The sequence below is a fragment of the Apteryx mantelli genome, chromosome 29 (assembly GCF_036417845.1).
Source record: "Apteryx mantelli isolate bAptMan1 chromosome 29, bAptMan1.hap1, whole genome shotgun sequence".
Lineage (NCBI taxonomy): Eukaryota > Metazoa > Chordata > Aves > Apterygiformes > Apterygidae > Apteryx > Apteryx mantelli.
Window position 1 is genome coordinate 4,868,649 of NC_090006.1, and position 137,509 is coordinate 5,006,157.

Here is a 137,509-nt window from a genome sequence, read left to right on the forward strand (position 1 = left end):
TCTCCGCCAGGAGCCATGCCTGCGCCGAGCATCCCCTCCCCTGCGCCGCACCGCACGTTGCTACAGCGACCGCCTCCCTCCGCCAGCCGGAGCCGAGCGGGGATGGCGGCGAGGGAGGATGTGCAGGAGCAGCTCCGCGCCCCCGCCGCCGAGCCGGGCCCCTTGCCCTGCACCGGGGAGCTGCCCGGGCACCCCCCCCCCCGGTGCCAGCCCCAAAACGCCTCCGCCGGCCCGGCCCCGCTGCCAGGAGGCTGCGGTTTGCAGCGGAGCATCCCTGGAGGGGCAGGGGGCCGGTGCATGCATGCTGGGGGAGACCCACGGCGCTCACCCCCAGCGCGCCCCACGGCTCGGGGACCCGGGGTGTGGGGGGACAGGCCAGGGTGTGCACAGGGGTGACCCTCGCCCGTGGGGCTGGCTGGCGAGACGGGGCCCCAGCATGGTGCAGGGCCAGCGGTGCTGGTGCTGAAGTCTGTCCCCCAAGCAAGCCAGGTCCCTCGGGGGCCCCTGGCGTTGGCCGCCCCAACGGCCCCCGGAGCCCCCTGCCCTTCATCCCGGCCGGCATCGCCTCCCCCTGCACGGCCAGCTCCCCGAAACCCCCCTTTCCCCGGAGCTTTCAAGGCACCGGCCGGAGCCGGCGAGGAGAAAAGCCTTGGGAAAGACACGGGGCGTTTGAGCGGGGCTGGCGGCAGGGCGAGACATCCTCCAGTGCACTTTCTGCACAGCGAGCATTCCTGTCTCCACCTCCGCCCCCCGCCCCGGGTCTCACCTCAAAAAACAAGAAAGAAACAGTGTGAGTTTTTTCTTCCCTGGCCATAATTAAAAAGGACTCACCCTTCAGAGCCCTTTCTATCCCGGGAGGTCGAGAAGAAAGAGAGGGGAGGAAGGGGAAAGCCCTGAAAGAAAAGAGAGGAAGGGGCTGGGGAAGGAGAAGAGAAGGAGCAAAAAAGGGACGGGGAAAAATTAAAGCGGAGATTACACAAAGGGAACTCCTCTACCTTTGAAGCCTGGGCTAAATTGGGGAGGGGGCGGCGGGGGCAGGGAGGGCGCGGAGCAAATCGGCCCTTTCTCAAAGCCCTCTCCTTTAAAGAATGTCTCGGATTCCTGCGGAAACAAGGAGCCGCGTCTGTGAGGCCGAAGGAAACGGGAGGGGAAAAATTAACCCAGCCGCGCCGCTAATTCCCGCCCGCCACACCTGGGCAGGCAGCGCCGGGCGCATTGTTCGGCCGTAATTGCTGGGTGTTGCATTTCTCTTCTGCTTTAAAGCTTCATTTAACTCAAACTGTTATAATTTTCTCCCCCTTCCTCGCCTGCCCCCCGCCCCAGCCGCGTCCCCACCGCCTTGTGCCGGCGGGGCGTCGCGCCGGAGCTGGCTCGGGGATTGCGTCCTCCGGGGCGTCGTGCCGGGCCGGCGGGGCAGCGCCGCATCCCGCCGCGTCCCTCCCTGTCCCTGGCGGAGCCGCGGGGAGGAACAGGCTGCCGGCTGCCGGGGCGCTCTAGACGCTCGCTTTTATTCGCCTTCGGGCTTTCCCTTTTCTTTTTTATACAAATAAACTCCCAAGTCTAAACGTTTAGGCCTAAAACTGACTCGTTATGGAAACAGCAGAGTTCGCAACCGCGCCGCAGCGAGCAGCCCCCGAAAAGCAGCCTGGAGGTTCCCCCCCGCGCGGCGCAGCCCGCGGGCAGCCGGTGCCGCAGCCGGTGCCACTGCCGGAGCCGCGAGCGGGGCAGCCCGGCGCCTCCCGGCCAATAAATAACGCGGGGACCCGGGGCGGCCGCGGGGACAAGTGCTGGCCCCGCTTCTCCATGCGGCCCCCGGCGCTGCAGGGGCAAAACACGCAATGGGCACGTGGGAGAGGCAGGGACGGACGGATGTGCTGCAGGAATTGAGGGTCTCTCTGGCAGCTGTGTGGCCTCTCTGCACCCTCCCTGCAGGGGTTTCCCCCGGTCTTGCCCAGTGGCTTGCTGCCGTCCATCCCTGTGGAAAGGCTCTGGGAGGGGAGCAGGACGGAGAGGGAATCATGGCCCGGGGATCGCAGCCAGTGTGGGAAGCATGTCCAGGATGCTGTGCCGTGTTGGGCAGCGGATGCAGGGCATCCCCGGTGCCGGGTACCGCAGGGCACGCGAGGCTCTAGGGGTGAAGGGAGCCCGACGTGGGATCAGGGACCGGATCCCATGCCCCAATCTCCCCGGCTACCCCTGGGTGCTTGGGAGGAGTACAAAAATAGAGCATCTTCCTTTAAAAAAAAAAACCCAAAGAAACGGGGGAGGAAACGGCGCGGGAGGGTGCGAGGAGAAGGGGCGGCGGGGGGCCGGCGGCGGCGGCAGCGGGCGTTACGTGAGCGGGCGCGGGGCGCGGGTGCGCTTGGTGCGGCGCGTCGGGGAGGACGAGCCCACGAACTCGAACTGCTTCTGCCGCTCGGCGTTGTTGGGGAAGGGCAGCTGGCCGCGGTAGAGGCGCTTGATGAAGTGCGCTTCCCGCTGGTTCTGGCGGCTCCGCGAGGCCTTGCGGGGCCGGCCGCGGCGCGTGAAGGCCATGTACCAGCCCTCGTAGCGGGCGTTCTGGAAAGCCGTGTAGTTGTTCTCCAGCACGATCTCCGTGAAGATGCAGTCTTTGCTCTTGCCGTTGGGCTGCGAAAGGAGCAGAGGGAGCGTCAGCGCCGGCGGGGAAGGGCCCCGGGGCTGGGGACGGAGGGGAGCGCGGCACCGCTCCCGGCGCACGCCGGGCCGGGACTCACTTTCCCGACGAGCTTCCCCCGCTTGCTCATGCAGATGTACTTCTCGCTCTCGGCGCCCTTGATGCGCACGCGGCTGCCGAAGGTGTCCGTCTCCACGATGAGCTTGGCTGCCGGGGCGAGAGCGAGGGGAGAGGTGTCGCGCGGGGGCTGCCGGCTCCCCGAACCCCCGCCGCCTGCGGGGCCGCGGGAAAACCTTCCTCCCCGCCTCCGTTTCGCCTCCGTTTCGCCTCATTTTGCAGGGCCGAGCCGGCGGGATCGCCATCCCCGCGGGAAGGGGGGACCACGGCTCCCGGCTCGGCACCGCCGCGATGCCCGGCGGCTTTGTCGAAGCTCAGCGGAGGCAAACGGCGCGTCGGATAAAAGCGCCGCGGAGAGCGGCGGCCCCTTCCCCCCCCCCCGGCACATCCGCATTGTCGGATGTTCAATGGCTTTTCCAGGGCCAGACCGGGTCCAGCACCCGGCGGGTTAATTATCCTCGTCCTCATTGTTTGGCGACGACACAGAGGTGGCTGGAAAGGTTGGGAGCCGACACTGAAACCAATGACCCCGCCGGGTGCTGCGCCCAGCGGCTGACAGCCCGCGCTCGCCCTGGCATAGATAATTCAGGGAAAGACCTGGAAAGGTGCTGAATCAGCCTCGCCAGCCACCGGGCTTAGGAAGCCTCTCGCGACGCTTCCGCGCCCTGGAGCCGCGAGCGTGGCCTCCGCGGGGCCAGGACACCCGGCAGCCGGCGCTGGAGGGTCTGCGGGCAGCGCCGCGGGGCGGCTCGGCCCACGGTGGGCTGCCCGGGACGGCGCTCGCCGCTCTGCTTTCTCAGCTCCCTCTGCATATAAATATTTAAGGTGCTGACACTGGGATCAGGTGATTGCGGCCGGCACGGGCAGATGCATTTCTTGTCAAATAAAAGTTGCGTTTCTCATGCAGGGAAGTGATTAGAAAGCAAAAGCCTTAAATATAGGGCTTAAAAAGTAATGTTGCATGATATTAGAGAGAAACGTGACTTTGGAAATGTCAAGGTCAGGGCTGCGTTTCAGCCTTGTTCTCCTGGGAGTTATTTTTTTGGGGGGGGGGGGGCTGGGGGGGAACTGCATGCTGCCCCGCCAGGCACCCGAGGGCTGCGCGGGGCCGTGTCCGGGTCCGAGCAGGGACGAGCAGCAGCGGAGGGATCACGGACCACGTCCAGGCGGACGCTGCACAGTGAGGTGTCCGGGGGGACCCCGCTGCTGCCCTGAGCCCTTAGGGGAAGGAGGGTTTTTTGCTCCGTTACGGGCAAAACGCTGGTGGGAAGCCGAGCCCTTTAAACGGAGTTACGCCAGGGCACAAAGATTCATCGATCCATCTTGCAGAGGAGCTGAAAAGCCAATTTTTAACCGGAGCTGAACTCGGTCCCTAAGCAACTATGAGAACTGGCACAAGAGCCACGGGCAATGCGGGCCGAGCTCTCTTATCGGCTGCCCCATGCCAGGAAAACGTTCACCCCGGCTTCGGGACGAGACCAACTCCGTCAGGGCGATTCAAACCTTTAACCCTTCCCGGGTGCTCGCCTCCTGCGGCCCTGCTGCCGGCTCCCTGCACAGCTCCTCGGGGAGCAGAGACCTCCCGGAGCTTTTCTAGCCGTTGCATGAACACCTCCGTCCCGGGAAGGGCACGGCCTCATCCCCTGGCTCTGCGTTAGCCCCTCCAAGCTGGTGCCTCCAAGTCCTCAAATAACCGCAAGAGCCCAGCTGCAACGCCCGGGGACCCTGCGAGGCTGCCGGGCACCTGGCTGCAGCCACATGGACCCGGAGGGGGAGGATTTCGCCACGGCTCGGACCCAGCCCTGCCCCGTTCCCTCCCCGGCTGGCAAAGCCGGGCCCACGGGCTCCTTACCAAATTTGTTGCCGTCCTCGGCCGTGGCGGTGATCCTTTTGCCGTTCACCTGGACGTGCTTGCCGCTGGTCCGGCTGTAGAGCTGGTACTCCCTGATCTGCCTTCGGCTCAGCTGGTCGGTCATGGCGCCCTGGTCCCTCACGTACTGGTTAAAATTAGGAGACGGTTGATTCTCCCCCTTTGTTTACAAAGGGAAAAATAAAATCAATTTGTTTTGGACAGCCCACGGCAAGGGGACGGAGACGGGAGCCTCGCGGGGCTGCGGCGGGCAGGCGTCGGGGCCGGCACCCTGGGTCGAGGATGCCCGGTGCAAGCAGCGCCCCGTGCGCGCCCAAGCCCTCTCCGTGCCGGAGCGCCTCGGCACGCGGATGCACGGCTGGTGCAGCAGGGATGGAGAAGCAGGGACCTTCCTCTCCATCGCACGTGCCGAGAAAGACGCGGGATCGCGCAGGTGAGGATGCTCTCCGCGGGACCGGCCAGCGCAGCCCCATCCTTCCCTGCCAGCCTCGGCAGCGGGCAACGGGATGCTCCCAGCTGTGCCCCGGCCAGATGGATGCTCGTCGGCATCTCCTCCTCAGGGACCGAGGGACACCCACGTCGCCGCCTGATGAACCGGGGCAGGACGGTGCAAAACGCCCGCTGGTCCCTCCCGGGGGCCGGGAGCCGGGCTGGGAGCTCGGCAGCGGAGCCATCTCCTCCCGCACCCTGCGCACGCCCTGGCGCCGACCATTCCCGGCCGGAGGAACGGAGCGCGGTGTGGAGCCCGGCCAGTGTCGTGGCTTATGCTAATGCAGCAGCAGAACCACTCGCTCCCCCAGCAAAGAGTTATCGTACGGTAACCGGTGGCTAATTACTGCCGACGAGCCGGGGGGCAGCCGCCCGCTCCCCCGCGGCACCGGGCTGCAGTCAGCGCCTTCCCGTGCGCGTCTTAGGAGGCGGCTTCGGATAGTCCCTGCGCGAGCAGGAAGCCTGGTCTGAGAGCCGATGTCACGGCTTGCCACGGTGCCGGAGGGCCGTGAGCGCCGTCGGGGCGCCGAGGCTGAGCCGGCCAGCAGCCGCGTGCCGGAAAGGCCCCGAGCCGGGGGAAGCGCTCCGGAGAGGGAGCATCCCATGTTTCCTACCGCGCTCCAAAAAAAAAATCAGTCATAAGGGGAAAGCTGAAAGCCAACTGGGATGCAACTGCACAGTCTGGGGCTCATAGGAACAGCAGATTCCCACTTGTTGAGTTCCTGCTTTCCGAAGCGGTCGTTTTGAGCCAAAACGCAGGCGTTTACGGGCCTGGCTTGCAGCTGCGCTTTTCCGCGAGGGGAAGCCGGTGGGGAAGGCTCCCTGCACAGGCACATCCCCCTGCGGACCGGCAACCCCCGGGGAGAGCGCAGCTCCCGGCCGGCTTGCACCAGCCTCACCGCCCCCGGCGTCGCGGGAAGCTGCCTCCCGTGGGGAAATGCCCCCGCGGCACCCCGGGGCCGGGCAGGCACCCGGCTCCCCGCCACCTCTGTGCACCCCTCGGGGGCTCGTTTCCTGCCCGGATCCGCTTTAAAGCCTTTGGGGCTGGCTAAGGGGCTGGGGTGGGGGGAAGGCCCCTCTCCATCAAAGGCAGCTCCCTTCCCTTCTCGTTTCCAAAGAAATAAAGGCATTTACCTTGGGGGGGGGCGGGGGGGGGAAAAAAAAAGGGAAAAGAAAAAAGGGTCCCAAGCGCATACTAAGGCCTCCGAGGGCGGCAGCCACGGCGGTTTTGTTCGGGCGCTGGAGAGGAGGGTGCTGATATGGAACAGTGCATTTTAATAGCCGCTGCCTTTCTAAAGCGCACAAAAAGGGACGGCGCATCCCTAACAAGGATGGGGGCGAGGGAAGGGGGGCGCCGAACCTCGCGCCGGCGGGGCCAACGTGCGGCGCCGCGACTCGGCGCTGCCCCGTCACCCCCCTCGCCAAGCGGCTGCTGCCGCCGCCGCCGCCGCCAGCGCGGGCAGAGTCCGGCCCCGAGATCTCAAGGCTGATGGACTTGGCACGTCGCTCCCCGAGCCCGGCTGCGAGAAATGTATCGGATGCATCTGCGGCGCGCGGGGAGGGTTTTCCCTGCTGGCCTTGCCCGCGCCAGCTGTCCCCGGCCAGACGCGGGCTGCTACGAAAGGGCGCGTGGCGAGCGCGCTTGTGCCCTGCGCCGAGCCCCGCGTGCCCCCGCCGCCAAGCCCCCGGCAGCAAAACTCCCCTCCCGCGGGGTCTCTCCGCATCCAGACCTGGCCCCGGCGGGCAGCGCCGGCCCCGTGGCAGGATCAGCCTTTGCACGCGGGGGGATATTTAAGAGCAGCGCTCAGAGCACGGCGCCCTGCGCCCGGCCACCGCCGCGGCGGGGAAAGCCACCCGCGATGCGAAAGGACGTCCCCGATGCAAACGGCCCTAAGCGGTTAGTCCAGCACCCCGACGCGGCGCCGACGTTATTGCAAACCCGGCGCCTTCGAACCGCCCGGCTTCGTAGCGGGGCCGGACCGCGGCAGCCAGCAAACGCGGACCAGCCCGAGCCGAGCTCACGCCGTTAGGGGGTTAGTAAAACAGACAAGTGTTTTATCAACGTACCTGGGTCTGACAGGAAAACATCAGGAGCTGGAAACATCTGCATTTGGAAACAAAAGAGAGAGGGAGAGAAACAGGGTGTTTTGTTTGGGGTTATTATTTTTTTTTCCCCCCGGCAATGAATAGCTGTTTCCAACTGCACTAATAATAAACTACTGATAAAACCCGCGTTGCAAAGAATTGCGACAAAACCAGCGGCGGGGAGAGGGAAAGGCAGCGCTTACATGGAGAGGTTCTGCAGGCTGATGGGCTGCATGTCGCTCGCCGAAGCCCCCAAGAAAAAGGCATGAAACGGGGGCGCCGAGATGGGCGCGCTGCAAAGCTCCCGGCCTCGCCGAGCTCCCTCACCGCCGGCGCATTCCCGCTGGGGCGGCGAAAGCCACGGAGCAGAGCGTCCCCGTCTTCCTCGCGCGGTCCCCTCGCTCAGAGCCAGCCGGGGAAAAGCGAGGCGAAACCCAGGCTCTCGTTGCGCTTCTAAGCCCGCGTGCGATGCCGGTGCCTCTGGAGCAGGACCGGAGACGGCGCATGGGGGAGACAGCGGGGAGAGCGCGTCCGCCGGCCGCGGTCCTCTCTTCTCGCACCCCTCCGGGCCGCGCGTCCTACGCTGCAAGAGCCTTCGGGGCAGCCAGATCCATGGTGTCCCCTGCGTCCCCACCCCATCAGCCTCCCGTCCTCGGGCCGGTCCCTGGGATGCGTTTCCTCCGGCAGCCGGGAAGCAGCTAGCGGGAAAGGTGGCTCCGGGCAGGGCACGGCTGCCCTCCGCGGAAGGGAGCGCCCGGGGTCCCGCGCCCCATCGAGCCGGGAGCCGCCAGGTCGCTGCGCCTGTCCCGGCCTGGTGACAGCCTTTAAAGCTTGGAAGAGCCTGTGCAGAGAGGGGCCGAACCTCTCCCGGGAGGCAGTCGGCACTGCGGAGGGAAGGAGGATCGGACCTAGCAGGGGCCTGGGAGGGAGGAGGGGAAGGGGGAGGCGGGGAGGGAGGCAGCTCGGCGCGGCGGCTCGGCTCGGGGTGTCCCCGTCCCGCAGAGGCGGCGGGTGGCAAAGCCGCGCACGGGGAGGACGCGGGCGCTGCGGCGGGGGGGGACGGCAGCCCGGTGCGTTGCGAGAGCACGGGGGGTGGGCCAAGCCCTGGCACCCCCTGCACGCACCGAGGATGCTCCTCGTCACCCTCCTTTGGCCAGCACGCCAGGCCCTCGCCGAGCCCAGCCGTGGCTCGTGGCCGCCTCGTCCCCGAGCACCGTCGGGGGCTTTGCCGCGAGCCCCCAGACCACGCTGCGCCGCAAAGGCGTGAGAAAGGCACCGCAAACGGTTTGCAATCGACAGCTTGAGCGCTCCTGCTCCCCCAGAGCCGGCTCCCGTTTCGGAGGCTTCCCAGGGCCCGTGGCGGCCCCCCCAGGCCTGGCGCTCACTGGCTAGGGGCTCCCCCCTGTCCCCTTTCGCCCCCCGCGCGCAGCGGGGCCGGCTGGTCCCTGGGGCTCCGCCGCCGCGCCGGGAGGCAGAGGATGCGCCGCTCCCCGCGTGCCGTTTGCTCCGGCGCTCGGCCGCGGAGGTGCTAAGTGCCTTACGAACACCCCTGGCAGGTGGCCAGGCCGGTGCCCGAAAACACGCCCGCGCTCTGCCCCGGAGGGGGCCGCACGTGGGGTGCAAAGCAGCCCCCTTCGCCGTGCCCCGGGGAGCTGCGCCCGGAGCAGGGCCGGGGCATTTGCTGCCCGTCTCGGCGGCCGTGCCGGGGAGCGGGCGAGAGCGCAGCCTGCACCCGCCCGGGCTGCCGAGAGCGCCGGGTACCTGCACCCCCCGAATTTGGGGGGTGGATGCAGCGCTAACAACCCAAATTAAACCTCCCCTGGTGCTTTCTCACCTCCCAGGCCAGGAATTCAGCCCAAACCACAAACCGCTGCTCCCAATAAACACAAGCGTTGGGTTTCCCGTGGGAATGGCGTGTCCCATGCCGGGGTGCGAACGGCCCCCAGGGAGCTGGCGGCCCTGGATGGGAGCTCAGCATCCCGCACGGAGGGCTCGGCATCCCGGCGCTGCCGCAGCAGCCGGCCACCCCCGAGGGGCCGCGTCTCCGGTCCCCCGGCTGCAGCCGATGACTGATGGCCGCGGAGCCGTCATCACTCCGGGCGTCCCCTCCCCGGGCCGGGGCAGAGGGTCCCGGCGAGCCGTCAACGCGCCGGGGGGAGCCTGCTTGTGCAAGCAGCTCCCGCGGGGAGAAGAAAGCCGAAGGGGGGGGGGGGGCCGCCTGTCAAAACCTTCGGGCAGCCCCGGCTCTCGCCGCACGTGCGGCCGGCCGGGCGGCTGGTGGCCACCTGGGCCAGCTGTCCCTGTGGCCGGGGAAGCGCGGAGCGATGCTCGGGGCCGCAGCCCTCCCGCCACACACCTGGGGGGGAATTAAAGGCTGCTTTTGTGGCCGGCTCGGCTCCCCCCTTGGGGCCAATCTGAGCGCACAGCAGTGTCCCGCGCGCTCCCGAGGGGCACCGGACCCTCCACAAATACCTGCTAACTCCCGACCAAGGCCAGGTCAATGGGTTATAATCATCTCCCCGCTGCTCGGTAATCCCCTATTGTCTCCTATTCACAGCGACACTTGTTACCCCGCGCGGCCGGGGCCGGGGCTGGCCTTGCGCGGGGGGAGCCGGGGGGGGGGGGGACCTGCACGGAGCTGCCGCAGGCTTTGCCCCCACGCCGAGGCGGGGACGCCGCGCAGCGAGTCCGGAACGGCGGGATGCTCGGGAACGGCGGCCGCCTCGCAGACCCCGTCGCGGTCAAACGCGGCTGGAGCGAGGGAGCGGCGCAGCGAGAGCTTGCGTAGCCCCCATGGCCGTATCAGAGGGCAGCGATGTCTCCTCTGCAGGGCAGGGGTCTCCTTGCAGCCCCCCAGCCAGCCCCACGGGAGGTCCGGCCCCGGGCAGCGCGAGCATCCCGCAGCCCGTGCCGGAGGCAGGGCGCTGCACAGCCGGGCACCCGAGGATGCTCCCGTATTCCCGAACGGCAGCAGCAGCTCAGCCCGCCGCCTGTCCCCGCTGCAGCCCTGGCCTCTGCAGGGAGAGGCGAGAATTGCACGGCTGCAGCCGCACGGGACACGGCTCACCGAGCGGCCAAACCCTCCCGCCGCAGGGCAGAAGCGCTGCCTGCCCCCGGCGGGCTCAGACCCCGGGGAAGGGCCGGGGCATCGAGGCCCCCAGGCGCGTTCCCCTTCCCTCCCTCCCCAGCACAGGGAGCTGGGAGTGCAAAACAGATCCTTTATTTGGGAAGGACGGCACAAAAATAGCAGACTTCCAGGCTCTTCTGCCCCAGGCCCTGGAAGGGAAGGGGAAAGGGTCTTAGAGGGGCCGCCCCAGGCCCTCCTCGCTCTCCCCGGGGCCGGGCTGCCACCTCTCCTCCCAGGCGCTCGCGGGGAGCGGCGGGAGCTGCTCGAAGCCTTGCAGCCTTCGCCGCAGGGAGGCAGCTCCGTTCCCAGGCAGAGCAGCACGAGCAGACGCTCGAGCCGAGCTTCCCCCCCCCCCAGCCAGCGTGCAGAGCACTAACGTGCTCAAGCCACCTCAGCCCAGCACCCAGCCCTGTCCTCCACGCAGAGGAGGAGAGAAGGGACACCGGCACCCTCCAAGCAGGAGCCGTGGCACCCGGCCGCCCCGGCCCTGCTCCCCGCTTACCTGCCGCAGCTCGCGCTACTTCTTTGCCGCTGGCTTCTTCCCCCTGCCTGCTCCTCGGCCCTGCCAGAGGACCACGGCCACGGCTCAGTACAGCCGCGTGGTGCTGAGCACGGGGAGCCCAGCCCGGAGGGATGCATCCGTCCGGGACAACCCGACCCTCCCTGGCCCTCCATTACTCTCCCCTTTTAGGGAGTTCGGCAGCCAGCTAGGACCACGATTAGCATCGCGTGTCAGTCCCTTTCCCTCCCCAAGGGCTCTCAGTCCCGAGCAATCAGGATTAATCCAGGCAGGCCCTGCGGTCCCACGGGAGCTCAGAGCCTTGCTCGGAGCCACTGGGAAGATGCAGACACCCCGGCAGCAGGGCCGGCTCCTACCTTGCTGGGAAGGGGATCCTCGGAGGAGACGTTGTTCCTGCTCGGGAGAGGAGGAAAGGGCTGGGATCACGGTTCCTCCTGCCGAGCCGGCGCGGGACCCCGACAGATCCCGCTGCGCCCTGGCCGGTCCGGTCCACGCTCCTCCTGCCCTCCACCCGCCAGCTCCCTCCGTCATACTCACAGCTCTTCCTCCTTCTCCAGCCTCCTCTTCTAGGAGAGAGGGATGCAGTTAACGGGGCCAGGCACGTCCGCAAGCGCAGGCGGGACGGGGACTCCCTCTGCCAGCAGCCTGCGACGCCTCCGAGGGCCAAGCCGCACGGCTCGTCCCAGTTAGACGTCAGGGTTGCTGGGGCTGGCTGCAGCGGGGGGGCTCGGAGCAGCCTGTCCCTGCGGCACGACCACCACCCTGCGTCCCGGCTACCCGGGACCCCCTTCTCCCGCCTCCGCGGAGGAGCCGCGCGCCCGGCTCCGTGCCTACCTTGGCGGCGCCACTGCCCTTCTTGGCAGCCTGGACCTTGGGGGGCTTCTCGGGGGACTCCTCCGCGGACTCTTCCTCCTCCACCTCCTCCTCATCCCAGGACAGGTTGGGCATTACTGCGGGAGAGGCCAGCTCAACCCTTGCTCCCAGGCGGGCAAGAGCCCCCCCCCCAGGCGGGTTTCCCTCGGGGCATCCCGTCCCAACGCCCTCCCATCGCCCGGCTCCGGCTGCTGGAGGCAGCTCCGCATCCCAGCGCGGAGGAGGGTTCGGAGCAAGGTCCTGCAGCAAGCTGGGAAGCGGCAGCCCGGAGCACGAGTCCCCCAGCCCTCCGCGCCCCGGCGGCTTACGGGAAACGTGCTGCCCGCTGATGTAGACGGGGCCGGAGCCGGCTCTCAGGCGGAAGGTGACGGGAGGCGTCAGCTCCACTCCCACCAGGGTGGCCTGCAAGAGAGGGCGCGTGGCGGTGCCCGCCGGAGCCAGCCCCCTCGGGGCAGCCCCCGCCGCCGGGCACTCACCATTGGCAGCACCGAGGGCTTCAGGGTGGCGAGCGGGATGGGGGCGTGGGGGCCCTCGCCGTCCTCCGCCGGCACGATCTCCACCACGTGGAACTCGTCCCTGGCCTTCTCTCCCAGGCAGATCTTAGGGAGCAAGAAGAGCCCCCCTCCGTGGCACCCTGCCGCCTCCAGACATCCCTTGCCCAAACCCCAGTGAAGGGCTGGGGTCCTCCTCCGGGTGCTCCCGGATCTGCCCACGGCAGCGACCACCTACCGTCCGCAGCGCCAGCTGCTGCTCGTACTGCCACTCGTCCGGCACCTGGAAGGTGTAGGAGTCCTTCTCGCTGCTCAGCTCGCACCCTGCGGACACGGCGAGCCTCAGGGAGCCGCCGGGGCAGGGCGCTGGGGAGGACCGCGCGCCCCCTCTCCCGCCCGGAGGGCACCGGGGACGTCGGGGAGCAGCCGCAGCGGATGATGCTGCGGTACCCGGCTCCCGGCGGGCAGGCGAGGTGAAGGCAGGAGTCCGGCCCCGTTACGGAGGGAGACCGCGGAGGAGTCGGAGCGGGTCAATGCACACCTCGACCCCGAGGGAGGGGGGGGGTGTCTCTGGTCGAGGGGCTCGTCGCCGGCCTCGGCGGGCCAGGCGCCCTGGCCGGAGCGGGCTCGGTCTCGCCGCAGCGCTGGGGATGGCGGTGCGAGGCAGAGGTCCTTACCCCAGATCAGGGACATGGGCTTCTCGGACTTGCTGTCGATGTCGATGCTGTCCGTGAGGGACATAGCGGCAGGATCCCTCTTCCTGGGGGAGCGGACAGCGTTACCCAGGAGGGCTCCTGGGCTGCAAAGGCTTTCCCAAGCCTCCCCCCCGCTGCCCCCAAGCGCCCACCCTGGGCTGCAGGAGGGCATTTGCCCGTGCCCAGCGCTGTGTGTGGCTGCAGAGCTGGGGACACCAGCCTGGCTCCCCCTACTCCCCCCGGGGCTCCCCCTGGGACCCCACTAGCCCAGCCAGGCTCCAGGACAGAGCAGCCACCCCAGGTCCTGCCAGCCTCGCTCCGTTTGCAGCTGGAGGCTCAGGCTCTCCATTTGCAGCTTGGAGAGGAGCCCGCACAGCTCAGCCCCAGATGATAACGCTGCATTAGAAAACTCACCCTGGGCACTCGGTTTATATCAACCCCCACAAGAGCCTCCTAAACACCCCAGCAGCAGCTGCCCCCTGGCTCCCGCTCGGCAGCTTATAGAGGCTCGGAGCCGCTGCCCACCCAATCGGCACCCGCTCCAAGAGGAGCAGGGAGAGCAGATCCTCGCTCGTAGGGTCGTTACACCTCGCAGCTGTGCTCCGTTGCCGGAGGAGCCCAGTCTGCATCGCAGCTGATGGGGGAGCCCCTGATCGCACCCGGGAAACCGGGGGCCAGCCCGGGACCCCTCCTGTCGCTCGGCTCCCCCGGCACCGCAGCTCCCCAGGGTCCGTGCGGGGAGACCCATCAGCCGGCGGTGCCTGCCCAGAAAGCTGCAGCCCGATGCGCTCCCTGCCCAGCCGGGAGCTCGCCGAGCCTCTGGGCTGCCTCACAGAGGTGCTGCCGGGTGCCGCTGTGCCCTGCAACCACTGCTGCGTGGCACTGTGTCCTGCTGGGTACCACTGTGCCCTGCCACCCCTGCTGAGTGCCACCGCGTCCTGCCAGGTGCCACTGTGCATTGCCACCCCTGCTGGGTGCCACCGTGCCCTGCTGGGTACCACTGTGCATTGCCACCCCTGCTGAGCGCCACCATGTCCTGCCAGGTGTCACTGTGCCCTGCCATCCCTGCTGGGTGCCACTGTGCATTGCCACCCCTGCTGAGTGCCACCGTGCCCTGCCAGGTGCCACTGTGCCCTGCCATCCCTGCTGGGTGCCACTGTGCATTGCCACCCCGGCTGGGTGCCACCGCACCCTGCCAGGTGCCACCGCGCGCTGCCATGCCCCGCTGCCCCTGCTGAGCGTCGCCGTGCCCTGCCACCTTGCTGGGTGCCACCGTGCCCTACCAGCGCTGCTGAGCGCCACCACGTCCCGCCAGGTGCCCCCGCGCCCTGCCACCCTGCTGCATGTCCCCGTGCTCGGCCAGGGGCCACCGCGCCCCGCCCCCGCCCCGCCTGGCCACGCCCCCTCCCCGCCTGGCCACGCCCCCTCCTGGCCCTGCCCCCTCCCGGAGGCGGCGCATGCGCGCGGGCGGCGGCCGGAAGCGCCGAGCGCCGCGTTCCGGCCCCGCTTCCGGCGGCGCGGCGGCATGGCGGCGACGGCGGGGGCGGCCCTGGGCGCCCTGGTGAGGCGGCGGGGCCGGGGCGGCTCCGGGAGCGCGGGGCGGCGGTGCGGGGTGCCCGGGCTGCGGGACGGCCCCGGGACGGTGCGGGGCATCCCCGGGAGGGGCGAGCTGGGGCGCCGGGGCGGGGGCGCGGCCCCCCGCGGAGGCTGGGCCGCCCCCTCGGTAGCGGCTGGGGGCGGCGGGCCGGGGGCTCCCCGCGTGCTTTCCTGCTCCTGCAGCTTCTCTCCTGTCTCGCGTCCAGGGAGCCAGCGAGGCCGCGGCGGCCGCTCGCGCCTTGTCGCTGCCGGCCGAGGCTTACGGCAACGATGTGAGTATCCCCGGGGCGCGGGGAGGCGGCTCCGCTGCGAGGGTCCCGGCGCCGGAGCTCTCGGGGATGCGGGAGCTCCCCGAGGAGGCCGTGGCCCCGGCTCGGACGCTCCTTGAGCATCCCTGTGCTCAGGTGCATCCAGCGCAAGGGTCCGGGGGGGCTGCAGGGGTGAGGATAGGGCAGGACACCGTGCGGGGGGGTCACAACGCAAACGCAGTATATCTGGGTTTAGAGCCATCCGTCCTCAGTGCCGGAATCTCCCTCCTCCCTTTTATAGCATCGTTTGGGAGCCTTGTGATTAACGTGCACCCTCAGCTCTGATCCGAGTTCACTTGTGCTCTAGAACCGGGTTCTGGCTAACATTGGACCCTCCTGACGAGGTGCGCAGGCTAAACCAGACCCAGTTACCTGGAAGGTAACTTTCAGCCTAGTTATCGCTGTTTATTGTTCTCTCCTTCCGTGAAAACCGCTGCCAGCCACTTGCTTTCCCCACACCACCACCCTCTCCAAAGAAGCAGCAGGAAACGACTTCAAGATATTTGCTATGTGGGAGGCTAAGTTGAAGATGGCAGTGTTTAACCACCTTTGCTCCTGTCTGTCTGCAGCCCAACATTGAAATGATCTGGGCCATGAAGGCGTACCAGCATGCTGAAGTCTATTTTAACGTAAGTCCACAGGGGCTGACTAGTGGTCGAGTAGTAGAAATGGCAGTGGGGTTTGGATGGGATCTCATGTGCTTTCTGCTTTTACAAGACAAATACCCATCGCACAACATGAGACCCAGGGCTGAAACAGCTGGAGGGGAACGGCAGGTCAAAAGGAAAGGGTGTGAGCTCTACTGCTTCTTGTATCTTCCCTGGTAGCTTATTTCCTCCGTTGATCCCAAGTTTCTGAACCTCACCAAAGTCGATGACCAGATCTATGGCGAATTCAGAAAAACCTTTAGTGATCTTAAAATTGATGTACTTGACCCAGAAGAGCTCAAATCGGAGCCAGCCAAAGAGGTAAGTGCTGAAGGGGTAGCAGGGAAAGGTGAATATCCCATCTCTCCCTCAGCCTTTAGCTTCCAGCGGCTCTAGAAATAAGGCAGACATGAACACTGCTCTCTCTAGAAATGGCGCCCATTCTGCATGCAGTTTGAAGGGGTTGTCGAGGACTTCAACTACGGTACCCTGCTCCGCCTGGACTGCAGTAAAGACTACACAGAAGAGAACACGATATTTGGTGAGTGGCCCCAGGGCTAGAGGGGGTGTTATGTCAGCTGTCACACCAGCTCTACTGGCTCTAGGAGGCTAGATGCAGCTGTCAGGTTCACAGACTGACCTGGCACCTTTCTCTCCTCCTCCTTCCCAGAAATCTGCACTTAAGGGTCCACACTCCACCTTGAATAAATATGACTTAGGATGGTTACCATTTTCTCTCCTCCTCTGGGCAGGCTGAATTGCAGAGAGGTAACAGCAGTCTGCTGTGTGTGCTGCTAGCAAGGGTCAAGGTGAAGCCTGAAGCAAGTTCCTTTTGTGCTGGAAAAGGAGGCCCTGCTGTTCTGCAGAGATGGGAAATGTTAGTTGGGACCAAGGCTGCATGAGGTTGTAGGAAATCTGAACAGCTCTAAACCTTTATTTCCCCTCTTTTAGCCACCAGAATCCAGTTTTTTGCCATTGAAATAGCTCGGAACAGAGAGGGTTGTAACAGCGTTGTCTACAACAGTGCCAAAAAAACAGGGTCTGCTGGAGCAGTGGAAGAAGCATCTGCATGAGGATGGGATGGAGCTCACCCCACAGTGCTTAACAGATGTGAGAGACAAAACTTTGACGCAGGAGCACCTGTTCCTCCGTAAGGGAGGCACGTACAGACTGAAGTGAGGGTAGACGCTCTCCCCAGGACTGAACTGTGCTTTCATTGCCTTTCCTACAGAAACAGCCTTTGAGTTCAGATTCCATTTGCAGATTGTAAATAAACATTTAAAACTCCCTTGTGCTGCAAGAGTTAATGGCCCTGCTGCCAGCCTGTCTGTATAAACGGGTTGTCAGATTCCCCTAGAACAAACTGAAAAGCCAAGGAACTATTTCTGAATCCGCTTTGATTTTAGTCAGAATTCAGGCTAGGGATCACCATGGTATTAGCAATAAGTAGCAGGGTTCAGCACTGCTGCTAGAATATTGGTACCTGACTCAGTCTAGCCTGCCCAAGGGCCCCCATATATCAAGTACACTTTTTGACCTGCTACCTCATTTGTGAAACAAAACCCACCAAGCATTGGCCAGCTGCTCCATCAGGTCTGTGCAGAGAAGAGCCCACAACACAGAAACTGCTGGCAGAGGGATCTGTCTCCCAAGCACAGGCAAGGCCCAGATAGACACAGCTCAGTAGAAACCATTGAAGTTTATTTGCAGTCACAATGCTTACACTGTATGCAGCAAACACCCTTACAAGTCAACCAGCAATCTGCTCACGCGAAAAAGGACCCAACGCACAATCGCCAGAGGAAAGGGAAAAAAAAAGGAAGAAAATAAAATTAAGAATAGGTGGTGTCTGGAAAGAGAAACTGAAACCCTAAGGACCGAGTGTCTGTGGGGTAGAGCTGAGCAAGAGAATGCACACGACTAGCAGCAACAATAGTGGAAAAAGTACAAGGCAAACAGGTTCCCCTCCCCCATCAGCTTTCCTCTGTAAGTAAATTTTATATCCAAAACATTTATTATGGTGGCTTAGAAAAAATGGAATCATTTTAAAGGGGGTGTTAAATACTTCATGCTAGGCAAACCTTGTTATTAAGAACCCTCCAAGGTGGCTAATTCACTGCAGCGGTCCTGCACTCCTGGCCCTGTCTAAGTACGTGCGCCCTGCCCTAAGGGCCAAGGGCACTCGCTCTGTGGTGGGTGAATTCGCGAGACCATGGCAAGCTCACCCCCAGCCTGATTATTCCACACGTGCTTCCAGCTTTACAGCAACTAGGAAGCAAGTACAAGGTACAGTCAGGAGAGTGCCTACTGCAGTGCTGCTGGGCAGGGGGAAGCCGGCGCCCACGCAATGTGTCAGTTCAACAGGTCACCCCGAGGGAGGGAGGCGAGGGCCCTACTAGAAGCAAATTGACAAGGGGGACAGCGCCTACTGTTACACCGGGGGGATAGGAGAGACACCCACGAGCAAGCACGAATGAGAGATCACGCAGCATGGCTTAGAGTTCCTAATAACAAGGGCAAGACGGTAACAGGAAGTTGTGATTTCAAGGGGCTTAATAAGAAAAAATATACATTTGGAATTTTACAATGTTTTTGTTTTTTTTGTTTTTGTTTTTTTTGCTTCTCTCTACACTTGTCACTAAATATATCTCTGCACTTTCACACACCCACCCCTCGCCCAGTAAAGCTTCAGGCCTGCAGGACACACTTTCCTCACTCGCATACACAACCCTCACGCCAGCACTGGTGCACCAGGACTCTGTAAAAATTTCAGTCACACTTTTTTTTTTTTTAAATTGAGTCAATATAAACCTTGTTCAAAATGTTATGAAAAAATGTACATGTTTATACAAGGCAGGCTGCAGCAGAGCGCTGGCGTTCCACGCAGACATTCTGGTAGGGAGACGCTGGATTCTTGCACCTGGCTTATGCCCTTCCACCCCCTCCCACGGAAACAGAAGCACCCTGCCCTGGTGAGCTTAACCCCTCCTGTTCCCTCCTCCCTCGGGACGTGGAGTACGGTCAAAGCGAGCGCCGCAATCCAGCCCTAGGGAAGAGCAGGGATTAGAAACGCCCTCTTTTCTTTCCATCGGAAACGGTAACCCCTCTGGGCCAGGCCAAAGAGATGCTGCTCTGTACAGGTGGAGTTGGGAGACGTCAGCTCATCATGTCATTGCTGTTCACACCATAGGTGGAGTTCTTCATGGAGTCGTTTACCTCTCGCCTGAACGCTGACAGGTTTTGTGTAAACCTAAGGAAAATGCAGAGCAGTACATGTTAGAGCAGGAGGTCGCCCATGCCTTGAGTGTTTTGCTATCCATGAGGCTGCCACAAGGATCACTGTATGCTGGGTTCTCTAGGTTGTACTTCCACATAAACCTATGGGCTCAGAACACCTCAGGACCCAGGCAGGTCTCAGTGCCACAAACAGGTCTTTGGCGCAGCGGCTTCCATACTGACCTGTCCCTGTTCTTGGTTAGGAGGTTGCGTTCGATGCCTTCCATGAGGTTCTCGAAGCACAGGTGCATTGCCTGCTGTTTCTCTGGAGGCTGGCTGTTCACTATGCTGTTCCTCAAGTCAGAGAAATACTGGGGGAGACAAGAGAAGGATGGGTTAATTTTCAGAGCAATAGCCAGCTTGGCTTTGGGACAGGGCATAATACATCCTCTTCAGGAAGAGAGAGGGAACATGTTACAGCTCTTCGCATGATTTCTAGTGCTCTTATGAGACTTTAAATAGGATTCATTAGTGCCAGGGCTGCTGCAGGGAAGGGCCGGATACCCTTCTGTCTTGACACACACACAGTCTCTGTCCTGACTTCCCAGCCTCCTGCTCTGCCACAGTACTGCTTAGTTCAGTCTGAAGGCTCCAGCATTGTTCAAGCCCAGACAGCTTCTCCAGCTGGGATGGGAGGTTGGGATGTTTACCTTTTCATTGAGCAGTATCAAGCCAAGCAGAGGCCGAGACATTGACCACTGGTTCCTGCAGTCCTCAAAGATGATGATATTCAGCACTGTTGACAGCATCTGGAAAAGGGAGATTGAGGCTTAAAACCAGCCCTTCAAATCCAGCTCTCCCCTTGCCATGGCACTGTGCACGCACAAGAGTGAGCATTCACCTCCAGAGTTTCCTTCCCACAGGAGGAGAAAGCATCCCTGCATTACAGGCAAGGGGTGGAATGGGCATGCTCACGCTGCCAAGATGAGCCCCCTCTGAAAGCTGACTGGCCTCTGTACCAGGCTAGAAAGATCATCAGTGACGTCAAAGATACTCAGATGCTGAGATTAAAAGCCAAGCATATACATACAAAGGGCAGCTCATGCTTGTTTAATGCTCCTGGTATTGTCTCCTATTGGATCCTCAATGCTACAGTGCTCCCAGCATCATGGCACAAAAGGAGCACCTGGTTAGTAGAGAACAGTGAACAGTGGTTAGTAGAGAACTCTTCAGTGAAGGCACACATAGCAGGTGCTGAAAGCTGTTACAATATTTATTTCTGACACACCCCATCCTGCCCCAAGGCAGCCAGGGGAAGATTGCCTAATCTTCATTTAAGGTAAGAGCTTAACTGTACAAACTGCACACAGGCATATGTTCTTGTGCCCTGGGAAGCTGCTTCTGTTCCCCACTAGTGGTGTCTGCATTGCCTTCCACAGCCTTGTTAGGGTATAATAGCAGGAACAAAAACTGAGGTCTAACACAGCTGGTTTGGAAATGCAGTTTCTCTTTTATCCCCAGAAGACACAACTTCTAGCTCCCTAAAGAGCCTGCTTTTGTTTGCTTTTGACCTACCCGGGTGGAAGGACAGAACAGTATTTCCTGCTTTCATTTGCGAGTCATGCTGACACCTTGACTAGTACCAGGGAATGAAGCTGGACAACACTAGGAAATGCACTGCATGCTGTTGTTCAAATGCAGCAGGTCAGGTGAGGGGCATATACAAAGTGTTTTGCTACGAGGTATGGATGTCCCGATCCCAGTGCTGAGCCCTCTGGAGTGCCAAAACCCAGACCTCTGCGAGCAGAATCACCTGTCATTAAGGAATGCTACACAAAGGTACCTAAACAACATGGTATGTGTAGATATATGCTAAGACTCATCTAAGCAAGGAAAACGTGTCTTCAGCTCATTGATCTTCTGCCATCACATATGCTCAAGACCAACAGAGGAGACAAATCCCAGCAAGCTCTATGTATATCAAAGGTGTTGTGGATAGAGGCAGGAGACAGATGGCAGATGTGCTACCAGCATGTAAAACTTGATTATCAAATTCACCCTGCAGAGGCCATTCTGAATCCAGGCATGAACAGTGCCAAGGTAGCACATGCTCTAACAGGCAGCAAACCTAACTTTCACGTGGTCCCAACATGAGAGACACAGCAGAGATTGCTCCTGTATGCTGAAGTCTAACCACAACCTTGCTAAGCACAGGGACACCATGGTTTCTGCTCTGCTGTGAGTGCACATGTACCACTGAATTGTTCCAGGGCTTCAAACAAACCCTGTCTTAAAGCAGAACAGGATCACACGCTCACTGGCAGAAAGTATATTTCCTGGCTCCATTTCTACAAACTCCCAGTGCAGTCCATACTTTTTTTTTTTTTTTAAAGGAAAAAAAATCTTGTTTTTTGCTACTTCCTTTCACTTCTGAAATGCAAAAATGGTGTTCCTTGCACAGGGAAAACCATTGCCCTGAAGTGCATTTTCAGATCAGACCTACCACATACTGAATGCGTAGGAGAGATGCAGTACTAGCCAGAAAATCCTTTTCCCTCAGGAAAAGCCCAGAGCTCTAGAGCAGGGATCATGCATCCCCCATATTATGTCATGCTAAAAGAATTCAGGGCTTATCAGGCAGTTTACCATGCCATGCCACAACAAGGCCCAACACCTTCACTCTTTACCTGCTGAATCATCTCCGGGTGCTGCTGCATAATGTGCAAGAACCGGTCGCTCTCCTGGGTCAGAGGTGTGGTCCTCTTCTTGGTGCTGCGAGACAGCTGCTTGAAGAGATAGGTGACAATGTGGTCCAAACAGGAGCAGCAACCTGTGCAAACCATCGTGTCTGCAAGAACAGAAGAGGGGGAGATATTGGAACACTGCCAGCATTCCTCTTGCTCAGACGCACCTGGGTCGACTCCAGCAAAGCATCACCATTCATCTGGTTCCGTGCAGGGACTTGGCAAGCAAGAGCCATTTAACCTAGACCAGTCAGTGACTTCCTCACTGACATGTTCATTATCTCTAATGTTTCAGCTTTAACAGAGGTGAAACAAGGTGACTCTTAATTGACTCAACAACCCATTCCACCCCTTTCCATAAGCTCTGAGTGCAGAAAAAAAGACAAATACAGGTTTACACCAAGACTGATTATGCGCGGTCAGGACAACAGTCCACAACTCCATGGCCTGAATCTGATGCTTTTCTCTATTACTTTGGTTACTTTGAATTCATAGTATTTCAGGCTCTTTCCTCACTTCCAAATCAAAGCTCTAAGAGCACAACAGAGAACAGAAATAGTTACCTAGTGCAGTGAGGCCTTCTGAAATGGAAGAGAGAATATACATGATTACATGAGGCTCCAGACTGGCTATAAAGTTCATGTGGTCCTGGGTAAGAACTTCCAGCAAGGAATAGTATGACTGGCTGAGTTTGGGATAATCCTGCAGAGAGAGAAAGAAAGACTTAAGGCTTCTTGGCTACTCTGGAACCATCAGCCAGACCTTCTGCAGTGGGATATATCAAACCTATTCGTTAATCATCTCAAAATTGCTTACCGAATCTCCTGGAATGAGAACAAACAAACCTCCCTCACAGCATAACTTGTGAGCCAACATATTTCCCCCCCACCTCAGACTACTGTCCAAACAGGCTCCAACAACAATGGCCCAGCAGGCTCCCAACTCTGTTATATCAAAGATCTTTTCCCACTGCTTTGCTCACTTCTAATGGGAAGTGTTAGCTGACTAATGCCAGTGCTGGAGATAAAGAGATAGGAATAGCTCCCCAGGCGTCCACTGCAGAGTGCCAGATCACCCAAAATCCATGTGCACAGTGCTGGGCTCAGCAGCCTGCACTGCTGATTCTTCTGCAGTCAGTGACACAGATCCCTCAGCAGCCCCCAGACAAGGAGGACTCTGCTGGTAGTCCTGCAAAGTGGTCCCACTGGAAGAGCCGCATTTGAACTGCATGTTTCAAGAGCCACGGTTTGGCCACTGTTATATCAGATCAAGAACGTGCTGAATGCAGTCACAGAGAAAACTTCTTTCAGATCTTGCTATTGTAATAAGATGAATAGACAGACTCAGAGGGATAAGTTGTCCCCTCTCCCCAACATTTTGCCAGGCAGGACTGTGCTGACCGGGTCTCAAAGTTCTGCTGCAAAACGGATTACTGTATTTGAGGTCTGGATAGGAGCAAGACTCTGTAGGTGGATGTCTTCAGCAAGCAGGTTGCTCTGTAACTGCTGACACATTGAGATCTTTACCCACAGGCAGTACAGGGAAGAACAATCCTTCGCTTGCAGGAAGTATTTTTCAGGTAGAGAAGCAATTATTTTGGTAATTGCTCTGCTGAGACTTGGAGCCCATTGGAGAGATGAGCAGCAGGGCTGCCCAGCAGGCCCTTAGGTGATGGGGTTGCAGCCTTCGCACAGGACTTGCTGCTGCACATTCCAGGAGCTGTAATTTCCTGCTGGCCTGTGCCTAGCTGGGGTTCCAGAAAGCGGCACAAGTTCACTTGTCTCTGTGATTAAAGTATTCCTTTACTGTATAATCTTCCACCCTGTCTTTCCTAGCCATGTGCTTACACTGCTAATCACAGGTGTCAGCTTACCAGGAGGTCACTGTGAGGGATGGAAAGCAGAAGCTTGATAAAAGTTTGCAAGGCATTGTCCAGTGCATCATCCCCATACAGACGGAAGACCCCAAAGTTGACGTAGCTCCCGCTCAGTGCGGCCTTCAGCATAGAGAAGCAGATGGAAATCCCCTTGAGCTTCAAGGCATAGACTTGATCCTTTGGGACCTCCCCAAGCGTTAGGATACGATTTCCTGCATGAGCACAGAAGCAGACTCAGTATTTCAGCAACTGCATCCAGATACTTTCTCCCTCAAGGTGCAGGAGAAACAAAGCAGCAGAGCCATAAGGAGCGACTGAGAAGTCAGTTACAAACACTGGAGACTTACTTCCCAGCCAAAGGTTAAGGAACCCATTACATGTTAACAGCATGGTTCTACTAAGAACCAGGAAGAACACAGCTGCATGCAATTTTGCTGTGGAAACAGGACAGCATGAGGACAGAATTGCTCTCTACTTGCTTTATAGGTTCCCCTTTGCCACCTTGCATACTCACAAGGGGCTCAGCTGGGCTTCCTGTTCATTGCTGACATTTTTCTTCCTCATTTGCATGGCAAATACCCTACCCCTTCTGCTTGCCTGCCTACCCGGTACTTCAAGCAGAAGCCTCTCCCTGTATCTGAGTATGCATTCAGCAAGTGACTTGGTACTGCTTCCCAGCCTGGGCTCATTCTCTGAGCTGGCAAGTGCCCCAGCTCTCCCCCCCCCCCCAAGCGAGTGGAGGAGTCAAGGGCAGACTGAGGCTGCCTAGATCCCACCTGCTGCATACTCACCATAAGTAGTTATCATTTTACTCGTTTCTCGAAAAAGCAGGATGCCATTTGGTGAGGACACATCAAACTGCAGCCGTTGGGATCTAACGGAAAAACGGGGAATAAATATGAGCTCATACATATCAGAATGAAAACAGAGACAATATTGTAGCACCTCCATGTGCTGCTACGTACTGGGGCACCCTCCTCTGAAATCTATTCACAAGAGTTCAACAGAATGCACCAGTCTGGTAGTATACTGTTGTTCATTACCAAGGCAAGACAGGACACAGTCGTTTAGGGACAGACAAGCTTGCTGTCTCAGAAGAAAGGGCCTATATTTCACAGACTTTAGAAATATTACAAGTCTGAGTCTGGAAATCCTGTCTTGGCAATAGTCACTAGGCTACTGTACACAAACACAGCGAACATCTTGGAAGAGAGCACTGTGGGGCAGGCTGACTACTCCTATTCATAACACAACCAAGAATCCAGAGCTTGGCATTTCTTCCCTGCCACAGTGAACAGATCTTAAAATTGAAGCGCAGTGAGTTTTCCAGTTCACTTCTGAAATAAGTAAGAGGACGTGTTCCAGTAAGGTTTGTTCTACTGTAAAGATATCATTTGGTTGTGGTAAACAGTCTAACAGCATGGATTCTCAAGAACTCTAAAGCGACTGTGTCTGAACCTTCTGTCCTTTTCGCTTGGCTGTAACAATGGTCCCTTCCTATAGGGCTGTGTTAAGCTGGCTGTACGCCAGAGCCACATCTTGGCAAACTTCCATCGCCAAACTAGACAGCTTCTGAATTATCTGAATAGCATCAGAGAGACCTCTTCTAGCAAAGAGTGGATGGTCTAAAGCAAAAGCAGTGGTCTTGCTGCTGTTCGAACAATGCTCATTTTAAACATAGGTTTTAAAAATTAATACAAGTTGCCGCCGTCTTATGATGCTGGCCTTACAAATAGATGCTCAAGAAATTCAGCGTGCTTACTGATCTTGTCTCTTGGTCTGACTGAACTGTGACACATGACTGATATTTGTAATTTTCTTCCCTGCTGAAACAATGCCAGTTCCCCCCTTCCTTGGCACCCTGCAAAGTATAAATAGATTGAAGCAGAAAAAACACAACTGGGCACCAACACCCACCAAACGGCTGAAGCAGCAGACAGACACAAATCCCTGCCAGCGTGCAGACACTGGAGGTTCATACCTATTATGTACCAACTCAGCCATCAGTTTGAGGACAGGTGTAGTGCAGGCTGGGTCATGGTACCAGAGTTCAATTGCCCGCTGTAGGATTGGCATGTAGGATGGGTAGCTGCAAGGTAAAAAGCTAAGGAACTTTGTTTACATGAAGAAGAAAGGTCAGCAACTTCTACCAAAAGACATAGCTTGTGCACTGCCTCCGAGCCTTGCAAAGCAGCTTACTTAAGGCTAAACGTAGCTGATGCTGCTAGCTGGGATCTGCTTTATCAGAGAAACAGCCCACGTCTAACTGAAGGAATTGCATACATGCTTCTTATAGTATGGCAAACCAGAACCAAAAAGGTGTTGGACAAAGGGCAGACAGATGCAAAGATCTGTCAGAGCAGCAAACAAGTAACCTTCACCAGCCAAAGGGGACTCTCGAGCACACAGATCCCAGGCTCTTCGAGCAGCTACAGTCTCATCAAGAGGTCAAATATACCAACTGCTGTCAGCCTTAGTAAGTAGGAGGAAAACTTTTGTTGTTGCCGAGATGCATACATCCCATTAAAAGCCTTCGGGATTTACAGGCCAAATCCCTAGGTTGCTGCTCAGCCAGAGCAAAACCAAAGCTATTTTAGAACTTCCAGACATGACACCACGTACTATAAAAGTGAAATGAAACCCCACTCAGTATTTAGCTGGAGAATATGGCATTTGGATACAGCCAGCTAGAGCTTCCCCTCTAACTGGCAGGGTGGCTCAAGCTGTAGGGCAATAGAAGGATACATCCATTCAAACAGCATCATGAAGCTGGTCTTGGCATTGAAGGCAAAGGCTATTCCCCTCAAGTCTCTCACCAAACCAACCAACGTTCTCTGCATTGCAAAAGAAAAGGCACTACATGTTAAAACACACCACACGGATGTCTCCCTCGGCTCCTCTAGCCTAGAGTTGCTAGCCTTCTTCCCATCCCAACAGTAACACAATGTTTCTGTGGTGGCTGCCAATCTCAATTTAGTCAGCTCTTCCTCTTCAGTCAGTGCCAGAAGCCTTCCTTAAGTTGAGCCAGTGCAGTGACAGTACTGGGGTATTTCATTCCCAGCAGGGGGAAAGCTGGCAGATTAGCCTCACTGCTTAAATTATGCACTACATCCAAAACCCAAGGAGTTCAAAGGATATCATCTCTTCCCATATACTGGGAGGAAGACACCACACACTCTGGCAACTACTTGTCTCATCAGAGGCAAGAATGCCCCTCTCGTGTCAGGATTTATTTGTTCTCTCCTGTGTGACTGAACCTGGAACGTCTAAGCCTCTGGGGGAAGAGTAGGGAGAGCATAGATAACAAGGAAGGTTCTGGCCAGCTTACTTTTGCCTCTTGTTCATTGAAAGTATTTGTGCTGAACATCTGTGCCACAGTCTCAAAAGCAGCTGTAAGGGGAAGCATGAACTGCTCATATTGATCTTCATCTTCCCCTGAAAGAAAAAAGAAATCAAGAGGAAACAGACTGCACACCCCTACACCCTGCATATTTGCCTCAGCAAAGCATGTGTTGAGAGCTTCAGACACTGGTCACCCACAGAGCTAGAGAGACCATGTTTCCAGGCAGAGGAGCTGTCACTGTTCATCTTTAATTTGCTTTAGAAAAGCTTAGAACAAACCCTGCCATCTCAGGAAAGCATTTGGCCTATTACGAAGGGAAAATTTAGCCTCAGTCTTACTGGCACGCGTGTGTAGACTATCTGCACACAACAACATAGCCACTCTAGCTTCTTTCCCTTCCTTTTTCTTATCCCATTTGACTTTTCCCATTTCCACATCCTTTTCCGGTCCTGCAGCTTCCTAAACGGCAATACCCAGCATCCTGCAGAGCCCAGTGTCCAAACCACAATGTCACCACTTTGCTCTGGTTCCCAGGAGAAGATCGTAATACCTAAATCCACCATGAGAAGACGCCCAAGTGCAGTATAGAAAGTAGTCCGACATCTCATGTCAGTCAGGTTGGACTGATTGTTAATACCCAGGAAGGAAAAGTGCTCACTCTGCAAACAGAAGAAAACATTGGGGTTAAAAGCAAACCACCAGCCCGAATGAGCTCCTGTATTAGCAGCTGAGTCATTATGAATCCTCCATTCTTCTGTCTAATTCTTAGCCTCTTCAAGAATAAGAACTGAATTGCACAGTTATCTTGCTAAGCATTTCACACGAACGGTCTCAGAGACTAGGCCACCAGAGGGCAATACGTACTGGGTCTGCAAACCCTGAAGTACTAATGCTTAAGAGTATCTCCTGTGTACTGGCAAAGATACCTGCCCTATCACTTCTCATTTGGGAATTCCCCAGTACAAGATGAACAAGGAAAGTCTTGCTTTGCCTCCAGAACAGAGAAGTATCTTGCCCCTCATTCTCACAGGGACTCTCAAGGGGTTAAAGTTGCTGAAAATCAGCCCTCTGCAGACAGATTCATAGTTACTTTGCCTACGTTCTCTGCGGGCAACTGCAGCATTGGACAATGCAGTCTAAATGCAGTTTCTGGACCACGCATAGCACATGTGACTACCTACCAAAAAAAAAAAAATCACCTAGATCAAGGAATACAATGCCTCATTCAGTGAGCCAATCCAAACCTCCTGGACATGGTTTCAGGAGTCCTATCGCTACAGCATCAGGGCATCAAATGACCAAATGTTCACAAAGGCAAGTCAGTAATCTGATGCTCTCTGTTGCTCACTTCTAGTTGCTCATTCTGACATTCTTGCTTTCAAGTCAACGTCCCAGTTCCGCACAGGGAATACCATACTGGTAGTGACCGAGAAACAAGGCTGCTATCCTGACCACTGCAGCAGTGGCACTTCCTCCAAGTCAGCAGTGTTCAGAAAGAAAGCTGGGGCATTAGAACACTGTTTTTTCTGTTTTAAATTTCAGAAGAGGTGCTCACTGTTTTCTGACTGCATGTGCAGCAGTACCAGCGGTCTCCTGCATTTCACCCTGAAGATGGCTGTCTTTCAGTGCAGAGACCCCCACACTAACTCTCCTGGGATGAAAGGTATTACATAATTACAGCCCATCAAGATTGAAGGGGAGGCTTTGAACGAAGAGAGAAGGAATGAAGGTAACTTTTCCTAGACGCTCATCTCATATGATGGAAGCATCCAGGAAACACAAACTTCAGAAGTGCGTCCAGGTGTTAAAGTTTGGGGATTTTCTCAGCTGCACAAAGGCACATGTAGGAGTTTGCTGTGAGACAAGAAGCAGAAGGTAAAAGGACTTACCGTGTGATTGTTCAGCATGAACTGTACAGCGCTCAGTTTCACCAGTTTTCTAACACTACTGTATGTAAAGGGGGTGTTAAGGAAGCAGCAGAGTCAGCAGAAAATCTCATGCACTTGCAAAGCACCCTCCAGAGCAAAGCTGGAAGGGGATTTATGTCTATTTTATTTAAGATGTTCTAGTCTCTCTTCTATTTGTTTCAAGAACAAGTCTTACTACATTGCATTCATCTCTACTGCAGAGACCTACAGTCTATTTACTTTGGCACAAAAAACAAGTAGGAAACTGTGAGATAGACTGTGATTGCACGCAAATTAAGACAGTGGATGGTAAGCTACAAAGCAGCTACGATCCACACTAAAAAGCCCATGAAACTACAGCCATCAGCTGTAATTCAACAACTAGATAAAAAAGTTGACCAAGCACTTATACTCTGCTCTTCTCGCTACCCAGAAGTGTAAGTGTTTTTGGAATCTGTTATATGCTCAGTTGGAACAGGAGCACTCTGCATCTGGGTTGCTCTTCCCCCATCCTGAAGCTTAAGTGCTCTGTACACTCACAGCTCTTCTGAAAAGGATATCCAATGGAGAGGTCATTGAGCAGCTGCAGAGTCTTGGAAGTGATAGGTTCACATCGACCCCAGTACTTCAGGTTCGTGATGCTAGGGGAGAGGACAACAAGGATGGATCAGAGGGGTTTGCTTGGTTTCTTCTTTGCTGTGTGGCGGATTCTTCCAGTCAAAAGTCACCCAACATCATCAGTTCCACCCTCCACCAGAACCACAGACATCACAAGCCACAAAATATTGGTATAAAATTACTGTACTTACATTTGGTTGACTAGAAAATTATCCTTCAGATAATCTTCACTACTTGGGTCCCAAGCTACACTGGCCCATACCCAGGCCCTTGGAATTCTGTGGCACTCCAGGGCTGATTTCTGCAGCAAGGGTAAGAGAATTCTGCGGCAGTGACAACATGCAGACGTATGCAATTCTGCACCTGCACCATCCACTGTCAGCTGCAGAATTCTAGTAGCCCTTGCTTCTTCCAGGAGAGCCAATTCACCCCTTGCGGATGTGCAGCTCAGGTGCGCTTGGGTAAGCAAGGCACCATGCACATCCAGATGAGGTGATGCTAACGAAATTGAGGGGAAGCTAGTGGCTGTGTGTCTCCAGGCGCATGGCACTGGGCTTCAGCCTTAGAGCTGCTGAAGCAGTTTAAAATGCTAATGGAGGCTTCCAAAGACATGACAAAACTCAGTAGACAGGTTCGGTCCAGAGGAAAGCTGATAAGCAGCAGGCTGAATAGGGTGTCTACCAGAGTGGAAGAATTTTAAAAAAAGGACTTGTGCTACTCTGGTACTAACAGTGCTATTTGGAAGAAAAAAACCCCAAAAAACAAAAAACCACCACACTTTGAAAGAGTAGTCCCCTCCCCACAGAGCTTTCGTGGCTGGTGATTGGCAATAGTCAAGTGATAGGGCATGAATACTTGAAGCTGTCCCCACTCTGACTTTGGTTTTATTAAGCAGGCACTGGAAAGAGAGAATCCATTATCGTGGTGTAGGGTGTATTTTTGTGTCTCCATGGCCCAGCCTAGAGTCCACGGCGGATAAATCAATCCTGGATACTGTGCATGACTTAAGCCCCTGATCACAACTGATAATTCTCTCAAGTAGCCAGATGTTACTAGTTTTAGACTGAACAACACTGCCTCATATTCCAGTTGTCCCAGTTATACCTTCAAATGAACCCTGGAAACTCTGATGCCTGCAAGCAGGAACACTTACATTTTTCCTATGAAGACACTCAGGACCATGGTCTCATCATTCAACCCCAGGACCTCTGAGAGACGACGGTACAGCTAGAGAGAAAATAACATCAATCTAAAAGCTGCTGACAAAACAAGTAACGTTAAGGCAACAACAACAAAAATTTCATTGTTCATCATGGCTTCTAAACATAAACTTCAAGCAGTCAAGGATTATTTGTTTTCCACTTGTTCACCCTTTGCAGTAGACATGCTTGGAAGGGCATATAACATGGGCTTTCCCAAATCACACAGATAATGCACAGAGATGCTCATGATCCTATCTAGACCAATACTTGCCCTAATCACCACTGCCTCTTTTTAACCACTAGTCATAGCGGCTTCAAATACTGTACACAGAAGCTGGATGCTTTTCCTTGGGAAAAGGGACATCATAACTGTATTCCTCCTCCTGCAGCTACACATGGTATCTTAGCGAGTTTGTCTGGAACTCTTAAGTCCTTTGTCACATCCCTGCTCCAAAGTCTCTGGGGTGGGGAAGGAAAGTCACACATTACTGAAAGTGAAGAGAACTGATTTCTAGAATAAGGATGTTCCCATCCTTTACATCCCTTTTTTTTTTTTTTTTTAACTATTCTGTATCTCTAAGTACACACCGAGGCATTCAGAATCCAGCATATTTATAACTGCCTTGTGATGAAAGGAATGGTTATTTATCCTCACTTTAGAGCTGGGAAAGCAAAGCACAAATGCTAAGTTCCTCATGGGCGTATGCATCCAGCAAGTCAATGCTTTTGCGTTGGCTTAAGGGACTCATTTGAAGTCACACACAAAACCTGGTAGATAACAAAACTGAACCCAGGTCTCAATTTCTAGGCTACTGCCACAGTCACTGGCTCCTTCCTCAGGCATATGGAATACGTTATTTCAAGAACAGCTCATGGTTTGCAATATTAGAACACTGGACATGCATCTAGAAAACAACAGAAACGTTTGAGATCTGTCTGCTCTGTTTTCCACTTGCTTTCATATTAAAAAAAGCAAAGCTATTATTGCATTTGCCATGACCTAAAGATGCATAGTAAAGGGAATTACCTTGGAAGACTTCTGCACCTGATCTCCAATATAGATCTTCCGGAATTGCTCAAAGAAGCTTAGCATCGCAAGCTCCAATTTCTCATTCCCAGCCTGAGCCAGACGAGAGTCTGTCAGGTTCATCAATTGTAGCACCCTGGAGAGAGACGGGGAAAACATACCCTTAGATGCTGCTGGACACGGGGAGACAAGGGATTTCTAGCATACGGTATCGTTTCCAAGCTGCATACAATAGAGCATTTTCTTAATTTTTGTGGGCGCTGCTGTTTTGGACCAAGAACTGACAAAACTAATAATGAACACTAAGGCACGTTCTTCCTCTGTGCAAGACCACTATAAGGCTTCTATGTCACTCACAAAAGGCATACAAGGCCTTGGTTTTAATTTGCTGCAGAAGCAAATTTCAGGTGCTTTACAGCACTTACACAGAGTCTGGTCCAGCATGTGCTCAAACACACTTGAGAAACCACTACCTGTTCCCCTCACAGGGTCAGGCTCTCTAAATGACACTCCCACCTGAGTAAGGCTTTTATTGTGGGCACTGTGGAAACATGCTAGGGTCTGTGCACAGGGTCGATAAGCAGACCTCTCTGGTAAGGAAGGGGTGGAAGGATTCCCCTGTAATACACACGCAATAGAATGGGGGGCAAAAGAAGTGATTTTGGCAAGTCCCACAAAACAGCGGGAAAGGAGAAGATAAAATGTAAACAGACTTCTATGAATGTCTTCCTGGTGCTGAGGGTAGCTGAAATATAACACAGGGTTTCACCCTTTCCCCTTCAGTAACTATCAGCTACAGGGGAAGCTAATGCTTGATGTTACCTATTAACAATGGCTCATCAACAGGCCAACTTCCATACATTAGCAGATTTAGCTCCTCTTTCTATCCTAGCTTCCAGAGCAGAGCAATTGGGTTTTTGTCTACAAGACATTCAGTGCAACTCAAGGTTGTTCATGAATAGCAAGCAACGTATTCTCACATTCATCAAATACAGCTTGCAATAGAGAGGATTTACAATTCTGAATATCTACCAGGTGTTAGAAGACAGTATACAGCTGCAGAAGAACTACAACATTCACAGCATATTTATGGACAAAACGCACTTTGAGTTAGTAACTAGGAAAGAGACTCCCCACCCCCGGCACAGAATCATCATGCGTTTAGTTCTACCCTAATGAATGCATTTAAGCATGGTATAAATTCCCTTCTTACATGCTCTTCCCCTCTCATTCTCTTACTTACAACCCAGACTTCCCAATTTAGCCGAGTCGCAGCAGAAGCTTGCTGACTGGCTCTAGCCAATGCTGGCAATCTCTTCTCTCAGGATGGCCAATTCCCCACAGTTCTTTTCAGTGTGGAAAAGAGGGGAAGAACATGGTGGCAGCTTCATGATAGTGATTCTTGTGTTGACAAGAAGTATGGTGCAGCTAGAAAACGGTCAGCATCCCTACCGACAAACCAACTCGCCATCCATCGCATCCTGCTCATCCGTGCTGGCGAACGAGACCCTACCACCAATCACTGCCCCGATAATATAGACGAGCCACGTCAGGCGCCCTGAAACCAACAGAGGACATCAGAACCAAGCACGTCACACATTACACGGAGGAAGCGGAGGAGACTTGAGTTTTATTTTGGCAAAAACAGGATTCAAAAAGAGTATTTTTCTGCTTTAGTGCACAACTATACCAAAATTACTCAATTCTCCACTTGGTGGAGAAAAGGCATGACGTTACTACAATGGAAAGAACACCAGGTCTGCCTGGAAGATTTTCATTATTTAAAAGTTATTCCACTGCAGAAAGCCACTTTCTTGCAAAACTACATTCTGTATATTTAAACACACGTAGATGCCAGCAGGCAGCGTTTATTCTTCCAAAATACATCTGGCTTATGGATAAGTCAACATCAAATGGAATTTTGCCCACATAAAAATTGTACTGCTTTGGATCAGATAACAATACTGTTTCAGAAGGAAACTGTACAGTTTCCATACTTGTGCTGGCATGTCCAACTCTGGCATGGAAAGGGAAGCCAGCTACATCATTAGAAAGGGGGAAGACACAGCTATACCTGAACCTCCAAAGGAGCTGATTCTCTCTAGCCAGTGTTAAACAATTCCTAAACCAAGCAACTGCGCAAGTACAAAAACCTGTGTGCAGAACCCACCTAAGGCTGTAGACAGACATCCTCTTTCACATAGTGGCACCAGCTGAAGACCCCACTCCCAGTCACTCGTCACCAACCCCAGCTGGAGGTTTCTGCCATACAGCCAGTAGGGAGGTTCAAACAAGCACTCTATACCCTGCCTCAGATAGATGGGGTAGGCAGTGCTGACAGGGGAACGTTCACATAACTTGTCTTTCTGAAAGCCTGGGCTGGGAGATGCTCTAAGTAATTTCCAGTACAGAGGTGGAGTCTGTTGCAGGACAGCAACTGCATCTTCAGCCAGCACTGCTGTGTGCATTGGGAATGTCTGTCCACAGCCATAAATATTCTACACCGTACAGGCATCTGTCCAAGGGAACGTTTGCTAGATCTGCCCCCCCCTTACATGGATTTCACCAGGAACGCAGGCTTCTGGAATGGTACTTTGGAGAATGGGCAATGTACTGCAAGCTAGCAGGCCACAGGTCTCCAGACAGGCTCACCTTCTTGTACAGCAACATCCATAGGGCTGGCAGTGGCACTCTGCAGTAGCTCCTGGTAGGACTGGGCTGACTGGTCAAAGAGCTGCACAAGCAGAGCACAGGTCTTCTCATACTCGCACCGGCCAATGGTGGATAGCTGATCTAGCTGCTGTTGCACAAGGCCAGTATCATCCAGTGGATCCTCCAAGCCATCCCTATACAGTAAGAAAGCAGATTAGAAAGGGGCTTAAAATGCAGAAATAGCATAACCCATAACATAGGCTTATTTCTACCAGATAGGAGATGCTTTTCCTCAGTCATATAGCAATTCCAATGACTAAAGTCTCTCCCTCTAGTATTTGTCACGATGAAGAGCTACACAGACCGACGTAATAGGCTGATCATTACTGTTGCTGTGGCCGTAAATCTGAAGAACACTAGCAGCCCAAATGGGAAGGCTATCAGGACCTGCGATGAGTAAGCTCTTCTTACATCTTAATGTTTATCAAGGTCTTTGAACAGAACAGGCAGTGCCAAGAACAAGGTCTCTGACTGTCTTTGATAAAAAAAATTCCATCTTTCATTTTTTTTAGTTTCCTTTTCCTCTAAATACAGTAATCTCACCCTTAAGTTACATTGTGAACTCCAGAACTAATTAAACCTGAAGTTCCTCCCATGCACTGTCAGATACCTAAAAATAGATAAGCCATCCAACATCCCCCTCAGAGGGGCATTCATAGCTTATTTTTCTATACTCAACCATTTGTTTTCATCAAATACATACAAACATGAGGTGGAACTCATGCCACCCAAATTCAGGCACTGCAGCAGAAAGTCCTCCAGACTGCCCTTACAGTCAGAAGAAAAAAAAATAAGATACTTTTAGGCATAATTCGTGCCATCCTGAGGTAGAGTTCTAAAAGCGAAGTGAATCACCCCTTGTGTACTTATATTTCTCTGCTATGATGGCAATACAGAGCATTAACACTACACTGCAGATGTATAAAGCTAGACAAGACGAATTCCATTGAACAAACAAACAAAAAAAAAAAATCAGGGAAGAGAGAATACCGCAGATAGTGACAACATAAGCACCATTTCTTCAGAAAATTCAGCTTAAAAAAAAAATCCATGCTTTGTTTTGTGTAAAAGATAGAATATATAATTTAGGTAAGCCTCCTTTAGAAAGCCTTTGGTGACTCACAAAACTTCCCACAGTCAGAGGCAATTTTTACAGGAAAATTCAGAACAAAACCACACCAGAGCCTTCTGCGCTGGGTTCTGGTGCCTACAGCAGAAGTACTGCTCGCTCTCCGCTTTTCTTACCTCAATATGATGTGCACAGATTCCAGCCTGGATGTGATGTAAGCTTTTGTGACTTCTGGTGTGTATGTTTCTAGCATGTGAGGCTCTGTGGCTTTAACATAGGGCACCGACGCAGCCAGCCGCTGCCACAAGCTCAAGAGATAGTGAACGCTGTTTGGTGCAAACTCCCAGTGCTACCAAGAAAAAGTAAGAAAGGAGAGGAAACTAGTAAATTATGCTCTTGACTATTTTGTCTGGGTTATGAGTGCTATCTCACATAGCACTAGAAATGACAATATCTTGAAGCTTTAATGATACAGTTGCTGATTTTAACAATGAATTTCATATAGCACCTAAGTTCAGAGGGTGTTATCGGCATTCAGTAAAAATTGAAAGATACCCCAAAATAAGTTCCAATGATGCATAGCTGAGCCAAAGCCTTTGGCTCCAAATTGCTGCTGAGCTCATACTGTAGCATGCTGCAGACAGTTCCCCAAATAAACGTACAGTTTAAAGCTATTCTCCAAATAAATACTCCATTTGTCAAATTTTAATATTTATGTAAGCTATACAATTTTTTAACTGTATTCTGTGCAGAGGTGTAGTTACAAGGTGCATATCAGTGGAAAACTCAGTGGGAATATGGCATGATATTCATATCACAAGCAATCCCTGCAACTGTATTTTAATAGTGAAGTGATACATAATTCTAAAAATAAGCCTTATTTAACAAGTTCTTTTTTTTCCCCCTGCTAGGACATGGAAAGACTCTAGAGGCATAGCAACCCCGCCTTCCCCCACCTGCTGCTCCTGTTCCATTCAGTAGGAAATCACAGTATAATCAATGCTACACTGCAGGATTCTGTTATACAGCTTACAGGCTTTCTTGTTTTTTTAGTAGTGGGCTTCTTCACAGGACAATTATATCAAAGTAAGGGGCAAAGAACAGACAAGAGGGCGATAATTTTGTTTCAAGAGAAGCCCAGGAGAGAGGAGAGAGAAGGGGAAAACAACAACAACAACCACCACCTATCAAGGGTAAGCAAAACCAGTTTCTACCTGCAGGCTGGTCACTGTGAAGTTGGCAATGAGTCGGATAACCTCCGGGTAGTTCTCCACCTTCACCAGCTCTCCCAGCTGGTAATTGCTTTTCAATCGAGCCAGCAATCGGCAGAACTCATGATAGTTGTTTGGGTCTGACAAACTCTAGGAAGAGAATAAAAAACAGCAGAACTGAGAAACAGCACTATGTACCACTACCCAGCAGCAGGAAGAGGCAAAGATTTATGGTAAGGGGTTAGGGAATGGAAGAGGAAGAGCAGTAAGATATTGCACCCTTCTGCCCAGTGCCACAGGTCATGGCAAGGCATGCATTCACACCGCGCAGCCCCTCAACTCAGTTTGGGATAGCCACAGTCACACCAATAAGGGGTAGAAGCAATCTACAGCGTGCCATCCTATTTGTCTGGGTAAAGCTATCGTCTACCCCACTGTTCTTCCAATATCCCTAAATTTTACAGCCTTCAAATCTTTACCTTGGTAGAGCATTATTCTCTTCTACGCCAATATTTAAAATCCTGACTTTCCATCAAGTTATTGCTGCCTCTAATTCTTTAAAACCCCTTTACCAGACTAAACATTTTTATTATTCTGACCTTCCTTCAGCATTTTTTCTTTTTCTTTAAAAAGAAAAAGCTGGTATGAAATGGAAATGCTTAGGAGTACAGACTGGGACAAATAGAGTAGAAATTACTTTCTGTCAAGATACTTGATGTAGAGAGGAAGCAGAGAAAATTCCACTGACTGCATCTGAAACACTCACCTGTGGGTTTTCCAGTATTCGTTTTACTCCATCAACGAGATGAGATAGGAACTTTGCTCTTTCTGCATTGTTAAAGAGGGACCTGCGTACAGAAGCTATTTGCACTAAGCAGGATAAAACCTAAAAGGGGCAAAGAGAATAAACAGAAAGGGAGGACTTAGAATGAATAGCACAGGTTTCCTTTTCATGACACAGAATATATCAGTTAAATTTGATGCTTCTTTGCAAGCTGCACATCAGCTGATTTAGTTCAAAAGATGGATTTGAAATTACAGCCACCACCTTTATAATTCTATGTATTCTATATAAAAAAAGAGTAGAAACAAATTACAGTAGAGATAAAAGAACACATCACCCAAAAGAACATTTCCAGTCTGACAGTCAAAGATGTGTTCTAAACTCTGCTATGCAGCCCCCAAAATAGTGAGATTTCTTCAGATGGAGGACATAGAAAGCATAAGACTGACAATACACTAGCAGAAGGAAGGAAAGCTGGTAAGCCTAATATAGACTTGGAAAAGTAATATAGAAGATAGAAGACTGGCAGGAAAAGTATTAAATCATTCTCAACCCAAACCTCAAATTTAAACCAAATATAAATTGCAAGGACGCAGCTGCACTAGTAGCAAGCTGCTGAATGGGGTTATGAAGAGCAGAAGCAAGTCAGTTATAACTAGTACCTTGGAATCCTTATCTGGAGGCAAATCCCCATTCCCTCTGACCAGTCTAACTACTACCTTTTCAGCTGTTAAGCCTCTCATTCTTGATGGCTCTTACATTTAATGATCAAAGACTCAGGACAATTACAGGCTTAATTGCCTCATATTTCTGTTTAGTAACAAAAAAGTCTCATACTGTTAATATCTCTCATGAATATTTGAGGCTCTAAATTCAGAACTAGCTAAGTAACCTTGCAAGATAATGAACAGTGTTGAGAGTCTCAGCCATAAAAATACTTCTGAAGGACCCTTCCCTCCCTAGCCAAAGGGCAAGTTTTCATTGTAGCATTAATTATGAAAAATATTTATTAGACAGAAAAATGACTGGCAGACAAATTTTCTCTTCCAAGAAATAATTCAACTTTTAGTTCAGTTGTGCTATTGGCCATTTCACACAACTGGGACATGGCCTAGTTTTAAAGTGTGGAGGAGAATTCCAATTCCTTAGTTGCACTCCCAGACTTGCTACCTACTTGTAGTATGGTTTTAGGATCAACTACATTAGCTGTACAGTGGAAATAACATCAGCTGCATCCATCAAGAAGGACATGCTTGCAGATTTAGCAGACAGATTCTATGCTACACAAGGACAAAGTAGTAGGGTGAACTCCCAACCTACAAGTTGCTCTTAGATACATTCCAAAACCTGCTAGATGCCATCAAATCTCTCAGCACTAGCAGAACTGGACCAGCCTCCCTGTTGCCTATACATCATAAGGCAGTGCCATCAAGATCTGGGTAACCGTCTGAAATCATTCTGTGACATGCTAACCAGTGAAGTCTCCCAGATTAATCCTACAAAAAAAACATCCTGTTAGCTGATTCTGTAAGGAAAACAAACACTAAACTTACCAGAGGAGAAAACGAAGGAGGGATGGAATGATAAAGATCAAAAAACAACTGAAGGGTTGAGGAATCCAAGAATGCTGAAACGGAAGGGAGCAGTTTACTGACAACACGTCCATTTAATACATTCCATAGATTTAATGCATATCCGTCCAAATCAAGAATGGCATGCATACTTGTCATGTTAATAACAAAGACTTCTAAGTTTTGACACAACTGCCTTTGCCAGAAATAAAGTAAAACTGTTGGTACTAAGCTAAAAATTACAGAATAATGTTTTAAAGAAAGCAACCTATGAAACTACCTGCAAAGTGACTGGTGAAAAATACAAGGATGTCAACAACAGGTGCTGAGTTGTTTGTTATTTACTTTTTCTTTTTCTTTTTTTTTATTAGTTTGCTGTTTCTTGAATTGGCAGGTGTAAGACAAAGGATAGAGGAGTGTTTGTATAATGCATGATATCCAACACAACAAGCTGGATTGCATTTGTCATCATGCTAAGGAAAGGCTGGATTTTACATCCGGCATCATATGCAGAAGTTTGTCAGGTGCAGAGAGGACCCTAGCAAGTCACCCTTATTTTCAGCAGGTATGCTACAGAAGATTAGCCCTTTTCCTCCAGGAACATTACCTGATCTCCAGCTGGTTGGGATCTGCACTGTGCAGAGATCATCTGAGGACTCGTCTGTTGATGTGCCAATGAAATCAAAGTTCAGGCAATTATGGGTGAGCTTAAGAAGCTGCATGAGCAGACCGTGCTGGCTTTCATCATTCAGATTCAGGTTCTTCCCAGAAGCCTGTGAAATACATTGCATTAAAGGAACAAAAACAAAAACAAAACAAAAAAACAAAAACAAAAAAAAAACACCCAAGAAGGTGACAGCTGAGTTTGAGGCAGTAATTTAATTTCAACAGGATGCGACAATCATAAGGATCATATACCACAGAGCCCCATCCCAGCTACCCCATACTTTTATAGATTACAGCATGTGTATTTACATGCTTAGTCTTTATACGAAATAAATGACTAGACAGTGGTTCCTTTTTCACTCAGTTTGTACCACACAGGAGAAAAGAAGCCAGGCTTGCCAACTTGCAATTATACTGGGAGATTTATGAGATAAGGAAGTTCTTATTAAGGTTAAACACAAGAATACATTTTCTGCTTGACAAGCACCTAACAGCAGGGAATCCTGTTGCTCCACCTAACCCTCATATGGAAATGAGCACATTCACTTTTGTTGCACAGAGTCGTAGAAGCCCTGCTCTGGTTACAAAGCTCTGTTATGGGCAGGGAAAACATGGATATTCTCAAGTATCACAAAGAACTTGGTGGATATGAAATGCCAGGTCACTTCACAGCAGTTTACATGTAGCACTCAGGACTGTACTCCAGGGATAGGCCAGTCTGTCTACGCTTTGTGCTATTGCTCTGTGCTTTAAATTACACTAACTTCTTCCAGCTTAAGCCTACTGCAAAGAATGTTTGGCACTGTACTGAGGCTGCCAAGATCAGGCAATTGGTTGCTGAAGTCTCTTCCTCACTGTCTCCAGCATGTGTATCACAAAGACTTATTCTTCTGTGACTGCCTAACTGCATGCTGTTTTACGGACAATGATGTAGACATGATCACTGGTTTCTAGCAGCCCAATCCATCACCCTCCCCACTCAAAAGGATCACCTTGGAAACTTCTGCTTTATATACAGAAGCTTGATACAGCTGCCAACTAGATAAAAAAGAAATAACTTGGGCAGAAGGTGTTTAATCACAGGAAAACAAGGATGTTACGTGAGACAACAGAAAACATTCCTATCTGTCTTAAATCACAGCATCCTAAGAAACAAAAGCAGGATGATTAAGAGTTAGGGTGGAAACTAGAGGCTTCCTCCTCAAACAAGCCATGTCTTTCAAGTCTCCAAGTTCACATGGTCACACAGCAAGAGTAGTGTACTTAATACAGCTGGAGCTACACATACAGGGCAATGTTAAAAGGGCAGTTCTGGGGTCACCAGAATTAATAAGGCCTAGCCTTTGTCTCCTGGTTGAACACAAGTGCTTGTAGAACTTTCTCCTATAAGTCTGGGCATTTTAAGGACCCTGTTCTGCCTGCAATCCCTGCCATGTAAATACATGCAAGGCTGCACCATAGCCCTTTCCACAGCTGGGCCACCTACCCAGGCACTTCTTTTCACAAAAGTGGGGAATGCCTTTATTTTTCTTGAGACCTCTAACTGTCCATCTAATGCAGACGAAATAAACCAATGAACCCAAAACTTACTAGAGCTGTTACAGGTCAGGCAGATAGGTGCATATGAAAGGATGACTAGCATAATTGTACAAGCCTTGTTTCCTTTGGAAACCAGAATAAGAAAAAAAGATCAAGTTACACCCACATACCCACCTATATTACTGACAGAACCAGAACTGCTCATTTTGAAAGACCTTTAAAATAAAGTTTGCTTTTCATGCTTTGTGCTATTTGTCAACTTTGACACTTCAGTTAGCTTGACGGATAAAAGTTAAACTGATCAGACCTGTGCTACTGCTACTCAGTTAATTGGGCTAGACCTTCCTATAAAATGCTGTTCTTTTGAATGCACCTTTAGAACTTTAAAGATCAGCTTTTTAGAAAAGAAACCAGATGCAGAATCAAGCATTTTTTTCAGATAATTCTACCTGCTTACAAAATATACGTGTTATTTCTCTAACAAAAACAGTACTTCAGCTGGAAGAAAAGCTACTCTTTTTGTAAACAAACAAAAACCCCATACACCCTTCTCGCAGAATATTGTCATCTTGTCCCAAGGCAAATATTCTTGCAGCAAGTGAACTAATGTGTGATAATTAGCACAAAATAAAAACCTGGGGAACACAAGACAATCAAATACTTAACATGTTAAAAGATCAAGGACAATCCTTTAGTCTCCCTTTAATCTACTAAACTTCTCATCTTCACGAGGATATTCTTCTCTCACCATGTGGGTTTTAATTTGAGGTTACAACAAAGACTTGTTTTATAGCAAATTTCTCTGCCAGGATTATAAATCAAAGATATCTAAAATGTATAACAAACACCTCATCTCTCTCCCGATGCTTGAAGCCAGGAACTTTTAAACCCAAGTCTCAAGGTCCAAGCACGTATTTCTAATCAAAATTTTTTTTAAAAGTTACAATATTTCAGTATTTGTGTTAGATGTTCATTAAAAAAAAAAAAAGAGAGAAAAAAAAAGAAGCAAACCTGAGTCAAAGCTTTCCTGAAAAACTAACCTGGAACACAACTCTAAAGATAAACAAACTTCTCTGTGCCATGAGAAGACATTATTTCCTAGAACAAGAGCACTTGTTCCAAAGGAATTACATCAGAGAGAACTTCAGCCCAAAGTCTACAGCCCCAACATATATCAATAGAGGAGATGAAAAACTGATTTTCCTACCTGTTTCAGTAAATTGCATGACAATGTGAATATATCAAATAAGGATGAATCTCGGAAGGAAGAGGCTATTTTCCTGTGCTTGGTCAGTGGATGAGTAGTATCCGCCTGAACAGAGAGAAAACCAGTGCTTAGATCTTATTCACAAAAACAGAACAAGACAAGCAGAATACTCAGGAACCCTGTCAAAGCACTGGAACATCAAGGTTTTCCCTCCCCAGACCATCTTACACCAGCTGGCTAAACTAGAGGGACATGTTATCACTGTAGCATGTGCTTTTAGTATAGAGCAATGGTTCTTTCATTGCCCTTAAGTTTTCCACTGCTAAAAATCATCTTGCTGACCTACAACAGAACATTCTACCTGTATATTTACAATGCAGTTCCACTGTATCCCTACTACAAAGCAGAGTTAGTTTACTCTAAGTTTACTTAAATCTCTTCCAAAGCACAACTAAAGGTAATATTTTAAACAGCACTTAAATCATTTAGAAACTTGAATACAACTTTCTAAAATGCTCTGAACTCCTAAGAGTTAAATCCTACCTGAAGCCGTTGGGCAGATACATGGTCAACTACTAGTAATTATAAGGTCACTTACATATCCCCTCCTGAACCTGCACAGATGAGAAGAAAACTACAAGGAGAGTTAACCAGTGACAGCCAGTTTAGACTTTGCCACATCTGTTATAAGCTCCAGCACTGGACCTCTAGCCATATTAGAATAAAAAGATGACATATGATCTGGGAGACAAATACACATATGGTTTTACACAGCGTAACAAAATCACGTCAGTTCAACCAATGCATTCTAAACATTGACTAACAGAGGCTGCCAACAGCACAGGCTATAACACTTTGTAGACTACTTTCTAGGCAGGAGAGAAGACTGAAGTGATACTTTAAATCTTTTTAATTTACTTCAATGCAGGCTGGCAAAATTCTACTTGCCACTTGCCCAAGACGAGTTATTTGACGGGCAGCGAGTCACTGTGGAACATCTGGGAAGTGCAAGGGCACTTGCATCCCACTGCAGACGCACACAATTTGAATCGCCGTTTTGTTTATGGTTTTGTTACTAGCCTGTTGTTAATCTCAGTTATACATACACCTCATCCAACACTGCAGCAAGCAGTACAGCTCTAAATACTGCGGGCTTCATTTATAATGCATTAAACTTCACAGTGACCCCTTGAAGGGGGCAAACACTCTTGTCTCTCATGTTAGGGACGAGAAAGAGAGGCCCTGCACAACACAGTAGTTGGTAGCAGATCAGAACTGGACCCAAATCTGTCAGATGCTCTAACCACAGGACTATCATTCCTCAGGTCATGCTGTCAGATTTCAGGCTCTTAATGAAAAGGAGCATTATTTACTTTCTTCATGGTTATTACAAATTTCACGTATTTCTGAGCTTGTGGCAAATCAGCCACAAGTTCCCCTTCCTTCACTACAATGCCATGTAGTACAAATCAGTGGACACTTTCAGCACTTCTGGGCAAGTCTGTGCAGTACTTCAGGATGAAAAATGATACTTTAACAGAGTTACTAGCACTCTATTTTATTTGTACCATGAGCTTTTAGAACAAAAGCTTTAGGAAACAAAGCTTTAGCAAGCTTGGCTCTCATGTAACGTAATTGAAAGTTTAAAAAATTATCACAAAAACCCTGAAGAGAAGCCCCACAGGTGTGTTTTTTGCCACATGCATGTACATGACCCCACTCTAATGAGCAGGAATATTGACAGTTCTACTTTTGCAAGTAGTAGCAGTTTTAGATGTTCTAAGATGAGTCACTGAATCCCGCCCTTTGCAATTGCTGGCATAAAGCATATTTATGAAAATGAGTAGTAAACTGTGGCAGATTTAATATCCAAGATAGCAGGAGATTTTTGATCAAAGTCTATCTTCATTGCTTATTAGGTATCAATCTGTAGAGACTCTGGAACTGGAATAGGTGACAGTTTCTGCGCTGTTCCTTCTCCTGCAAGCAGAAGTCACAGCCCTGTACAAAGATGCTGACAGATGCATACTGATTCACAGAGGTAAGCAGACTTGCTCTCATCCTTGAAGTGAGAAAATGAAGGACTGGCTCTCTGTGTAGAGTGAGTTAGAATCTGACAAAAGTTTATGCAAGGAAACTGTAACAGTAGTTACACATGGCATAAGAGTTAGGAGAATTTGATTTACTGACAAGGCCAGGCTTAAAGAATTAAAGTCAATTTGGGATATGAAATGGATACAGAAGCCATTTAGATTCCAGTGTAAGGCTTGGGAAGTTCTGCTTGGTAGCTCCCAAATGCTCAGAGGTGCTGAACTTCTGCAATTCCAGCATAAGGAATAGGTGCTTTGCTCTAACGAGGACAAAGCCTCTTCCTACATTTCCAGTTCTGAAAACAATTTGTAATCAGCCTTCAAATCCCATGCAAGCATCCCATTCCAGTGCCAGGATTAATCAATATGCTAGCAAAAATAAAATGTTAGTTTCTTTAGTAAAATATTAAAATCAAATCCCCTCCCCCCCCCCAAGTTAACTCCTGGTCCTCTTAGCAAAATTAGGGACAACTCCATAAATGGTAATCCACTCCAAGTCACTACTTAGGACAGTGATAGCAATCAACACTGCTACGGCAAAGTCTGCCTGACTTATTAGGAAAATCACGTAAGCTTAGATGGCATCAAGTAATGCCACTTATTCCAGCTTTCAACTTTTAAAAGAATGGAAAACACACAAAAAAGTACCACACGGAGGGCTCTACAGAACACAGAACTAACCAACCTGGAAGGACTTCTACATCAGAGTGGTACAACCCACTGCAGCCAGCATGACTGGGTGCCACACCAAGGACTTGGTGTGCCCAGTCTTTTTTTCTGCCAGCTATCCAAGGCTAGGGCTGTGCAAGGGATACAGCATTTGACCCCAATGAGCCCATTTATTTGAGACCTGCCTGCTGGTAACACCAGGAAATTTAGTATTAAATGAAAGGACGCTTTAAAAGTCTGCAGAACTTGACAGATTCTCTGTTTTCTCTCTCTGGTCAACACTGAGGAGGGCATGCTCTATTCACTTCTTGACACAAGAACGCTGTAAGCTGAAACAATGTACAAGGGTTGAAACCAAGAGATGCTAATGAAGTCTTCATGCTTAGGATCTTATGTTTACTAGGTAGGTTTCACCAGTTGCTTATCCTTTTTGCTACCCTTTCAATCTCGGAAGATTACACCAAAATATGACAGAAGATGGAAGATGCCAGAGAGAAGCAAAACAATTCTTTGTAGCACAGGCGGTAACAGCATCATACCACAAAAACACATGACTGCATAAAACAACCCCTCCCCGCCAAAATAAAGCACAGAAGCACAGACACACAGCAGGACACAGCAATATGAATGAGAAAATTGGACACTTACTTCACTGAGGAAGGCTGTAGCACTTACTTGATTAATTTCATTAGTTAGTTGGGACAGGATTGTCACTCCTATGATGCAGTGCTCTACACTATCCTGATGAAAGAAAGGGAGAATAGGGAAAGGAGTTAGCAGTGTCAGGCTGTTTTCATTTAGCTTCACTGTCATTCAGAGATCTTTCTGCTCAGAAGATTTCTGGACATGTTTGTCTAATGCTTCATCTTTGTAGTACTATGACTGGAAAAAGCCTATGAGCAATTCCAAATACAGAAAACTTTAAATGTGCTTTTAAAGTACTCTAAGTTATTAACAATGCAAAGGTTTCTGAAGAGTTTGGTAAAGTGAGCTAATAAGAACAGACTTCTTTTATTTAATAGTTTACCAACACTTTTGGTATTATCCCTAAACCTGAAAAGATTTATTAGCACATTAATTTTTAGCAATTTGCTTAATTTTAATGGCAACTGTGGTAAAACATGCAGAAATTCCTGCAACATTAGGGTGGCAGAAACTAGTAGAGATGCCAAATGAAAACTCTGGGAAATAATTCCTCCCCCCCTTTTTTTTTTTTAAAAAAACCCACAGACTGTGAACAACATGAGTAGCAGCCGATCAAGTTTCTCCACACACCAGCCCTACAGTTTTACTGCTGAGAAAGACAACCTATCTTTTAGTGAAGGGAGTCCACAACTTCGCTAAAAATCCAAAGCAGCTTTCACAGATCTATCACCCTTAGAGTAAATGGTACATCTTTTCTTCTTAAGGAGTAAGTTCATGTATTTACTATTTTGCATTAATCAGCATGGTCTATTTAAGTTTGAGGGCTTAAAAGAAGAATTGCACAACTAGAATGCTAGAAGTCTTGTCTTGCCATGATACCATCGAATACTAATGGTGGCAGTTTCCAGAAATAAATCTCTGCCCCACCAAAAGTTACGACAACTGGCAGGACAGGTCATTTTTGGCTTTTCAGTCTCAGTAGTGATTATTCAACAGAAAAAAGCACTGAAGACTATACAAAGGATACTAAGGTGTAAGATAATAATTGAAAATACATGAACTTTCAAATCCCACAAAGGTAGGTATTCATCTAGAAAAAGTCTGACCTGTAAAAACCTTGTGACATCTGTGATCACGTTCCTGAAGACATATTCATCCTTCTGACAGTCAAACCAGCCCAACTTTGTGATTCTGGCATATAACTGGATTAGTGCTTGTGTAACAAACGTTGCCAGCTTTGGCCTAGTGGCAAGGTAATTGAGCACATAGTTCCCTGAAATACAGAGAAGAGGCATATCTGTAGACAAAGACTTTGCAGATGGAGGCAAGACTGTGACACTGCGTTAGGAAAAAGCGTATTTTAGAAAGCTGTTTCAGAAGAAAAAAAATCAGCACAGTGGTGGTTTAGATAAACACAACAGAACAAATCCGAAAAGCAGTTAGACACTCAGGTAAGAGTTCTCCCCAAAAGCCCTCAATTTATCTTGTATTATCAGATTAAGTCCGATCCTTTGTAAATTCATGCAAATAACAAGAAAAGCTGGAAAGGTCTGAAGACCTCTCAAGTCTGATCATCTACCACATCATTTCCAAAAAAGAAAGCAGACTGAATAGCACTCAGACACTTTCCTTGGAAGAACAGAAGTATCAGTCATTCTCCACGAAAGCGTGCTGTGAAAGACTGACTGTTCCATTTGGAAATGCTCTAAACGGTATTTCAGAGACCCCCCACAAAGGATTTGCAGTTTTGAAACCACATCCTCAGGAGAGTCAAGCACCATACATATGTTATATTCCAGAAGAAATGTATCACAGCAACCAGACCTGCTCTTATTCTGTGATCCCACATGCTGGATCACTGTTTAGCAAGACAGGACATGGGAATGTTCTCCAGTCTTAAGGCAAGAGTTGATTTCAAACCTGGATCACAGAATCCTCTATTTTTCAAGCTGCTTTCTATTCTAACTTTTCGCATTCTTTAGAGGACAGGCCACTATAAGAACTCAGACCAAGGTTATCTAATGATCCCTGGACAACAGAGCTACAAAACCGATGTGTTTTGGCCAATCTCACAGGGATAATTATGAAACAGAAAAAACCTCTATGATTCACAAACTTTATCCAGACCTCCTTCAATGATTTGAAAGAGACAAAACAAGGAGAAAATATCCCACGTAACTTGTGAAATGTAAAAGCAAACGAGGAAATATAAAAGAAATGTTCATACTCACTGGATTTAAGATCCTTTCCTTGTAATCAAGGGATTGTTATGGAATAATTATGGGATAAAATACGACTTTGTACAATCACTTGGTTAAATGATATCTTGGAGTCCCTTCTGAAAAGGCTATTTCTTACAGAACAGAGCAGCTGCCCTAATATCAGTTTATTCACAAGACTGCAGAGATGTCATTTCCTTGCAACTGAAAAAAGTCTATATATCTGGCCTTGAAATCTATTAGCTAGTGATATACGTGAAGATGCTGTCTGAGAGCAAAGCTGCTTTTTCACTATATACCTTAAGATACCCAAACAACCGTAAAGTGCAGTTGTTTGCAAAAAGCCTCCCACTCGTGGTTAAAGTGTGTATGACAATCATTCACATTAGCATTAGCTTGAAAAATTGTACTTACGAATGTCTATTCGCTGCTCCAACGGTAAAGGGTTGTTTGTGCGTGACACAAGTTTGGTAAGGCATGTAGCTGCCAATAACTGGGAGTAGGATGACTGTAAAGGAAAAAACCCACAAACACTAGTTTATTATACACTTCAGAACAAGAAGATCAAGCAGCAGAGCAGAATATTAAGCTAGCTGCTCCCTGGAAATAAGAGTCTAAAGCATTGTTAATTGATAAGTCTGAATGCTCTAGATAGCATTCATTCTGTGTTGTTATACACACCAGGGTAAATCAAAACACTAAAAAAAAAAAAGTGTTTAAGAAAGAAAGGAAAAGCTTTTAAAGAGAGTAAGACAACAGGACTGCCACAGAAGGCAAGAGTTCACGTGCTCCATCCTCATGCTCCACATAGGAGAGGCAAAATGACACCTAGTAAGGAGGACTGGGTGCAGAGCGCTGCAGCAGGCCTAGGGTACTTCCCTTGACCAAGGAAGTAGACCCAGGAGACTGACTTCAGGAGTACAACACGGGACAGGGAAGAGTAATACCTGTTACACTATGAGACAGTGGAGCACGATAACACTTAGTATAAGTATCCTGTAATGGGTGTCACTCTTCTCCCCTTCCCTTCCCTTCAACACTGCCTCCTCCTGGTTGACCTATTCTTTATCATAGGCTGTTTAATGTTTCCCGTTTTTGTGAGCAAGGCTCCCATCTGATAGATATAAAAGCTGGATGTACATTCTGACGTAAGTCAAACCTTGAAAGATCATGTGGCCAAGCCATTTTAAACATGATTTGTGCTGACACAAAGTAAAAATCAAATGGCTACTTAGAAATAAGCTAAAGAAGAGTTAGGGAGGATTTACTACTAGCATATTTTATATCCCCTCTGTAACACTAATTCTGAAGCACATGATCTAATTTTCCCCATTTTAAATCACTAGATTACTAAAGCAACGCTACAGCAAGGGCAATTTTCTGAGAAAAAGTTCTAGAAGAAACATTGCTGTTTTTATCCCTTATGAAGGGGAAACCTCTGTGCATACATCTCCACTCTCCCCTGGCCAAAGCCAACAGAGAAGGCAGTGGTTCCCATATCGCAGTCTAGGAAATACCACTGCCATTATAATATTTTCAACTTAAAGCTCGACATGTCTGTGTGGTAGTCAGTGAGGAATGCAGCACGGTCTACAAGACATTAGAATTGACAACCTTTTGTAGTAACCATTGCAGCAGCATAATTAGACATCAGAGCCAATGCTTTCTTTGGCAGAGGTTGTCAACAAATTGAGATACATTACTGCATACTGGCTATACAATATAAGCATTGCATACCAGAACTTGGGGCTGTTACCCTTATCAATGCCCAAAATACCAAGACACATTTTGGATAGTTTTTGGTTTTACATACACTCCCTCTTTCTAGAAGAAGCTGGCACTTGCTCAGGCAGTCTGGACTGTTGGTGAATTCAACCAAGGCTTTCTCTGCCTGAAGCCGTGTTGCAGTGTCTGTAGTTTCATACAGCTGTTTGCACAGGTTCTCTAGCTGGGCTAGGCTCTGAAACACAGAAAAAAATAAATTAGAAACACAAGGTTTTACAGTTTAGTTATGTAGTAGTTTAACCCACAACCTACACACATACACACACACGTTAACATCTGTGGAAAAAAAAGATGTTCAACTCATATTTTGTTTTTTGGCTTATTAAATGAAACCTGTATTTACCTTCTCAGAAATTTCATAGCTATCTCTGTTTAGATTTAGAGGACTCCAGATGGACTGGCAACAAATCCATGCTCAGACATCTCTCAGTATTTCTATGCTCCGTCATGTACTACACCTAACAACGTACCACATAGGAGACAGACAAAAGTAGGGAGGCAAAGAGTGCGAGTGAACCCCAACACTGCTCCCAGTGCTCTAGAACGTGATTGCAGGAGGTCAGCTCTCATCCAGCCTGAGCGAGCCACAGTGAGACTGAAGAGGTCTGGAAAACAAGCATGTCCTCTAACTGTGATAATCTTAACCTACCCATTTTAAATAGTGAAAAAACAACCCGAAACATCAGGTCTGGTTTATTTGTCAAAGCTTCAAAACGCCCACAAGCTTAGTTTACATTCCCTTTACAGGGCACCGTAACGTACCCCAACATTCCATGATCTCATATGAAACCTTATACACTACATGTGCCAAAAATACCTAAAGCAGAGCAGAACAAATGCCTTTGAGCGGTATCTTTGTGCACACGTTAGAACCAAAATAAAACTTCCAGGCAGATTCTGTGTGCTCAAACAACTGGAAAATATTTGCCATAAATTGTAATCCAGGCAGATGGCTTCCCCCAGTGAAATCTTAGGTGTCCTAGTTAAAGAGGGGCTTCACAGATGGGTTTTTATTCCCTTAGGTTCCTCCTGATAGATTAGGCAGGTATCTTCAGCTGCTGTAGGGCTACTAGGTTTCCAGGGGTAAATCATTACAAGCATACCATAACTCTGTGCCTTGACTTCTTCATTTGTAAAAAGAAGGATAGCGTCAGTTGCTTAATTTCTGGAGAAGAGAGATTGTTATGCAAAAGCCAAGTTACTGACACGGTCAGCTGACTAATTCAAGCACCACATCAGCCCACAGCTGAATGCTTTCTTATACACAAGAACAGCAATTCCAGGCCAAAAATACACAGAAGTTTTCAATGCTCCGTTGCCGAGGCGATCATCAGATAAAGGGTGTTATAAATAACAGAAAGAGTGAACCTCTGCACGAACCCTATTACCTTGCACCGTATTCCAAAGGGGTTTTTGTTAACCATACCTTATGGAAAACGTTGCCTTGTCAGCTTCACTACTTTAGAGAAAATCACTGCACCAAGTGCAGAAACACCAGTGAAAGAGACAGACTGCCAAACAAATGGCCTGTAGATCCATTTTTGGGTTAATGCCATTCCAGAAAGCAGGAATGCAGAAGTGTCTCCAAGGGGCAGTTTATGCTAAGACCTACTCAACTTCTTAAAATGACTGAAAATAAGACACCTTTCTAGTAGAGTACAAACCAGAGTGGATGAGGCCACTATGTAGACTGCTATTTTGCCCCTACTGAGTCTCTTTGCCCCAGAAAAGTCAGTGTACTGGGAAATACTGCCTTTCAACATCTAAGAACACATCACATCCATTTCTTTGGGGAGGTCTCTCCTCCAGGTTTCTTTGGTTGGTTGGTTTTCACTCTAGGTATAAGCAACTTGTGACAAATAATTAGAATTCTCTCACAGGCCAGTGTAGAGTAGTAAAAAGAGCAACAAGTTTGTGGATCCTGGTTTTGTGTTCAGTGATAGGTGTCAGAACGAACTTTATCAAGTATCATACAGAATAGTTCAGTAGTTCAAGGTACACCGTTTTGTTTTTGTAAAGCCAAAAGCCAAGGACTTAAGCTCCTCAAAGAAAATCCTCAAAAATTTAAGATGAATTTAAACTGATGCTCCAAACCTGAAACTAGAGGAAACCAAAGATGGAACTAAATTAAAAGCCAAGAAGTCACAAAATGCACAAACAGACATCTCTCCTTGGCCAGAAACGCAGATGTTATTCTCTGAACACAGAATCTCAGAAGCAGCAGGCAGTGGCTGCAGAAATGCACTGCAGTGCACAGGAGTAGCTAAGTGGCCATGCTGTTGGATGCACCGCATGTATTTGTAGAGTTTTCCTTAATGCCTTATCAATCTGTTCCATTAGCTCTTCACTATTACAGTAACATCGTTCACATAGCCATGGTTAAGCATTTGGCAGCACCTGCCATTTCTTACTACAAGTCTATTTTTGTCTATTTAAAATTGGTTGGCAAAGTTTACTCGCAGGAAAACGTTGGTTATGTATATCACCTTCAGCCCAAGAACAAAGTATCATTCTCTCCAACCCTCCAAAATACTTGTCACCATTTACGAATTCTAAAAGCTAGCATAAAGCAACTCTTCCACACTGCCCTCTCCTGAAAGGACACAATTCTTCTCTGCATATCTTCCCAGGCAAGTCTGCCAATCAATCTGCCTTGTCCTTCCCTGTATACAACCTAGCTCACAGCAAATATCCAGACCTGGAGAGAGGGAAGGAGGGGGAAGAGGAAAAAAAAAAAAAGCCAAGGGTATTCAAGGGCAGAGTCTGCAAACCTTTGCTAGGTAATGAATACATTTATTGGACAACAGTCCTTCTGCTAATGTCCTTTGCAATTAAGACTTTTAGAAATACATCACAACATCCTTCAGATTTGTGTCCTGCTAACAAAGCAGGACAAAACTAAAAAATTGGAGAAGTGTCATATGAACTCTATTACTTTATACTGACTAAAGGGTTAGAAAAATCTGTGGTTTACAAAACATTTGTAAATGCTTGCAGCCAGAAGACAATGTCTTCTTATGCAAACTGTACTGAATCACACTACCTACACACAGCACACACAATGGACCAAATTCTTGGGGACCCTTCCCACAGCCTGTGGTCACAAACTGAACTAGTGAATATTGATCTAGAGACTGTATTTTACAAATTTGGAAAGAAAAAAGTATCTATTTTTAAAAAGAGCTCATTGTACCTAGTTTTACACTACCCCGTTTTAATACTCTGAGAAGCACAGGCATACTATTTGCTATTAGTGAGCTTTCTCCACACCTCTGACAAATGCTAATTCTCCCCTACTGTTCTGAACTTGGTTGAAAGAAGCACGGCTCCTTTTGTTTAACACTACTGGCCACCGCCACGACAAAACACCCTTGTTTGTGCACAATGCACGATCGCTGCCAGCCCTCTTACAGTTTGAAGTTAGTTAACTCTCTCCGAGCCACAGAAGGAACACATAACCTAAAGGACTCGGACAAAGCCACTTTAAAAAGCCAGCCTCAACAACTGAGTGGTCCATCTGCATCTCCACCTTCAACACTTTCAAGGTAGGCCTCATGTTGTGGCGGCCAATCTCCCCCCTCCCCCCCCAAACATACACAATCACAAGAGACATTAAATCACTACTGTCTTGTTAATTATTTACAAGACAAAAGCTGAAGGCAGCTGTAGTTAAACTATTTCTAGTGAACATGCATCACGTCTACAGAGTCACCAAGACTTCTGGCTACTTAACTGTTTTACAGCAACATCCCTGTAGCAGCTGCATTATGTCAGCTCTACACATAACAGGCTATACTAGGAATGTAACAGTAGTAAAGGAAGTGAGACAATAAAAATATTCTTGGACTTCATTAAAACAAGGAAAGAGAAACAAAAAACACCACACCACACTCCTGCTGGCAACCAAACTCAAAAGGTCAAACCATTCCCCTATGGGATAAAAGTTAAATGGCTCTGATGCATCAGGAGCCGAGTTCCCCCTTCCCCTGCAAGCCTGGACTCAAAATACAGCACAAGTTGGGATGGCCATGGCTTAGCCTCTGAGGACACAGTCTGTGTTTCAAAAGCAATTTGGGGGTAAAGCAGATGATTCAGCAGTCTACTTCAGAAAAACACAGCAGAAGCATCTGGTGGTGGTGATGAGGAGGTTACACAGTCGTTGGTCAGAAGGGCAGTAATCAAAATAAATGCCTTGCGTAACACATGTACTGAGAACACTACAGGGCTACATTACTACTTGGGGTGGGCTTTTTTTTTTTTTTTGCACTTTTTTGTTTGTTTGTTAAAAAAAAAAAAGACTAAGTAAATAGGAGCAGGAATTCTAAGGAAACTCTTTGGTGTTGCCAAAGACAGGATACTGCTGAGCCACACAGTGCAGGTGGTCACCATTACATACCCCATTAGAAGACACTGTGGCCATTAAAGCAGTTTTCTTGCTGGGGGCGGGGGGGGGGGGGCAAATCACAGATTTGGAAAGGCTAGTCCATATTATCCAGAAGTGTGAATCTATAAACTCACTGGGGAATAAAAGTTCATTCCATTCACATTAGATTAAGCCAGCATTCACACTGAGTTTTAACACACACTTTTAATATCTTGTCTACAATAAGCCGTGAGCCACATCAATTTTCCTGAGGATCCCTGTCCAGACAATCCTCAAGTTAAAATTCATGTTGTTCTTCTTCCTCAGGTTATCCCCAAATATGCAGCTGCAGAGGCAGCTGCAAGATAGAGAATATTTTAGAGCATATATGAAGAAATACCAAAGCCTACTAGGGCAACTTAAAGTGAGAGTGGATGTCAATGTGGAATTTTCATGCATTTGTCCAAGTTTGTAAATGGTTATTTTATTTTTTAATTTAATGTGCTCAAACAGCCAGAAAACATTCATGCTAAGCTGGAATCCACTCAGATAAATTTCTCTGATGAAAACCCTCTAGGCACAATTTTTAGGGATGCCTCACCAAGAGATTTCTTTTCTCTTTATGTGCCCTAACTCAATTATCTGTTACATCAATAGGCAGAACAGTCAAGCTATGCTGATACTATATTCTAGGCTTATAACATTAAGCTTCAGAATATCCTAATACTTCAAATACAATGGCAGATCAGTGGAGTTCCTTTCTCCTCTTCCAAGGCAGGAGAAATCAAGCTAGCTTTTTCTGTTGTTAGAGGTAACAAGTAGGTGGGGATTATTTCACTGCAGAGACTGGGCAATATCTACTGTTTTAAACAAGATAAAAAATACCATTTAGTATAACGATTATGCAGGCCAAGAGCCCTGCATATTCTAGATAAGGACTAAAGCATGAGACAGCAGAGTATTCAAAACACTGAAACACCCCTGGAATTCTGCTAGCACTGTGCACTTGTGTTAAGTTACGGAAGAGAAAGGGATGTGGTCAGGGAACAGAAAGACTGTATTAAAGACAAATAATTATAGCTAATTGTATCCACTGCTCCTTTTGCAGTGAACAACTCCAGAACTTCCTTAAAAACAGTTTCATAACCCATTTAAGAGAAGAAACTAGTCTTACTTTGTACCTATAGAGACCAAGGAAGAGCAGTATAGCAGCATAAAGTGACAGATGAGCAGGCAGGATTAGTGACTTCGCAGCCACACTCGCTAGCCAGGAGACAGCAATTAGATGCCATTTTGACATGAGAAACTGCTGAGTCACAGAAGGCAGCCAGAAAGTCAAAAATCTCCTCCCCCACTGGTTCCCAAACTTCCGAGTTTCTCTCACGTGCTCCTCTCATGACAACATGGAAATCCTAGGATTTTTCTACAGTTGCACATACCATATTCTAATAACACATACTAAGTAAGCCCAAAGTATTTTACACAGTAGTGGAAAAGCATTCAGTCCAATTTCTCTCATACCTTACACTATACCAAGGTAAACCGACAGCCTGAACCATTACTCAATGACCAAAGGGAAGTGTTTGTCTTAAATACATACTTAAAAGCTTAAATTGCCTCTGGATTTTCCATATAGCCACAGCTCATAAAAGATTCCTCAGCTCCAAGATCAGAATGGACTATGATCATTTAAAATTACCTCCTATACGCATACACAGTTTTTCCTCAGAAGCCTTGGAGGACCCCGCTATACATAGGGCATTAGATAAACAAGCACACGCTTCCCCCAGCATATACCTGCTAATGCAATTCTGTAAATCCGTTGCCTTTAAATGCTTCGCTCATTTAACATTTTCATTATATAATGAAATATATTTAAAACATGTCTCCCCCCCCACTACAACAGTTATGAGCAGCAAGGATATTACTGAAAACATATGATGCATAATGAAAGACATCAGTTTCCGATGGCTTTGATTTAAAAAAAAATTAATGTTAATTTTAAAGTAAAAATGTCACTTTCTGCATTATTTTAAAATCCATATTTCTCTAGCCCACCTGTATTTAAAAGAACTGACTCGGGGGTGCCAACAATAGAGAAAGTTGACAAAATCTCCTCTTGTAGGTCATTTTACTGTGTCTATTTATTAGTAAGTCTCTGTGCTGATATAAACAGAACTCAAAGAAGTTTGTGTGTGCTCCTGGGAAAGAAAAGAGAACACATTTTTGATCGCCCTCCCCAAACTGAAGTTCAGCACTCTCAGAGAAGGATCCTCACCAACACTGCAAAGCACTAGACATTGGTTCCAAGTCAGCATTATTGAAAATACCCTGTGTTTTACTCCAAAAGGATTGTTTTCTGTGTGGTAGAAATGTTTTTCAACAAGGGCAAGTTTATTTATCAGAAACCAGCAAACCTGACAAGTAATTAGCAAAACTTCCACTCCCCTTCCTCCTAACAGCTACGAGCTAGGAGGGAAGTTTTGCTACACACCAACATGCTACAGCAAGTTTACAGGCTGCTCCCTCTTTTCCAACCGGAGTCCTGCAGCTGAGCGGCTGCAGCATGGGCTCGAGGGGAAGCACTCAGAGCTTGGGTTGAGCAGTCCCGAGTAGCAAGCGCCAGTCCAGCCACCCTCATATAAACTTTGTGTCACATTATTGCTCATTTCTTTAATAATATCAAATGCCGAAAGGAAAGAGTTTTCCTCTGTAGATGCCACGCGATGTTTACCTGAGAAAGACCCCTACTTACCAGCCTCTATTTTATACCCTCGATACTGTTGACTCATGTTAACCATTTCTGAAGTTCAGGAAGCTGTTTTTCTGTTTTGAAATGCAATGTTATAAAAGATCCACTGTTGATTCTATCAAGACTAACCAAAAACAACAGTAAGATGAAACAAGTACCAGAGGCAAAAGCCAAAAACCAAGTTTTCAAAAAACACCTCAAGATCAAGCAGCTCCTAGAGACTTCAATTTGCTGCTAAATTTTGACACTTGAAAAAGATAAAACAAAATCCAAAGAAATCAGGCCTGCCGACTTTGGTGTTTAACTTCAGGCACCCGTTTTTAAGATCTCAGCCTCAGATGCTTGTCCACTGAGAGCAGCTGTGAAGCTCAAAAATTGAAAAAACCCAACAACTTATCAATCTCATTTATGCTACAAGATAAAAATAAAACTCATCACTGTTCAGTGTTTTCCCCACAGTGAAGATAAACAATGTGTGATCATCTTTAAAATGATAAGTACTACAAGGAAAATAACAGCTACCTAAAAGGAGTCCCCAGGGGATGGCTGCGGACTTGATCCTATATTACACGGTTGCTTAAGCAACACTCTTTACATCCAAAGGCTGCAATAAGCTCTAGGCAGGTTTAGTTCAACGGAGTTTGACTTAGCCATGCTGACAGTTCCCATTTCAGAAAATTGAGGAAACGCATGCTGTGTTTGGCATACTCAAGATGGCAGAGCCAGAAAGTAAGCATGAGTGTACCGCAAGACCAGATCGCTTTGGGGGAAGGAGACAAGCAATAACCTCACAGATTTAGACATCTGGAGTATTTGGCATAACAAGATCAATCCAAACTTTCCTGATGCCTGGTGAATTTTATCCTGAAGGATGTGCACTGCTGTAAATCCTTCAGACACATATTGTGTCCAAGACATTCCTTCATCCTGCCTTATGGTTACTGACTCCCTGAGCCAGAGATTCTGCAACATATTTAATACAGTTATTTTTGTCACAAGCACATTCATCCATTTTAATATCCCAATTCCCCCATATGTTATAACCAAAGTCAGACTTTGCAAGCACCAGGAAATTGCAGGGCACGCAACAAGGCGTGCAACAGCATCAATGCCTATGCTAAAGTATTCTAAAGAATGCAGCACATCAATGTAGTTAACCACGTTACTATTTACAGGATGTGTCACCTCAGAGGAACAAAGGGGTGGGGTGGGGGAAATAGAGGGTTCTCCATACTTTTCCTTTGCCTTAAATTCCTTAAGTTTAAAGGATACCAATTTCTACAGTTGCCAATAAACATGTGAATTCCTAGTACCCATGGCATTAAAATGAGTGACAAGATGAAGGGGATATGCAAACTTCTCTAATGAAGCACCTGAAGCTTTGCATCAGTCCTATGCTGGCACTGGGTTTCGGTGCTGCCCAGAATACGTCAACTTCTGTTATTGAAATTGTAGACATTCACTAGTTTTCTTCAACTGCTTGCTTACTTTTCAGCAAAACAGGGAGAAGAAAGATGCAGCAAACAGGGCTCTGAAACACTGGTTTTCAGCAGATCCAACCTTGCATCACAGCAGTCAAAGGGCCCTGGTGTTTTAAGTGACTAAGGCTTAAAGAATGTCTCAGGTCACTTGATGAATGTCAGGTATTCCAACCAAAAATAAAAAAGCTTTTACAATGAATGCTGCAATTATTAACTGCCAAGAACCAGTATGATGCACTTCCTAAGCACACATCACAGTAAAATCAAGGTCTCATGGCTCATCACCCTCATTTCTTAAGAGAATCTGAACAATAAATTGCCCCATTTCCATTTATCCTACTAATAACAGAGAAAACAAGCCTGCTTATGCCCTTCCAGCATATCTCAAAATTATTTATTGCAGTATTATTTTCAGGCATCTCCCTGCATATCTCAGGGTATCAATAAAGCTCTTTTTCTTTCTCTACAACAAATGTCCTTCAAGTTAAGATGGAACAGAATTTCTTTCAGGATTCAGCCCTGCCATTTTACTGCGCAATGCTTTAGAGCAACTCCACACACATACTTCAAAGCGATGAACAAACCCACCTACACAAAACTCCAAAGGGTTTCTCTGGGTCAGCCCAGAGAATTGGAACCAATTCCCAGATTTGGAAATCAACCATGTGTTGAAGTATCATCTTTATACACCAAGCATGGAACCGCTATACTGTGAATTTTCCTGCCACAAAGTTGAGATCTCTGATTAGAAAGATGTGCTAGCATCCCTTGGATAAGCCTCCCAGGAATACACAAAAGGTACATACCTGGTACTGGCTGCAAAAGCATTGTACTTCAACTTAACATCTGTAACACTTCCCATAATCTAGTACTGACAACATACAACATTGTACAGTACACTGAAACAAAGACTGTTTCTGGCCCAAAGAACAGCAATGTGAGAACCTTAGTGGGTGGTAAAACTGTTGACTTATAGCAGAAACTTTTCAATATTTTAGCTGGCTGCAAATAGATACTACTGCATAATTTTATCAATGCTTAGCTCTATTCTTCTTTTAAGGACAGCAGTTTGCTTAGCAAAGAAATGAGAGGGAAGACAATCTTAAGCTTGGCTTTCTAATACAGGATATGTTTTAAGTAAAATTGAAGCTAATTATACCTTGGAGGCCAGCAACACTGAGAACAGATGGAGGGCTAAAATATCCAAAAGAAACCTCTGCATTTGTGCTTCAGCGAGACTTCCAGATGCTAGCAGAATCTGTGCGCAACACATTTCATACTCTGCACATACCATGACCATGAAATAAATTAAAGAGAGGTTGACAATACAGTGGATCTTTTTAAAAAGGATGAAACAGATGCAGTAAAATTGGGAATTAGCACAGCTTTGAGTTCTGTCTGTCCAGCTGGAAGTAATGTTTATTACACCTTGATTGTGTTCTGGGTTTGCAGTTTTCATGCATTTAAATATCCAATCCAAATAAGCACACCAAGAGGGCAACCCCAGCGCTCTTTACTTCTCCAGTGGGACAAAAATCTCAATCCATTGCACAAGCAACAAGGAGTCTTCACGTCTTTGCACTGCACTTCCACAATCACTCACACTGTACCTGTTCCATACTGAACTACCTGACACAACCACCTCGGACTTGTCCAATTAGTCAGAGCACAACAGTGTTTAAACCGACTGTAGGAGGACAAACAGCCTGAAGCGCGCTGAACAGTTACACCTGAAAAATGTCCAAAGGATATTAAAACCCCCCCCAAAAAACTGCAGAGTGAATTCGCAGGTGTTCAGCACTTTGTGCCATGCAGCTGCAGTGTTCTTTGATTTGGCAGTAGATGCCCAAAGGAAATTTACTATCTCATGAAGTCACAGACAGAGCATCAACTTTAGATACGCAGAAAGTGGGGGGAAAAAAAGGTAGAAATTGATTAATTTTTTTTCTACACACACAGACAGACATACAATTTGGCTAAAAGTTTCACATGAAAGAAGTCTTAGCATTTCCTTCTTGCGGCCAGGTAATATTTAATTACAAACCTAAAAATGTCACTAAAAATACAAATAAAGTTGCTCAGTCATCTATAATTTCTACATCATAATATTTGTTCAAGAGGTTTCATTACACGTCTCAATACAAAAAGGGTTCACACAGCATCTTTGCTTCCCTTAAAGTGTAGTACCAAGTCTAATATAATGCACAATTTTTTTAATACTGCAAATTTGTAAAGTCTGACTCCTACAGAAAAATGGTAACATATCTATTATCTTCTCTGAACATTAATGTCTGATCGTCCAGTGTTACTCAACTGAATGTATAATTCAGTTAAGAGACAGCAAACAGCTTGTTGTAGAACAAATGGGAAAAGTAAAACAACAACAGAGATAAGATGGCTCAAGACACCCAACTTCGGAGGAGTTATTAGTGACTAGGCCATCAGTGGAGGAAAAAGTGAGCAGGCTCAGAAGACACACGCAGCTGTAAATTGTAGTAGCTGTTTCTTGCAATTTAGAGATGGGAAACTCGCCAGACCTACTTGAGGAAAGGTTAAGTTGAAAAAAAAAAAATCCATTTGCTTGTCTTCTTTAAAAGTTAGATATGAGATATTATTTCAGAAATTAGCTTGTTTTGAAGAAGCTATCTTTACACCATAACAGATGTTTGCTAAGCTTAAGATAGTTTTTCCCAAGTTTGATCCCCATTGATGCTGTTGAAGTAGTGATGAAAGATAACCCTGGTGTTGTAATACAAGCCTACATCTAGGAATGGATGAATTGCTGAATTCTACCCCCCAAAAGACCTATCTCCCCATGGGAGCACTCAGCAGGGCCCTAAGCAAGGGCAGCAGCACAGTCAGCCTAGTAAGTGCAAAACCCACGTGCTCCTTCATTTTTTGGAACAAAAACAAAAGAGGCTGGAGCAGCACCAACACCTTTGCTACAACAATGGAGAATGCGTCACTCCCATTTCTTTACCTTTTTATTTATATGCCACAGCTAATAAAATTGTGTGATCGGTAAAGCAGTGTAAGCACCCTTTTTGAGAGCTGAACATTCCCTGTGCATCTGAGGGCTTTTTATTTGGTGAAGGCTGGACATTTCCTAGTGAGCAGCAACCATGAAATTAGGACAACAAGCACACGGGACCAATGCCGTGCTCAATACTACATGGAGAAGGGAAAGCTGCAACCAGCAGATGAGACAAACCTCCCTCTCAAAATCCCTTCTACCTGTCGATAGCAACTGTAGAGCATATTATAAAAAGAAAGCATATTCCTGCCATTCAAATCAACATTCCCCATTTCAATAACATACGTGTTAAGAGTGGACACTCAATCTTGCTAAAGTACAGAGGTCACTATTTCCCACAGTGAATAGAAATTTTTTTTATATTATTAGGAATAATAGCAGTACCCTGACACATCTAGATGTACAAACAGTTTCAGAAAACAAAATCTTACTTCGAGCAGTTAGGCTGAAAGCCACTTCTAAGATACTTTAAATGATTATTTTGAAAGGAGACAGGCTAGGCAATGCTTTGTGTTTCAGAACTGGAAAATTGGCAACCGTCACCCCAGTTCTTCACCTGTGCAGGTTTGTAAGGATCTATGACAAAGTCAAAGCATTGCCACCACATGATCTGAGCATGAGCTGGAGCCATGGAACAATGCTTATCTCACCCGACGGAGACTGTAAATAGTACAAAATAAGCGTTGTAAGGATTATTTTCAATTTGTTCAGATAGACCAATAACCCCTGTAGGGCTCCACTTTGGAGCACCACACAAGAAAACTCCTAGACTTCTGATAGTTAAAACTGAGTAACATTCTTTAAACTCTGTGAAGAAGAAATCATTTACAAAATAATCTAAATGAACTAAAAGACTATTTTTGAGTCACAGATCCCTCTGCTTGCTTTGCATTTGGCATACAAGGGAAGAAAAAGTAGTCTTCAACATTACCTGCTCCCACTACATTTAAGACAAAATGAAAATGAAAGATAAGCAATTTCATGGCAGATACCAGAGCTTAAGGACGAAAACTAAGAAAACCACACTACTGGGCAAGCTAGCCGCAGTGAAGCAAACACACAGGCCTTTGGATTGCTGGACTGCATTTTCTCCTATACTAACAAGGTTAAGAGACTTAACTTTCAAGGCTCTACCTTTGCAAAATAAGCCACCTTCAGGTGCAACAATCAAAATCATACATGAAGGCACTGTAAGCAGTAAACACAAATGGGAATCTACTACCAAAAAAACTCCAACCACTCAAAACCAAGCCCTGTACACCAACAGGACCTGCCCCACATGCAAAGCATGTCTATTCAGAAACGCAAAGCTGAGCTCCAAGATGATGGTTCAGGAGAAAACAAAAACTCTAAGTCAAAAAACCCTGAAAAGCCTGGAAGCATCTCAGATCATACAAAATACTAAAGCTACTACAGGACTGCTCAAACTCATCATCCAGAAACAGCAAAGCAATCCAAGGACTGCAAATTATCTTCAGCTTACTGGTTAAACTGCAGCAGCTACAGACATTATCTAGTGCTAGAAGAGAAACAGAATTAGTATTTTCCAGTACAATGTCCTTGGACTATAACTCCTGTAATCACCATGTTCACAAACATACTGAACTAATGATAAAAGGGCACAGAGCTTTCAAATAGGAAATTTAACCAAAACACTTAAACGATACAGAAACAACACTGCTGTCCAATGGGAACACAGGAAACAGAACAATCAACTCCGAGTGACGGGCTATGGAATAAACTATGTAAACACTGTGTTCAAGAACCTCACTTTATAGAAAATGCCAATGCAAGACAGACATAAATCCTTTGCAGACCCAGAGTTGTGAGTCCACAGGGAGTAAGGATGCAGAGCTCCTTTTACTGACAACAGATAAAAAGGATGGAAAAGATTTAAAAATGAGCCTGAAGTGGAGGTATTTAACAGAAAAATGAGAGGCTATTCCCTTCATAAACTGATCTTACGACATGAGAAAAAACACAATCTGCTGGTAATCCTGTTACAAGATAAAGATACCAGATGATATATATCTCTACCAAGAAAAATCTTTCTGGTGATTCTACCCAATCAGCCATCAGATTTGTTGGACACTAGGTAGAGAGAGTGAAGTAAGAAGGGTCAAACAAGCTGCAAAAAATAGTACATCTTCCTTCCTTTTGTATGGAAGGCATCTGGAACAGAAAAGTTTTGAATCTTCTTTCTATTGCAATAGCATGATTCTTTACGTCAGAGATTAAAAAGACATTGACTGAAGCCAAGAGAGGAGTTAAAAGGCTCAGATTTCTAGATCAGGTGCTTTTGTGGATCTGGCCCTTTAGTCCCATTAAGTTCAGTTCAAGTTAGAAGGAACTTCCCTATCTATTCTCTCATCTCAAGAGCCATGACTCCAGAGCTACCAACAAACCCAGATGATAGCAGGTTAAAGCCTGTCCTCTAATGCTCAGTTACAAGGCCAACACCCATTTCATTTATAAACAGATATCATATTAATGTGCAGCACAGAAACACCCGTGAAATACTTCAAAAGCTTTATGCCTTTTGTATCAATTTAATATTCCTAGAATCATGTTATTTTAGTTCCTACAATTACAGGGGAAAAACTCAATTACTAGTGCCAGACAGTCCAGGCCCTTTGGATTATTCAGTTAAAAAAAGATATATGACTGCCCAATGGTCATAACAGTGTCAACATATTAAGTTACCTAGCACTTTTGTGTGTCATAAGCATAAGGAAAACAGCAACAGTAATTGTGCTGATCAGTCAACAAAACCCCAGACCGCTACTGAATCTTGAAAGATGTCAAACTACACGTAGAGAAATGTACAAGCAAGAAATGCAAGAAGTAACTGGACTAAGGCTTCCAAATAGGACTGGGAGCCATGAATCTCATTTCATTCTGGCCCTGCCCTAAGTCACTGACTGCCTAGACGAGTTAGTATTACTGGCCTCTGGGCTTTTTGGAGAGATCAAGATCCCTCCTTCCTCCTCAGAAGACATGTCACGCTCAGCTCTTTCAAAGTACCACAGCTGAAAGAAAAAAAGGAGAGAAGGCAAGAAGAATTTTATTGCAAAAAAAGCTTTAGGAAAAAGCATAACTTTTATAGACTTAGAGGAAAAAAAGCTAATAGCGAATTATGGGTGCTGTGTCAATTAGGCAGGAGAAAAAACAAAAAACAGAAAAGAAAGCAATTGCTCCCAACCTCACTATCATTTTCCTGCTATCTAGTTACACAGATACATACACATAGGTTTTTCTGACCTGCCAAAGTGGGAAACAAATCTTCAGAGCATCCTCAATCCCATTTAGAAGAATAAAAAAACCCTGTAATTTAAAAGAGTCAGCTAAAAATTCACAATTACACTTTCAACTACAAAAATGCTATAAGCAGGAAGAATAAGTGATCTTATACTGTGTATATAGTCTGAACTGTCTTAATCAAAGGAAAGGGAAAGGAGGGAGTTTAGAAAAACATTCTAGTGCTAAAACATCACTTTTTGCTATCACAAGCAGGGATTTGATTTACATGCAAGACTCGCACCAGGTGAGTTTCCAGTTCTCTGAAACACTGCAGCCAGACTGTTCTGGGAGCACACAATATAATGTTTAACTAGTGTTCTCATTCCAGATACTGTAGCGCGATATGCCAAGTGGCATACATGGACGCCCTGGCATGTCTCTCCGCTCTGAGCCCAACTGCAGCACGGCCAAGGCTGCAGAAGATACAGCCCAGACAAGCTATAAACAACAAGAGCACACGTTAGACAGTGCAATCCTTGGCGAACTGCACCTGAGAATGTTTAAAGTGTCAAAGAACTGCTAAAAAATATTTCCTGTTCACAGCACTCAGCTAATTGACTGTAGAATGTTATTTTTCTCAAGTGCAACTCATTTGTCAGCCTGGAGAATCACCTCTGATTTCCAGAGCAGAATAACAGGTGGGGGGAGAGAGATGAGAAACTTAACAGAAGCAGATACATTCCTGATGCCCATTCAATACCTGCTGCACAGAACAAGGGATAGGAACATCTTCCCCAATGTATCTAAAGAACTAGTGCAGAACACTACTCTTACATCCCAGAACACATTACACTCTCAAAAGACTTTTATAATAGAGATCACACATTACCCAATTTTCAAAGTATGCCACAAATAAGATGTTAAGCACCAGAGTGTAAAGCTGATATTTTATATTCTGACGTCAGGGCAACAAGCTTCCAACCGGTAAAGCATGCCGTTGTAGTTAATAGGAACCATGGAACAAATTCCACATTTTGTCCTTTATGAGAAATAAAAGCAAAAGTGTCAAACTTCTGCTTGGACTTCTGTAGAGATACTTCATGAGTGGTTATCAACCCTTCTTCAACAGTATATTTTATTATTTTGTTAGAAAATAACACATACTAAAAACAATCAACAAGATACCATCATCACCATCAATTGCATACATCTGAGGTTACATCAAATGCAGCCAAAAACACTAACTAGTAACTCAGTGAATGAAAGACAGATCCTTATATCCTAGTCTGATCTTGAATGTGAAAGAAGCATGTCATTAAAATTCTTCCCTCTACTAAGTTCTAAGTACTATATATGCTGCACAATCAAGAACAGGAAGAACTCAAAGTAACTTACTCAAAAGAAGTAACTGCTGCATGTTAACTGTCCAATCAGTGGGCTCTGACTTAAGGATACCAGAACTAAGACCATAAGCAACACCTGATCATTTTAATACACAGATGCATTTTGTGTGATTAGCCATAAGTAAAGCGAGGACGTATTTCGTGCCTGCAGTATACAGACATATTTTCTGGATGTATTTTATTCAGACTGGTTTCACTCCTGTATTTCCAAGAGGTTATCCAAACCAGATTTAGATCAGCACCAGAATGTTTTTCAGGTAGTCCTTTCCAGGGCTTCAAACCCACTATCAAGAGAAAGCCAACCGTGCCAAAGTTAGATGAGCAAAGAAATAACAAAATTCCTCTTGCAAATCAAAGCTGAAGAGGCACAGAAACCTTCACAGGGGTCAGATTTTACCAGCACTGCTACTATACAAAAGGTGTAAGATGCACCAGCATCATATATTACTCTGGTTATTCTTACAAAAAAAGCTAGATTCTTGCAACTAAACCACAGAACCGTATCACCGGAAAAGCATCACAAACTATTCATAAATATCTTCTTGAAACCACAGCTTAGAAGCAGGAAGATGAAATTGCCATCAAAGATGCAAATTTCTAAGTAGCAAAAATGTAACTCCTTGAACTCTGCTTTAGTAGGCCCGAGCCCTACAGACTCATCAAAAACAAGTGCGTTGTCCAAAACCATGGGCAACAAGACATTATGAAGAGTAATAAAGTTCTTGAGCTACAGAGCATTCAGCGTTCTCTTAAAATGATGATTAAAATGAACAAAACCTCCTTAATTGTATTAGTGTTGGCTATCAGAGGGAACATAGCTCAGTCACTAAAACAGGGAAAGGAGTCCAGACTTCTAAAACCACATTTGCAGCACTGCCGCTTACTGCATGACCTGGCCATTTCACTTCACTCTGCCTTTCTTTTATTGTCGTAACATGGATCTAGCTTATGCCAAATGGGTAAGCCAAAGCTTGCTTTATATTACAAAAGTTCTGAGATCTTCAGATGAAGTATTATAGAAGGTACTGTTACCTAAAAACAGACTGCTAGACTCCAGCTTACTGAATTCAATGACAAAATCTCCCACAGACTTCAATGAGGCTAGGATTTCACCTTGAGTCCATCTCTCAGCAGGCAGCTAATGAGTGTGAAAAATCACAAAGAAGCCAGCACATTCTCCTGTCCCATATGGACTGCTTCAAAACACAGTCATCTGAAGGTAAGATACAGTGAGCTGGGGCTGCTGTGAGTAGCAATCTGTTGGACAGTGCACCTTACCTGCTAGCTAGGATTATTCTGAAGTGTACTCCAGATGTGGACAATGAATAAACTGCTGGTGCTGGGAACCCCCCGAGTAGAAAAGGAACATCCACTTTTATTTTATTTCAAAGTTGGACTGCAGAGATCCTGAGCTTCTGCAACTATACACTTCTAGATTTCAGTGGAAACCCAACTCTGAACACCCATCACTAAGTTTTTCTGCAACTCTGTTGCTGAGCACCCAGACAGTTAGCATGTTTAAAAAAAAAAAAAAAAAAAAAGCATAGTTTAAGAAAAGCCTAATTTGCAAAAGAAATGCTGCCAACTCTATTTTTAGTTGAACCAGTGCTTCCCCCTCCCCAGTTTGAGTACTCCCTTGGGCTATTCTGAGATAAGTCCAAGTCCTTAGTAAGAGCTTGCAGTGAGTCCAATGACAAACTGAAGGAAAAAGGTTGAACTAAAACAAACGAAAAAGTATTCTAAGCAATTCATAGTTGGGCAGTAGGCTAAATCGTGATTCTTTTACCAAGCAAGTGCAAGGTTACAGAGATATCAAATGGGAAACACGCATCCAGTCTCCAGGGTTTCCTCTGGAGCAAGCTGAATGTTATAGATTTCTGGAGCCAAATTAGATTTTGTTTTTGAGCCAAAACAATGTCCTTTAGAATACAGAAATACACAACAACAACAACAAAAATCTGGTCCTGTTAGGGATGGAGAGGGAACTGCCCCTACGAAACAGTCTTAAAACAAAACAAGCCCCCTTTTCTCCCCCCATAAAGACAGTACTTAAGAATTGCACAAAGGAGCCATTGACACTGGTGAGAAAACCCTGATGTTCTTCCCCGTTATATTCACACGTGATGCAACCAATTGCTGTAAATTACCAATACACAAGGTGGAAGTGACATGAGAGAATTCATCTCAACATGGGATACATGTTTAAATATACATTTTTATATAATTTAAATATGGAGAGAAGCAGGTTTATATACATAAAATATGCTTTTAATGTATATATGTGTATATACACACATACATTATATACATGCGTACATATAGATCAGACACATTCCAGCTTCTTAATCTAGGTTTCTTGCCTTACCTTCCACAGGGCCAATGAGAAAACTACCATCTCTTGGTTTTCAGTCTCACGTGTCTCCTCCTTAAACCCATGCTCCTGTTCATTTAACACATACACTGAATCCAAACAAGTTTTTCCACCAAGTTTCCCACGCAATGGTTTTGAGATGAAAGAACTAACTTTTGTTTGCATCCTACCCAGTGCATTTTGAGGCCCCAGCCGAATACCCGAATCCACTGAAACACACACATACAGGACTTCTCCAAACATGAAATTTTCCAGCTTGGAGCCCAGAGCTGTCAGCTCATTTAACAGTTAAAAAAGATGGAAAACTTTGTGCTTATCTCTTGCATTTGAAACACCCAGGCCTGAACCTAAAGTCAGATGATGCAGAACCAAGAAAAGGAATGCTAATCACTCAATTTCCTCTTTAGATGTCAGATTCCTTATTTTTCTACTAATAATACCTACCTCAGTATCTTTCTTGTTACATCTCATGGACATAAAATTCTTTCATTTCAATTTAGAGTCAGGTTACTGATAACAAGTAATAAAGTCACTCACAAGTGACAACAATTTTTAATTGGTGCAATGACTTCTTAAACTCAAGATGAATGAAACATTCAGTACACAAAGTCACAGAATTAATCATCATCCTACAACAGACATTCTCCCAGAGGAATATTCTCACTCAGTAACTGTATCCCATTTTAGGGCAACAACATGGAAGACATCTAAGGGGTAAGGAAAGGTGAAGGTAAGGGGAAGAAAAAACAAAGATGACATAAATCCATCTCCAAGAGAGGAAAAAAAAAGGGGGGGGGGAGTGGAAGCAAGGGGACTCCTACTCTGCCCACAAAGCTAATTATAATGACATCCTTGCTACTTTCCTCTGTTTCTATTGTGAACAAGGTTAAATGATGCTCACGACTCAAAGCAGACAGAAATATTAATTCAAATGAAGGCCATATGAGGTTTTTGAGAAATGGAAGAATTGGTGTACAGCAATTCTCTTTAAGACTGCAGGACTTCTTTCCAGCCATACAAAATCATCTGATTCTCTCTGCTCCTGTATCACTATCACTGCATCCTTTGTTTCTATATACTAAACAGTCCGTCCCCCCCCCCTTGAAGGGCTGCTCAACATGAAAGCATCATAACTAGCTTTGACTACGTGAAATCACTAACAAAACTGGTGGGCTCTCACAATTTCTATAATCTATTAATTTTTTAAGGACTATGAACATGATATTCTCTGTCAATATGGTCTCAAAGTTCATCTCTGTTCTTACCAGTGTCCCATACTGTAAAGAAAATAAGTAACTTTAGTACAGATGCCTTTTATGAATAATATTTTTGTGCCTCATCAAGTATCAGCATACCAGTTATAATTCTTTGTAACTCCATGAGGTTACACTGTTAACACATAATAAATAAATGAAAGCTTTCATGAAGTAGCAGCAAGATTTTACTAACCTTCTAGACATTGTACAGTTTTTGACAGCCAGTATTTATTTGCAAATCCCTGTTCCCATTAAAGTATGACCAACTCCCACAGCATATGCCATAAAAACAACTCTCTCAATTATTCAAACTGATAGTCAACATCTTCCCATGATACTGGATAATCCAGTATCCATCCTGTTAAATAAATATTATGTTTGACAAGGGAGCCTGTACAACTTAGCTCCATGTCCAAAAGACTGGAATTTCAGGCTACTAAAAGACCTCTAACCAAAAATTGAGTTTTTTGCTACTGCTTTTTACTACTTCCTGCAGCCACAAAAACAGATTCAATTTTGAAATGAACCTTGGCTACTACTTAATGCCTTTACCTGGAATACAGAGAAGAAAGAGATAATAAAAAGCAAAAAGCCCCATCTAGTTGCAATAAATAAGGATTTTGTTAGCTGTGTTTGTGCTCTACAGGAACTGCACCAAGCTGCAGGTGTCTTAACAGTATTTGCAAATATGTTTTCCTTTGAGGGGAACATCTTCCCAGCCTCTGATGTTAAACTTTAACTAATGAAGTTGAACATAGCAAATGCAAATGGCTCAAACTTCCATTTGCTCAATTCAATATTTAACAAAGAAAAGTACGGTATGAAGAACAATTTTAAAGCAACACAAGCAGCAGTTTCTCCAGACTTCAGCGCCAAATTGCAGGATCAACAACTAAGTTTTTAAGGTAGGGTTTCACTAATGGCAAATGAATGGCAAATAAATACAGAGCTTCTTCAGTAAATTTAGAGTTTGTGAATTGTTTAATAATGCAGTAATTCCTCTCCTCCCCAGAGATTACCCAAGAGACATTTGCTAGCAACCATGCCAGACAACCTGAGCGTTGCACAGCTCTATTCTGAGTTAATAAACTGCTCACCCTTGTGGTCCACAAGAGTATCATATGAAGAATACATTTATCTAAAAGTTGCATAGATAATATGTAACTATCAGGGTCATTACAATTTAGCCAGTCGTTTGGACACCATGCAAATTCTGTGCAAGTTCTATATTATGCAAAAAAACACCCCCACAATTTCCTCAATTGTATCTATTTTTACTTTTTCTCTCGGTGACAGAACTACTCTTCAGAATGTTTTTCATACTACCACGGAAGCCTGACTTGTTTAAAGGCACTGTCATCTTTGATTTGGCTCTCAGTTTATGTTTGCAAGATCACAGTTAAGCACGCAGGGTTTTGTTTTTAATGCCAATAAAAACATTTCGCCTAAACAAACAAACAAAAAAGTCTCATTCACAGTTGGAAAAACAAACGTGGACGCAAACCCAAACCCGGGATGCAAACCCAACGCCAACGCGAGAGAAACTGGCCATACGGGCCGGGCAAAAACAACGCGGCAGGGAGGGGGGATAGGAACTGGTAGTTTTAAGAACTTGCCTTGTTCTCAATAAGAAGGCAGCGTGTTTACTTACGGCGGTTTGTTTGGCGAGCATCCCTTCCCGAAAGGTTTACTATCAGCGTTGCTGGAAAACTCCATACCCAGAGCAGTAACACGTAAACACCGCTGTGTTGGTAAACACTGACACCAGCAAGCGCTCTCGCTCTGCTCCGCCGAGTCGCGCTCGGCTCCAGCCGTCGCAGGGCTCCCGCCGCGCCGCTCCCCGCTGCCGCCAGCCCCGGCACCGACATCCCCCCGGCGGGGACCGTGTCACACGCTGGCATGTGTCAAAGTCGGAAATTTCCCCCCCCCCCCAACCCAGCGGAGCGCTCGCGCCGCCCCGTCCCTTCCCCAACTTCCCCCTGGTCCCCTCGGCGGAGACGCCGGGGCTCAGCGGCGCGGACACGCGGCTCGGCCCGGGGAACCGCCACCTGCCGCGGGCGGCCCGGGCCGTGAGCGGCCCGCGGGGAGGAAGGAGCGAGCAGGGCCGCGCGCGCCCGCGCGCGCCGCGGCGACCGTTAACAGCCCCCCGCGACCGTTAACGGCTCCCGCCGAGGGGCCGCCGCCATGCCAGTGCCCCAGCCCCGCCGCGGCCGAGCCCCCCGCCGCGGAGCCGCGGGCCCCGCTGCCGTGAGGGCGGCGGGAGGACCGAGGGCGCCCGGCTCCCCTCACAACCTGCCAGCCGCGGCGACGCGGGAGGCGGCGCAACCCCCCCCCCGCCGCCGGGCCTCCGGGCCCGCTGCCACCCCCAGCCGGGCCGGGCCGGGCCGGGCCGGGCCTTCCCCCGTCCGCCCGGCGCGGCAGGCCGCCGCCGAGGCCCAGGCCCCGCGCAGGGCCGGGGCGGGGGCCCGCCCGGCCGCCCCCACCGCCCGCGACCCCCCCGTCCCGGCGGCGCGGCGCGGCCCCCCCTCACCTGCACATGATCCGCCATTTTGCTCCATTCATGCTCCTCTCCCTCCGCCTCCGCCGGCCCCGGCACGCGCCCGCCCCCCCCCCCGCCCGCGCGCAGGCGCCCCGGGCCCCGCCGCCCTCTGCGCCTGCGCCGCCACCTCCCCCCCCCCCCCCCCACCCGCCCCGCCCGCCAATCGCGCACTCGGCGTAACTCGCCCCGGCCCGCCTCGCCGCGCCGCCTCAGTCCGCAGCGGCCCCCGCCCCGCAACTCGCGTCGAGAATAGCTCCGCGCCCGCTGCGGCGTAGGGTGACGTCAGCGACGCCGGCGGCGCAGGGGGAGGGAGGGCCGGGCTTTGTTGACATGGCTCTTAAAGGGGCCGCGCGCCCCGCGCTGCGCCGCTGCCCCCAGTGCCCCCCTGCGCTGATGTCCCCAGTGTCCCCGGGACCAGTGTCCCCCGCACCAGTGTCCCTGGCACCAGTGCCCCCAGAGCCCCCATGCCCCCAGCACCAGTGCCCCAGTGCCTCCAGTGTCCCCCATTCCCCTGGCACCAGTACTCCCAGTGCTTCCAGTGTCCCTGGCACCAGTGCCCCCAGTGCCCCCAGTGCCCCCAGAACCTCTGGCACCAGTTCCCCTAGCCTCCAGCACCAGTGCCCCCCGTGCCCCAGCCACCAGTGCCCCTGTGCCCAGAGCCCCCAGCAGCAGTGTCCCCAGTACCCCCAGGATCCCCGGCCCCTCGCACCAGTGCCCCCAGTGCCCCCCATGCTCCTGGCACCAGTGCCCCCAGTGCCTCCAGTGCCCCCAGCCCCAGCTCCCGGGCCCCCGAGGCCTGCACCTCCCACGGCCCCACGGGCTCCCCCAGCCTCGGGGACCCCCCCGGACCCCCCACTCCCGGCCCAGCCCGCTCCAGTCCGGGGGCACCGCGGCCGCCCTGAGCCCCTCGGTGCTGCCTCGGCAGCAAGGCAAGAAGCGTGCGAAAGGGGCATTTTCATCCTGCAACATTTCGCCCTGTTTATTTTCCCCCTCGCTTGAGGCCTGCGCGGAGGATGCAGCAAACATTGGTGCCCTCTCGTGGCTTGAGGTTGAAGGCCCGAGGTGCCAGCGCGCCCCGAAAGCCGCGGTGCCCTGCCTGCGCCGACAGCCGTGGCCTGCATGCATGAAGGCCGTGTGTCCTGCATGCACCGAAGGCCGTGTGTCCTGCATGCACCGAAGGCTGTGTGTCCTGCATGCACCAACAGCTGTTTCCTGCATGCACTGAAGGTTGTGTGTCCTGCATGCACCAACAGTTGTTTCCTGCATGCACCAACGGCCGTTTCCTGCATGCACCGACGGTTGTGTTTCCTGCATGCACCAAGGCCATGTGTCTTGCATGCACTGAAGGCACGAGGCCTCAGCTCCATCTTGCTGGTTGTGCTGGCCCCAAATCTCAGTGCCTGACCTGTGAAGCAGAAAGCGCAGCCTGTCCTCCTGCCCCGTCCCCATCCCCATCCCTACCCCGGTGTTTGCTGAGGAACAGCCCAGCCGCGGCTGAGTTTGAACCTCGCGGTGGGCTGCCTCCTCCCGGCTGGCATGCAGCCTCCAGCTGGGAAGTCGGGGCGATGCCGGGGCGGAAGGCTTTGATTAGCAGAGCTCGGAGACGCGCTCCCGCTGCTCCCGGCATGAAAGGCGGCAGCGCTGGAAAGCCGGGGGCCGCTCGGCTGATCCCCACCACCACCTGCCTCGCGGCCTTCCCAAGCCTTTTATTCGGGGGAACGTCTCCGGAGAGCGGGCAGCCCCCCGGCCCGCCGCCTTCCTTCCCTCCAAGAGCTCTCCGGCTTCCCGCACCGCCTGAATACCTCCACGCGGAGCCGGCGGGGACTTGAAAGGGAGCCGGGGAAGAGCTGCCGCGCGCCGGGACGAGGGGGCCGAGCCCGGCTAGCAAGTCCCCTTCCCTAATGGGGGGCAGCCTTTGGGGAGGGGGCTCGGGGGGCTGCAAGAGGCATGCAAAGCCTGGGGGGAGGAGGAGGAGGAGGAAGGCCTCCGGCTGCAAAGACCCCCAGGCACGGCTCTCCCTGCCGCCCCGGAGGAGAGGGCGAATGCCCCCGCCGCACGCGGGCCAGGGCCGGGCTGCCGGTGCCGCGGGAGAGAAAATGATGAGCCGGTAAATCTGCTTCCTGCGAGACCTGTAACACTTTCCATCCTCTCTGCAGCGGAGGTACAAACAACCCGTTTCCGGGTAGAGAGCAGCCTGGGTCTCCCGCACGGGCCCCGGCGCTCCGAGGAATTTCGTTCCCACTGCGGATTCCCTGCGGGAGGGCACAGGGCGGCTCGGCCTCGCCGCGGCTCCCCCAAGGCTCTGCCCGCCGCACGTGCTTTCAGGCTCAGCGGCTGCGTGGCCTCCCGAGGGGGCGTCTCTAGCCCCATTTCCCAGATAGGAAAACTGAGGCACGGGCAGGGGTTTGCCCACCATGGTGCCTCTCCCGGTCCTAGCTGGCTTGGGATCGTATGGATGGGCAAAATGCACAGCTCCTGCGACGGCCCTGGTGATGTGCACGCGCATGCGGCGGTGCCGCGGCGTGCACGGCTCTGCGGCGGCGGGGTGCACGGCCCCGGGGACGCGGCGTGCGCCCTGCGCGAGCACCCGCCCTCCCGCCTCCGAGCAGCGCCCGCGGCTGCCCTTTTTGGTAAGATTGCAAATACAGGAAGCTCGAGCGCAAAACGTACATGTGTAGGAAACGAAAAAAAAAAAAAGACATATATATATATATACACACACCGCGGCCGCGCGTCACATGGTGAGACAGCGCGGTCGGGGGAGCGAGGTCCGCGCCGTGCGCAGGGGAAGGGCTGACAGCCGGGGGGGCGCCCGAAACAGGAGCGGGGGCGAGGGGCCGGGGGCGAGGGGCGCGAGAGCAGCCCGCGGGGCGCCGGCGGCGGCGGCGGCGGCGGCGAAGGCGCGGCGCGGGAGGATGCCCCTGGCTGGAGGATGGACGAGGCGGTGGTGAAGCAGGGCTCGCTCTACCTGCAGCTGCAGCAGACCTTCGGGAAGGTAAGGACGAGCCCGGGCAGCGCGCGGCTCCGCGCACGGCTGGGGCCGGCTCTCTCCCTCCTGCCTCCGCGCCCCGACTTCGCCATCTTGCAACGGGCCGGTTTGGGCGTTCCTGCCCCGAAACGGCGCCGGTGCCGGGGGCAGGAATGGGGGTTTCCTGCGCGGGGGGTTCGAAGCCCCGTCAGTGCGCGGGGGGAGCCCCACGGGCCGGCGGCGCGGCGCGGCGCAGCGGGAGGAAGGAGCGCGCACGCCGGCGCGGGGGAGCGTTGCGGGCACGGCGGGGATTTGGGTGGGAATGGGCGCATCCACAGGAGCCGGGCGACCGCGCCGGGCTCGGGAGCCTTTCCAAAGCAAAGCCTCCGGCTCGCTGGGAAGGCGCTCGGGGACGGGAGGCGCTGGATGCGCCCTGCGAGAGGGGACGGGCTGGACAGGCTGCAGGGTGCCCCGCGGCACCGGGACGGCGCCGGAGGGCTGCGGAGCCGCGCGAGCCCGGCAGCGGGCGGCGGAAGCAGCGGAGCGCCGGGTGCCCGCGGTGCAAGCGGCCGCAGCGGCCCCCCGCGCCGTCGCTTCAGGCAGCCGGGAGCGGCGGGGGTTTAGCAAGGGCTCCCTGCGAGCTACCGCTCTTGTGCAAGAAGGGGAAGGAGCTTCCTGGGCGTCTCCGGCTCGCGCCGGGCTGCAGCTCGCTCCCCACGGCTGCCGCCGCGCGCCGGGACGAAAGGGCTCGAGCGGCGAGCGCCCCCGTGCCCGGTGCCGCCGGCGGGGAGCCCCGCGGCGCCTTGCCAGCCCCGGCGAAACGGCGCCACGTCTTAGCGAGGGCGGCAGCGCCCCGCGGGCTCCTCTTGCAGGGATGCTCGGAGGCGTGCGAGGCCGGGCTCGTGCTCGAGCCGCCGGCGCGGGAAAGCACCTAGAAAGGCGTTCCTGATCCGTCCCCTTCGTTCCCCTCCGGCAGAAATGGAGGAAGTTCTGGGGCATTTTGTACCGGGAAAGCTCCTGCTCCACGGCCCGCCTCGAGCTCTTCGAGGGCTCCGCGCCGCCGGCCGCCGACAAGCTGCGGCGGGGCGAGGGCGGCAGGAAGCTCGTCAAGCTGAGCGACTGCGTGCACGTGGCGGAGGCGCCCGGCGACGCCGGCGGCCCCCGCGACACCGTCCCCTTCCTGCTGGAGACCACCGACAAGCGCTACCTGCTGGCGGCCGAGGCTTCCGAGGCGGCCGGCTGGATCGGGAAGCTCTGCGAGCTGGCTTTTCCCGTGAGCCGGGGCCGGGGCTGGTGGGAGCGGGATGCCGGTGGTGGGGGCGAGGGCAGGGGGGATTCGGAGCGGTGGGCGGGAGGGGATAACCGGGATGTGCGGGACACGGGGGGACCCCGAGCTGCTCGGGGCTGTGCCGCGGGGCAGAGCGGAGGCGGCTCCGGGCACGCCGGGGATGCAGGGCACGGCTATCCAGCAGCTCATCCGCCGCTCTTTCCTCGGGAGGAGCAGGCGGCGACGGGGAAGGATAGCCAACAAGCCGCGCTGAAATCCAAGAACGGCGAGTTTTCCATGGAGGAGAACTCCCTCTACAGCTCCAGCAGCAAAGGTGGGCAGCGCGGCGGGCCGGGGGCCGCGAGCCGGGCCGGGGAGCGGGGAAGGTGCGGGGAGCTCGGTGCCTTGTACGCAGCGAGACGGTGCTGCGCCGAGCGCTGCGCTTACGGGTGCACGCGCGGAGCCACGGGGCGAGACGTGGGCTTGGAGGCGGACAGCTGGACGGAGGTATGGATGGACAGGGAGGAGGAGGAAGGAAGCAGCAGCCCCCTGGCCAGGCCACCTCCGGCACCTCCACGTCTCCGGGGCATGGTGCTCCCAAACATCCCGCCTGCTGCACTGGGCTTGCAGCAGGGAGCAGCGCTTACGCCTCCCCCCTGCTCCCGCGCGGCGATCGCGGGCCCGGGCTGCGCTTTCCTGCCCGTCTCGTGCGAGTCCCAGCAGACTCGGGCGCAAACGCTGCCCGGGCGGCTGCAGGCTCGGCTGCTGCCTGCGGGGCCGGGGCCGGGGCCGTGCACACGCCGCAGCTCCCCCCTCGCCCCCGCTGCAGCCTGCCTCATTTTGCACGTGAAAACAGCCACCGCAACAGTCACTCGCAGGCGGCGTGCGGCGAAGCCCGCTGCAGAAATAGCCGCTTCGGGCTCTTCCTGCGCTGTGGTTTGGCAGGGCAGAGCTCGGCTGCGATAACTGGCCGCTCCCAAGCGGCCGGCGCCTCCGAGCCCTTATCGGCCGGACACTGCTTCCCCGCCACCCGCCGGCCCTGGGGTCACGGTCCCCATCGCACCACAGCAGCGCCGGGGGGGCCGTGCTCAGGGCTGCCTCTGGGCTGGGGGATGGGATGATCCGGCAAAAAGGCAGCTCCGGCTGGGGGGGGCGCGATTGCCGGGGAGAGGGGGGTGCCGAGGCCCCCAGACCTCCGTGAGCTGGCGAGTCGCAGGAGCCCAGCACGGGAGCTGCTGCGGCTCTCGGTTAAAGCCCGGGTTGTGCTGGCCCCCCCCTGCTCTCGCCTGCACATGGGGGGAGGTGGCTTGAGGGCACCTTCATGCACAGATATGTGCACCCTCATGCACGGACATGTGCACCCTCATGCACGGACGTGTGCACCCTCATGCACAGGCATGTGCACCCTCATGCACAGGTATGTGCACCCTCATGCACAGGTGTGTGCACCCTCATGCACAGGTATGTGCACCCTCATGCACAGATGCGTGCATCTCACATGCAGACGCATGCACCCTCATGCACAGACATGTACACCCTCATGCACAGACGTGTGCACCCTCATGCACAGGCATGTGCACCCTCATGCACAGACGTGTGCACCGTCATGCAGAGGCATGTACACCCTCATGCACGGACGTGTGCACCCTCATGCACAGACGTGTGCACCCTCATGCAGAGGCATGTACACCCTCATGCACGGACGTGTGCACCCTCATGCACGGACGTGTGCACCGTCATGCAGACATGTACACCCTCATGCACGGACGTGTGCACCCTCATGCACAGGCATGTGCACCCTCATGCACAGGCATGTACACCCTCATGCACGGACGTGTGCACCCTCATGCACAGGCATGTGCACCCTCATGCACAGACGTGTGCACCCTCATGCAGAGGCATGTACACCCTCATGCACGGACGTGTGCACCGTCATGCAGACATGTACACCCTCATGCACGGACGTGTGCACCCTCATGCACAGGCATGTGCACCCTCATGCACAGGCATGTACACCCTCATGCACGGACGTGTGCACCCTCATGCACAGGCATGTGCACCCTTATGCACAGGCATGTACACCCTCATGCACGGACGTGTGTGCCCTCATGCAGAGGCACGCACAGCGCCCACGCGGGGAAGTCCCCTCTCACCCTCGCGGACACTCTCCTCCACAAGGCTGAGCTGGGAGCTGTGACAGAGAGGAGAGGACAGGGGCTGCACAGGGGGGTCTGGAGCAACACCAGGGCCGATTTCCCCCCCAAGCCACCTTTCAGCAGCCTGGCACCCGACAGTGCCGCCGTGCACAGCCCTGCGCCCAGCCTGCCCCGCGGGGCGTCCCTCTCCCGCCATGTGCCCGGGTACCGCCGCCCGCACCGCCGCGGGCTGGCGCTGACAGATGCCCCCTCCTTTGCCCCCAGTCGGCTTGGAGAAGGAGTTCGAGGTGATAGTGAGGGCCACCGAGTCCTCGGAGCGCTGCCGCCTCTGGGGCCGGTTCCTCCTGCGGGCCGAGGAGGAGGCCCTGGAGCTGCGGGATTTCCAGACGCTGGAGGTGCTCTACAGCTGGCCCTACAAGTTCCTGCGGCGCTTCGGCCGTGACAAGGTAAGGGGGACGCCGGGGAGGGCGAAGCGGGGCCCGGTGCGGTGGCAGCGGTGCAGCGCGGGAGACCTGACCCCATCCTTCTCCAGGTGACCTTCTCCTTCGAGGCCGGCCGACGGTGCGTGTCCGGGGAAGGCAACTTCGAGTTTGAGACGCGGCAAGGCAACGAGATCTTCCAGGTCATCGAGTCGGCCATCAACGTGCAGCGGGGCCGGGGCGCCGAGGAGCCGCGGTGGGGCGGCCCGGCGGACGATGCCTGCCGGCCGCCGGGCCACGCCAAGGCGCCCAGCTGGACGCTGGAGCACGAGGAGCGCGGCTCGGCCGAGGCCACCAAATGCCCCTCGCTGGACGGGAAGGCCACCAAGGGCAGGTTGCCCAGCAGCTGCCCCACGGCCGGGGAGCCCAAGGGCGCCTTCCTGCCCTCGCGCGGCGCCGAGTGCCCCTACTCCGAGCCCTGCGACTCCCTGCGCCGGACCAACGCCCCGGCCAGCGCCAAGGTCCTGGAGAAGGGCAGGAAGCCGGAGCCGGCGGCCAGAGGGGCGGCGGAGGCCGAGTACGCCGTCCCCTTCGACACCATCGCCAAGTCCCTCGCGAGCGGCAAGTTCGGGGGCTTCCTCGGCGGCGCCGAGGAGCTGCCGGACCCGCTCTACGACAGCATCAGCACGGCGGGCGTGCAGAAAGCCAGGCAGCCCCTGCCGTGTCCCACCAAGCCGGAGCACATCTACGACGAGCCCGAGGGGCTGTCCGCCCACACCGTCTACGACGAGCCCGAGGAGGTGAAGGGCGATGCCTGGCGGCTGCAGGCGGCCCCCGAGCACCCCTCGGGGCACGAGTACCCCTACAACCCGCAGCGGGATGACTACTCCGTGCCCAAGAGACCCGTGCCGGTCAAGCAGCCCTTCGCGGTGCAGGGCAAAGAGTGGCTTGGGGACACCGAGTACGACAACGTGGCCCTCAAGGTTGCAAAGAAGAGGAACCTGCAGTGAGAGGCGGGAGGGAAGGAAGAGGCTCTGCCCATCCGGTGCGGCTGGCAGCGGCGTCCCAGCCCCGGCTCCCGGGGGGGCAGCTGAGGCCGCCCAGCTCGTCTCACCCGTGACTAGGGAAGGGGGCGGCCTGGGGCCGCGGGTGGCGGGCGCGATGCGGTGCAGCGCCGGCCGGGCACATCTGCCCAGCTGTGCCGGCGGCCGGGGCCGCGCCGCGCCGCTGGAGGGCAGTGTCAGCCCGCGGCAGCGGCGGCGGCGACCCCCGCTGCGGCTCCCCCCAGCCCCCCCCCCCCCCCGGCCTTGCACCCCGCAGCCGCCGGGGCACCGCAGCCCGTCTGGCCCCTGCCACCCTGCGGGCGGCCCACCGGCCCCCCAAAGCCCGGCGGCACCCCCCCCCCCGGGGTCCTCTGCGCGCCCGGCCGAGCCGCGGGAACCCCAGCGGCACGCGCCGCCTTCCCGTCTGCGCTCCCCGACCCCGTTCCTCGCTCAGCACCCCTCCTCCTTCGCTGGTACCCGGTGATTTTCTTTTCTTTGTTTGCCACCCAACCAGTCCTGCACCGCGAGGGCTGGCCGGGCGACGCACGGCGCTGCCAGTGCACGGCCCTGCTGACGCACGGTGCACGCTGCAAGGGCTGGCTGGCGATGCACAGCCCTGGCGATGCACAGCCCTGGCGATGCACAGTGCATGTTGCAAGGACTGGCTGGTGATGCACGGTGCTGGCAACGCACGGCCCTGGCGATGCACAGTGCATGTTGCAAGGACTGGCTGGTGATGCACAGTGCTGGCAACGCACGGCCCTGGCGATGCACGGTGCACGCTGCAAGGGCCAGCTGGTGATGCACAGCCCCGGCAATGCACAGTCCTGGCGATGCATGGTGCACGCTGCAAGGGCCAGCTGGTGACGCACAACGTGGCCCTCAATTTTGTCAGCTCACACCAGCCACGCAATAGCCTCAGCTCTTGCAGGGCAAAGACCTGCTCGCAGGTTTCTTTACACCTGTGCTGATGTTAACATGCTCGACCTTCGCTGGGACAGCGACGCGGCCACGCTCACACCCTGCGCCTGCCACAAAGAGGTTCCCGATCTCTTTGGGATTGGGATGCGATCACCCGTCTGGGCCTCCGGCTGGCATGGAGGCGTTTGTCAGCGGGGCTCGGCCAGGTCTGCACCCCGTAACCAGAGCGCCGGCTGCAGACGGGGCTGCTGGCAGCAGCGAGCATCTCGGCCGGGGCTGGGCACAGCGTGTCTGTCTGAAGGTCACTCTGCCTCCTCGCTCAGCCAGTACAGTAGCATAAATTTCTACTGTCTCAGCTTGGTTTTTAATTTTTCTTTTTTTTACAAAACCACTTTCCAGCTGCCTCTGAATTATAAATGAAATACTAAGCTTTATTGTCATGGTGATTTTAGTGGCTGGCTCCTCTCCTCCCAGTACACGGAGACCGGTACCAGGCCTGACACAGACCGACTTGGTCGGGGTTAATTGGTCCCCTCCTCCCCGAGACGATCTCCAGCCCTGCGAAACCCCTGTCTCCCGCTGGCGGTGGAGCCGCCGGCCCCTGAGCGGAGCCACTCGCTGCAGCCAGGCAGGACCCAGCCAGGCCTTTCCAGCCAAGCTTTGCCCTTTTCCAGCTGGGCTTTCCTCCTTGCTCCCGGCTGGTGCAGGGATGCTCAGGGCAGCAGGCTCCGCTCGCCTGCTGCTCCTGCGCTCATTGCACAACCCCAGCCGTCCAGTGCACGTTTCCTTATCTCTCCCCGGCAGCTCCGTATGCAATTTCTCCTCCTAATAGAAGCAGCAGGACCCCGCGCCAGGCACGGGCACCAGGCAGCCGCCCCGCTCGCAGCTTTGCGGAGGGTTTCTGTCCCGGTGTGCCCGGGGGAGCTCGAGGGAGACCAGCCGGCCCGGCGGGGACAGGGACGGGGACCAGACCCGGTGGGGAAGAGCTGCCGTGCATTTCCGCCACCGTCGCCTCTGCAGAGCGCGGGGAGCCGGAAGGAGATGCCGTTTCGGGAGGCGGAGGGGGCCCTGGGGAAGCAGGTGGCTCAGCTGGCGGAGGTGATGCAATGCCACGGTGGTCCGGGGCAGCGAGCAGGAGGAGATTAGTGGAGGGGGCCCAAATGTACCCTGCGCCACGGGGGATTATGGTGATTAGCGCTGCCGGACAGTTGGACACATGGGGTGTCCCTGTACATCCAGCTGGACGGCTTCTCCCTCCCAAATCCCGCTGCTGGCAGTGTGCGGAGCCAGCCCGGTCCAGCCAAGGGGGCTGCAGAGCTCACCACGGGCGCTTGCTGGCTGCATGTAGCGCTGGCGAGGAGGAGGAGGAGGAGGAGGAGGAGGAGGCTGCTTCGCCAAGGCCCTCTCGGACACAAGTGTGCCTCTCCTCGGTGGGGGAACAATCCTAATTAATTGCAATAATTCTTCTTTTCACTTTGAAAAGAGACCAGAGAGTGGAAGAGCTGCACTTGGACACACATGTGAAGTTGCAGAGGAGCCAGGTCAGGGTCCGGTTTGGCATCGGCTGTTGTTTTGGTGATGAACCCGCGCACAGAACGGTTTCACCGTTGCCGATGCCTATTGCCCCTGCGGGCGGCTGGCCAGGCCGTTGCCAGCACATGCCGGTCCCCGAGCAGGGCTCAAACCCAGGCACCGCTCTGGGACAGCCTCCCCCATCGCCCCGGGAGGTCTTCCACCAAAGGGAAAGAAAAGGCATGAATTATTTATAGTCTCTTTCAATCAAATAAATGGTTAGGTGCTTGAGTTAATTTCCTGGATCCTGAAAATCCAAAGTGCAGACTTTTAATAAGGCAAATTAAGTGCTTTATATATTACACTGATTAAAGCTCCATATCAATCTATCTATCACAGGTGGAATTGCCGGGGTTGGGAAACAAACAGACCCCCAGCGATCACAGCCTCCCGCGCGGGTAGCGGCCGGCGCAGCACAGAGGGACCTCGCTCCCGCTCGCGCTTTCTAAACGCACCCTAACGCGACCCCGGCCCCCGAGGCAGCAGATTTTCAGGGGCACCAGTGAGCTGCGGGTCCTCATGCATCGCGGGGCTGGCATGCAGCGCAAGGAGGAGGGATGCAGACGGAGCAAGCAGGAGCCGTCTTTGCTTCCTTGGCCCTGTTTCCCCCCAGGCTGCTCCAGGAGTCCTTCCTGCAGGGAAGCACTCAGGGGTCTCGGGGAGCAGAAAGCACTACGGCATCCGAGCTTCGCAGGCGCTGCAAGACCTGCGGGCACTTTGTGCCGCGGGTGACCCGAGCGCTGGGGCTGCCCTGCGGTCCGTGGCGGTTCACCTCCCCGCGGCAGCTCCGCTCGGGTTTCCTTGCCAAGCAGCCATTGATTTTTGGTGCAATCATCCTGGCTCCGGCCCCAGGGCGGCTTCTGCGCTGAGCGAAAGCCAGAACGAGGAAGAGGGCGAAGCAATGCAGATCTCAGTCCCCGGCTCTAAGCAGCTTATTTATCCGGCTGTCATCTAGCTCCCCGGTGGTGGGGCTAACTATCCTGGCAGTATCTCCGAGCAGCCTGTTGCTGCGATATCAGAGCGACGCAGGCTTGGTTGTGCCCCGGGCTCACGGTGTGCCGGCCCACGGGCCACCCCGGCACCGCTGCCGGCTGGCGACGAGCCGAGCAGAGGTGGAGGAGGCGGCGGGGTGCATTTGGGGAAGGGGGACTGCTCTTTAGCTGCGGCTCCCCCATCCTTTTCCCAGTCCTGTTTCTGCGGCAATGAGGAATAATCCCTGCCGATAACCGGGCTGGTCCTGGTCTCCGGATCCTGGTGGTTCCCGAGGCCGTGGGTGGAAAACAATTTTGGGGATGGCCGGTGGGAAGGCAGGCTTGGCTAGCCGGAGCAACAGGGCCTCCTAATGGCATCATCCCATTCACCAGTAATCAATTGCCTAAGCATGTGCAATTATTAATTAGTACTCATTATGGTGGTTATTTATTATTAATCAGTGTTAACACAGCTCTCTCTCCGCGCTGTCCTCCAGTCCGGCTGCTGCTCCCCGGTGCAATCAGGGCTGGCAGCGCGCACAAGCCGCGCTCTCCTCCCAGCCACCTCCACCACTATTTTTCTTCATTAGCTGGAGAAACGGAAACACCTTCCAGACTTCACTTAAAGATCCTACGGGTGTAACGAGATTTGTAAAGTGCCAGCCAGGCTAACAAGGGAGTCGCGGGGAACGGCACTGATCGCATCGCGCAGAGGGAGCAGCCCGGGCTGGGCATCTGCTTGCTGAGCAAGCGGCTCGGTGCCCTCGGTCCAGCCGTCCCGGGGTCGCCCCTGCCCGCCCCGTCCTCTTCGGGCCCCCATCCCGACCGTCCCGGGTCCAATCCAGCCTGCAGCGCCTGCGTGGGAGGCTCAGCCGGAGATGCCGGGAGGGCTCGTGCTTGTGGTCAGGGTGTTGCACAAGAGCCGGAGCACGAAGAACAGGGCTGCCGAGTGTCCGGAAACCTCCGTGCGTGGGTGAGGTTTTTGGGGTGGGAAAGGGGATGTGTGCTGGATTACAGCTGGCAGGATGGGAGCCGGGGATGCCGTGGGCCATGGATGGGGAGCAGCTGCATGTCCTGGCCAGGCGCTTCCCTGCTCCGTTCAGCCGTCGGAGCATCGGTCCCCATCGTGGTCAGGACCCGTTACAACGTCCGGGTGCCCCGGGGGCTCAGCTGGGCACAGCGGGAGCCAGGAAAACAAAACGGACAGCAGGGAGGGGTGGGAGAGATCACGGCACAGAGCCCCAGACAGCGGAGAGCGGGTTAATCTGATTAGGGAGTTGTTGTCCTCATCGTGCTGTGCTGATTACGAGCCGTTTAGGAGCTCAGCCTAATCCAAACAGAGGCTCGGCCACAGCTTTAAGGGTCGCTCCCTCCAGCGGCCACCCCGGCCCTCTCGCTCCGCGCACGGGGAAGGGCAGAGGGGGCCGAGGGAAGCCCCCGGCACGGCCGGAGGCAGATCCGCCCAGCGAGGGGGGACCGGAGGGCCCGGAGCAGGGGGGAAAGCCTGGAGGGTGCCAGGAGCATGGCTGGGCTGCGCAAGGTTTGGAGGAGCAGAGCAAGGAAAAGGGGGTGAGGATCTCCCGGAGCGGGATGCCGAGGACCTCCGGGGCACGTCGGTGGGAAGCCCGAGGCGGGGAGGAGACGTTCCTCGGGGCCGTGCTGGTGGCACGAGGCTCGGGCCGGGCTTCGCCACCGCCACCGCCGCGCACCTTGTCGAGGCAGCTCCTTTTTTCATTACTGTCTCCTCGGATTAGAGATGTGCTCGTTTTGCAGCGCGCTCTCCGCTCGGCTGCCGAATCCCAGGCGCCACGGTGCAGCTGCAAACTGCATTAGCGTCTCGCCAAGGAGCCCCTAATGCTATTAGGCGGGAGGCATTATAGGTGCTAAATGACAAGCTCCTAATCAGCCCTGGGATTTATGTCAATCACCTTCCCTGCGCAGGGCGGAGCAGGGCCCTTCATTCAGAAAAATTGCCTAATTGGGAGGGTCTGGATTCTCTCCGCCTGTCTTGCTTCTGGAGCTCTGGGTCAGGATGAGGATGGGGAAGAAAACGAGCCAATGACAAGCGGTGGGAAGTGGAGCAGGGAGGTGGCGATGCCAGCCGGGCGCAGCGAAGCTATTGCCAGCTCCTCACTGAGCCCAGCCTGCGCCCTGCCCCGCGATGCAATGCCAACCGTTGCAAAAGTTTGGCCAGCAGCAAGAGAGAAGAGCCAGCGAGAAGAGCAAACGCTGCCTGCTTGCTCCTCTGCTAAATCCGAGGAATTCTTGCAGCTCGACTTCGCCATCGCTGCCCGGGGAAGACGCGCACCAGGCAGTCCTGCCTTCCCCCCGCGGAAAGGCAGCCTCAGCGCTGCCTTTCCCTCGGCACCGCTAGCACGACCAGCTCCCCACCTGCTCTGTGCAGACACACAGGTGGGAGGAGGGAGCTTCCCGCTGCCTGGCCACCCCCGAATGGCTGCTCCTTAAGAGCCGGGCGAATTTCCTGCCCCTGGCTTCGAATGGCTGCAGCAGAATTAATTGGCAATTACCAGAAGTCCATAAAAACTAGCCCTTCTCGGGGAAGGAAGCTGTAAAGCTCCGTGTCCTCAGCCGTATTTCCTTCACTCCGCATTGATCCCGCGGCCTCTCCGGCCACGGCCAGGCCCTGGGGAGGTGCGATCAGCCCCCGCAGACCGACCGCTATTGATCCCGGGGCGGTTTCGGTGCAGACGTGGGGAAACACGGCCGCAGCGTGAGCAGTGCCCTCCTGCGCACGCGGAGCATCCTGCCACGGCGCGCTGCGGCCCTGGCTCAGCTTCCCGCAGGGCGGTTTGCTGCAGCTTTTGGTCCAGCTCTCCCGACGGGATTCCCGGCCGGGGACGCGAGGCCGGCGGCCTTTGCGGCGTGGGTGGCCTCGTCCGGCGGTGGGGCTGGCGGGTGATAACGGGCCGCGCGGCTAATCGTTCCCACGCTTGGCCGCGCCGCCGGCCCCGAGTTCCTGCCGCCTCATTTTCTAGTGCTGAATATTTGTCAAAGGATAAAATAACGAGCCGCATTACAGCGGTGCTGGATGGGGCCCGGGAGAGCATTTTAGCTCTTTGGATATTGCACGCAAACGCCTACGCTTTCATCATGGGAATCCTGCTAAAGGTATCAGCTGGACCCCAGTGGCGGCCAAGGCGGGATGCAATTGCTGCCTGCACTAAGGGTGGAGGTGGGGTGGGGAGGGGGGGGATGCCGGGGCCAGGGGGATAACTGGGCCCGTGGGGTGGGAGGAGGACACAGGCTTGAGTCTGCAGGGCTTGCAGGGAGGTCCGCAGGCCGTGCCCTGGATGGAGCCGCCCAGGAGCAGCCCATGGGAATGGCCTCGTGCTGGCCAAATCCCTCCACCGCTGTATTAGTCCTCCCCATTTCTGCTTTTCTTTTGGAGAAAATCCTAATCTGGGCCAAAACAAAAATGCTCCGGGTCCTTCTCCTTGGGGATGGACTGGGAGGGGAGGACAAGCCCCCGGGCAGGGTTTCTTCCTTCCCTGAAGCCGTTCCAGCCTCTCCGCTGCCCTGGGATCGTGGGGCGCAGCACAGCATTCCCGTGCCCATCCCACGGCCCCGCGATCCGGAGGCGCCAGAGCCAGCTGCAGCTTCCCAGGGCTCCTCCGCAGAGCACGGGGCTAATGAGGGAGCAGGAGCGTTGATTTATATTAACGCTGGTGAAACAGTCTCCAACGCACGGAGCTGCTGGAAAAATTACCCCTCTCGGGATGCTCCGTGCTCAGCCCACCCCGGCAACACAACGGGCTCCGGTGCCAAGAAATGGGGCTTCGCAGACGCATAAAAGAGGGAAAGGGGCTCATTAGCTCGCCATCCCTGCCCGCGCAGGATCGGTCCCTGCGGTCCTCCCCGTCGACTTTGCATCTCCTTTGCTTGCCTGGCACGGGCTCTCGGCGCCGCAGCCTCCGCGGAGCGAGGCGAGAGGGGCCGGGGCCGCCCGGCTCCGCGCTCGCCCGCCCCGGCTCCGCACGTCCTGAGGCCGCCCCGTGCCTCCGACTTGTCCACCTCCCCGCGGGGGGAAAGCGGTCACGGGATACGCTGCACTGAAAAGCCCAGATCGAACCTGGAGGTTTTTTAAAAGCCCTGAGCTCCTGTGTGTCTCTGCTGCAGCAGATATGTTTAGTATGTTCCCGTTGCCTTAATGTGCACTGTTTGAACAAAAATAATACTGTGTATGTTTTACAGAGATCCTCCGCGTGCAGATTTTGCCAGGACTGCAATATAAATATCTCCACCAGCCTCCCAACACCCACCTGCCCAGACTGATGCTTAAGCAAGAAAATGTAAAAATATACCCTGGGTGTTAATCTGCTGCTGACGGCAATAATTAGACAGCGAACGAGGCTACCGAAACGTGGCCGTTCCCGATCCAGTCCCCTTTGGCTGCCTGCTGGGCGGGAGCCGGGGGCGGCGCGGAGCCGGGGCGCCCCAGCGGCGCCGCTTTCGGGGTGCTGCCGGCGCGCGGAGCGAGCCCGGGGCGCTGGCGCGTCGGGAGCCGCTGCACGCTGCCGCCCGCGCCGGCTCCGTGCAGCCGCCTGTTAGAGCCCGTCGCCCTGCCCGGGTCGCGCTGTCCCCCGCGGAGCGGCCACCTTTCCCGGGGCTGCGGCTCGTCTCGTTGGAGAGGGAGCGGGGAAGTGGCTGCATTTCCACCCTGCTGCTCTCAGTTATCTCCGCGAAAGGGGAGCCAATTACCAGCAGCTGGTGAGAGCCTAAAATTATTATTAATTTCAAACAAAGCATATGCTTTGTGTTAACAATCCTCTGCGGTGTGGCAGAAGGGCCAGTACCATCCAGATGGCTCCACATGCCGTGGGAATGATTAATGCGCCGCTCCGCTCTGCGCCTCGCCGGGGAGCGCCGGCGGGCACCGGAGGGCAGCGGCGGCCGGAGCCGGGAGCCGGGAGCTGGGCGCCCCGCGGCTCTGCTCCGCTTATGAGCCCCGGCACCCAGGGATCCCCCCTTCTCCCTCCCTGTTCACACCGCTCCGGGCTGCGCGCGGCGCCGGAGAGGCCCAAGGCAAAAGCCGATGGGAAAAGACGCAGCGGATCCGCGAGCCCAGAGGGTCCTGCCAAACTGTGCCCAGCCCCTGCGGGCAGCGGGAGCGCTGGATGCAGAGCGATCAAGGGAAAGTTTAGTTTAGAGCTCGGCGGGAAACCTGCGGCATCGCGACCCGGAGGCTCCCGTAAGCAGACGCCCTTGCCGGAGTCAGAAGCTGAATGTTTTCCCCTTCCCTTTCCCTTTTTATCCCAGGCCTGGCCCACTTGCAGGGACAGGCTGGAAGGCAGCTTCCAGCGCATCTTGGCGGTGGCCGGAGGCTTGTGTCGGCCTGAGCCGTCTGCGAGCACTTTGGCACACGCCACTGCAAAATCAGGGAGCGGTTAAGTGCTGCTTTGCTTCCTTAACTTGCCGTGCGAAATTACGCTGATAGGTGTTAATGCAGAGTTCAGAGCAATGTTTCCCCTTTGAAACGCAGCAAGTGCATCCGAAATTGCTGGTGTGAAAATAAAGAGTGGTGTCTATTTTTACCAGGCAGTGGGAGCCGGTGCCATGGGTTATCTGGTGCGTGCACCGAGTTTCTGCTCGACTCAGCCGGCCTCGGGGGGGGGCTCTGCCTTGCACCCTGGCCCTGGAGAGGGCAGTCAGGAGCCGGCTCTAAGAAAAAAAGACCGATTCACAGGAACAGGGGCCGCATGTGAATGCAGATCCACCCTGAGGGTTTGCTTGTTTGGCTTTGTCCAGCCTCAGTGTCCAGCCGCTGGTTGCAGGTTTTCTGGACGAGCTCGTCTGCAAAGCTGTGAGCTCCCGTGCGAAACCACCCCGCGTCTTGCTTTTCTCCGCCCTTTGGTAAGATACCCCACCGAATTAACGGGAGCCGAGTTCAGCCAGCATGGAGCATCTCGGAAATTCCTGCCTTAGGAGGGATGTCAAGAAATCAGAGGCAGACACCCTCTGTGCTGCAGGCGCAGGGCACATCTTGAGCTTCGCCGCGCGAGCGTGGTCTCAGCATCCCTTCAGCCTCCTGGAGAGCCCAGGAAGGCGGCAGCAGAAATGGTGGAGTTTCTTTAAATCCTACGGCTGGATTCGGTAGAGATGCATCTCCAGGGGAGAGGGGTAAAAATAGCTGCTGCTCTCCGTGTCAGTGACACCAGCGCGGGAGGTGGAGCAGCCGGGAGTTTTATCGAGGGCAGGCTGCAAACGCTCGGTTATAAATAGGAGTAATTACTCGAGCGGGGGCATGATACTTAATGAGGGGTTGGGTTGACACGAGCACTGTGATTGCACGATGCTTCCCAGCACGGGGTGCAAGAGCTATTTGTACTGCCGCCCAGCGCCTTGCTGGAAAGGCATGGGGGGTGAGCGCGCCTGCACCCGAAGCACCCGGGAACTGGCCACGGTGGCCTCTGCTCCGTGCCCTGACATGGGAAACAGCTAGTCGGGACCTGCCGTGTTCATCCCGCTTGCACTGAGCACCCAGCGACCCCACCGTGCCCGGCCCGGCCCTCGGCGGCTCCGGCGAGGGCATCGGCGCTGCAGGGACGCGGGTCGCTCCGCACCAGGGCCAAGGTGGCGGCTGGGGAAAGAAGTGCTCACGTCTTAATTACATTCCCTGTCAGCGGAGTCGATACCTGGAGACTGAATAATTGTGTCCAGGAGCTGCTGGCAACGGTTAATTTTAATTAAAACGTGAGGCCGCGGCTGCCTGCGCTTTCCGCACGGGTGACGGCGGGCTTCGCCATGGCCGCGCAGGGAAGGGGCGAAAGCAGGCTCCGGTCGTCACCCAGCGCGCGCCGGCTCCCGCGGTGCCGCACTCGGGGCAAGGACGTTTTGGCCAAGCTGACCCCCGCCTCCAGGCTCCCCCCATCCGGCTGGGAGCCCGCCCGGAGCAGGGGAGGGCAGATCCCGGGGCAGGACGGGGCGGTCCCGGCGGGAGCTGCCTGCCGCCCGCTGTCCCGGCTCGCCGAGCCGCTCCGCCTCGGCGCGTGGCGCGAATGACCTGTCTTTGTTGCAGCCACATAAAATACACATTTGAGTGATAATGGGGCGAGAAGCAACTGAGCACAATCTCGAAGAAATATTGGTGCATTAAAAGATAGCAGAAGCTGCTACAGCTGTTTAAAAGATTGCAGCGGCGGAGTCCTTTCCCCAGCAGCTGGCTTGCCTGCCATAAATCCACCTCTCCTCCCGTCTCCCTCCTGAAGGTGAACCGCGGAGACGGAGAGGGGCTGCTCGGAGCAGGGCCGGGGCTCTGCTCCTGCTGCGGAGCTGGGCCAAGCGCAGGAGGAAACGCATTGGCACCAGGTTTCCCAGGCACGGGGCAGACGGGCTCCGAGGGTCTGCTTGGCGCAGGCTGGTGGCCCTGGTCCCTGCTGTCCCCATCGTACGGCCAGGCTGCGAGGCAGCCGGGCAGCGTCGTGCTGGCGAGCTCTGCTTTAGGGCAGAGCTCTGGCTGCCCCGGGTCCCTCCAGAGCACGTTTGGATGATCCGGGACACAGCTGCGATCCCTCCCCATCGTTCGTGGCGTGACGTGCGCCCGGGGCTGGGGCACGCTGTGCACGGCGCAGAGCCCGCTGCTCCTGCCGGGCGGCGACGGGTCCTGGCAGCAGGAGGGGAACCTCTCTGCATCCCGCGCACCCCGGGGAGCGAACCGCCTTCAGCAGGGAGAGAAAAGCGATCCCAAAAGACAGAGGCAGAGAGCGGCGAGCGAGCCCCTGCCGAGCCCCGTGGGCGCTGAGAGGCACCGACCACGCGCTTCTCTGCACGGGGTCACGAATCTCCCGGGACCCGCCGGCAGCGAGCAGAGGGGACGCAGGGGACAGGGCAGGACACAAGGGAGCAAATCGGCCGCCGGCCGCTGGCGTGCACGCAGAGCTGAGGGCAGCTCCCTCTCCTGCTGACCCTGACGGGCGGTTTGATTCACGGCCCCATCGATACAGTGTGTTTATGCATAAGGAAGTAATAATGGAGACGAAGCAAAGCTGTCCTCTTAGCGAGCACTCGGCGGGATTTATGGAGCGCGGCCGGCTCGCCCGACCGCGCGGGCTCCCCGCCTGCATCTCGGCACAGCTCAGCACCAACCTCCCCGCTGGTGCATGCTCCCCTTCTCCCCCCTCCCGGCTCTCCGTTCGCCCCCTCCTTCCTGCAGCCGGGGGTGACCCGTGCTTCGCCCCGGAGCCGGGCCGCTTGCACCCCCGGAGGAGCCCCACTGCCCGCACTCCCCTCGCCTCATCCCGGGGCGAGACGGGCAGCGAGCCTCCGCGCAGCCCGGGCTCCTCCAGCCGGGAGGAGGGGACGGCCAGCGGTATTTATAGCCCTGCGTCTCTCAGCTTGGCTTCTGACGGGAAGGGGACTGCGTTGCACGTGTGCTGCATGTGTCCCTCCTTCCGCTGTGGCCTTTTGGACCCATTTCATCCAAGCACCACCGGGGCTCGAGAGCTCGGGGACACAAAGTTCCTGCCAGTGCTGCAGGAACAGGCCGAGGGAGCTGCGGGAGCCCAGCGGTGCCGGCGGGGAGCGAGATCAATCTCTGCTAGACGGCAGCGAACCTGCTCAGGAGAGAGCCCGTGCCGGGTTTAGGAAGAGGCTGAGTCCATGCAACAGCCTCAAGGGCAACAGAGCTGGAAAGTGTCACAGTCCAATACCCTCTGGCCAGGTCCTTTTAGATATTCCGCACGTGGAGGGTGTAATCTTTTATATTAAAGATTACTTTGAAGGTATTTGATGTTACATGGGATTTTTGATTTAGCAGAGTGATACAGCAATATACTGAAATCACGATACAAGCCTAAGTCGCACATAGCAAAATAGAGCTATTGCAATACACCGTTCAATCACAATAGCAGGGTGATTCCCCTTACCGGTGTCCGTAACGTGCTCACCGCCGCGACGCTGAGCAGGACGCCGGGAAGGAACACGAGGATCGACGCCAGCTCGAGCCCGTTGCTCTCTCCGAGGTTCCTTTCTCAGCCCAGGCCTCGGTGCCCTGCCGGCAATGCAGCCCCTCTTCTCAGCTGCTCGTGGAGACGACGTCTTCATCCCATCCCCGACATGCACCTGGGCTCAGGTCCTGGTCAACGTGTTGGGCCTGATAATCCCCAAGACCTTCCAAGTTTGCCTCTGGAAAAGGCGGTCGGCCCCTGCCCTCGCTGTCCCAGACATACACAACTGCTGCCCCATCGCTTCTCCATCTCCCCCCCAGCAGTATTTCACTAGGGGAAAGTGTGAAATGCTACCACGAGGGAAACCTGCCTCGGGTGCTCTGAATAACCCCGGGAAGAGCCCCTCTCGCCCCACGGCACACCCTGGGAACGCAGCTGCGGGACACCGATGCGGTGGTTTACGCCAGGAGCCTCGGCCACGCGCCGCCCCGCACGGCCCGGGGGGCTGCGGAGGTGCCGGCGCGGCCACGACGACCTCGCGCGCCGGCTCCTGCGGGCCAGGGAGCACGGGCTGAAACGGAGCATCCCCACGGAGCGCGCTGCTCCGGAGGCCAGCGCCCCCCCTTCCCGATGCGTTAGCCAAGGAGCCGGTTGCCTTTCCCTCCGCTCAGCACGGCGCTCCCCAGCCCCTCCGGAGCAGCTGCAGCCCGACGTGCGTTATCGCAGCCATCATCCCTTCACAGTCCCCGAAGGCCCGTTCGCCGCCATCTCCGGTCACTTCGTGACCTTCGTAACTGCTCCCTCAACGCTTCCCAGCTCGCTGGCGCCGGCACGTAGCAGAGCCGCCGCGCTCTCTGCCTTCGGGGTCCCTCATCCCTAATCCCCCTTCCCAGGGGTTTCCTCTTGCGCCGCTTCGGCCCTTTCCCAGCCGCCGGTCTTGCTCCCCTCCGCTCCGTGGTGCCCCAGCTCTGCAGCTTGCAGCCCAGCCATCGCTGCCGCCTCCGGCGGCTCCCAAGAGCTTTACCCCTTGTAAGGGAGACGGATGCAAAGCCCCGTCCCCATCTCTCCCACCTGCCTGCCCTGCTGCTTTTGTAACCCGCCCGGCTCCTCCGGCCCGGCTGGGGGGCGGCTGCTCCTCGCTGCTGAGGCGAGAACACCTCGCACAAAAGCGGCTCTGATCTGCTGCACCTACGGCAGAGAGATACATATTAATGACCCCAGGTTTCGCAGGCATCTTTTCATGAGTGGAAGGAGTTCTGGGATAAGAGAAAGCTCGGCTGGCCAGAAAAGCATCGCCAGGCTCTTTGAGGCTTGTGAGCCATGCAGTGAAGATTGCTTACAGTGAATAACTAAGGAAAATGTGCTCCTCGAGGGCTGCTTCCCCCCTGAACTTTTGCAGCCGGTGCCTCTGCCTCTCCTCGGCCCCCGCTCCCCCCGCGTGGTACCCTGGTGCCGTGCATCCATCAGCATCCGCAGCATCCCAGGCCCTGCGCTTTTGTAGTTTGTTTGTTTGTTTGCGCTCGCCTGTCAGCTCCCCTTTCACCAGCATCCCAGATGAGAGCAGATTGCATGCTAATAAATTCAGGATTGGCAGCAGCACCCGGAGACAGGGAAAAGCAGCTTGAATTGCAAAGGGAGCGTCGCTCCTGCACCTGGACTTTCTTCTCAGCCCGAGTTTCCCACAGGCCTCGCTCGGTGCAGCCGGGGGAAGGCGGATGTGCCGTCACGCTGCGTCCCTCCGGCCCGTGGCAGAGGCGAGGGCTGGGCAGCAGTTTCGGATGCAGAGACCCGGATAAAAGAGGAGCAGCTAGTGGGATGCGGGTGTGAATTCACCGCCGTGTGCGTGCGGCAGTGTTCATACCGCAAAGCGCCTGTGCATGCGCTCGCCCTGCGCTTGCACGTGCGTGCACGAACGTCGCTGCCTGCTCCCAAGGCACGCAAAGAGCAAACCGGCCCAGGTCGCTCCAAGCCGCTTCCCAGGGCTCCTGCCGGCACCCGGGATCCAACAGCAAGGATTAGGGCTGTTTTCTTTTCTTCCGCGAGGAGTGTAATCCCCCCTTTGAAAGGCGCATCCTCCGCTTGATGCTTCCTGACATTAATATTATCATCTCCAACCAGCCGCAGAGCCCAGCTGTCGCCTGCGATTAGGGCACTGACACAGATCGGCGCAAGATTTCACAAGCGTCTCATTACTGCTGACTCCGGTTCCGCACGGCTTATACAACTCATCTTGCATAAAGCTGTCACCGGCGGGCGCTGCTCCGCCGCCGAGCCCCGGCGCATGCCGATGAGGGCGGCGGAGGGGGGACGAAGGCCTCCCTCGGCTCCCTTCCTCCGTGCCCCCCGGCCCCTCTGGGCTGCCCCCTGCCCCGCCAAACCCTCCCTTCCTCTTGCAGGAGGTTTTCCTCGCTCCGGAGCGGCCCGTTTCTCTGCTGGCCGCGCGGGGAGTCGGGGCGCCGGGAAGGCAACGGGGCACCCGCAGCCCCCGGCTGCACGAGTCCCAGGAGAGCCGCGGACGGCGGCGTTCCTGCAAGGAGACGTGACCTGCCCCGAAACCAGCCTCCCACGGGGGGAAAAGGGGCCAGGGCCAGGATACGATGCCGAGCGGCACGCTAATGCGCTCCTCCGTCCTAATTGCGAAGGCAGGGGAGATCCGAGGAGGCAGAAGGCAATTACGGAGGCTGGAGCCGGGCCAGGGCTTTGCGGTGAGCGTGGGGACTCTTTGCAAAAGCTCTCTGGGTTCATTAACGGCCTCGAGCAGCCGGGAGCTCGCTGGCTGGGTGCTGGCAGCAGACTTTCGCACTGCCTGCCTCCGGCAGCGCGGGGGGACCTGCGGCATCTCCGTCCCACGCCGGGGACCGGGATGCCACCTGCCCGCTTCCCTCAGCTCGGCTGCAAGGCCTGAGGGGGCCCCGGCTTTGGCGGCTCCGGGGAGGCAGGGACCGGCAGGCGCGAGGGCTGCGGAGCTGCGGGAGGCTCCTTCCTCCTCCCGGCCGCTCTGCATCGCCAAAGGGGCCGAGGACGGTGCCCGGAGCCGCCAGCGCAGCGCCGCCTCGCCAGCACGGCCCCGGCACGAGCGGAGCTGGCAATGTGACCCTGGTCCCCAAGGGCTCGGCAGCCGCCGAAGGAGAAAGGCTCCGGCTCCCTGCAATTAATCAGAGCAGCTATTTGTAAATGAAGGCAACCGCCGCTCAGCGGAGAGCCAGCGCCTCCGACGCGCCTCTCGCCAGACGCGGGCTGGCGAGCCGAGGGCGGCAGACGATGAAAATGAGGTGTCTTGGGTCGCTCCGGCGGCCCGGTTCTTCCCCCTTTTCACGTGTTTTGCAGCTGAGCCCGGGGCGGCGGGCGCAGCGCCAAGGTGCCGGCGTTGGCGCCCGTCGCTGCGAGCTTGCTGTACACGGGCAGCGCACCGTCCCGCGGCCCCGTCTCCTCCCGCCTCCCCTGGTCCCGTCTCCGTGCCCGTCCTGCCTCCCGCCCCGCGCTCCTGCCGGCGCAGGGAGCAGCGCTCCCATTACGGCGCCGATCATGCGACATCTATTCAAAACACCCGGCCCTCGCCTTATCATTAAATGCAAATGCCGGGGAGTAATTGCTGGCGGGAGCAGCAAGGAGAGAGGAATGACAGCGCGCCCGGGAGCAGCTATTAGATGTGAAAGTGGAAAGTGTAAACAAAATATGGACCATTAGCCAGGGGTAATATTGGCCCTTTTCCCCCTCCTAATGCCTGGCAGCGCCAGCCGGCGCCTGCTGACGGTTTCTCTCCTATTTCTCGGAAGGGGGTGGTGGGGCAGGGGGGCTGCTCCCGGCCGTGCCGGGGGGCTCGGAGGCAAACCCCGCTCCGCGGCGGCGGGGACGGCGCGGGAAGGAGCCCCTGCTGCCGGCTTGATGCTGCTAATCTCAGCTCGTCAGCGCCGTCGAGGCTCTGTCAGCTGAGATCTGCCCGCTAAATCCGACGGGATAATTAAGGAGATGGCTATCGGCTATCGGCTCATTTCTGTGACGTCCTTCCCTCTCCCGCTCCCCGCTCCCAGCCCGCTTGCTGTCTCTTCCCGGCAGTCCCTGCCTCCTCCTGGGTGAAAGCAGACAGGTGCTAACTCAAATTTCGGCGGCTGTGAGTAATGGCAGAGCCGAGGTAGCTCTGCGGGACCCCGCTGCTCTGGAGCTGGCCCCCGCGGCCCGGCCAGGGCTCTGCCGGGCAAAGGCTCTCGCTGCCCCCCGGCATGCCGCGGCGCTAGAGCCGGTGCACGGGCGGCTGGGAATGCTGCGGGGATGGAGAGAGCCGGGAGCACCCCAAATGGGAGCCTGGAGCATCCCTCTCTGCCGGCGCTGACCCTGCGGATGCTGCGGGGATGGAGGGAACCCGGAGCATCCCTCTCCGCCGGCACTGACCCCGCGGATGCTGCATGGGCGCAGGGAAGCGTGTGAACATCAGAGGAAAGGAAAGATCTGAGGCAACAGTTCCAAAAAGCGTATGATTTAGGGAGGAATCTCCCCAGGGCCGTGCCCCACTGCCTGCAGCAGACCCCGTCCCTTCCCGTCCCCTCCCCGCGCGCACGGTCCCTTCCAGCCGCGCCGCGGCCCTGCCCGGCTGCACCAGCCCGCGCCCGAGGGGAAGGGCAGCACTGCAATCACTTAGAGGCATAAAAAGATAATTTTATCAATGGAGAGATCCGAGGCGGGGAGATGGGATTTTCTGTTCTGGATAAACGGAGCATCATGTCTCCAATTAAAGTTTGGAGGATTCATCTTGGAGCCGGGGCCTGTCACAGGCTGACAGTTATTAGGCTGTCAAAGTCAATCTCTTACAAGAGCGGCTTCCCCAAGCACCACGGATTGTATATCATTCATGCTTTTTCTGTTGGGGCACTCAGTTTGGGGTGGTTTGGTTTTCGGTTTACGTCTTGTTCCATTTCCTCTAAAGGGAAATAAAGGCAGTTGCACAAACTGATTCCATTTCACGAAAAGCTATTCCGGGTTAATTATCATTGCTCTTGTGCACAAAAACCTGGACCAAAGATGAGGGCTTCCTCGTGCTTGGTGCGGCGCAGATGCAGACAGCAGATCCTGGGCTCCTCCCAGGGCGAGAAGCGAGCCGTTTGGCCGGCGAGCGGCAGAGCAAAGCCCCGGGAGCGCCGGGCCGGCGGGGAGGCGCAACACCCGCGCGGGGGGGCTGCACAGCTGTTCCTGCAGCTGGACGGGGGAGCTGCAGCCCCCGGCCAGAGCGAGCCTCCCGGCTGGGGCTGGTTTCAAGGCATCGGTGCAGAACGGGGAGCCAAAAAGCAATCTCCAGATGCAGCCAGGCATGTAATGATGCCAGGACATCGCCAGGGTGCCTTTACGCCTTTTCCCTCCCCGCTCCTCCCTGGCTGGTGCCCAAAGTTTGCCGTGCTCGGAGTGCCCGCCACGGGGACGAGGCACCGCAGGCCCCTCGCTCGGCTCCCAGCTCCTCTGGTTATATAGGGAATTAAGGCCTGGCAGATGCTGTCGGTTTAACTGACCATGGCAAGGGCTGGCACCGGAGGAAGCATCTTGTTATCTGCTGCATTCACCACGGACGAGTGGCAGGAGACTTTGTCGCACGCGGGTTTCCAGCCAGAACTATCTTTGCTCCCCTCTCAAAGTGAGTGACGAAGGGAGTCTTCTCTTGATCTCCCTCGATGTATTCGTTAAAGGGGGGAAAAAATAGCCTTTGTGCCGGCACGCCGCTCCCGTGTCCCGAAGCGGGTTGGATTTCTTCCCCCGCTATCGCACCGGCGGTGTCGGCTCCCCGGGCACTGGCAGCTGGATTGACGGCTCGGTGTGATGCCAGGAGAAGGACTAGTTTTATCATCTTCCACTTTTCCCAGCTTTGCAACCTGTGCGAAGGTACAGGCGCCGGGGCGGGGGGGAAGGGGAGGCACGGGTGTTTTAACCAGGCCGTTCATCCGGATCAGGGGCACAGCTTAGTGCTTCGAGCCCTGCAGCCCGGCCAGCGCGCGTCCAGCCCCGGCACCGCGGGAGCTGGGGAGCTGCCGGGGCGGAGGCTGAGCCGGCGCGGAAGCCCCGGGAGCCCCAGGGAAACCCCCCGGGGAAGCCCCCCAGCTTCGGGCTGCGGAGGCAGCTCAGCCCTGCTTCACCCATTCCCTGCCTCCCCGGCTGCTGCCGGCGAGCCTCATCCAGTTCCTGGAATTCAGCCTCCTAGAAGCTGCCTGGACAGGGTTATTACAGGATATTATACAGACCATTTGCATGGCCACCTTCAGGTCATTTCGATCACTTTAAGCTACTTATCTGCCCATTTTCTTCCCCATAATATTTGCCTAATTCGATTACTCTGCAGCCTCAGCATGCTGCGGTGAAATAATCAGGAGATATTACCCAGAGCAAGTCAACTGGATCCACGTTTCCAGCTGCTTCTCTCTCCAGCCCGCTCGCCCGTGGGGGCCGGCTCCTGCCCTGCCCCGGGGGCCATGGGGACAGCAGGGGACCTGTCCCCCCACCGCAGCGTGGGAAGGGAAGGGAAGGAAAGGGAAGGGAAGGGAAGGGAAGGGAAGGGAAGGGAAGGGCTCTGCCCCCCGGCCCCCATCCATGCATCCCAGCGCAGCCCTCCATCCTTATCCCATCTCGCCGCAAGCACAGCTGCTCCCGGCACGCCGGAGGGACCATGGGGGTACAGCCAAGGACAAGCAGGGTCGGAGGAGACGGGGCCAAAGCCCGGAGGAGACGGGAGAGGGAGAGCCGCCGTCCTCGTCCGGGCCAGACCGCCTTGCCGGCCGCTCGCGAGCCGGGAGAAGCCGAACTGGCTTCCCGGCTTGTTTCAGCCCCTCCAGCCTCAGGGAGCCTCGACAGGCCAATCAATGCCAGGCCCCTAACGAGAGGCCCTGAGCTAATTGGCAGAAGCGGCAGCTAAATGAAGACTCAGCATGCATATGAGGAGCCGGGGAACAGCCTCTTTTCGGAGCCGGGCGCATCCAATTTGTGTCTGCAGCAGCCTTGGGAAGCTCAATTAGGTCGTCTCCAGCTTTTCTAATCAAATCCAGCACCGTCTTCGGCGCTTGGCGCGGGAGCGGAGGTGAAGGCGGCGCGGGGATGTGCGGGGACGCTGGGGCGCCGGCTCCGGCACCGGAATGCCATCGCAGGAGAGCGCCCCGAGTCTCTCCAAGGAGCAAGGGGGCATCGGCACTTCCCTAAGCCACGGTTTCACCGCTCCGTGCCGAGGACTGGCTCGGCCTGGAAGCTGGCGCGCCTGGAGCTGATCCGCCCGGCCGAGGCCTGGCAAACCCCGGTGGGCTCGGCCACGTGGCCTGATCTGGCGCCCTCGGAGCTCGCCAGCGGTTTGCTTTGGGAGGTTGAGGAAGCTGCTCCATCCCGAGCCTGGATCAAACCCCCGAGTGACCCATCTGCTGTAACCAAACTGAAGGAAAAACCTCCGAGAATCGGCATAGCGGAACTTGGTATTTCCCGTGTGCTCCCAAAATGCACACGGCTTCCCTCCGGCCTGCCGAGCTGGAGCACTTTGCCGGCAGCGGCGGCATCCGGGTGTGGGGGCCGGAGCACCCATCCCACCGGAGCAGCCGTCTCCGGCACCCAGCACTCCTGCGGCATTGGGCTGCCGGATGTGCCCTATTTATCCAGCGATTTGGAGCAACGCCACCGAAGCAACCCAGAAAAACGGGCTAATCCCGCTGGCTTAGCGCAGGCGGCCGAATCCTCCGCGTGCAGAAGGCAGCTCTGCCGGACTTGCTTTTAATAAGCTCTGGCATTTAAAATGAAGTTTGCCTCGTCTCGCTCCCCTCCCCGGCGCTCTCCGCTCCGAGCGCGAGGGCTCTCCTCTGCGTGTTTGCCGGGAAGACGGCGACGCTCAGCCGGAGGCGGCTGCCTTTCCCTACCTTCACAGCTTATTAGTATCTTGTTATTATTATTTGGCCTATAAATAAGAAATGAACGCTCTCCTTTGCAGAGAGCCGCTGAGGTGGGGGGTTTCCTAGAAAAGAGAGGCTTCTTTTTTTTTTGCTGGTGCTTGAAATGGCTTTCCCATGGGAGACCCGCTCTGAGCTGGCAGGATCTGCTTCTCGGAGAGGCTTTTGATTATTTGGAATCGTTGTTCTTTGCACCCTTTTATCCTCCTCGACGTTTCTCGGGGGAACCAGGGATTAAGTGAGAGTGAAATGGGAACAGCACCAGGGATTTGTCCCGCCAGGGAAGGGGGAGGCTGAGACTGGCAAAAGCCCCCCCGTGCTGCCTGGGACTTGCACGCGTCTCTTCCGCTGGTGTTCAGGCCTGGATAAGCTTCATTAAACGCTGAACTACACCTCCAGGGTTTGGAGAGCCGCAGCCCAACCTGCGCCTGCACGGGCGGCATCCGGCGCTAACAAGGTTTCGGTTGAACTGAGACCTTCCGAGCGATACAGGCTCTGCCCCGCTCCCGGCTGGCAGCGGGGGGCTTTTCTGAGCCAGGCGCTCGGGGGATGAAGCTGAGTTCGGTCCTGCCCTCCGCCAGCTCCGCACCCTCGGCCAGGAGCATCCCACGGGCATCGGTGCTGCCATCCTGCACCCGGCCACCCCGGCACTGCACAGGACCGCAGGCGATGCCTTCCCGTGGCCGCTGAGCAGCTCTGCCGCGGAGCAGCGGTCCTCATTCCCCTCGCCCGCTGCCTTAGCTTGCAGAGCTGCAAATGTTATTAATGCACATAAAAATATCTGTAATTAAGCTCGGCTCCCAATGCCAAGGAAAATGAAAGCGGTAAATCACGGCCAGGGGGAGGGGGGAGCAGCTGGCTGAAGCCGCTGCTCCGGGTCGCTGCCTCGCCAGCCCGGCCTGCCCCGTCCCTGCTCAGCGGGGCCACGGCGAAACCCGGTTTCAGAGGCAAAGTGGCTGCAAGTGGAAGCGCCCGGCCCAGCGTGAAAAAGCCTGGAGTGACAGGTAGCGCTCAGGCGGGGGAAGGATGCTCCCGCCACCCGTCTGCGCGCCGAGCGGGGATGCTATAAATACTGCTGCTGACACAGCAAGCAGGGCTCCGAGTGGAAGTTAGAGACAATAAAAATAATCAGGGGACTCGGGGATATTGCCAGGGACCTGCGGGGCACATCGTGACAGCGGAGCAGGAAATAGCTTTCGACGTCTCCAGGAGGCCTGCAAAAGGCTAAGGGGGGGTTATTGGCCGGGAGGCTGGTGGGAGCCTCTCGGCTCCGCTCCCCGTCCCTCCCCTCCGCGGCAGCGGCTCGAGGGAGGAGGACGGAGCGGGGAAAGGCTGTGGGAGCCGTCCTTGGGAGAGGAGAAGACGATTCCGTGCGGAGCACGGCTTACAAACCCTGCCCTCCCGCGGGAAGGGCCTCTGTGCATTCTCTGACGGCTAATAACGCGGCTGCGCTTCGCCGTAGCCTTTCCCGCTGCAGAGAGGCTGGTGGGAGCTCTCGCTTCCCCGCTGCAGCCGCCTTCGCGAGACCGGCGGGGCCTCAGCTGACTTGCTCTCCTAACACGCTGCCAGACGCGGCAGAACTTGCCGCCGAGCCCCGCGCCGCCGGGGGCAGGCGGGAGGGCTGCCAGACGCCCCGGGAGCGCGCGCGGCCCCGTTCCCGCAGGGAGACGCCGGGCCGGGGGCCTCGGCCGGCGCCGGAGGGCCGCGCTCGGGAGGGGGCAGAAACCCTGGGAAAGCACCTGCAGCAACGCCTCCCTCCTCCCGGTCCCTCCAAATCCCGCAGCTTCCGCCGAGGGCGACGGCAGCTGTTCAAAGCCAAGCAGCCTGCTCCCCACCCTAATTAAAAGCATCCCCCTGCCATCGCCTTTGCGCTACGCTGAGCCCCTCGCTGCGGCGCGGCGAAGCCCCGGCTCCGGTTTGCCTCCTCCCTGAGCAGCACCGGGATGGGGCTGCGTTTGCCCGGCTGGGACAACGGGAGCGTTGAGCCACCGGCCCCGGAGGGGGAGGCTGGGCACCGAGGCCGGCGGGGCGGCGCGAGGGGGCCTGTGGTTATTTAGGGTTTGGATGAGGATCCGAAGGAGGTAAATACGATAATCATGCATATTCATGGCCCCATTCCTTCCTCGCATCGCCGTGGTGATGAGCCGCGTTCGAGTTAGTCGTTCTTTATTAATGAGCCCTTGGTTATTGGGAAGCTGCACGGAGGGGCAGGCAGGAGAGAAAGGGGGGAGGACGGCATCTGTACACCGCTCCGGCGATGCCCCTGCGAGCCCGGGAGCCACGGCACCGCCGTGCGTTGGCCTCACCACCGGCCGGGCAAGCGCCGGGCCACCGCTCAGCCCCCTCCCTGCTCCGGGCAGACAGGAGCTAAAAGAGCTGCTTAGCAAATCAGCCACTTATTTCCCCTGCCTCCCATTTGCCACAGCCACACCGCTCGTAATGGAGCAATTTCGCCTTTTCTGCTGCGGGGATCGCGGCGGAGCTGCGCTGCGCCGGGCGTTTAAAATATGCGGTGACAGCTGGGGGCTTGATGCGATTTCAGCTCTTCTAATTGCCCTTTTCACCTGCTGCTGTGATTTTCCCCGCATTACCTGTCCCCCTCGATCACACCACTTAAGCTCCTGAAAGCCCGCTGCAGCCCCCCTCCCTCTCCTTGCATCGCTGCACAGGGAGGAGAGAAAGGGATGCATCTCCTGTGCACACGGGGAGGAGAGGAGGGATGCATCTCCTGTGCACACGGGGAGGAGAGGAGGGATGCATCTCCTGTGCACACGGGGAGGAGAGGAGGGATGCATCTCCTGTGCACACAGGGAGGAGAGGAGGGATGCATCTCCTGTGCACACGGGGAGGAGAGGAGGGATGCATCTCCTGTGCACACAGGGAGGAGAGGAGGGATGCATCTCCTGTGCACACGGGGAGGAGAGGGAGGGATGCATCTCCTGTGCACACGGGGAGGAGAGGAGGGATTCATCTCCTGTGCACACGGGGAGGAGAGAAAGGGATGCATCTCCTGTGCACACGGAGAGGAGAGGGAGGGATGAATCTCCTGTGCACACGGAGAGGAGAGGGAGGGATGCATCTCCTGTGCACATGGAGAGGAGAGAAAGGGATGCATCTCCCGTGCACATGGAGAGGAGAGGGAGGAATGCATCTTGTGTGCCATTCCCCCACTTTCCTCCAGCTGTAACCCCTGTGGCTGTTTCCTACTCCTAGTTCTCCCACAGCCCACACCAGCAAGGTTTGAAGAGAGGCGAGAAGAACGATCTGACATCGCACAGGCCTTGCTTTTCCTCCGACCCTTCCTCTGACGTCTCTGCGCCTTGCTGCTCTGCGACGCCTTCCCCGCTGGGCGTCTCTTCTCCTTGGAAACCCGCAGCTGCGAGCCAGCAGCCGCGCTCGTGCCCTCGGCTGGCTGCCTCCTCCCAGCCTCCGCCTGCTCCTGGCTCCTCGCTTTCCCTACCGCACGATTTAACAGCACTAGAAAAGCTATAAGCCAATCTATGCAAGCTATACGTCAGTCTCCCAGGCAATTTCTGCATTACCACCCGGTCTGGTTTCCTCCACAACAGACTGGCACAGGCCACTGGGCCCAGGCACCAGGGAGAGCTCAGGGCTTGCGACCGAGCTGGGAACGCTGCTGGATCCCCAGCCTCAGCTTCCCCTCTTGTGTCTAAGCTGCATTAAAAAAGTGTGTGTGTGTGGGGGGCAAACATTAAAGCATATCCTTTTAAATGGCACCAAATCCTGGCATGACGTCAGCCGAGAGGCATGGAGCGCTGTTCAACCAGCACCTCCCCAGCAAAGTCGCTCCGTCCCTGGAAACCAGCAGGAGATGCGACAGCCAAGCGCTGGTGTTCCCTGAATTTCAGGCAGCTCCTGCAAAGCAGGGAGGCTGCTCAGACCGACAGAGACCTGGAACAGCAAGGGGAACAGTGGCGAAGAGCCTCCGGCTCCTCAGGACCTTCCCAAGGGTGCCGCCATCCTGACCTGCCCTCCGCTGCCTGCCCCTGCAGGGATGGGGCGTCTGCATGGGCAGCGCTGGGACGGGGTCGCGGGGGGGGGGGTTGGAGCCGTCCTCCCCCTCTGCAGCTTTCCTTCCTCTTTCCAGCCCTCGCTGGCCCTCGGCCCCCTCGGTGCTGTCCCCCTTGCTGCCCCGCGAGGGCGGCTGCCCCCGGGCCAGCTCCTGCTCGCTCCCGCGCGCGTGTGCCTGCAAAGCCGACCCTTTTATTGCCCTGTTACGGCTCCCTGGCAGGCGGACAGGATCGCAAAAGCTGTGCTCACGGGCGGCGAATTTACTAGCCATGAAGGTGAAACAGAAATTCCCAAGTCCCTCGAAGCTTTGGCTCAGCGAGAGCTGGAACAGCAGGTGCCTTTGGAGGAGGAGGAGGAGGAGGAGGAAGAGGAGGAGGAGGAGGAGGAGGAGGAGGAGGAGGATGCATGGGGAAGGTCAGTGCAGGCAGGCTCCTCCCCGGTGCCTGAGCCGGCGGGGAAGGGGCGCAGGGGGCACCCGATTGCCCCCGGGGCTCCCGCCGGCGGCGCGGGAGGCGGGAGGTCGGGGCCAGCGGAGCATCGCCATCGCCGCCCCGCACCAGCGGGCTGGCCGGGCGCCGGCGTGCTTAGCTCGTCCTTCGTGCTTCAGACGACGCGGGGCCATCTGCCCGTCTGCGAGCGCGGCCAAGAGCGTCAGCTGCCACCGCGCAGCCTGCCAGCGCCGCGCGGGAGGGAGGCAGGCAGAGGAGGGAAGGGGCTGCAGGCGGCGAAGGCAGCGGCGTGCAGAGCCCGAGCCCGAGCCCGAGCCCGAGCCCGGCCCGGCGGCAGCTCTGCCTCCACGGGGCAGCGGGGATGCACACGCGCACGCACCGGGGCCGCAGGGTGGCTGCACGCCCCAGCCAGGACCCCCCGCCTTGGGGACCCCGGCCTCGAGCCGGACCCTCTGGCTCTGCCCCGTCGCGCCTGTCCCCAGAGCTCGTCCCCTCCGCCGCCCGCCCCAGCTCTCCCTTCCCGCGAGCACACACATATATAGGAATTTAATGCTGTTTCCTGACATGGGGCCCAGTCCAGCTAATCAGCTTGGACGGTGAAGGCACGGGCATCTTCATTCAATTATGTCAGATCCACTCAAGCACTCCCTGCCCCAATGCAAACCATCTCAATTACTCTTCCCTAACATCCAGTTAATAGATGGAAATCTCATTCCCCGGGACCAGCTGCAAATGCCGGGGCTGGGAGGGGTCAGCCCAGCCCGGGCTCCTGAGCTTTTAGTGAAACTTGATTTGCTTCACTGCTTGATTATGCCCGAGCGTGAGACGGGAACCAGCCCTCATTACCCTGCTCTTCCCCAAGCCGCTCCAGAGCAGCTGCAAGCCCCTCTCCTGCTCTCTGCCTCGCCTCCGCCCCGGTGCTCCTGGATCCCTGCTTGTCCGCTCCCATCAGCGGCAAACTCTGCAAAACTCATGAAGAGAAGGGCAACGGCTGCAGCGTCTTCCGAGCGGGCCGCGGGGCAACCAGGAAACGGCCCGAGCCGGCCCGAGCGGGCAGCAACCAGCCTGGCCCCGGCACGTGCACGGAGGCTGCTTTCTCGGGGATAGCCTGGCCCCGGCTCTCTGCTCGGAAATCCCCAGCCAAAGAGGGAGAGCAGCTTGCAAAACAGCAGCGAGGGGAAAAATAGCCTCCGCTTTGCATGTAGTTGTCGGGGTCCATCAGTGCTGGGGTGGCGCAAGGACTCCTGTAGCTGATGGCTACAAGCTCGCTGCCATCAGCATCCTGCAAAAGTGATCCCCAAGGAGACTCCCAGAGGGAGCGACAGTGTGGCTGGCCGGGTCAGGAAGAGACCCGATGGCATTACCGGATTCGGGCCCTGGGGATCAGCCCCTCGCAGGCGCCCCGAGGTGCAGAGCCCGCAGCTGGGCTCGGCGTTAGCGGGAGGCTGGAGGCGCAGGGTTTCCCCAGCAGCCGCAAGCACACATCCCTCCGACGGGCATTTCCCGCAGAGGAAGGTGCTGCACAGGGATTTGCATCCAGAGGCTGCACGTGTTCCCTGCTGAGCCAGGGCTTGGCCGGCCTCTGCTTTCAGTCCCTGACACGAGTTTCTTTTCCTCGTCTTAAGAAATAAAACAGAAAAAAGTCTCATCTGTGCAGGGGGGAAAACAAATGGGCAAAATCCCAGGGCCTCGGAGGTAAAAGCCACAAAGCAAAGCGAGCATGCCAGCAGCTCCCGGGAAGTTATGTGCCGGCGGCACCGGCGCAGCCGCCCTGCCATAACTTACGCGGCTCTCGCAGCGCGGCTGAGTTATGGGGCACTTCGGCGCGGGGCCTGGCTCCCATTACTCACGGCCCCTGCGGAAAACCCTCCGGCGAGCGAGACGCGAGACACTGCAACGCTGAGCGAGGCTGGGCAGAGCCGGCGCGGCCGGCGGCTCGGTGCTGAGCTGCAAGGCTCCCGCCGGGAGCGGGCGATTTGCTGCGTTACGGAGGAAGGCGAAGCCCTGAAGCGGGAACCTGCAGCCCCAAACTGGGCTCTGCAGGCTGAGTTAGGGCTCGGGAGCGTGATGTGCTCGTCCCTGCTCTGACCACTAGGCTGCAGTTCCCTCCAAGGTTTGGGAGGAGAGCGGATGAGCCTCTCGCTGCCCGGCTCCGTGTTCGCTCTCCAATCTTAGCCGTCATGACTAGGAGAAGACAAGATTTGGGGCGGGCGCGGAGGCTGGTCCTGCCGCCCTGTGGATTACATTGCTAATGAATAATCCAGCACTTTAACAACGTTGGCTCCCGTTAATGTGATAATGCTTTGCAGAATTGAAGTCTAAAGCCAAGAGTGTAAGCAAATCCAGCTCGTATTAATGAGACTTAAATGGAAGGAGGGGAGAAATCTGCTGGTCGCGTTTATCAGTCCCTCTAAAGAAATAAAGCCCAGCTGAAGGAGAGCAGTGCTATCCGGAGGGAGAGGTCTCTTCACGGCTTCTTCCCGGCAATGCCGAGAGGAAGCTGGAGCTGCTGGGTGTCTGAGGCCCTTCGACGTGGTTGTGCCGGTGCTGGGGGAAGAGAAGTAGCAACCTGCCGGACACAGTATCTGCCACCCGTCACCCCTGTGCCCCAGGCCTGCCCGGGCCTGAGAAGGCAGCAAGAAGCATCCAAAGCAAGTGGAAGCAAAGCTGGCAGCTGGCAGCTATAATCGGCTTTGGCGATTAGCGTTGCCGTTTCACAAAGGGTCTGAACTTGCCCGGTGCAGTGACATAATAAAGTTGTTGTTGTTTTTTTTTCCCCAAGTATAAATATTTGCAGGGTTGCATTAGTAGGGAGAAGGAGAACATCCCGGTATCCTTGCTGGGCTCTTGGCACAGACACGGAGGCGATGTGCGCCCCTCTTCCCCAATGAGAGAGTCCCTCACGTGTCTCCCAGAGCCCTCGGTCCCAAAGCACCTCCCCTCCGGAGCCGGGCGGACCTTCCGCCTCCATCCTCCTCCGGCTCTGTTGGTGCATCCCTTTTCTTTTACGAAGAAGAACAGCAACTAATCACTGGTTGCATAGCTTCCTTCCAGAGACACAGCCCTCTGCGTACTGAGAGCCAGGCTCAGCCTGCTCAGACTCTCCCGGGCTTCTCCAAGAGCCCCCTTTTACCCCATCCCGGAGCAAGGCAGGACTTCAGACGGGCAGGTCCTGCATGTGCCGTCATGCAGCTGACTGTAGGAAAGCTGCTTTCTCCATTGCACTCCTCTTCATGTCTTGCCTCCTCCAAAAGCGGAGTGCAACCCCTCCCAGCCCTGACTGCAGTCCGGGGAACAGGAGCTGGTCACGACGGGAGCGACCATGCGAGGCTCCCTGCACTGGGCTCGGTGTCTTGATTTAAGGAGTTCCCAGTAACACGGGCTATAAATTCCCCCAGAATAAATTATAAATGAGAGGCCAGGTAGCTGGCTGCTCCTGATAAAGCTGGAGCTGGAATGCGACACAATCAATACCTGCAGTGGGAGTGCTGCTCGGATTAACCCCGCGGGACGCGGTGCTCGCGGCTCCTGCCGGGGCTCCCCGTGGGGTGGCTGCTGTGGCCAGGCAAAAAAGTGGGGTCCTTTAGCTCAGGCAATTCGAGACAGGCGCCTTCTCGTTAGGTCCTGAGGTCCCAGCTCCTGCCCCACCGGAGAGGCACCGACCCCGTTCTCCGTGGCTAAAGATTCACTTGTATTTTCCAGCCTCGTCCGGAGAGAGAGTGCAAAGGACAGCGTGGGAGCGGGTCCCCACGGGAGAGTGCAGCTGTCTGCATCCCAGCACCTCGACCCGCTTCCACAGGCCTCCGGGGCCACCCAGGGCCAAAGCCGGCGGGAAAATCAAAAGCCCCCTCTGCTAAAAGCAGCGGCAGCCTTTGGAGATGGGGGAGGCCCTGCGGGAAGGGGGTCTTTGATGGCCACTTTGCACATTAAAGAAGCAAAACACAGGGAAAATCCATGCTTAAAGCTGTGCCTCTGCCTCCTGGGAGCAGCTGCGAGGACAGAAGTCCTTAGGTTTCATTCCCGGGGGTTTGGGGGAGGCTTTTCCTTCGTCACCAGATGAGGAGGGGGAACAGCCCCGCTTTGCACCTGGGAAGGCAGGAGAGCGGAGACAGCGTGAGCGAGGCTGCAGGGGAGAGGGGAGAGGGGAGAGCGGCTCCTCTTCTGGCAGCAGCAACCCTCCGTTCGCTCGGCTCTCAGACGGCGCTAAAGGGGATATTCGCCTTCCTGAGGAAGAGGCAGAAGGCGTCTTGCGATGGGCTGGAGCTGCTTTTCTTGTTCTTGCTCCTCGAAGCAGATCTCCTGCGCCGGCAGATGGAGGGCGAGAAGCACAGGCACAACGGGGAGAGAGCCGAACCGCACAGGAAGACGGAAGCGGCGGCTGCCTTTTGTCAGGACTGGCACTTTTGGGTAATCTTACCGCTGGAAGACAAGCGTAACACACAGTGCAACGAGCCACTCGGAGACCTGACAAAATTAAAGCAACGCTGGGCAGCCAAGGACACTGCTTTTCACCGCTGTCTCCATTTAGGCCCCGTGAAAGCACAGTAACATCTGCTAAGTGAGAGTCTTCTTTTTTTTAAAGAAAAGGCAAGCGAGGGAGATCAAGAGGAGGAAAAAAAATAGGATGGGGAAGGATGTTGTTAAGTGGGAAGCCTCGCTACTGCTTATTGCTCTGATCACTGCTGGTTCCCCCCCCCCCTTCTTTTTTTCCGGATCTTTACTCAAAGAAAGAGCAGCGTGATTTTTGCATGCTGACGGCTTGCCAAGGCAATACGCGGGCCAACATCGCGAAGCCACTTGCTGAACCGCGCTCCGGTGACAAGGTTATGCAAATAGGGCTGGATGAGTATGACGTGGCGGGATGGGGAGGGCTCGGCGCCGTGGCTCCCCGACGCCGTGATGCGACGCGCACGCTGCCTCCGGGGGGGGGGGTGGGAGCAGAGAGGGGCCGCTCCCCCTCGCTCGCCCTTCCGGCTCGCCAGCCCCCTCGATTGCATCGAAGCTAACGAAGCAGCGCGGCCTCTCCCGGAGCGGCCTTTGCAGGTCCTAGGTCAGGACCCCGCTCGCTGGCACTTGGAGGGGTCCTGACCCCGCGTCAGTTAAGATTTCCTAAGTGTGAGAGCAGCAGGCCTGGCGGCCGCGGGGCCCAGGCAACCGAGCCGCACACTCCCTGCAGCTCCTCGGCTCCTCCGCCGAGCCAAACGCCCCGCGCCTCTGCCAGCCCGTGCCGCTGCGGCCGCGGCCCCGCAACGGAGCGGCTACGGGGAGCGGCCACTGCCTTCGTTCGGCGCGGTGGCCTAGCCGGAGTGTCCGGTGGGGCTTCTCCACAGTGCTCTCCGCAGCACTGTGCCGGTGCAGGAAAACCGCTGCTGGAAGTCACACACCGTCCCCTGAGCAGCAGCTGGGATGAGAAGCTGGGATGGCGCAGCTTTCCGGAGGGGGGCAAGAGGCTCTCCATCGCTTAACGCGGGGTGGGGAGGAGGACGAGGAGGCTGGCAGAGCCAAAAGCGGGCAAGCACGATGCCTCTGCGCGCGGGGATCCTGCTCGTTTCCAAGGGCCGTGGAGCAGGAGCGGGGGGCAGTGGTGGAGGGAGCCCCGGGTTTGCAGCCTCGGTCCTGCCCGGAGGCATCATCCGGGCTGCGGGAGGAGGAGAGAGGCCGAGCGCTGGGAAGGGCTGAGCGAGGTGCCGCCTGGAAAGCCGGGCTGTCTGCGGAGCCTCAGACTTGAATGAATAATTCCCCCGGCTGGATGTGTGTGTGTGTGTGTGTGTGTGCGCGCACATGTGCGTGTGTGCAATTCCTCCCACACACACCAGCCCAGGGAGCGGAGATCAGCTGGTAGGTCCTTGTTTGGTTGCATTCCCCTGCTTCCCTCTCCAAAGGAGCCGGTGGCAGCTCTCTGATCCGGTGCCAACCGGGCCACGTCCCTGAGCCCCTGCGCACCCGCACCGCTCCCCCTCTCCCCCCTGCCCATGTTCAGAGCCGGGGCCGGGGCAGGTCCCAGGGGGCCGGGGGCCGGGGGCGGGGGGGGGGTCTCGCCTTTGGCTCTGCCCGGCCACAGCGGCGGTGCCGGGGCAGCGCGGGGGGTGCGCGCAGGCAGCTCCCGCTGCGCATGGGGGCGGATGGAGGGATGGGGGTGGATGGAGAGAGGGATGGAGGGATGGGGGTGGCTGGAAGGGCTCCCCCAACCCCCCGGCTTGCAGAGCGAGGGGGGCCCCGGCACCGCCGCCGCCGCCTCCCGGAGCCCCGGGCCCGGCCCGCTCGCTTTGCCCGAGCGCGGCCCGGCAGGAAGGGCGGCGGAAGGGCGTCCGCGGCTGCGCTGCCCTCCGCGCTGCGCGGAGCCCCGGCCCCCCCGGAGGGGCGGAGAGGCGCGGCGAGGGCCGGGCCGGGGAGGGGACGGGCGGCACCGGCGGCTCTGCCCCCTCTGCTGCCGCCGGGGCTCGGCGGAGCGCAGCCGCCCCTCGCCGCCCCCCCACCCCCCCCCCCGCCGGCAGCCAGAGGCGGGCGCGCAGCCCCGCTCGGCAAAGCAGCCGGGAGCCGGGCGGAGCGCGGAGCTCCCGGTGCGCGGAGCGCGGAGCCGCCGGAGCGCGGAGCCGCCGGAGCGCGCGGAGCCCCCGGAGCCCGGTGCGCGGAGCCCGGAGCGCGGAGCCCCCGGTGCGCGGCGCGCGGAGCCCCCGGTGCGCGCTCGGCCGCGGCGATGCGGCGGCAGGCGGCGGGGCGCGCTGCCCGGCGCAGCGGCTGACGGCCCCGGCTCCGCGCCGGGCGGAGCGCACACACCTCTCTCTTTCGCAGCGCGCCGCGGACCGCCGCCGTCCTCGCCCGGATTTGGGATCTACCTGGCCGCCTTGCGTTTTGGGGGGGGCTTTTTTTTCCACCTCCTCCCCGTTCCCCCCCCCCGCCACGCCTTTTATCTTTTTATTTTTTTACGCACGTGGAGGAACTCTTGGATTTACTAACATGATCTTGGCAAACGCCTTCTGCATCGTCCTCTTTGTAGGTGAGTGGCCCGGGCAGGGGTGCCCGCAGTCCTTGCCGGCTGGCGGGGGCAGGAGGCGGCGGTCGCCCCGCAGCAGAGGACAGGGCACAGAGGAGAGGGGACGCGTCCTTCCCCGTGCCCGTGCGCTGACGGGGGCTGTGCGGGCTGGAGAGAGGGAGCCGCGCTCCTCCGAGGCGGCTGCTGTGCTCTGTGCAGCTGGGCTCTCGCTCTGAATCGGGAGAGGAATAAGGCGAGACAACGTAAATCAGGATTTTAACTAGCGGCAACTTTATTTACCTTCCCTTTATCAAACTTGAGGTGAGGGGGGGAACCCCAGCCGCCCCACCGGGAAGCCCTCACCTATGGCACCGCACGGGCAGCCCGGTGGCGGGGACGGCAGCGTGCCGGGGCGATCGCTCCGCCGGGCCGGATTGCTGTCCGAGGGAGCCTGCAAGGAGCGGCGTTCAGCGTGTGGCAGAAAAGCCCTGTTTGTCTTTGATCCCCCCCCCTCCTTGTCAGCCTACGTGGATTTGCATTTTGGAGGCTCTCGGCCCCGGTTTGCTCCCCACCGTGTCTCCCAGCGCCCCCCATCCACAGCTGCTGTGGCTCCAGTCTCCCCCATTCCTGCTCGTGGCTTTGAACTCGGCATGGAGAATCGGTTCAGAAAGTTGAGCTAATTGCGTGTGCGTGTGTAGGGAATTGCTGTCTCCTCTGTTGCAATTCCAGTGTGTGTTCCTTTAGATCATGTGTGAGTTATTTAGGAGCTTGTCTCTGCCAGGAAGAAAGCTTAGCATTTCTAGGGCAGCCTCCTACAGAGATGGGGAAGGTGCAGCAGAAAAGGGGGGGAAGGGGAGAAGTCAGAGACTGTAGTGGATCTGGGGTGAAAAGGAAGCAAATGAGAAAGGTCCCTTTTTTCTTCCTGCGAGGCAAGCAACGCACCTCGGGACACGTATGACTGCCTCGGTCGTGTGCCATGGCATGTTCCAGGCGCAGTTACAGCAGTACCTGCGTCTCGCTGGCTCTCCGTGTGCGCGTGTGTGTGCGTGTGAGCGTGTGATCCGGAGCACACTGCAGCAGCGAGTGCCCGGGAAGAACTCTGCTGAGCTCGCCTTGGCGCGAGGCGTGTAACCCTGGCTGCGAGGACAGGAGGGAAGGGACAGGGATCGGCTGAGGGAGACTTGAAGGTTGGGAGAGCAAACCTCCCTCGGGAGCATCGGATGGTGTGGGATCTGGGTTGGCAGAGCCGGGGTGGGGGCCGGCAGAGGACCCCACCATGCACAGCATGCTCAGCTGGTTCCTGGATGAGGGGGATGATGAAATGCTCTTCCTCTCCGTTGCTCCTGAGCACGATCCTGCCTGCGCTTTAAGCTGGCTGGCAAGGGGAGGGAATGTCATGTGGGAGGCAGGCAACGGGGAGGCTATTCCTATGCATGCTGTTGCACGGGGTGGGTTTTGGCATCCCGCTGGGCTGGGGATGGCGGCCTCCAAGGGAGCGGTGCCTCCCGCAGCCCGCTGCCCCGCTGGAGCAGCTGCCGGCGCTGGCGAGGCTCCCTCACCAGCCGGCTCCGTGGGACACGGGCCTGGCCTGCGGGCGCTGAGCCCCTCCCGGGGGCATCGTCCTTGTCCGTGACCCGGGGCAGCCGAGCGTGCCGGGGAGCAGTGGGGACACAAGGAACCGCCAGCCCTGCCTTACTGACATGTCTGACTTGCTGGCGGACTTCACCCGAGCTAGACTGGAGAGGACAGGGACCTGCAGGATGCTCCACCCAGGGAACCCAAACCGTGGCCCGTTCGCCCTAGTAGAGGAGGGCGCATTAAAGCGAGAGCCTCCACCCCTGCTCTCCCCTGTGCCTCGAGGGCTGCCTGGATGGGTGTGCAGGATCCAAGCAAAGAGGCTGCTCTCCCCCAGTGAGAGGAGCTATTAAGCGCTGAGCAATCGCTGCCGGGAAAGCTCACCCCTAGACTGAGCTTTGGGGACGGGCTCCTCAGAGGACCACCTCCTCCCGGTGCTTCCTGAGCCAGGCCCCCGTTGCACGGCCTCGCGGTGGGGAGCCCTGGGGAGCTGGGCCTGCTGCTGAGCAAGCCTGGCTCTTAAAATCTGCCAAAAAAGCCCTTTTGGTTGGGATAAAGCAAGCGCTACCGCAGAGGCAAGGCTGGGAGGCTGCATGTGCCGGAGCAATTTTTTTGAGTTGAGTTGTGAGGATAAATATTTACCGCTACAGCTGCCAGTGTCCAAAGGTCTCTGGTATGACCAGTAAAAGGAAACATAAATTACAGCTAGAAGAGAAAAGAGGTAACACAGACTGTTGCTGATGCGGGAAGCCGCAGGGGCGAGAGGGAAGCGGGCCATAGCTTTGTTCGCTGGCGGATTGTCGGAGGCTTGTGCATCTGTCTGCAAATCCTCGCTGTGCTTGACACCCCGGAGACTGCTGGGGATTAGGTTTAAATTCCCTGCAGATGTTTTATTGATATGAGTTCAGCGAGTGTGTGTCTGCGAGGCAGTTTCTTGGGGTAGAGGAAAAAACCTCAGCCTGCCCCTCCACCCGAACTCCCCTCCTTGCACCTCTCCGGGGGCGCTGGGGCGCGTTGCCCGGCTTCGTGGCCCGAGAGGAGAGGAGGATCCCGGGAAAACCTCTCCATGGGGCCTGGCCCGGCAGCAGGGCTGAGCGCTCTCCCGGATTTGGGGGACTGGGCAGGCTGTGAACCGCGGGGAAGGGGCAGGACCTGCCCCTGCGTCGCGCTGAGCAGGGGGGCAGCGGGAAGCGAGGCGGAGGCGGCCGTGCCCCAGCCCAGCTCCGGAGGCCGGGACCGGGGCCGGGCTCCGACGGGGGGATTTACTGTGGCACATCCCGCCGTGCTGCGGAGACGCCGGAGCCCTTCGCGAGGATGCTCCGCAGGCTCCAGCCACCTCGAGCAGCCAAACACGGCTGTTTCCCTTCGCCGCCTGCCCGCCTGCCTCGTCACGCCAGGTCTTCGGCAGCCGTCGCGAGGCAGCGCCGGCCTCCCAGCACCTCCCGTCCCTGCCTGGGCGTCTCTGCCAAGCCTGGAGACACGTGGAGCCCGCCTGGGGCAGGGGACGTGGCTGGGGGCAGGCCGGAGGAGAGGCTTTGGACCGTGGTTTGGGAAGGGCATGCAAAGAGGCTTCCTGACATCACCTGGAGAAGGCAAAACTGCAGCTGAGACCTGGGCCAGCCCAGGCTTGGGACTATCACGCAAAGGGACCTGCAGCCAGGCTCAACAAGGATGGAGGAGACGTGGGACATGGGGGAGCTATGGAGAGGCTCTTCCTTTCTACCCCAAAACTTAATCCATCTCATGGTACAGAGCTTACGTTTCCACTCTGGGGCGCCCGTGTCTCCTGCGCTGGTCCAGGCTGTGAGGAGTGTGCCTGCACCCTTCATGGATCCTGCTGCCTCCCATGTGGAATATAATCCTGAAAAGCCTTCGCCAGGGAGCTCTGTGACCCAAAATTGGATGTAACGTGGGCGTAGGGGCTCTGCACCTGGTCCTGGTTATCTGGACACTCTCCAGACCTCTCTAAAGGCAACAACATTTGTTTGGGGGCATCGGCTGAAAACCAGGAGGACGGGATCTACTCCTTGGGCTGGATGCAAGCAGTGGATGTGTTTCCACCCAGGTCACTGACCCTGGATGCCTCCAGAGCGTCCGCTCTGCTCTCCCCATGCACTCAGCGTGTCCCGACCTGGCGAGGTGGGCAGGTGACTCATGGGGTTACTTGCTTCCGCATGTCTCCGTGGGACCCCAGGGCGGTTGGACGGTGCCAGCCTGGTGCCGTGCCGTGCTGGGATGGAGGCAGGGAGCCAAGGCAAAGCGAGCCACCGGCAGCGGGCTGCAGCCACGGGGCCTGGTGGCATCCGGCGTGGTGGAAGGGACACGGGTGGCCGGTGTCACATGCCTCTAGGTGTCACTGTCGCCCTGCCGTACCCAGCCGAGTGGCCGCGGCGGGGAAGCGGGGCTTGGTGCTGGAGGCCCCAGCCAGGCTGGCATTTCCGATCTGGTGCTTTCCGTGTCGCAGCGAAGGGGAAGGACGTGGGGAAGAGCTTCTCCCGGGCTGCAGGGAGCGGCCGCTTGCCCGGCTGGCTGCGCGGGCAGGGAAGGCGCAGGGGCTGCATGCAGAAGCGGGAGCCGCCATCCCTGTCCCTCGCCCTCCGGGGCAGCCGGAGAGGAGCATCCCGGGGACGCCCCGCAGGGCCTGCTCTGTGCCACTTTCGGGTGCTCCTCCGGCTCCGGGGCTTCCCGGCCTGCCGTCGCCAGCCGGAGAGGTGGGGTGGGCTCGGCGGGACACGCACAGCCCGTCCCCCTGCCCCGGCACCCGGTGGCGGGATGGGGCAGTGGCCTTGCCTGGAGTCTGACTTGGCGAGAAGCTGCTTCGGAAAGCAAAAGAAAATGCTAAAATGCTAGAGATAGACAGGGCGAGAGCTCAGGCAGTGCCTGCTAGGAGGTGGAGGGGATGGAGCAGTTTGCCGAGGCGGGATCCAAGGAGAGGGTGCGGGAGGGCGGTGGCCGTGCACGGGCGGGCGCGGGGCGAGCTCGAGGGGAGGCCGGCGTGGAGGCATGCAGGAGGAGACCCCGGGGGAAGAGTTTGTGCCGAGCTGCATCCAATCCGCAGCCTTTCCAAGCTCAAGCGCTTTGAAAACCGTGAGTCAGATGCCCTAAAAAAATCCTGTAGTGGGCCTGAAAATGATGAGGCGCAAAATAAAAACAAAACAGCAGTGCGCAGGGGAAGTTTGGATTGGCCTCCTCTCTTCCTTGAGTCGGGAGAGGTCATGTGTGGAAGCTCTTCTCCCCAAGCACCAGGGCTGGAAACATGCTGGGTTTGTTTATTTGTGTGTTTGGTTTTAATAAGAAACGGAGAGTCCTGTGTCGTCACGCGACTCCACTCGGTTAACCCTGCACCTTCCTCTGCCCGCTCCGTGGGGATCGCGGCGGCCGGCGGTGCCCGCGGCGGTGGCACGGGATGTCTTCCCGGGGCGGGCGTCCCGCAGGTGACGGAGGAGCGGTGATGCCCTGTGGCATCGCTCTGGCTTTTTCGGGCCACCAGCTGAATTTAGCCATCTTTCCACCGCCATTAAGAGCCGCCGGGGGGTTGTGCATGGGGACGCATCCAGACGCTGATGGAAGGAGGCTCTCCGCCGCCGGAGCAGCCTGGAGGTGGCTCCGATGTGCGCTCGGCGGCGCAGGGCAGCACGCCGAGGGGCAGAGGGATTTGCTAGCGTGCTCAGGAGGAGCTGAGAGCTGCGGGCATGGTCCGGTCCGGGATTCTGCATCCGGGGCCCCGGGGCGGGAGGTACTGGGTTGCTCGGACGTGGGGCATGGGGCTGCCCTGCCTGGCCGCCCTGCCTCACCGCTCTCTGCCCTTGTCCCCCCTCCCCTGCCCCGGTGCAGATGAGCTCCTGCGCTGCCGGGCGGGCCCGTCCTCGCTGCCCGGCCAGGACCCGCCGGGCTGGCGGGCGCCCGTGGACTGCGTGCGGGCCAACGAGCTGTGCGCCGCCGAGCCCAGCTGCAGCTCCCGCTACCGCACGCTGCGGCAGTGCCTGGCCGGCCGCGACAGGAACACCATGCTGGCCAACAAGGAGTGCCAGGCGGCCCTCGAGGTGCTGCAGGGGAGCCCGCTCTACGACTGCCGCTGCAAGCGCGCCATGAAGAAGGAGCTTCAGTGCCTTCAGATCTACTGGAGCATACACCTGGGGCTGACCGAAGGTATGGGGCAGGGCTGGCGCGTCCGGCCGGTCCGCGCGGGTGCGGCGGGGCGGCCGCGGGGATGGAGGATGCTGGTGGCAAGGTGGTCCAGCTCTGCTCCGTGGCCGCACGCGTTGCATGCGCGCCCCGTGGGACGGCAGCCGGTGCAGCCTTGCCGTGGGGGGAGCCATGCCCCAGCACCCCAGGGCCCGGAGCGGGGTGCTGGCAAGTGAGCTCCCTCGCAGGCTGCACCTTCGGAGGGCTGCCTGGGGCTCCTGCACCATGCAGCGCCCACGCCCTGTGCGCTGCTTCCCACCGGCACGCACAGCGCCTGCCAGCTGGGACCCGGCTCCCTGGGGATTGCAGGTTGCAGGGGTGCCATTCCTGTGTTTGCAGGCTGTTTCCCACTCCAGCAGGAAAGGAAAGGCTGGGGTGAGGGGGGACCTCTCCGCAGCAACTGCTTGGAAACAAGGGCAGCTGCTCCAGGTCCTCGTGCGTCACTAATGCTAGAGGAAAAAGAGGCTTTTTCCTGTGGTTTTGGGCAAGTCCCTTCTCTCCTCTTCCCGTTTTAGAGGCACTAAAGCACTCTGAGATCGGCAGAGAAAGAGGGCAGGAGGGCGCTTTCCGAGGGCATCCAGCCCTGGCCCCGGTGCCTGGTGCTTTCGGTGGTCCCATATCTGGTATCGAGGTCTTTGCAGCGCCTCGGGAAGGGACCTGGGAGACTGTGGGAGCCCTACGTGCTGCTGGGGCCGGTGGGCTGGGGACAGCAGGGGCGGCTCGGTGGGACCTCGGCTTGCAGAAACCTGCTGCAAAGGATGGTGAAGGAGTAATTGCAGGCTGGTGACGGAGTAAATCAGAAGCTGAAGCAGCGCGAGTAATTGGAATTGGATTTTGCCAGCCGTGGGCTGGTTTGTTCGTTGAAGGCAGGATTATCTGGTGCCTGAAGGCCGGGGGAGGCAGCGGGTTCACCCCCTGCCCCTCGCCCCTCTGCAGGCACATCACTGGGCCAGGCCTGCGACTACCGCTGGCACTGAGTGTGTTGGCAGCTTGGCTCCATTTCAAGCGCTGATCTGAGCCCTTAAAAGCGCCTGCTGCTCTGCTCTTCCACGGCCCTGGCTTAGAGCCACCTCCTTTAGCGAGAGTCCAGAGTTCGTTTCACGGCTCTGCTGCGGAGCTTCCCCCCGGGAGCCGGCAGCCGCGGCTGCTCCCACGGCGGCCGCGGGTCCCTGACCTCCCGTATCGGCTTGCATTAAGGAGAGGGAAGGGCTGCGGTGGGTCCGGCGGTGGCCGTGACGGGCGCGGAGCTGCACGGTGCGCTGCCGCGGAGGGCGACCGGCAGCAGTTGCCTCCGAGTCTGGGTCAGCTCCCTGAGCAGCCGCCCGAAAACCAGCCCAGGGCAGGACTCGCTGCTTAACTGTTCTTCACCCCTCGTTAGCAGCCTTCATTCAGCGATTTCAAAGGGCTCCGCAAGCATGAATGAAGGAGGCTTTACTGCCTGTTGGGTACTCCAGGACCTATACAGGGGGGAAGAGGAGGAGGTGGGGCGAAGAGGAGTGAATTTACCAGGTGTGAAGGAGAGGTAGAAGCTTAGGGGAGATCCTGGGGTTCACAGCGTAACAGCTGCGAGGAGCCTAAGGTGCAGCCTGACCTACCCTATAGTAAAGCTACTGTGCCCTGGCCGCTCCGGCTTCCCTCCGTCCAGCCCCTTGACTGTGGGAGCCAGGCGGTCCCTGCCATTAAGGAGGGCTGCTTTCACTCTAGTGTTGCTCCTGGAGGTTAATTGCATCTCAGCTTGCTCAAGAAAAGTCCGCTGCCCTTTTAATGCTCAGTAATTTTCCTAGCCAGCAGCAGAGTTCAGCTAGTATTTAATTATTTATTGCATCGGCAAAGCAATATACCAGGAGGTTACAGTGTTTCCTAAATGCACTTTAATAAAGGTGCTGTTTGTCATCAGAGCATTAGGAAACCCGGCAAGGCAAATGGGGTTGGCTTGAAAGGGAGGACTTTGCAAGCTGCCCGGGGTGTATGTCCTTCCCCACGACTAGCACGGGCAGCCAGCGCCTGTCCGTGCCGCTGGTGGTGCCTGCTGCTCCCATGTAACGTCGCCTTGAAGCTCCTCTGGTGCCGTCAGATATTCCCACCTCAGAGATCTCCTGCTCCAGCCAGGCCCAGAGCCCCCCAACGCCCTGGCAAACAGGCTGCCGCGGACCGGGCTGGGAGCCCCGATGTTCCCTGCTGGAGATCCTGTGGCCTCTGCAGTGCCACTGTGCAAAGGAGAGGCTGGTCCAGAGATCCCTCATCCCTTTTCTCCTGGAAGTCCCATTGATTCCCATTTTTAAAGCTGTTGGGAGACAGCCAAATCCCGTGTCCAGCTGGGAGGTCCTTGGCCAGGTCCTGCCCTGGCCCTGGTCCCAGGGACCCCTCAGGCTCTGCACTTCCAGATTTCTAAGGAAGGATGCTGAGGAGCAGCTGGGGCGGGAGCAAGCCCTCCCTCATTGCTCCCCGCCACTTAATGAGCTTGTTTTCCAGCACAAGGCTTCAAGTGGCTCCTTAATTACAAGGGATAAATGCTGCTGCCTCGGGCTAATAATATCTTGGTAGAGCAAATGTGGGCCAGAGTGGGATAGCAGGCTGCAAGGCGCAGGCTTCTCCGCTGTCGGGGCTGCTGGAGCATCTCCCTGGTACAGCGGGTTTGCTGGAGATGTAGCGGCTGGCGCGGGGAGTCCCCTTGGCCAGGGCAGACCAGCGCCCGGGGGTAACGCGGTGGGGCAGAACCAGTCGTAGCGGGAATGCTCTGATGCTGACAGGACGAGGCTATCCGATCAGGCCTGTATTCCCGCACGTCACGGGAATAATCTTGGAAATATTGCTCTTTTTCCAAAATACATCAGAGGTAGAGCAGGGCAGAAAGTAATTTTTACAGTGTTCTTTTAAGCAGAGCCTTTCCTCATACCCCCCCCCCCAAAAAAAAAAGTGTCCAGGGTTGAGTAAAGACCCTAAAACTTGCAGCTGGCCCAAACTCTATGGGTGCATTCACAAAACGTTGACCTTTTAAATCTAAATCCACTAAACTATTAGAAGCCAGTTTGAGCGCAGCCTCTGCCAAGTCCAGCTGAACAAGCTGAGTTAGTGGAAGGATCCAGACGTCAGCGAGCCGGCACGAACCTGCCCTCGCGGGCTGCCAGCCCGGCTTTCACTGAGTCAGCCGTGCGGAGGAAAGCTCAAAAACCTCCCAGCCAGCAAGAACGAAACCTGAGCTGCTCAGAAATGGGCTTTTTTTCTCTTTTTTTCCTTCTTTTTTTTTTTTGCAGGATATGGTTTTAAACCCTGTATCGTTTTTCAATTCAGGAATTGAAAATTCCCATGCGGGGGGGGCCTCAAGTACCTGGCAGCAGCCTGGGGCCGCGAGGGAGGGGATGGAGAGGGAGAGGGACCTGGGACCGGCGCGGCTTTGGCCCGAGCTCGGCTGCCCCCGGACCAGCTCAGGGAGAGAGACGGAGCCTCCGTGGGGGCTGAGGTTATTCCCTGTGGTCTTCTAATTTGCTTTTTCTTCCCTTCTCTTTCTTTCCTCCCACTCTAGGAGAAGAATTTTATGAAGCTTCCCCCTACGAGCCGGTCACCTCTCGTCTCTCTGATATATTCAGACTTGCTTCAATTTTCTCAGGTAATAAAAGCAACATGCTTCTGCTGTTTTATCTTCGCCCGCCTGTGAATATAAACCTGCTCCCGAGCTCACCGGGAACGCAACCTGTGGCTCCCGCCCCCGCAGCCTGGTCCTGTCCCCCTCCAGCCTCTCCTCGGCCCCCTTTAAATCTCTTCTGCCCATTTCCTCTCCCGTCTCCCAGACACGATGCCTCGAGCATCATCCCCTGCCGACGCGTTGCCTCCTCCAGCTGGGGTGCCGAAGCAGGGCGGTGGGGAGCGGTTTTGGGGACGGACTGGCAAAGCGGGGGCTGATGCACTTTGGGACGGATCCTCCCCGTTTCAGGGCAGCCCGGAGGGATCGGGCATTGCCAGTCCGGCTCTGGAGGGCGGTGGGGCGTGGACGAGCCGGGCCGGGGCTGGCGCGTGCTGTGAGCTCCCGACACGGCAGTGCTGCAGACAGCAGGCTCTTCCCCGGGCTCTGTTTGTTTTCTCCAGGTTGCGGTTTAGGTTTTTTCCCTTTTGGACTCAGCTGCCTCCAAACACGGGAAAATAACGATTTGATAAAGTGGGCTGGAGAGCTTGTAATTCCCTCGTTTGTCTTGCCGACACAGCAGACGTGTTGCCTTGCTCAGCCAAGTGTCACCTCCATTAAGCAAAGGAAGACGCTTAGATGCAGCCGTTGCTGCATCTGGGGACCGAGGGACCCATCGGCAGCGAGGGAGTGGGAGCGGAGCGGGGGCGAGCGGGAGGCAGGGCTGGCCGGACTGCGCCCGTGGCCGGGAGCTTCGCGGCCGGGAGCCGCGCTACGGGAGGTGGGACAGCGGCACGGCCCCCGCGGCCGCTCGGAGCCTCTCGCTGCCTCGACGTCCTCCTCCTGGGAGCCCAAACTCCACCGCGGTCTGATGGGAACTTTTTTTTTGCTATCTATTTCCATGACAACCCTCGGTACTGCTGTCCCTCTCCTCCCTCCACCGATTCAAATCAGGTCAGGGGATGCTTTGCCTTCTTGCTCTTCCTCCTCTTAACCCTTTCCCCGAAAGTCACCCGGCACCGCCCGGTTTTGGGGTGTCCTTTGGTTTTCCTTCCCTCCTTGCAGCGCCGTGCCTTGCTGTTCTGCTCCGGCGGGGGGTCGGCCGCGCACCTGCGTCGCCTGCGCTTTCCTGGAGTGCCCGCCCGCCGGCTTCCAACTTCCGAAGGGAATCTGTGAGGCCGCCTCCAGGGAGCTTAGTGCCAGGCTCGGGATGACAATGCCACCCCCTCCCGTCTCCCTCCTTTTTTTGGATTAAATTATCATCAAGGAAATATTTTAGCTGCTGGGAAGTATGAAAAGCAAAGAGGCTGGAATAAAGGATTAAACATCCATGGGTTGATTTATTCAGAAAAACAGAGTGAGATGAAAAGGGAGCCTTTCCAGCAATTTGGGGGCTGGAGGAAGGGGAACGGGAGCTGTGCTGCCGTCAGCCGCAGGGGCGGGAGAGGCTGCCCGCGGGTCCATGCTGCAGGGTGATGCTGGGAGCCTCCTCCGGGTCTCACCTCCAACGTCCTCCGTGGCAGCGCTGCTTTTTCCACCCCTGCCGCTGCCCCGTCTCCTCCGGTGCCTGGCCGGCCGGCTCTAGCGAGTGCGACGTGAGCGCGGGCAGCGAGCCGCCCCCGGGAGCCCCGTCCCGATCCCAAGCCTAAAGCAAATGAGCTGTTACTGTTGTTTCTCGATAACGAGGCTGAGCCAGAGCGCTGTTAATTGCCTATGGGGATAGCAGAGGGATTACGTTACCTTTCCAGAAAAAGGGGCTGCGTAAGCGAGGAGGGAGGCGATGCACCCGCGTGTGCGCCGGGCTCCGATCGCTCTCGGCTGCCAGGAGCAGCCCTGCGAGCCCGGGGCAGCTGGCAGTGCCGGGAGCAAGCGCTCCGGTCCCCCACGTTTCGTGCCCGAGCCTGGAGCAGCCAGGCCGGCATGGGGGGAGAGCTGGAGCCTCTCCGGGCTCACCAGGGTGCAGGCACTGGGGTGCACACACCAGGGTGCACGCACTGGGTCTGCCCCATCCCTTTGCCTGCACGCCATCCCTCCAGAAGCCACGCTGCCGCAGCCGGTGCCCGTCTCCGAGGCGGCATGCAGGCGGCGAAGGTGCCGTGCCCGAGCCGAGAGCCCTGCGATGCCGAGCGGCGTCTGCACGCAGCGAGCGCCAGAGCCCACCCTGCGGAAAGGACAGCCTGCACGAGAGCAGCAGGCACGGGGAAGAAAGGAGAGCCTCGGCTTTTTTTTTTTCCGCTGGCGAGGAATTGAAGCAGGAAGATCAAGTGCTTTGCCCAAGGCTGTACAGGGAGCGTGTGTTGGAGCGAGGGTTTGCGCCCCGCTCTCCCGGGTGCCCGGCACATGCCTGAGCCGTACGGCTCTGCCGGGCTCCGACCGACCCTCTCCGTCCCCTCCCATCTCGCCCGGCTGCGAAACCAGCCCCCTTCGCCCCAGGGCACCGCCGCGCCGTGCCGCGAGGGACGGCTGGTCGTGCCGCGGCCGTCCCCCAGCGCTCGCTCGAGGTGCCCCGGCTCCGTGGCCCCGCTCCTTTCTCGCCTCATGAAATTTTCATGCCTGTGCTTTATTAACGAGCTCCCCAGAAGCCCTGCGCTTTCAAGCATCGGCTCTATTAAAATGCATCCAGGTCCCGCAGGTCTCGGGCAGGGCGGGCGCGGGTGCTCGCCAGGATTAGGCAGTAAGCTGGCACTTTGCAGAGAGCCGAGCTTCTGCGGGCGCACCGAGCTCACGGTCAGCCGCCAGCGGGGCCGGAGCAGGAGCAGCAGCTGGCGTGGACAAGGGAGCAGGAGAGCCATGTCCCCACCCACCCCCAAAATACATTTTTCCCCTTCTGTTCCTCTGCCATCAGAGTCATGAGCTGCCTCCGTGCTCAGCCCGTGGCTGCAGGGACACTCTAGTCCCACCAGGGCCGGGGGGATCTTGCTGTGAGATGGCAACTGCTGCCCCGTCCCAACATCGGGGCTTGGCTGGATGGGGCGGCTGCGAGGCCCCGAAGGACTCGCCGTCCCCTCTGCTCCCCTCCCTCGCGGCTCGGCTCCCAGCAGGGCTCGTGCCGTGTTCGCACACGGAGCCGCGAGCGAGGTTTCCTCCCCCAGCTCAGCGCGAGTTAACGCTCCCATCATCCTTTAACCAAAGCGTCTCTTTTAGCTCGAGTGACCTTCTTGCCTCTTGCACTATTTTTCAAGACAGATCTACTTATAAATCATATATCGTAAGGGGTATTCACTCTACGTACGTCTTATCGAGCTCCCCGTCTCTGCTGCCGGGGCAGATCTCCGCGCGGCGTATTAATCACGCCGATGACACGTGCGACGTTTCGAGGGCTTTCTCTGAGCGGCTTCCTCCGCCGGCGCTGGGGCTGGCACGCTCCCGCCGGGAAGGGCCCTGCACGCCGTGCCCCGGAACGCTCTTCCCTTTTGGGGCCGGGGGCACCTTGCAGCAGGTGGTTTCGGACGGCAAAGCGAGGAGGGGGACGGTGCTCACGCAGGCAGCTGCTTGCCGTTTGCTAATTACCGGGGCCGGCGACTATATCTGTTAGGAAACCCTCCTCCACGCTCCCATTTGTCTTTGCCAGTGGAAACCGCGAAACAATGGAAGAATCCGAGAAATTGGTTGGGTTGCAGAGGAGAGGAAATTAGGGAAGAAATTACTGGTGCAGTCAGGTGACTTTTAAAATAGCACCTGGCTTGCCAAGGGCAATTCATCATTTTGACAAAAAGAAAAAAAAATTCAGCGCTCGTTCCCATTCGGCTCCGTTCGCCTGCCCCGTGCGCGGTGTTTGCTGATGGCCAGGATTCCCGGCGCGGTGTGGGATCGGGCCGGCAGCGGGGGTGCTGGGGACCGTGGCTGCGGCTGAGAGTGCCTCGGAGCAAGAGATGCTCCAGGATGCTCCGAGGTGACCTGATTCCCGGGGAGCCCCGGGAGGCGATGCAGCGGCTGGCCGGGCCCCGTGCAGCACCGCGCGTCATTCCGCTTTGTAGCAGGTTAAATAATTAATAATTATTCCTTGAATAATTGACTAGGAAAAATATTGCGAGTTCACGGCATAGATTAAAGGCGGCCGTGTCCCCGGCATCACCGGCCGCTCTGCCGTGCCCCCGGCCCGCGCTCACCCCTTCTCCGCTTGCTCCCGGGCAGGAATGGACCCCACCGCCAATTCCAAAAGCAACCACTGCCTCGACGCGGCCAAAGCCTGCAACCTGAACGACAACTGCAAGCGCCTGCGCTCCGGCTACATCTCCACCTGCAGCAAGGAGATCTCGGCGGCCGAGCACTGCAGCCGGCGCAAGTGCCACAAGGCGCTGCGGCAGTTCTTCGACCGCGTGCCCAGCGAGTACACCTACCGCCTGCTCTTCTGCTCCTGCAAGGACCAGGCGTGCGCCGAGCGCCGGCGCCAGACCATCGTCCCCTCCTGCTCCTACGAGGACAAGGAGAAGCCCAACTGCCTGGACCTGCGGAGCACGTGCCGCACGGACCACCTCTGCCGGTAAGGGCTGCGCGGGGCCGGGCTCTCCGCGCGCCTTCGGGGCCGCCGCCGCTTCTCGCCCGCGGCGCGGAGACCCGCAGGTCGCGGAGGGGATTTGGGGCCGCTCCGGGGGGCGGTCGCGGTGCTCTGCCGTCGCACCACCCTAATGCGAGTCCACCAGCTGCCCTGGCGCCTTGGCGTTGTCCGGCGCGGTGTGCGGTTTGCCGGCTGCGTCTCCTCTGGCACCAGCGTTGTGTTTCATACAGCGTAAAATGGTGCAGCGGTGGGTTTTTCCAGGGTTGTGCGTGATTTCCGAGGGCTGGCGTCGCTGAGAGCACTTCCCCAGGCGCCGCTTGCTTTGTGCCTCTCTCCGGGTAGCCCCGAGGCTGCAAGGGGGCAATGCCCGCCGATAGGAATTCCCGCCTGGAGGAAGCTGCCTTTTCCTAAACCTGGAGCAGGGTCTCCGGGGGAGCAACGTCGCCTCCGTTCCCACCCGGGAACAGGCTCGGCTCAGCCTTGCCAAGCCCTGGGGGAACCAACGCACCAAAGGCCCCGCGGGAGCGTCGCGGCCCCGCAGGCAGTGAATTCCCTCAGTGGGTGCGCAGCATCCCTAGCCGAAACTTCATCGCTGGCAAAATCCGTGTTTTTCCCTGTGGCGGAGCTAAGTCAAGGGAGATCAGGTTTTTGCTCCATTATGAAACTCATTATTCACATGGCAGAAAAAATAAAACCCTGTCACCCTCCAGGGGCCGGATCAGCCTCGTAAAGCATTTGTTTGCTACGAGGAGGAGGGTGTCTCTGCCGTCAAGGTGATGGAGGTTCCCGGAGCCTGGTGGCGAAATAAATAAATAACAGCTCCGGGTCCTCCGCTCGCTGCGAGCAAATGTGTTTGCAACATGGGAATGCGGCTTTTTATCAAAAAGTAATACAATAAGCCAATGTCTATGAATAAAAGATATCAGGGCTGAGCCGAGTTGCGGCCAAATTAATGGCAGCACCTCTCCGTCAGCGGGCCCGACGCTGGCTCCGCGCTGAGCGCTGGGGCTGCATCCAGCTCGCGGAGGGGACGAACCCGCATTAGCAGCGCGTCGAGAGGCCGCAGAGCGTTAATTATAAGCCTGTTCCAGCATGAAATGAAATTTGGCCTGGCGGAGACGGAGCGGCAGAGGGATGGGAAGAGTATGGCATCTGCCCCTGCGTGGGGGACGTGTGCTCACCTGGATGCTCCGCGTTTGAAATGTGCTTCCCGGCAGCCGCGTGTCCCGGAGAAGGCCGGGAGACGTCAGTGCCTCCCGTCACGGAAGTGTTTAAAAGCAGTGCCCTATCCGGAGGCAAGCGGTGCCCAGCACCCAAAAAAAATCTTGGAAAATTTTTCCCCTCTGTCGAGGTCGGCTTTGAGGTGTGATGTGTTTCGGGTGGGTTTGGCCTGGTGCGAAGAGTCCCGCTCGGCGGTTACGTGAGTGCCGTGCTGCGGATTCGGTGTCCGCGGGCACAGCATCCCCTTCGGCCGCGCGGCGCTCCGCTTGCTTTGCACATCAGCCTGCCCGTCGCGGGAAGGGCCTCTCCCTTCGTCTCCGGGTCACCCTGCATTTATAAATAAAGCACTGGCAGAAAGCCACCGCCGAGGCTGCAATTCCAGCTCCGGGTGCTGGGAAGGGGTATCAATAGAGTGGGCTGGCTCCGTGCTCCTTGCGGGATTCCCACGCGGTGCCTGCGCTTATCAGGCCGGCATCGCGGACAGACACGCATCTCCCTTATCGGCGCACGGGACTGGCAAGGCCAGTTGAGCGCTGAAGCACATCAGCCAGCGGAGCGGTGACGGGAGAGGAGATAACGCTCCCGCGCCGGGCTGGCAGCGTCATTAAGCCTCGCAGCTGGACGCCTAACGAAGCAAGGCGCTCCGCACCGGGAGAGCCCGCGAGGGGAGGTTTCTGCTGCAGCCTCGCTGCCGTCAGTGCAGGCGGATACGGACCCGGCTGGAAGGGTAGCGAGGAGCTGGAGGATGCTCCTTGCCCCGCGCACCCGGCCGGCTCGGTGGGAGAGGCTCCAAGGGTGTCGGAGAGCCGGGAAGGGCAGGAGATGCTTGGATGGGGAGTTGGCCCAACTGGACAGAAATGACCTTGCGGTTGCTCGTAAAGGGCCGTTCCTGCACGGAGCTTGCTTGCTTTTTTGTTTTTCTGCTTGCTTCGCTCCCACTCCCAAGTGGAAAGAGGCAGCGGAGTTGGGAGTGTGTGTATTAATTTATGTATTTACTTTTGCTTGGCTGAGAATTTGCCACCGAGGTCCAGCAAGCAAAACAACTGTTCGGGAGGTTTCATTGCTTTCTGCCGTCGCTCTCCGGCTGCGCGGGGCTGGCTATTAAGTGGCCGTCAAACACCAGCCACTGGCCCATCAATAGCCATAAAGTTGGGGAGATAAAAGCCATCAGTTTTTCATTACAGCTGAAAGCAGTTCTGCAGATAGCTATTTTCTGAGTGCTTCTGATAGAGGTGTTTTAACTCCCCGCACGGACAGGGCTCCATGCGGGATGCACGGGTGCGGGGGGCCGCAGGGCTGGGCCGTGAGCATCAGCCCGTGTCCTTCCACCTCTTGGGAGCAGGAGCCCCGGGGATGTGCCGGGGTTTTCCTAGTCTCTTGGCACCAGCTCCCTGCGCTGAAATCCCGGGCAGGCTATAGATGAAGCAAATTAAATGGTCTCAGCCTATTCCTTAAGGAAACGCTGTGCAATGTAATATCATATTGCCATTTTTTCTTATTTAATACATTTCTTTGACACCACTTGGGCAGAAGATTTGGCGAGTAGAGAGGGCTGGCTGGAGAAAAGGTGACTCTCTTGGTAGCTCGAAATCCTCCTGTTCTTCCTCCTTGTTTCTGAGGCCTTTAAAAAGCCCCCGAGAGACTCGCTGTCCCCCAGCCCTGACCCTTTCTCCAAACTCCCAGCCAGGAGAACAGGGAGCAATCAGACACAGATCGGTGCAATTTGTGAAGCTTTTCATGCTGGGAAGCTTTTCCCGGCACAACAGAGGATTCTGACAAACTCCCTGCGCTTTGTGTCTGATTGCAACGGACAGGTTTTAGCTCCCAGAATATAAAAACCTTTTGCAAAACACTAACCTCAGCTAAGGGGAAAAGGAAGGAAAGGGGAGAAAAGAGCTGATTTCAGCAGCTGCAGTTTGCTGTATTTTTCATCTTGCATCAGCAAGTCAGGAACACAAATAATCTGCTCTTATATGCTTCACTGATGCTGGTGCTGAAGAATTTCCCAGCCTCCACTGGCGGCTGTTCCTCAGCACCCAAAGGCAGGGCAATGCTTCATTTTCTCGTGTATTTTTAACCCCCTCTTTCATGAATTTCAGGCAGTATTTGTGGCTGGGGGGCCCAGTTCTTGCCCAGCTCCTCGCTGGGCCCCCGTGGTCCCCTGCATCTCCGCGTGCATCCGTGCGGTCCGTTTCCCAGGAGCGGATCCCGGGCTGGCAACAAGCTTTTTTTGGCTAGTGCATGTCCTGCGGGTGGGAAGCAAACTCGCGGGAAATGCGCTGGGGAGGGGAAGCTTTGCTTCATCACCCGAAACCCAAGCGGGGGGCCGGGCGCGGGGCGACGTCCTTGGCCTGAAACGGGCCCCGTCTGGTGCCGGGACGGGGAGCAGGGCTCGCAGGGCTGGGGCGGCCGAGGGGCGCACGAGGCCGGGAGCAGATCCCGCCCGGCTCGGTATCGATTCAATGCGAAACGTGGGAACGAAAGCCTGTTTTTTCCCTAACCCGTGTCCTTGCCTTCGCGCCCTTTGCTGAGCACAGACAAAGTGCCGTTTGTAATGGATGTTGCCTTGATAAACAGCAGCGCGGCAGCTCAACTTTCTCATTACGGCCTGTAATGAGAGCGGCTCGGAGGAGCAGCTCAGCTGTCCGCACGTTTCTCTGGGAGAGGAAGGAGGAGGGGAAAAAAATCCCCCTGGATTTCAAGGTGGCTCCATGGGCAGGGAAAGCGATGCTGTGATCACTGGCCCGGGGAAGCCTCCGGGTCAGCCCCAAACTTGCAAATCTGCAAGGTTTGGTTGCTTCCCAAGGAAGGAGAGGCGAAGGGCTGTCCTGGGACCCGGGCCGGCGGCCGGCACCGCCGAGGCAGCTGGACGCTGGGCTCTGCGGCTGCCTTGCTTAAGGCTAACCACACTCTTAACACAATAATAAGTCAATTTGCACTGAATAATTAAATAGAGAGCCTTCATAAGTATTGACTTAATGTGACAGCAAGTCTATACTGACTCAGGGTTTGCTTATGTAAACACAGTCTCTCGTTCGGCTTAGTTAGCAGTTCAATGAAATAGAACAGTCCTTCAATTAAAATCAAATGATGCGTGCGTTTAATTCTTCCCTTCCCTTCCCGGATAATAATAGGTTTTGAGCATAGACGAGAGGATAAGAAAAATCTTTAAACTGCTCTTATCCATGACGAATCAAAGCGCAGCGTCCTAAAAATACATATGGATAACTAAACTTCCTAATTAATGGCTCCTAACTTAGCAGTTGGTCTGTTGTCTATTTGTCCTCATTTTCTTTCTCTCGCTGCTCTTAATACCTAGTTTGGGGTTTCTCCTTTGCATCTCTCTTTCTCTCTCTTTTTGCCTTTCCCCTTCAGTTCCCACGTTCCTAGGCGAGGGCAGTTTTGGGGAAGAAGGGTAGTTTATGGGAGCCATGGCTGAGACACGGTTTTTGCTAAGAGCAGGAATAAAGTCCTCCTAGTTCATACCAGAGCAGTTGGCTCCGGTCTCCAAATGTGGCCGATAGCTTTGCTTGGATAAAACAAATCTTTCCATAGATCTCTTTCACTGTGGAACGTTTACGAGCTTTGGTAGAGGATCATCCAGAAATGTGGGACTGGCTCTGGTTTCCCTGGCTGATCGCTGTCCCCCCGGCGCTTGGGAGCCGTCGCTTTCAATTGCCTGGTGCTCGCTGGTTAAGGCTGGTTCTTTCTTTAATCTCAGCATCTCGCGGCTTTGAAAACATTAATCGGCAGCACCACGAGGCAGGCAGAACCGTGTCGGGAGGAGGACGCCCAGCAGGCCCCGAGACCGGGGGGTTTCTCATCTCGTGCTGAGTTTTGCATGTTGTCGCAGCTCCTCGAACATCCGCGGCGCTGCGGGAGCAGGGGGATGGGGGGGAGGCGCGTTTCCTGGCCGCCTCTCGACGCTTGTGTCTATTAAAGCCATTTTTCCTCGGTCCCTGTAAATTGCCTGTGAAAATACACGTCTTGAGTAATCTCCGCATCTTGGACATTTTCTGCATGAAATATTCAAGAGCCTGATACTATTTGCTTTGATGGGTAGTGAGTTATTAGCAGCGCTGGGCTTGGACTTCGCATCCATGCGGTGATGGGAACAATTAGCACCCAATTAGGCACCTTGCATCTGTTCCGGGGAATTCTCGCCTTAAAAATTGCAACAAACCAACGAGCGAAAAAAACAATCAAACCCCCTCTGCTGTGTAGGTAACTTCTGATAGCGCGGCGAGGGTGTCTGGCTGGCGCTGGCAAGCTGCTTCCGAGCCGCCAGCTCGCCCGGCCGCAAGGAGCGTGCGGAGAGGCTGGAGAGCTCCTGCACGCCGAAGCCGGCAGGCAGCGCCGGGGCCTCCTGCGCCCTCGCCCCGTCCTGGCGGCTCATCTGGAAACCAAGCACAGCTCCTGGATGGATTTATCAAAGAGAAACTGCTCGGAAAACCCTAACTTTGAAAGCCAGCGCTCGGCTGGGCTCAGGACAGGATACATTTCTGTTAATCCCTTTTTACTCCTTTTTTTTTTTTTTCCCCCCCCTTGGAGGCCTTTCAGGAAAATGCCGGGCTGGCGGCGCGGTGCTGCGCTCCGGCTCCCGCGTGGCTCTTTCCAGAGCAGCGCTCCGGTTTCGAGGCTGGGCCCGGACAGGCCACCTGCTGCCTCGAGCGGTGAGCCAGCCGCTTGGCACCGGTGCCGCCGCTTCCCGCTGAGATGGACTTGGCTCCGGCTCCTTTTCGCCCAGGCACTTAAAAGCAGAAATCTGAGAAGCTATGGGACGATTCCAATAAGGTTTATTCCTGGCAGCGAGACTCTCATCCAGTGACGGCGAACTCATTGTATACAACGGAAAGAGTGACATCTGGCTTGGATATTCTGGAAAGATTACCAGCTGGCTTGTCATGCATTATGAAAAGAATAACATTTGCCTTAGAGGATGCTACAAGCCAGGAGCAGGGCCCCGGGGAGCCGCGTGACAAATCTGCACGGCACTCCGTGATGAACTTGCCACCGCTCTTTAAGACACTTGACATGCCTTCGCCTCTCATTCGGGGAGAGGGAGATGCTGTCGGAAACTTTACTTGTCTCCCGCGGAGCGGAGGGGAGGAGGAGGGAGCGCACGTGCCTCCCTGCGACGGGGACGGCTGGGAAGGAGCGGGGTTAAGGCTCGTCCGCCTTGACAAGGAGGAGGAACGTGCAGGCTGGAAAAAGCAGCCTGCACCCGCGGGAGGGGAAGAGGAGCCGTATCAGGACGGGTCTGGGCTGACTCTGGCGCTAAAACAGCGGAGCAGAGCGGATGCGGCAATCGCCTGCAAGGCGATGGGGAGAGGGAAGCGGAGATCGGTATTTACCTCCTTCCTTCCCAAGGGCTGGCTGAGCTTTCTTTGCTGGGGGAAGAGTTTGCTCCTCGTCTCACACTTTCCACGGGGGGAAAAAAGGATTTTATTTATTTATTTATTCATTTTCCCCCTCCCGAAAGCCCTGCCCTGCCGTTGCCTCCCCGGCAAAGCACGGCGGGGCCGGCGTGCTCCTCCCTCGCCGCCTGCCGCGCCGCGGCCGTCTGCCAGGCCCGGGGAGGTGCGAACCGGCAGGCAGAAGCCGGGGAATCGGTGAGCAACATGCAAAAGAAGAGCCCGGCTCGGCTCGGCTCGGCTCGGCTGCCTGCGGCGCTCGCGCCTCCTGCCCCCTTTCCCGCGCCGTCCCCGGGAGCGGGGCTGCCCCCTGCGCTGCCGCCGTTCGTTAGCCAGCTGCATCGCCGCTGTTCGTTAGCAGGCGACGTGCAGAGCGAGAGGTGCATGTGCATCCTGTCGCCTCTCCCAAGCACTGGCACGGCCCAGAAGAAGGGGCCGACCTGGCCCTGGAAAGCCGCGGGCTGCCGGGAGCCTGGAAGCGGCTCAGGCAGCTGCTGCAAGTGGGAAAAGCATCTCGGTCGCACCGCCAGCGGGCAAAAGCGAGCGCGACCGGCGCGACCGGCTTTGGAGAGCAGGGGAAGGAGGCTATCGAGTACAGCGGGGAGGTTTCCCCCCTGCCCTTCCTTGGTGGGCGCCACGGGCTTTAGCCGAGCCCCTCGGGTAGCTGGGGACCTCGCGGCTGGGTGATGCTGCAGGGCTGCACCGCCGCTCCCTCGCGTCGCCTTCCTGGGGCCCGGCCCCTGGCACCGCGCTGAGAAGTGATAAATACGCTCCCGCCGGCGCTGGCTGCGTTTCAGCAGCACCTTCCCCCCCCCCTCACCCCACCCTTTTCTTCCATGCACTCGAAATCCGTCGTGATGAAAAGTCCTGGATAAATGTAAGGTATTACTGCAGGTCCCTGCTGCTTCGTTCAATCACTGCTTCGTTTGTTCCTCCGTCTAATTTGATCAAAACCCTCTGAAAACAAATCATTCCTATTTAAAAAATAACACAGTTTCTACCCTTTATTTTCATCAATTCTTATGGCTTTAGGCAGGTACTGCTGTATGATTCAATCACTGGTTGGACAAAAATGACATTTAATTAACAAGGAAGGAAAAGGAAGCTAAAGAAAATGAAGTATGGCTTTTTTTTTCCCCCTATATAAAGTGTGAAAAAAAGAGCCTAGGAGATTTTCTGTTGTGAAATGCTGGGTCTCATCTACCGTGTCGGCGGCTTGGCCACGTCGTGGTAATTCCTCCATGTGGCTGAGATCGAGCCTGGGCCTCGGTTCAGCTTCGTGTCTATTCATTTAATGACTGAGTCAATTTGGAAAACGGGTACCCATCCGTCTGTCTGCCTGGTCCATCTGTCCATCCACCCCTGGCCTTCTACATCCCTCTTATTTCTCCATCTTTCCGTTTAGGTAATTCAGTCCATCCCAAGAAAACCCCCAAAGCGTTGCCTGCAAAAATATGTAATGAGGTTCTGTGGCCGTAACGTGATTTTTTTGTGATTTTGACACTGCATGGGCAGTATTGCTGACGTGCCCTTGGAAGGGGCTCTTCCGCCCCTCGCTCCTCCTGTTCCCCCTCTTCCCGCCTCCCGGGTTCTGCCCTGCTCTTCCCAGGGCCTCGGCTCAAGGCAGGCGAGAAAAGGCAAGCGGGGGACGCAGGAGGGGGCGGCCGGCCCCCGGCGTCTCTGCGCGGCTTCGCTTTGTTTTTCCCTTCTCAGCTGAAAAACAGAAAAACGCAACCCCCGACCTCAGGCATTTTAATTGCACGCTGAGCTCTAACGGTTCAGGGGGAAGATAAAAACAAGCAGTGAAATTTTACAGTCGTGCAACGATGCCAGGAGCAGCGCGGCCAAACGAGGAGGCTGCGAGGTCTGCGGCGAGCGGGGCCGCGCCGGAAAGGGGCCGCTGTGTCCCGGCGAGCCGGCCGGAGGCGTGCTGGCCCCGCGGGGTATTCCCGGCCGGACCGAGGCCGCCGTGCCCTTGCAGGAGCCCCATATCCGTGCACTGGCCTCCCGGTGCGCTGCCTGCCACTCCGGATGATCTGGAGACACTCGGGGTGGCCGGAAAACCCAGCCAAGCACCCTTCGCCTGCTGCAAAACCAGATTTGTCCTTGGAAAACTCAGTTTGCCGAGGCTGGTGCCAAGCCGGTGGCCGGCATCGGCAGCCGGGAGAGGCTGCTGCCGCTTTGCCGGTTGGAGCTTCCTGTGCAAGGGAACAAACGTCCCGGGAATCGGGGGTGACCCCAAGCTCCCTCTCCTTTGCCTGCTCCAGGATCTCCTTTCGGTCTCCGCTCGCGCTCCTGCTCATCCTCCTCTGTCTCTTTTCATTTTTTTTTTTAAACTTTGCTCCTTTCCTCTCCCCGGGTTTCTCCGTTTCGGGGAAGGAGGCGAGCAAACCCTGCCGCCCCAGCTCGGGCCCCTCTCGCTCTTGTTTCCCGGCCCCAGGTCGCGGCTGGCCGACTTCCACAGCAACTGCCAAGCCTCGCCGCAGGCGCAGACCGGCTGCCCCGGGGACAACTACCAGGCGTGCCTGGGCTCCTACGCCGGCCTCATCGGTGAGTGCCGCGGCGCCGGCGCGGGCCGGGGGCTCCGGCCCCCCGCCTCACCCCACCGCCTTTCCATCCTTCCTTCCTTTTCCTTCCTTCCCCGCGGCAGGCTTCGACGTGACGCCCAACTACGTGGACGCCAGCACCGCCGGCATCACCGTCTCGCCCTGGTGCTCCTGCAAGGGCAGCGGCAACCTGGAGGAGGAGTGCGAGAAGTTCCTGCGAGACTTCACGGAAAACCCCTGCCTCCGTAAGGCTCCCGCCGGCGCCTCCCCTGCCTCCGAGCACGGAGGACGCCTCGGGGACGCGGGGCCCGTTTGCAGCGCCGCAGTGACTGCTGCGGGGAGCTCTCGCGGCCGCCGCGCACGTTGCAATCCCCAAAGTCGCGCCGGGCGCCGCAGCCCTTCCGCTATTCAGCGCCGCTTTATCCACTTAATTAGTTATTATTCAGTTTGGTCCCACCCCGAGCGGCCAAGTTAATTGCACCATGCAGGGGGCGATGCAGGGTCCCGCGCGGCAAAACGCCGGAGCCGAGCCGCCGCGGTGCCCTGCCCGGGGCTGGCGATGGGCAGGAGCGCTCTGCGCACCGGTGGGATGGGATTAGTGCGGAGAGAGGCCCCGGCGCTGCTGCTGCTGCTGGCTGGTTTTGTGCCTGCTGCCTCGGTTTCCCCAGGCGGTGGGAAGCGGGTGTCCCTGGGCTGCCTTGGGGGTGCAGGCTCCGGCGGGAGGCCTGGCACTGCAGCAAGCCCCAAACGCCTTCCTTCCGCCCCGCCAGGAAACGCCATCCAGGCCTTCGGCAACGGCACGGACGTGAGCCCCTCCGTCAAGAACCCCTTGCCCCCCGTCACCGCGCCGCCCAAGGCGGAGAAGAGCCCGGCCTTGCCCGACGACATCAACGACAGCAACACCATGTACGACACGAGCGTCATCACCACCTGCACCTCCGTCCAGGTAGGAGCCTGCGCGCTGGGCGCCGTCCGCGTCGAGCATCGCGCCTCGGCGGCTCCGCCAGGCACCGGGTCGGGTGCAGCCCACGGGCGACGCCGCGGCTTTCCGCTTCGGCGCTTAGCGCCCGGCTCGGCGCCAGCAATTGCAGCACGTTTCTCCATCCTGCCTGGACGCTGGTGTCCGGGGATCTGAGCATCCCCAGTGCCGGGTGAAACGGACGGCGCGGGGGTGAGGGACGTGCCCGCAGCACGCGGGCGGGCAGCGATGTCACCCCAGGGCAGCCTCTAATTAGATCCGGCGAGCTTGAGTAATTACAGCTCGTTTTCTAGCTGCCGCTCCGTGGGATAGGCAGCGGCTCGGTTGCACGCTGCAGCTGCGGCGCGCCGGGGCCCCGCGCGGCCGTGGCCGGGGCGCGGGAAGAGCCGCGGCTGGGGAAAGCCCCGGGGGCCACGCCGCCAGAAAGGGCTTCGTTCCCCCGCATCGCCCTTCCCTTGAACTCGCCGAGTGCGAGGGAGATGAAAGATGGAAACGAACCCAACGGCCCGACCCCGCGCGGCCCCGAGAGCCTTCCGCTGCTCGCGCGCCCCTCTCCCACGCTGCGAGGCCTCTCGGGGCTGGGCGAGGATCCGCTCTGCCGCTCGCTTTTATTCCTCCCCCGTAAGTGCCGCTCGGAGACCGGCTCCTTCCCGGCATGCCCTCGCCCAGCCGCTCTCCCGGCCCGCTTTGCTCCGGGCTCGGCCTCTCTGGACCCAGCAGGGATGAGCTGCCACAGCCGGCTCCGCTCCAGCCCCTGCATGGAGCTGGGCGCTCCCCGCCGCCGCCCCGGCTCGGCATCGCCTGCCGCAGCCCCCGGGGCCGAGCTGCAGCTAGTTTGGAGGAAAAACAACAGTTCGCATTCCATGCGGCTTGGGGAAACTTGGAAAATACATGTTTCCTTGCGTTACGCTGGGGTGGCAGCGCCTGCGGTTCGCGCTTTGCTCCTTTGGGGTAGGCGCCTGCCGGGAGAGGAGCGGGGCTGCGTTTTGCTGGGAGCTGGCACCGTCCCGGCCCCGGGGGCATCGCGGCCTGGGGTATCGCTGCACTATTAAAAAAGCACTGAGGATGCTCCGCAGGGATGCTTGCAGCACGGAGCACGGGAGGGAAGCGAACCTGGGGGCGGGAAGAATTTGAATGACTCTTTGCAGAATTATTGGCTTTGCGCTCGCTCGCCCGCTTCCGGCAGGAGCGGAGCAAAGACGCGGAGCAGCGCGGGGAGCGAGGGACGAGGCTGTGTCCTCCCCCCGCTCCTTCCGCACAGCTCTCCTGGCGGCTCTCGGGGTCTCAAAAGCGCACGGAAAGACTTAATGTCTCAGCACCGGCCCCGTGCTCCGCACTGCCATTTCCGACGCCCCGTGCCAACGCGGGTGCCCGGTAGTCGCAGCGCTGCAACGGGGTGAGAGCATCACCCGGGGGGCAGCGGGGGCTGCCGGGGGGAGCATCCTTTGCTGCCCGCTGCAAACCAGGGCTCCCAGCGGGTTCGGGGGAGCCGGGTGCCGAGCAGATGGGAATTTGGTGGATGGTGCTGCTAAAAGCCCGGGGTGCCTCCAGCCCCGGCGCCTGCCCTAAGCTCCCTCCCGCTCTCCCTCCCTAGGAGCACGGACCGAAGCTCAACAAGTCCCAAGAGCAGAGCCTGTGCTACTCCGAGGTGAGTGCGGCGAGGGGGCTCGGCACCGCGCGGCAGCCTCCGCCGGGGACCCCGCGCGCGCCGCCTGACGCGCCGCTCTCCCCTCCTCGCCCGCAGACCCAGCTCACCACGGACCTCATGCCCGACCAGAAGACCCTCGTGGACCAGACCGCGGGCGGCGGGCGCCAGGCACCGGGCTGGATCCTGCCCGCTGCGCCCCTGCTGCTGGCGAGGCTGGCGCTGTAGCGGGGCGAGGAGCGGCGCCGGCGGGACGCACGGAC

General features: G+C 55.3%; 6 protein-coding genes across 7 annotated transcripts in view; 3 read left to right on the forward strand and 3 right to left on the reverse strand.

Moving 5' to 3' along the window:
• Nucleotides 1-2,331: 2,331 nt before the first annotated feature.
• Nucleotides 2,332-7,810, reverse strand: FGF17 (fibroblast growth factor 17). The gene is made up of 6 exons (XM_067312271.1): nucleotides 7,790-7,810; nucleotides 7,400-7,539; nucleotides 7,179-7,215; nucleotides 4,605-4,782; nucleotides 2,736-2,842; nucleotides 2,332-2,628 (listed from the first exon to the last, which is right to left on the reverse strand). The coding sequence occupies exons 1-6, from the start codon at nucleotides 7,808-7,810 to the stop codon at nucleotides 2,332-2,334; spliced, it is 780 nt and encodes a 259-aa protein (XP_067168372.1).
• A 3,029-nt stretch (nucleotides 7,811-10,839) lies between these two features.
• NPM2 (nucleophosmin/nucleoplasmin 2) lies at nucleotides 10,840-14,261 on the reverse strand. Of its 2 annotated transcripts, none has more exons than XM_067312386.1 (9): nucleotides 14,186-14,261; nucleotides 12,885-12,967; nucleotides 12,446-12,531; nucleotides 12,193-12,315; nucleotides 12,025-12,118; nucleotides 11,678-11,793; nucleotides 11,381-11,406; nucleotides 11,200-11,236; nucleotides 10,840-10,885 (listed from the first exon to the last, which is right to left on the reverse strand). In XM_067312386.1, the coding sequence occupies exons 1-9, from the start codon at nucleotides 14,245-14,247 to the stop codon at nucleotides 10,841-10,843; spliced, it is 672 nt and encodes a 223-aa protein (XP_067168487.1). In that variant the 5' UTR covers nucleotides 14,248-14,261; the 3' UTR covers nucleotide 10,840. The 2 variants fall into 2 exon arrangements, with proteins under 2 accessions (XP_067168487.1, XP_067168486.1); XM_067312385.1 differs by having other exon boundaries at nucleotides 11,381-11,409.
• A 149-nt stretch (nucleotides 14,262-14,410) lies between these two features.
• Nucleotides 14,411-16,746, forward strand: PBDC1 (polysaccharide biosynthesis domain containing 1). The gene is made up of 6 exons (XM_067312388.1): nucleotides 14,411-14,463; nucleotides 14,705-14,770; nucleotides 15,376-15,435; nucleotides 15,634-15,774; nucleotides 15,883-15,994; nucleotides 16,405-16,746. The coding sequence occupies exons 1-6, from the start codon at nucleotides 14,428-14,430 to the stop codon at nucleotides 16,524-16,526; spliced, it is 537 nt and encodes a 178-aa protein (XP_067168489.1). The 5' UTR covers nucleotides 14,411-14,427; the 3' UTR covers nucleotides 16,527-16,746.
• A 387-nt stretch (nucleotides 16,747-17,133) lies between these two features.
• On the reverse strand, nucleotides 17,134-55,253 carry XPO7 (exportin 7). The gene is made up of 28 exons (XM_067312389.1): nucleotides 55,091-55,253; nucleotides 49,582-49,728; nucleotides 48,183-48,276; nucleotides 46,656-46,822; nucleotides 45,553-45,645; nucleotides 42,146-42,250; nucleotides 39,341-39,506; nucleotides 38,716-38,789; nucleotides 37,145-37,264; nucleotides 36,382-36,528; nucleotides 35,344-35,516; nucleotides 34,039-34,232; nucleotides 32,839-32,944; nucleotides 31,387-31,522; nucleotides 30,311-30,384; nucleotides 29,100-29,180; nucleotides 28,522-28,585; nucleotides 27,183-27,291; nucleotides 26,618-26,724; nucleotides 26,035-26,123; nucleotides 25,271-25,378; nucleotides 24,081-24,163; nucleotides 23,287-23,501; nucleotides 21,977-22,115; nucleotides 21,357-21,517; nucleotides 19,380-19,478; nucleotides 18,913-19,040; nucleotides 17,134-18,703 (listed from the first exon to the last, which is right to left on the reverse strand). Exons 1-28 carry the CDS (start codon nucleotides 55,214-55,216, stop codon nucleotides 18,610-18,612), a joined length of 3,399 nt encoding a protein of 1,132 aa, XP_067168490.1. The 5' UTR covers nucleotides 55,217-55,253; the 3' UTR covers nucleotides 17,134-18,609.
• A 19,653-nt stretch (nucleotides 55,254-74,906) lies between these two features.
• Nucleotides 74,907-79,926, forward strand: DOK2 (docking protein 2). The gene is made up of 5 exons (XM_067312338.1): nucleotides 74,907-74,987; nucleotides 75,937-76,233; nucleotides 76,459-76,561; nucleotides 78,648-78,829; nucleotides 78,916-79,926. Exons 1-5 carry the CDS (start codon nucleotides 74,925-74,927, stop codon nucleotides 79,810-79,812), a joined length of 1,542 nt encoding a protein of 513 aa, XP_067168439.1. The 5' UTR covers nucleotides 74,907-74,924; the 3' UTR covers nucleotides 79,813-79,926.
• Nucleotides 79,927-111,484: 31,558 nt separating this feature from the next.
• The window catches only part of GFRA2 (GDNF family receptor alpha 2), a 26,808-nt gene continuing 783 nt past the window's right edge, over nucleotides 111,485-137,509 (forward strand). The window contains exons 1-9 of the mRNA XM_067312307.1: nucleotides 111,485-111,588; nucleotides 116,974-117,288; nucleotides 120,848-120,931; nucleotides 125,078-125,426; nucleotides 134,517-134,626; nucleotides 134,727-134,867; nucleotides 135,393-135,568; nucleotides 137,196-137,249; nucleotides 137,346-137,509. The exon at nucleotides 137,346-137,509 is cut by the window's right edge and continues 783 nt beyond it. Coding sequence (XP_067168408.1) covers nucleotides 111,549-111,588; nucleotides 116,974-117,288; nucleotides 120,848-120,931; nucleotides 125,078-125,426; nucleotides 134,517-134,626; nucleotides 134,727-134,867; nucleotides 135,393-135,568; nucleotides 137,196-137,249; nucleotides 137,346-137,474 — 1,398 coding nt within the window. The 5' untranslated portion in view covers nucleotides 111,485-111,548 and the 3' untranslated portion in view covers nucleotides 137,475-137,509. The remainder of the gene's footprint in view (nucleotides 111,589-116,973; nucleotides 117,289-120,847; nucleotides 120,932-125,077; nucleotides 125,427-134,516; nucleotides 134,627-134,726; nucleotides 134,868-135,392; nucleotides 135,569-137,195; nucleotides 137,250-137,345) is intronic.

Excerpts from the sequence above, each read along its gene's own strand:
- FGF17 (XM_067312271.1), bottom strand. The coding sequence starts at position 7,810 with ATGGATCTGGCTGCCCCGAAG. Across the intron at positions 7,540-7,789 it reads TGGATCTGGCTGCCCCGAAG|CGGGAATGCGCCGGCGGTGA; the intron begins GCTCTTGCAGCG and ends TCGCCGCCCCAG. Across the intron at positions 7,216-7,399 it reads AGCCTGCAGAACCTCTCCAT|ATGTTTCCAGCTCCTGATGT; the intron begins GTAAGCGCTGCC and ends TTCCAAATGCAG.
- NPM2 (XM_067312385.1), bottom strand. The coding sequence starts at position 14,247 with ATGCAGCAGGGTGGCAGGGCGCGGGGGCACCTGGCGGGACGTGGTGGC. Across the intron at positions 12,532-12,884 it reads GCCCATGTCCCTGATCTGGG|GGTGCGAGCTGAGCAGCGAG; the intron begins GTAAGGACCTCT and ends CCGTGTCCGCAG. Across the intron at positions 12,316-12,445 it reads AGCAGCTGGCGCTGCGGACG|ATCTGCCTGGGAGAGAAGGC; the intron begins GTAGGTGGTCGC and ends TTGCTCCCTAAG.
- PBDC1 (XM_067312388.1), top strand. The coding sequence starts at position 14,428 with ATGGCGGCGACGGCGGGGGCGGCCCTGGGCGCCCTG. Across the intron at positions 14,464-14,704 it reads GGGCGGCCCTGGGCGCCCTG|GGAGCCAGCGAGGCCGCGGC; the intron begins GTGAGGCGGCGG and ends TCTCGCGTCCAG. Across the intron at positions 15,995-16,404 it reads AGAAGAGAACACGATATTTG|CCACCAGAATCCAGTTTTTT; the intron begins GTGAGTGGCCCC and ends CCCCTCTTTTAG.
- XPO7 (XM_067312389.1), bottom strand. The coding sequence starts at position 55,216 with ATGTCAAAATGGCATCTAATTGCTGTCTCCTGGCTAGCGAGTGTGGCT. Across the intron at positions 36,529-37,144 it reads GAATACTGGAAAACCCACAG|AGTTTGTCAGACCCAAACAA; the intron begins GTGAGTGTTTCA and ends TTCTCTTCCTAG. Across the intron at positions 24,164-25,270 it reads GCTGAGTTGGTACATAATAG|ATCCCAACGGCTGCAGTTTG; the intron begins GTATGAACCTCC and ends TTTTTCCGTTAG.
- DOK2 (XM_067312338.1), top strand. The coding sequence starts at position 74,925 with ATGGACGAGGCGGTGGTGAAGCAGGGCTCGCTCTACCTGCAGCTGCAG. Across the intron at positions 76,234-76,458 it reads TCTGCGAGCTGGCTTTTCCC|GAGCAGGCGGCGACGGGGAA; the intron begins GTGAGCCGGGGC and ends TTTCCTCGGGAG. Across the intron at positions 78,830-78,915 it reads GGCGCTTCGGCCGTGACAAG|GTGACCTTCTCCTTCGAGGC; the intron begins GTAAGGGGGACG and ends ATCCTTCTCCAG.